General features: G+C 36.0%; 3 protein-coding genes across 8 annotated transcripts in view; 2 read left to right on the top strand and 1 right to left on the bottom strand.

Moving 5' to 3' along the window:
- The first annotated feature begins 36,370 nt into the window (after positions 1-36,370).
- LOC129243910 (myeloid differentiation primary response protein MyD88-like) lies at positions 36,371-115,733 on the top strand. Of its 2 annotated transcripts, none has more exons than XM_054881352.1 (6): positions 36,371-37,313; positions 70,977-71,645; positions 111,497-111,825; positions 111,992-112,160; positions 112,250-112,448; positions 115,032-115,733. In XM_054881352.1, the coding sequence occupies exons 2-6, from the start codon at positions 71,165-71,167 to the stop codon at positions 115,486-115,488; spliced, it is 1,635 nt and encodes a 544-aa protein (XP_054737327.1). In that variant the 5' UTR covers positions 36,371-37,313; positions 70,977-71,164; the 3' UTR covers positions 115,489-115,733. The 2 variants fall into 2 exon arrangements, with proteins under 2 accessions (XP_054737327.1, XP_054737326.1); XM_054881351.1 differs by having other exon boundaries at positions 36,371-37,373.
- Positions 115,734-119,999: 4,266 nt separating this feature from the next.
- On the top strand, positions 120,000-122,222 carry LOC129245357 (uncharacterized). Of its 3 annotated transcripts, XM_054883469.1 has the most exons (7): positions 120,000-120,096; positions 120,156-120,252; positions 120,310-120,786; positions 120,862-121,421; positions 121,496-121,661; positions 121,730-121,898; positions 121,966-122,222. In XM_054883469.1, the coding sequence occupies exons 3-7, from the start codon at positions 120,411-120,413 to the stop codon at positions 122,123-122,125; spliced, it is 1,431 nt and encodes a 476-aa protein (XP_054739444.1). In that variant the 5' UTR covers positions 120,000-120,096; positions 120,156-120,252; positions 120,310-120,410; the 3' UTR covers positions 122,126-122,222. The 3 variants fall into 3 exon arrangements, with proteins under 3 accessions (XP_054739444.1, XP_054739443.1, XP_054739442.1); XM_054883468.1 differs by having other exon boundaries at positions 120,000-120,252; positions 120,344-120,786; XM_054883467.1 differs by having other exon boundaries at positions 120,000-120,252.
- Positions 122,223-142,628: 20,406 nt separating this feature from the next.
- The window catches only part of LOC129245356 (uncharacterized), an 11,941-nt gene continuing 10,390 nt past the window's right edge, over positions 142,629-144,179 (bottom strand). For all 3 annotated transcript variants that reach the window (XM_054883464.1, XM_054883465.1, XM_054883466.1), the window contains exons 3-4: positions 143,935-144,108; positions 142,629-143,845 (exon numbers count right to left, since the gene is read on the bottom strand). In XM_054883464.1, coding sequence (XP_054739439.1) covers positions 142,692-143,845; positions 143,935-144,108 — 1,328 coding nt within the window. In that variant the 3' untranslated portion in view covers positions 142,629-142,691. The remainder of the gene's footprint in view (positions 143,846-143,934; positions 144,109-144,179) is intronic.

Raw genomic sequence — 144,179 nt, 5'->3', positions numbered from 1 at the left:
GTAATAAAGTCGTGCAGTCGCAAGATTATTTAAAAAAAATCGCATTAAAATGTATTCAATATTTGATTCTAGGGCGATATTTTTTGGGAGTTCTTGTGTAATTTCTGCTGGTACTCAATACTCCCGCGCCACGAACTGGTGAAAGTAGGAACAGTAGAGTTATCGCTTTGAATCCCTGTAGCATCAAAAAGAGCTCAATTGTGAACCTATGTCTGCTGGCAAATTGCTAACAGTCACCTCAATCTAACCTAACCTTTTGCGATTTCATATAACAGGCTTGTTGCTGGACAGCATTTTGCTCTAGGTTTTATATTATATAAAAGTTTTTCTAAAGGGTAATCACATTGGAGGAACTTTTTCAAACAAGCTTTTTTTGACAGATCGCGCATGACTACTGTCAACCTTAATACATAATTTTTTTCAGTATTTATTGGCTTTTCATCATGAAAAGGCTTACACCTCAACAACGTTTAAAAATCGTAGAATTGTATTACGAAAATCGACGCTCTATGAAAAGTGTTCCTCGCGCACTCAGGCCAACTTATGGTGTTCAGCGATGAAGCCCATTTTTGGCTTAGCAGCTACGTCAATAAGCAAAATTTGAACTGAGCAACCCGAAGCCTTCAAGAGCACTCATTACATCTATTGAAAATAACCGTTTGGTGCGGCCTATGGGTTGGAGGAATCATCGGCCCATATTTCTTCAAAGAAGAGACTGGCGTCTATGTAACAGTGAATGGCGAACGATATCGTGATTCCTCCAATTTTTTTCCAACAGCACGGCGCTTGCAAAACTTACCATACAGCCCGTGAATCAATGGATTTACTGCATCGTCGTTTCGGTGAGTAATTTAGCTGCTGTCTCGGACCAGTAGATTGACCACCAAGTTTGTGTGACATCACACCTTTGGACTTTTATTTGTGGGAATATGTAAAGTCTAAATGCTTTGTAGATAAATCAGCTTCGATTGAGGCATTGGAAGCCAACATTAATAAAGTTATTCACGAGATACCAACCGAAGTCCTCCAGCGAGTCATTCAAAATTGATATTTACGGGTGGCCAAATTAAGGCGCAGTTGCGGCCAACTATTGAGAGGGATTATCTTTAAAAAAAAGTCGGGAATGGTTCTACACAAAACTAATAAAGATTGCCGAATCAATTTGAAATTTCGTTGCTTTATTTCAATTTAAAATTCGATACCTCTAAATTGATCACCCTTTATAAACGTTATGAGAAAGAGCATTGCTTGCACTTGTAAATTAAATGCAAACATTCGTAGCGATTCATTCAATATTTCAAACAATAGGCAAATTCATGTCAGCTTATCAATTACGTCAATTTTCTGGCTTCTTAGAATATTCAATTAACTGCTTGCAGGGTTATTTATTAAAAAAACTTTTTCTCAGATCTTTTAGTTTTTTTTTATAAATTGTTGTTTTGTTTCCAAAACCATTTTTTCGCACACGCTGTATTTCGTTTGCTATGTAAACTTTTTAATGAGTTCTGTCAACATCTACCATAGTTCCTTTAGCAAACTTTGCTTTCACCAAAATTCTCCCTGCTTAAATGGTCAGATTTCTGTTTGAGACAGTCACCAATTTTTGCAATTTTTTTCATCTCAAATTTCCAATTTTCTGCAACAACAGCAGCAGCACTCACAGACTGGCACAAGCATCCCAGCTGTTGCTGCTTCTTGCAAGGCCAAGGTAGCAGCTTCGTACGCACCTACGCACGTACACACACGTTTTTTCTGTTTGTTTTTGTTTTTATATATAGTTTAGATATGCATTCACGTGCTGACTTGCGTGGAAACGCTCAAAACACCAACCACAAGAAAAAGGAAAGTAAATTGTATCTAAATAAGTATTTTGCACGCCTTGTGTGTGTCCCACTCGCTAGAGGTTGTCCCACTCTTGGGGACTTGCTCAGTTTACTCGCTCTGTGGCTGCACTCAGACACGCAGTAACCGCATCAGCAGCAGAAATCAAACGCACCTTATGTTGCTGTAAAACAGTTTGCTTTTGTTGCTGCGCGGGTGTGTTGTTTTTCCCCCCGCTGTCAATTGCACGTCATGCACAGAATTTAAATTGTGTGATTTTGGAAGTGGAAGCAGAAAATGTAGCCATTGGCCAATTTCCACGAAATTAATTTTTATAATTTTTTCTTGGCTTTGATTTCTCTTTACACTTTCACTTGACTTGTTTATTAAATTTTTTTTATTTTATTTTTTATTTCATTTTTTTTTCGTTTTGCAACTCACATTAAATTTTGTATTATGCTTTGAAAAATTGTAACGGTTTTCTACACAAAATTTAACAATTTTAAACACACACACACTCGGCACATGTTTGCCTATGTACTTAGGTATGCATATACATATATGTATGCGCCGCTACAACGTTGTTGTGTTAGTAAGCGCCACCAAGCTGGATTTTGGAGCGCTATGTGCAAATTCATTGCTAGTAGTATTTACTTCCGGTTGCGTTTCTCTTTAGGTCGCTTAGAGATTATATCCGCTAGCCACGTCCGTTCTTGCAAGCAACACGTCTTCTACTGTTGCACAGTCACGAAACGGCAACTTGTGGCTGCCGACGATGATGTGGAGACTGATGTGGATGCTGCCGACGCAGCATCGTACATTCACTCTGGCTCCAGTGTTGCTGTTGTTTCTACGTAATTTATCACTGGAACATGTTGTTTTTGTTGTTGCTGTTGTATTTCTAGTTTGCGTTTGTTTTTGTTTCCTGCAAAACAACAATGGGGTGTTTGTGATGCTGTGTCGGATAGAAAAGTCTCCAAAGTAAACAGATGAAAGCTTCTCGCCGTTTCGTGCCAAATGAGAAGAGAGTTTTTTAGAGAAAAGTTACGCTGTACGCGCCACGCTTCGCTTTGCAATTCTTATCAGTTGGTCCTCCTGTGTTCTCTCATATCTGCTATCATAACCCTGGCACACTACTCGTACAAGGCTGATTTTGTTTTTATGCTTTTTTTTTGTCTTGTCTTGTGTTGTTGATATCTTTCATATCTGCTGTGATGTTAAGATGGACTGTGGAGGCAACCGCCTGTTGAAAGGCAGGTAATAATCTTGAATTTGTCCGTATGGCTGAAGATTGAAGATTGCAGATGGACTATTGTGTATGTGTATATTTATATTATATTTATGTATGTGTGTGAATACGTAGATTTTTTACGTTCCTGTACATTTGTTTGATTATATACGCATACATATGACGATTTATTTCCTTCGCGTTGGACCACCTCATTATTCGCCCTTCTTGGAAAATCCTTCAAAAACATCTGTGATTTTTCTCATTACGAAATATTTCCGTCACATGAAAATATTTTCATATTCTATAAGTATTGACAATTAATTATGGAAGTGGATATGAAGAATATGTACATTTTTCCTTTGAGTGGTATGCAGAGTTCTAATGAGCGCATAAGTCCTGGAGAAATGTTGGTTTATGAGCTTGTGGGAAGTTTTTTATGCACAATTTCATTTCAAGATATGTGAGAATTAGAAGAAGCTGGCATAGTAATGGACAGACGAGTACAGTTAGAAGAAGCTGGCGTAAACAACGGAACAGACGAGTACAGTTTGATGAGCAAAAAATTAAAAGTGAAAACCCCTGGCATTTTGTGGATTTTTATCCCGCCATTTAAGTAATAGTATCCAGTACATGTTGATTGACAAGTGATTACTGCAATTCAATCTTTTCTCCTGTCATTTTTTTCTCGGAAAATTTTATAGATGCATTATATGTATATGTGTATAATAGACTTACAATTGAATACTTGCACGCAATTTTTATCTAATATTTTTATTTTACAATACTTTAACGAGATAGCTAAGTAGCCGCCAAACAATCGAAAAGAATTCGATTTCTGGTTCATTTTCTAGAAAACTGTTTTTGAGATTCACTTCAATCGAGTTTCAATAAAAATTCAAACGTTGCCAAGCTATTTAATTGGTATATCAGATATATATTTTTTTTCTTTATTCAATCCTCCCGGGAGCATAGCGCCTCGACAAGACTCAGTCTTGCATTGGTTTCATTAATCTGTTTCAGATTTCTGACAGGGTAGGTGATTAGCCTGCCGCTACCAGTCCTAAGTGGTGGGAATGCCCACCTGTCGCTGCTTAAAAATAACACCTTCTTACTGCTTGGAGCGCCATCTGTGTCTCACATTTTTCTGGCAAAAGGATCGCACAGATTGTTGAGGGTTGAGGACTACGCTAAATTTCGTGTGTCTGGGCTATTACCGCGGTCGCCCGCTTCCTCTTGCTAGCGCCACTGATACAATGTGTAACTGTCTGTTCTTCTTTGTTGGTTTTTTTTAGGAACAGGGAAAGTAGGTAAATTTTTTGTCTTGTACAATTTTTTTGTAAAACAACTAAAACAACTAGCGCCGTGCATATACGAGGAATGCTGCTGAAGTGACAGTCCTTGGCCGGATATAAATCGGGGTCGTTCCGGTTACGTAGAACCGACTGTCGTGGGAACGACAGTACTTTGCTCTGAAATATTGGTTATGGAAATAAGTTTCCGCCCTCGTACTGGTGATTTGAAGGTGTATATGTGAAATCTCGATGGCAGTAGTTGACATTTTTTTGAAGCGTAAAGATCCCTTTTAATCTGACGTCAAAAAGTCTAGGTTCGTCCCGAAAAAACAGCATTTGCGGGAAGTCATGCTTAATTATTACCTTTTAAAGAAAAGTGCAGCTGAACGCGTCGTATATTGATCAATATTTACGGAAATCAAATAAAACTTGTAAAGAGTGGTTTCGACGGTTGCAAAGTGGAAATTTCGACGTGAGTGCTAAAGATCGCGAAGGGACACCGAAAAAATTGAAGATACTCAACTACAAAAACTATTGGATTAAGACGCATGTCGAACCCGTACTGATATGTCTAAAGAGTTGGATGTTGACAGATCAACCGTCGGTAAACGTTTACACGCGATAGGAATGATCCAGAATACATGTAACTGGGTGCCACATCAATTAAAGGAGAGGGACATCGAGAGACGTTTGGTGATGTGAGAGTTGCTTCTTGAACAGCAGAAAAGAAAAGGTTTTCTGCATCGCATCGTCGTCTGAAACCATCACTGAAACTGCAGCTAACGCGTTTGAATCGAGCTTTCAAAGAAAAGCGGCCGGAATGGGATGCTTTGGAATACTTGCCCCACCTCCCATACTCCCCAGTCATAGCACCTTCAGTTTACCATCTGTTCCGATCAATGCAGTCAGCTCTTATTGGGGAGTGGTTCACTTCTTACGAGAGCATCGCAAACTGGCTCAATGAATAGATCAAGTCAAAAGAACTCAAATTTTCCGTCAGAGGAGGAATCCGTATGCTGTCTGAAAGATGGAGTAAAGTTGTAGCTTCCAATAGCACATACTTCTTATAATATCATGTATTATTTAATTGTTTAAATTAGTCGTAACTTTGGCTAAGAAAGGGCGAAAACTTATTCCCTTACCCAATAAATATGCATCAGAATATTATTCAATCTTACAGTATTTAGCAGCAGTAAAACTTCAGCGGTTGTAATATTGTGCTTGATTTATTGGTTCACTTGAATAGAGACATTCAGTTTGCCTATATTATTTTTGCATTAAAGCTGTCAAAAGAGATCGTTTTTTAAGCATTCATTGTATTTGGTCAGAAAACTTCTTAATTCTAATAAAATGGCAAAGCAGAACAGATTAACAGATCACGATAAAAGTCAATTCGATATCTTGACCTCAGTGGCACTTTCAAACCGCCAAATTGCCTAAGTGATTGATCGATGTCCAAACGTTGTATTTCTTCACGTGAAACAAGGTGCCCTTTATGGTGAAAAATACAAAGGCAGAACTGCAATGGCTTTGACACCGAAGGAAACCCACAAAATTTTTTGGATTGAATCAAATTCCGCCCTTCTTACAATAAAAGTTAAAGAAATGGCAAATCTTGCAGCCAGCTAACACATCGCTTTAAAGGATATCCTAAAAGCGCCACATCTGAAGCATGAAAAGCTCGAAAAAAATCCACATTTCAATAAATTTTACAAAGAACGCCGCCGCGATTTTGCAAGGGACCACAAGATTTGGAGTTCTGTTACAAATATCTACATATCCCGTTGAATTGAAAAAAGTAGTACTTATTGACGAAAAGAAGATCAATCTGGATGGGCCGGATGGATACAATTACTATTTGCATGACTTAAGAAAGAAGGAAATGTACTTGAGTCGACATCACAGCCGTGAAGCTGGTGTTAAGGTATGGGACCAGTATCGTACTATGGGGCGTTCGAATTGAAAATGACGAGAAACAACTCTAAAGCTCTGTTGCAATCACCTTTTCCCAAGATTCGTGAAACTTTTTAACTTTTTAATCAGCGTCTCTAAAAACTTTTCCACCTCGTAAATAGAGTCAAAGTTACAAGTGGCTCAAAATTCTCTTTGATTTTCATTATTTTTTTCACTGATGTTGCAGCAAATTTGCTGCATATAAGGAATGCAAGACATTTTTTTTTTTGAGGGTCCCTGATTTTTAAACCACTTCTTAATACGCAAAAATATATAAAAATAATGGTCGGATCGTAAAGTAATTTCTTTTAAAAATTCAAAAAAACTAATAAAACGAAACAACAATTTTTTCGATTTAATTCGATTGGAGCAAATATTCGCATTATCTATGGAACACGATTTCCTTCCTGTGACTACCTTGACTGGCTTCGAAGTTGCTCATACAGTTAACCCTGTTTTCGAACATTTTGGTGACGGTTTCTGGCTCTATTTTACGAATGGCTTGCTTGATATTCGTCTTAAAGGCTTGAATCACTAATGGATTGTTCGCATAACATCGATCCGTTACGGCATCTCACAAAAACAAATCGGACGGCGTCAAATCGCAGTGGCCAATTGGCATCGAATTTAAAGCTTGAGAGGAAAGATCGTCCACTCACAGAGGAGGAATTGGTTTCTCCATGATCGCATGCTGGTTTAAAAGCCTCCAAATACGGCAGTTTTGGTTGTTTGCATACCCGGCGGGATGAAAATTCGCTTCCGCAGAAAATATGATTTTGACTTCTTTTCTTTGATTGATTGATGATTTTGACTTTTCTCATTGAAAGCACGTTTACTATTGTTTTTCAATGGTTTACGACGATTGTAAACGATTAAATTCGATCCGCGGAGTTACGATATTCTCTTTCTGTCAAGATTTCCAGCGGAAAGTCATTGGACATACATTAATTCGCGCCTTTTTATTCTTTAACCATTCCAGAACTTTTTAATTTTTATTTTTGAGATAGACTCCTTGCAGTTGCATCTCGTTATGGTAAGAGGGTACAGTTCTGGTGAACATGTACACAGGTGGTCTTACTCGGACTCGCTTTAAGCCATTATCGCGGAATAAAATTATGCTTAGGTAGTCAGTACACAGAAGTTATTGGAAGTTATAATATTTCGGCATACTCCAAAATATGGTAAGAAAAACTTTTCCTTAACAAGATTCAAATCTATGCAAACTTCTTATTTGTGTAAACAAGCAGCTTTGAGAGATTCAATTTGACTTTCGATTAGTAATTGTTGTTACTTTTCAATAAAAATTAGTAGATTTGAGATAAATGCTGCAGTTGGAGTCGTTGACCGCTTGTATCACAGGGTCTGTCTATCCCTTTTAAGAAACAACGAGCTTCTACTTCCTTCTTTCTCGTTTTTCTGTGTCTTCATATCCTCCCTTCACCCTACCATTTATTTTCATTTGTTTCCTATGTATTCCTAATCTACATTTCTCTTGCCTTTGTTTTAATGCAGTGAGCTTAAAACTGTTTTGTTATAAGCAAGATAAAAGCTCACTTCTACAGCTTTTACCTAAATATTGAACTTTTCATATTGTTTTTGCTGCTTCGCCATGCTTTCAATCACTCTCACACCATGCTTGTATTACACATACACTCTCATAACTGCACAATCTCTACAAAATTTACTCACCTCAGTGATAAGCGAGACCTTTTTTTCGCGGATGAAAGTACTGAGGCAACCAAATAGTTGTAAAAACAAGTAAAATAAAATTTTATAAAATAAAAAAAAAACGAATAGCATGCAACCAATTTTTAAAGGTGATAAGTGACAAACCAAGCCCAATAGCGCATTAGCCTTAAAACCAATAAGGCCACAACAACATAAATCCAGAGCAAATGGATCAACGCAATGGACATACCTATGTAGATCAACAACAAGAATATATTTACATATATTACGGTGGCCCAAAGAGGAAACCAAAATTTTATTTTTGATAATTTTTTTTTTTTGTCAAAGCAACTAATCTCTTATACATATTATAATTTTTTTATTTAATACGGGTATTTTTACCCGTATACCAGCGGTTTCAAACTTCCTAGGAAAAAATGCACAATTATAGTATTTAATCCTATCGCAATTTCTCTTCACTGATGTTCAAAAAATTATACCAGAAATAAAAGCACGAGAATAACCCTTATACTTACCTCAATCCCATGTCGATGGGTCGTTTGCGTCCGACGCTTATTTCTACTAATATATAACGCGGCCGCCGTGTCCGAATGGATTCGTGCGTAACTACCATTTGGAATTTAGAGAGTGAACGTCGGTTCGAATCTCGGTGAAAGATCAAAAAATTAAGAAAAAGTATTTTCCAATAGCGGTCGCCCCTCGGCAGGCAATGGCAAACCTCCGAGTGTATTTCTGCCATGAAAAAGCTCCTCATAAAAATATCTGCCGTTCGGAGTCAGCTTGAAATGGTAGGCCCTCCATTTGTGGAACAACATCAAGGCACACACCACAAATAGGAGGAGGAGCTCGGCCAAACACCCAAAAAGGGGTCTAAGGTATCTAAGGTATCTTCTAGGCTTTAACTAAACATATCCGAAGAGATTTTTCAAATTTGTTTATTTTAATAATATTTTATCATAAACAAGTGATATGAAGTATACACCGTGCAGTAGTTTAATAAAGAAGTCATGATTTCTCAACTAATTGGCCGGACTCGAACGACCCATCGACATGGGATTATTGTTTGACTTTTAATTAACCTTTTTTTCAGTTTTAGGTCACTATAAATAATTAATTTTTTTAAGTAAAACTTAAGGCATCATTTCGTAAATATTTCTGAAGGGAAATAAAATAATATCGATCTTTACACATTTTATACAAAATGTACGGAAAAGAGAATTTTCATATAAGAATTCAATGGCAATTTTCAAAGCTGGTAAATATTAAAAATAAAAAATATTAAAATAGAACAAATTTACTTGGTACCATCAATTTTTTACCATTCAAGGCTCATTGTACATGAAATATGTAGCAATAGAGCAGCTGATTTGAGTTTTTATATTTATTTGGTATCTAAAGTGTCGATTCTTATTTATTGATTTGAGATTCTTATTCAATGAGTCTTGGGATCATCCTAATATACATACATACCGAAACCCCAAATGTCGTCTGGTTAGTTGAAGCTGAACAATTATGGTCAAATGAAGTCGACAGATGGACAATTTATGGGTATTTTGTGTATGCGAAGCGCCTACATACAAACGCACACAAGTACAGGCGCAAGCCTAAAAGCACGCTACGCTAGTTATTAAGCCTTACAAGAACAAAACTAAACAATTGCGAGTTGTTGAAAACCAAAGCGACAGATTTGTAATGAATTACATATTGGGAAGCAACACCGTGCGCCACATTGGACTACGTACAAAGAAAAACAACAAAAATAAGAAACTGACAATATTGAGGCTGGAAGTTGCCACGCATTGTGAGAGTGGTCAATCGCTGTGAGTATAACCATACCGAAATGGCCTCAAATTAGCGCCTCTAGTAGGCCATTGATGGAGTATTGTTTGTGGTGAGCAGCAGCTGTAGACATAGTAGCGGCGATCATAATCACACGAGTATCTCATAGCAATTGGCATTGGAGTGGTTAATAGGAGGAAAAGTTCGCAGAGCAATTTATTGTCAATATGAAGATGGCAAGGTTTTGCCATTGCCAACTTGAGATGTTTACCTATGCGAATACGGTAGTGGCGGTAATGGCGACAGTTGTTAAGTGCCTACAGCAACAAATGTTCAGCTCCCAGAGTAACTAACTTTTCACCCAAACGAACCGCAGTGCCAAGTGTTGAGGTGATGAATGAGGTGCAAGAAGAGTACAACTACCTTCTGCTTTCATTGGAGCATTTTTTTGGTATTGTTGTTGCTTTTGACGAAAGTAAGTTAATCTTGATTCTCTGTTTTTGCACACATATGTTCATTCATACACCTACATATTGAACGTATTTTCTAGTTGATTTGTTATTGCCGCTTTTTCGGCAACATTTATTTATTACGCTGTTAGCTCTTATAAATTTGTAAATATGTGTTTTTATAGTTGTATAAGTGTATGTACACGTGAATGACTCTTCTACTCAATTCAGTTCGTATTTGCTGCCGAAATTCTTGTCTGTCTGCTTTGTTATACCTCTGTCTACTATTACACAAGGGTATACAAGTAATAACTTTGTGTACATAACGGTTGTTTGTAATAGGCATGGCGAAATGAAATCGAATAGATATGAGTATAAATATCAAAATTTCGTGGATGATGGAAGGAATTTATTTTGTTCTGCCTGGTTACCAGCTTTTGCAACGGATAACTGAAGCAAAAACAGAAATATCTCAACAAAAATCGGTACTCATGGAATAGTTGGTATTGAAAATGCGTTGGTACGCACAAAAACAATGCGAATCTGTCGTATAACGGTAACTCCCAAAAAGGCGAAAAGGCGATATTTCATTAATACGTTAGAGAAAAATTACTAACACTATTAAAAAATTGGTCAGGCGTAACCAGGAGTTCCTGAAAATGACTTTTATTTGAGGTCGAAATGGTAGGTAGGTAAAATGGCAAGAGTGCCACAGACACACTTCAAGTAGCACTTACATGCCATTTTGATACCATAATGTGCAAAGAAAAATTATTGGGAAGTGAAAATCTTCTACAGCCATCCAGTGCTGTTGATGTAGTGGAGTAGAGGAAAGGGATCTAGGCTGGAGAATTTCTTCAAATCATTCCCAAGGGCACGCTAAGGAATCTCAAGCGCCTAGCCGCCAGTGCCGGACATTTGCAGAGAAAATGTTCAACAGTCTCTTTCTCTGTAGGATCCCCACAGCTTCTGCAATAGGGATTGTACGGAATTTCAAGTTTCTACGCATGAGTACCGATCACCCAGTGGCCAGTGAACACCGCAATGAGTCTGGAAATTGAATGACGGGGTATTACCATCTCCTTAAGCGTTCTTTTTCTATCGTATTGAGGCTATAGTGTTTTCGAAATAGCTCACGATGAGACAGACCTACATCTGTCTTGCGCTTTTTTAGAAAGAAATTGTGTAGTGCCCCTTTAAGGACGGCCAAGGAGACTCCGATGTCTGAGAAGTGGACAGCTGGAACCGGTTCTGTCGACCCCTTCCTAGCAAGCTCGTCGGCAATTTCATTTCCCTCTATATTCCGGTGCCCAGATAAGGGAGATGTTTCCTGCTCGATCGAGATGACCTCTGCTTGAAAAACGCTGCTCGTTTCAGGCAGTTTAAAGGAGACCGAAATGCTGGCTGATTTAGAGAAAACCCCCGCTCCCACTCCAGACTCCATTTTGGATCCGTCAGTGAAAACAGAGGTACTTATATCCGTGCCGACTCTCCTCTCTTTCCTGTCTTGCCTCCTCGGAAAGATAGCCCTAGCACAACCCTCAAAACACAGTTTGCAGTGGTCCCACATATGCAGTTCTCTGCTCCCTCTCCAGTTTAATGGGGTTGTAGCCCTTCTGAAGAGCTAAGCAGCAAACTAGGCCCCCATATGTTAAAATTGGAAGACCCACTACGTTGTACATCCAAAGTACGACACGTGGCTTGAGCCCCCATTTTTTGCCGAACACAGATTTGCAGGCGTAGAAGGCAATACTGACCGAAATATTGACAGATAAATAATAGCAGTAATTATATTTGTTGTTATAGTGTTAACACAGAACAGAATTGCAGCGGGTAACGGGCACATTTAAAAACAGAATTGGTCGTCGGTTATTTTTACGGCGGGAAAATAATTAAATCATTTCTATTTTTTCTCAGGGGTTGAAGACTAAGGGTTGCTTTTCTGTTTACTTGTTGACAATTTTTTACAGCAGGAAAATAACAAGCGAATAATATTCGATTTGCCCAAGAAATTCTGCAAATTATCAATGACTTAGAGAAAGTTTTTTTGTAACAATGATCAACGAGTTGCATTACAAATATAACAAATGAAAAGATTCCACTACAAAAATAACTGTATTGTGTTTAACCGACCGAACTTTCCGACGGAAGTGGATCAGCTGATTCATCATCACCCGCCATCCCGTTATGCGGTGTTCCGCTACAATTCTGTTATGGGCTTCAAGCGAGCAGAGATAGCGAATAGAGAAGTAGCGAATCGAAAAGGCTTCTTAAATCATTCAGCAGCACAGGGCGATCCATAATCGTGCGTTGTTTTTTTTTTTTATTGGGTGTTTTTTTTGACAGAGACAGCTCTTTCCTGCTGAAAATCTTGACCGAAAATCAGTACTGTGGCTCTGCGAAATAAAATTAACCGCTTTGCGCTGGAACGGCATTACGAAATATTGGTGGTGGTCAATGGTCAATGTGGTGTAGCACAAGCAGTGGGGTTATTGAAAAGAAGTTAAAATCTTATTGTTTACGAAAGCGCATTTTCATCTCGTCGGCTTTGCTAACATGCAAAACTGCACATCATGGCATGCAACATGTGATTGTCGAGAAGCCAATGCATCTTCTGTGAGTGAACGATCCCTCGTTTCAGCAAGATGGCGCGCTAAGCCTAAGTGCATGCCACAATCGATTTTTGCGTTGATGTCAATTGGGCACTTCAGAGCTGCGATTTGACCTAGTTCGATTTTTTTTTGTGAGATGAAGTGACGGACTGACAAAAAAACTGCCCCTCGTTTGGAACCGTCGCCCACTCTGGAATCGCTTTGAAACTTACGTTTCATCTTCCTCATTACAAATGTATAGACATATGTGTCTGCGTCCAGGTCCCTCTTTTTAATCCGGAGAATTCTTTCCGCGAAACCACTAATGATCTCCCACGTTTCCTCACTACTTAGCATCTCGTCGATTACATTTTCAGTGGTGCGAAGAGATTTAAAATGACGCTTTCGATAATTTGAACATAGCCAAAAAAAGTTACACATTCATTACACATTAAAATAGAACCTTCCAACACTCCTTTCGAATACTAAATTCGTGACGAAACTAGCCGTGCGATATTAGTGAAAATTAGAGTCAAATTAGCACTTTCACTGGCGGTCTCCAAACCCTGTAAAAATCCTAACTAGATTGCAAAGAGGCTGTGAACTGGCACCCATCTCATTCCAAGATTGTGGCACTAACTTGCCTGAACGGATATCAGGTATACTCTTACAAAAGGTAGCCCCTTACTAATAAGCTGAACCCCTTCCACATATAAAATTTCTACGCGCTCTTAACGATTCAACATTCACTCAACAGGTTCGGTTTTACTTACACGCAGCCATATCAAACCGACGTCTGTAGAGTTGTGTAGAAGGAGACTAAGCAACACAAGGGTTGCTTTTCATATTTACGCCCAATAATGAAAACACAGTAAAATAATAATGAAAAAAGGTTTTATTGTTTTTCAAAATATTCACCTTGGAAGTCAACCCACTTTTGCATTGAATTTCGCTTGAACCGATTTTCAAAGCACTTTTGCCGCTCAGAAGAGGATACCTCTAAAACAAAGGTGTTTAAATGCTCATTCGGGCGATGAGAAACGTTGATCTTTCATTTTATTTTTTTAATGTTTGGGAACAAAAAGAAATCATTAGGTGGCAAATCAGGTGGCAATATCCAGAAATCTTCTTGTTGACCAAATGTTCATGCAATATTGAATGTATGCTGGCTAATGTCCAAGGATGCCTCTATCTCGCTATATATCAAAAGACGATATTGCATTATCTATTGACGTACAGTATCGATAGTTTCTAACCCAACAACCATTTTTGAATGGTCTTCTCGAAATTCATCCTGCAAGGATCGACAGCCACATTGGAACTCGTTGTACCAACATTTCAGTAGCTAAGTATGGCGGTTCAGAGCTAAAAGTCGAAGTAAGTCGATAATGCACTCCTGTCTCGATAATACACCTCAAAAATCGTAATAAATCATCGCATAAAAATTTTTGACGAGTTAATTCTATTTTTCAGGCGAAATGAATTTTTCCACTCACGAAAAAAGGAAGAAATATAGCTCGTAAGTGAAAACGTTATATGTAATTTTATGCTAAAAGATACCAACTTTTCGATAAAACTATCGAATTACAGCTCATCACACGTAGTGTTGCAAAGCCGCAAAATATAAAGGTACCCCTCGTACCATCACAAGATCATTATAAGCTTTATAAAATTAGTTTTAAGTTTACAAATTGGTTTTAAGGGGCAGAAGTAGTTGGAAAGAATCTGGGGCAGCACTTACAGAGATATACTGGTATGAATCTTCATATGAAAGCTCAATTTGATGTTAATTTTTTAAATCATTAAATATCTCTTAACTAAAACTCCATTTCTAGCGTTGCAAGCGCTGTTTCTTTGAAGTATATAAAATTCGATTCCGAATGCAATTAGGTACTACTTGACTTGACGAATAATTTCACCTTCCATTCGTTTGCCTTTTTAATATTTACACTTTTGTTATTGTCCTTGAAGAGGCTCTAAATTTGATGCGGGTTAAAAACAAATTTCATAGTTATTTTGTTGTGCGTACATTTTTTGTTTTGCCTGTCAACGACGGACACTGACTTACAAATCTGTCTGCGCGTCATTGTCATTTCATGTAACTGTCCATCAAGAAAGCGAAAAGCGCAAATTGTTTATAAGTAAGATTTGATTAAAATATTTCAATTGCAGACAGTAAATTTAATGAAACCCTAACTGCTGGAAAAAAATCCGACTTTGAAGGCGTGAGAATGTAGTTGTATAGGAAAAACATGGTAGATATTTGCAGCCTCAGTATGACAAGTTGTTTACACATTCTACAAAGAACCAGTACTCAACTCAATCCAGCTCTTTGATAACTAAGAGAAGGTTAGAAGTGTCACGCGTTGGTTGGCCCAGTGGTTGCAATTCTCTAAATTTTGTTTTAAAATACACTATTTTTATTCAAAATACTCTAAACAATTATGTATGAAAAATATCTATTATATAGTTTAATTTAACTCCTGTTGGAGTATAGGGCGGCAACTACGCCTCTTCGCCAACGCACACGATTTTGAGCTACTTACTCATATTCTGTCCAAAAGTACCGAGAATTGTTCAATAAAACGTCGCCTTCAAAATAGGCTCCATTCGAAGCAATACACATATGCCAACAATTACCAATAGTTCAGTCATCAAAGCACCTTTTAAACGCGTTTGAGGAGATCTTCTTCAGCTCCTTCAGTGAATTCTCCTTAATGGCCTCTATCGACTCAAGGCGGCGGCTTCGGAGTGTCAATTTAAGTTTTGAGAAAAGGAAAAAGACACAGGGGGCTAAACCCGGTGAATACGGTGGTTGTTCGAAGGTATTTGTCGAGTTTTTGGTCAAAAAATTGTTCACAATATGAGCCTTGTGAGACGGTGCGTTATCACGGTTCAAGATCCATGAGTTTTCTTTCCCCAAATTGGGCCGTTTCCTATGCACATTCTCTCTCAAACGTCGCAGAATATTCTTTATTTACTATAGAACCATTTGGAACGAATTCCGAGTGCACAACACCATGATAATCAAAAACAAGCATGACTTTTACTTTTGCCCAAATTTGAGGGGTTTTTTTAACTTTCGGCTCATGTGGATGACGCCATTTAGCCGCCTATTGACTGGTGTGCATATGAAACTCGTACATCCACGTCTCACCAACTGTTATGATGCGTAAGATTAACGTTCGAACCGAAATCACTTGCTCAAGCATATCTTCAGCCTCCTTCTTCCGATTAATTTTTTGAAAGAAATTCAACTCTCTTGGAACAAGTCAAGCAGCCACGCGTCTCATGCCCAATTGATGGTGTAAAATGTTGCGCATTGAATCGTGAGATACGCTAAGGTCACGAGCTACCTCCCTCAAACATAAATGATGGTTTTCCATAATCATTTCTTTAACTTTGTCGACGTTTTCATCCGTTGAAGACGTTGATGGGCGACCAGATAGGGGTAAATCTTCTCCGACTTCTCGGCCCCCTGCAAAAGCCTTATTACACTCGTAGACCCGTGTTTTTGATAAAGCACGTTCGCCATAGGCTTTCTGCAACATTTTCAACGGCTCGGCACCCGAAATCTCGTTCAAAACCCCAAATTTAAGACAAATTCTTTATTCGATATTTTTATCCATAGTGAAAATCGCAAAGCACACCTGCGATTGACTGGTATAATTAAATGCCAAAAACAAGCTAATGAATTGACAGATCACGCTCGAAGTCTGCAACACTATAGAGGACAGTTGTTCCAACAGTCCGGCAAAAAAAAATTAGGAATACGTGTAACGCGCGCTTTTTAAATGAACAATTCCCGATATTGTTTTGACAAAATGTACACCCGTTTATCCCAGTTCGGTTCACGTAAGACCAGAGGAGCTCATTTCAGCTTGTGTTGAGCGTCTCCATGTAGTATGTGGCCTATAAGCTCCTCGGCCGGCTTGTTTGATGGAGTTCCAACGCAGAGCTTGCCTAGCCCTTTTTGCATTTGTCCTATCCACTGCCACTTCCTTTTTCTTATTTTTCGCTCCGTCCGCCAACCAGCTTAGCTTTTTTTAAATAGCAGATCCGAGTTCAATATTATACTGGGCCAAGAAATTCGAAAAATACGCCACAGGGAGCGGTTGACAAACGTTTTCAGGCATTTCGTGATTGTCGCCAATACTTTCCATGTAATTCATGGAAGAGGACAGATGTGACTTTTTTGTTAAATACGCGCAATTTGGTATGAAGGCTGGTGTTGGTATTTTACCGCAAAGGCGAGAAGATACCGAATGATAAAATAGCTTTGCTAATCCTACCCTCAACTTCTACCTCAGCGCGGCATTCGTGGTTGACCATGCAGCCAAGTAACTAAATTTCTCTACACTTTCATACTGTTATGCGCCGCCTACAACCGGCTCTGATGGAACTCATTGAGACGCAGCACTTTCGTTTTTTTAGCATTTATCTTAAGGCCGGCATGTTGACGCTTGAAGACGTGCAGGAACTTGAATAAGGAGATTCAAGCCGCAAAGTCTATAAGTGAGTAAGCAGATGTCATCCACCTATGCTAAAACTAAAATTTTACGCCATTTAAATGTACGCCTAAAGGCTAAATCCACCTAATTTTTAAGAACGTCCAGATATCGATGTTGAAGGTTGTTTAACAACACTTTGCACTATAGCAGCAATACTCTCAACAGAAGTCCAGAAATCTGCCGATCCTTTTTTTATTCTCGGCAGTACCCGTTTCTTCAAATCTTTTCACCAACCATTGTTGACTCATTCGGACGATTATTTCCAAGAATCACCAAAATTACAGTAGTTTGTTCTTAAGGATAAAACATTTTTATAATAAGTACCAATTATTTTAACGCTAAAATTGTACATCTGTCTAGTTGACAAATGTCGAAGATGACATAAAAAAGGTACCGTCTAGGAATTATTCCCTACTCACATCTAAATGACACTTTTGAAATACCCTTTATTTAAGCAAAAGCTTTCGCATGTTGAACTGGCAAAAGCTGAGTTATTTGGAACGGCATGGAATCAACAGGTTTGAGTGCTCAGTCACACTACCTTCTACAGTGGCCACTGACTTATTTGATAGACCCCTATATCTTAGTGAATAGAAGCTACTCAGACTCAAAGTTTATACTTATAGATTACAAAATTTGGCCACCCGAAGCAAAATTGTGAGAGAGAGAGAGGTGAATGAAATTATAACCAAATATGTAAAGTCAGATTAGTTGAATAAAATCAGACTTCCAATCATTCGTTTTTCAGATAGCAATGATGTGAAATTCGGGGTGACTCTGCTGATTTTATATTGTATATCGCCAACAGGGTCACGGTGTTTGCCGACCTCTGTCGTAAACAAACCGCTGTCACATCCCTTTTTACGTCTGCAAATCAGCTGATTGCTTTAAAATCGCTGAAAACCGGTTGACGGTCTGATGTTGGCCACAGACTCGGATTAATGTGACGGAATAGCCGTTATTGCAGAACTTTTCTCAGCAAAAACTTGTTTAAGTGCATTTTGCAAATGTTTTATTTAATCTTACTGTAGGTACCCTAAAACACCACCACCACGCTTACGGGACAATATCCTTTTCATGAAATTTTTCATAACCGAATTGTAAAGTGGTTGCCCTATTTCCTCGATAGCCTCACGAATTCCATCTTTGAGGTCTTGAATCGACCTTGGGCTGTTGGCGTAGACCTTCTCTTTCACGTGGCCCCAAAGGAAAAAGTCACAAGAAGTTAAATCGCAAGATCTCGGTGGCAAATTGTGATCACCTCTTCGAGAAATAACACGGTCCGGAAACGTTTCCCGTCAAATATCAATGGTTTCGTTGCTTGTGTGGCACGTAGCGCCGTCTTGTTGAAAATAAATGTTGTCCAGATCAATACCATCCAATTCCGGCCATAAAAAATCGTTAATCATCTCTTCTGTCTAACACCTAACACCTGTTATTGGAAAACCCTTTATTTAAACTTTTTTTTTAGATCTTTTTAATGAGTGCATGATATATTATCTCAATACTATTGTGGCAAAAATTAAAGTTGATTGAAGCAAAATTGACGCAGTTATGAATGCAAGGAGAAGCCCAAAATAAAAAAGGCTCAGCTAAAATAGAAACGACAGGATATTGTTCTGATAACTTCGAGTTTATTTATTCAAAATAGTCCCCTCTTGTGTGTGTTTCATTGACCGGAATGCCCTTCAGGATGTCGGTACAAGCCTTTTGAATGGCCTCTACGGACGCAAAACGTTTTCCTTTCATGACCAAATGCAATTTTTCGAATAGGTATAAGTCACGGGGAGCCATATCAGGCGCTACGGTGAGTGATTGATGGTTAAAATGCGATTTCTAGTAAAAAAATCAGTCACAAGAGTGGATCCATGAGTTGGTGCATTCTGAAGCAATAAGCGCCAGCTTCCTTCTTCGCGGTATTCAGGGCGAATTCAACGAATGAGATGCAACAAAACGCAAGATAGAAAATCGCATTGACTCGTTTGGCTCGTTGGCACGAACTCCATGGGGATACTTTGACGCTTAGTTTCAGGTTCATGTTGGAAACACCACGTTTCATCACCAGTTACAATATTGTAAATGAAGTTCTCGTCTTTTTTCGCCTCTTTAATGAAGTTTTTCGATTGTTGAATTCTGAGTAATTTTTGGTCATCAGTTAATTAGTGCGGAATGAAACGTGCATAGACCTTTCGTAAGCCCAAATTATCATTTAAAATGCTTTTATAATCGATGTTTTGGAGATATTCAACTCCGATTCCATGAATTTAAATGATTATTTCGGTTATTTTTTGATAAATTTACGAACCATTCGATGGAGTTTTCGGTGATTACTGATTTTGGGCAGCCCGTTAGCTCATTGTCATGTATGTCCTCACAACTATCTCTGAAATGTGTAAACCACTCATGAACTCTGACACGAGATAGACAATCATCGCCATAAACGTTTTTCATCAATTCAAATGTTTCGGTAAACGTTTTACCGATTTTTAAAAAATTTGATATTAGGTCTTTGTTCGAAACTCATTTTTGTACCGATGACACAAACATACCGACACTTTAGATGCAATAATTTCACTTCCACTGAACCGAATGTCACCAAGCTTTCACTGGAAGTTAGCTAGGGATGTAACTTCCAACGCACTAACTCATTAGAAAGATGGTGCCATCAAAAACATTTTTATAATGCCATTCTTTTTTATTTTGAATTTTACCTTGTATTTCACAGTCCACTACTGCAAGCCGGATTTTGTACCTGATCGACTTTAAAGCATTTTTCTGAAAGTTGTAAATTTTTTAAGCCCATATACTTCATAACTCATAATCTACTAGACCCTTTTTTGTTTGGAATGTTGCCAGTACGCCTTCACATTAATCACAAGGTATCCAGAATTTTTTTTGGGTTTAGGGTTTTTTATAAATATTAATTTTATAATAAATATTGGCCGATTTGTTTAGGGTAAATCGGTTTTTGTTATCCACGTGCTAAAATCGATAAAATTCCCCATGAGAAATATCTCAGAAGAAATAATTACATTTTCATTTTTTTATTTCAGATAATTCAGTGGCAAGTTACAACCATTTTTTTTTTTTGAAGCGCCCCAAAGGTTCAGTGTCATTCGCTCTATTTTCGATATTTTGCAATGAAAATTTAGAAAAAATACTGCAAAAATGTTGCACTACTAGACAAAAATTTACTGAGTTAACTTAGATTATCAGTATTGTCAAAAAAAAATTTTTAAAAAGATACATTTTTCCAGCAAATTAAACTTACCTCCCCCCTTTAATTTAGGATGTCAGCGTCAATAAAGAATCAAAAGGCTTTCAGTTTTAATTTCAGACACAACAGATGCAATTTCCACGCAACATTTCATTTATACATCTGTTTTTGCTTAATTTAGTGCTTAGATGCCTAATAGCCAATTTTTGATAAAGTCCATTTTGGTTTGCCCAAAGCTTTTACTATCATATTTTCTATCGGGTATTTTTTTAGCTCCATGAGAACTATCGATATCGATAACTACGGTTTGCCAGCTGAGAATAACATACTATGTTGACATTTCTTTTCAGTAAGGTTTGGCAACTCATCATGAATCATTTAGCATCAAAATAATGCTTCCAAATCGTGAAAATTTACTTTGAAAAAATAAATCTGTTCGCGAAATTCTGGCAGCATCATCGGTCCTTATTTCTTTCGAAATGAGAAAGGAACTGTCGCTACGGTGAATGGCGAGCGGTATTGAGCCATGCTGGTTCAATTTTTGTTTCCAAAATTTAATCAGCTAAATACCGACGGCTTTTGCTAAGTGATCAAAGATCGATTTATTGGACTGAACGAATGGACCATGTAACTTGTAGCAGCCCCGAATATACACCGGATAACATTAAAAAAAATAAATGCCATTAAATTATCTACTAGATTGTAATAAGAAAAATTCATTCCAAAAATATTTCTATTTTGTATTATGATTTTAAATTCTCAAACTCTAAAAAAAGCATCCGATACATCAACACACCCCACTTCTACCCTCCATTCACAGTCTTAATTCAACAAAACGCTTAACGCATACACAGCTATTCAATTTTATTCTTGTAATGCCTAATTTCTTTATACCTCCCACTGAAGCCGCTAGGCAATCAACGAGCTATTTATTTATAGACTGAACCCCTTTTGGGCAAACCCACTTATTTGTTGCTCTTTACTACCATATTCTCACATATAACTTTAGCAAAATGTATATCTGTCCAATATTTGCATTGGATTCCGTTACAACTTATTTCTGAAATAAAACTTTTCATGCTTTAGCTACAAGCAATTTTTGGAATTTATTTACGCTGCTCCTTTATTTGGCCCGTGTGCTTGCACTCCTTCTTATTTCTATGTACTTAAATTGCCACCCTCATCATATTCTCCTTATCTGACTTAGATAGGTTTTTCTTTTTATTCTTTTTGCTTTCGAATTCCGCCGAATTTAAAAATTAGTTTGTTGTTTATTTTCAGTTTAACCAACAAAACGTAGCATTAAAAATTTAAAGGGTTTTGTGCTTTAAAAATTCTTTATTCTTACCTTTTTATACCAAAAAATCAGCATGGAAAAAAACATTATATCACGCGATACTCTTTATAAATGTGAACCAAAAATTTGGCTTTACAAAATATTTCGGTGTTTAAAAAGTTACTCAAAAAATTTGAGCAAAATGTAAACTTTTTTCACAATCTTTTATTGAATTTCATTACATTTAATATGACTCTTTACGATTGATGGTATTTTCCCATTTTCTAATTTCAGCCAGTATCCCCTCAGTGTAGAACTTCTAAATGCTCTGAGCAAAAATAAATTTGAATTTTTGCAGACCTCTATTAAACTCAACAGGTACCTTTAAAAATGCTTTGCAGAGATAAAAACAAATTGTAAGCAAAAGACAAAATTTTAGGTAGACTTGTATCTCATGGATTCATCATAACTTCCTAGCCAGCACTCTCGGTTTTTATCACGCCATGTAAAGGGTGGTTAAGTTTCAAGGCCGGTGTTGATTTTGAATAAAATACAATTTTTTTAGGAAATTATTGTCATTTCTCTTTATTATGATAATATTGGTATGGCTCAATTACGTATAGAACAAAATATGGGCCAAATAGCCGCCGCAGTCTCGGCGGCACACCTCCATCCGATGATCCAAATTCTCGATGACGCTGAGCCATAATTGAGGTTCTATGCCGTTAGTGTGCCGAATTATCTCATCCTTTAGCTCTTGAATTGTTGCTGGCTTATGGATGTACACCTTTCTTTTCAAATAACCCCAAAGAAAGAAATCCAACGATGTCAAATCACATGATCTTGGCGGTCAATTGACATCGCCGCGACGTGAGATTATTCGGCCATCAAATGTTTCGCGCAAAAGAGCCATTGTTTCGTTAGCTGTGTGACAAGTGGCACCGTCCTGTTGGAACCACATATCGTCCACATCCATATCTTACAATTCGGGCTATAAAAAGTTCGTTATCATCTCACGATAGCGAACACTATTCACAGTAACTGCCTGACCGACCTCATTTTGGAAAAAATACGGCCCAATGATGCCGCCTTCCCATAAACCGCACCAAAGAGTCACTCTTTGTGGGTGCATAGGTTTTTCGGCAATCACTCTTGGATTATCATTCGCCCAAATGCGGCAATTCTGCTTATTGACGAATCCACTGAGGTGAAAATGTGCCTCATCACTGAAGATGATTTTCTTCGATATGCATTTTGATTTGAACGCCCGTTTTCATAATACTCGTAAGCCTGAATAACTTTAACGCGTTGCTTGATTGTGTATCTTTCCATGGTTCAAATTGAGTTAGTCTGAAATTGAAAACTGTCAAATGAAATGCAGAAAAAAACTTGACGTTTATGTGTGGTTCACATTCAACCACCCTTTATAATTTATTTGCACTGAAGTTACCAAGATGCAGCTGGATTGGTATTCATCAAACATGGGTTCATTTCATTACTCTAATTAATTATTGATGTGAGTTCAGAGAATCGTTCGATCAGGCTATAATATATAATTCGCTTCCATGTTTATCTCCGTAAAAGTTATTAAATTAGTTCGCCATCTTTCGACTACTTTATTAATAGGAAGAAACTTAAAATGAATAAATTTAAATTCAAAGTGGGATTTCTCGTAAAAGACTCCTCCACCAACCTATTCTTAGGCAGGCGCAACACCTCGGAATAGCGCTCTGAAAAAAAGAAGTGAAAAGGGAGTCCTGAAGAGCACCGCAAGAGCACCGCAAGAGCACCTACGAGTATAAGAACGCTTTGTTCATACGTATATTCAAAAATTAATCAGGCTATCGGAATATTTATAAGTTTTGCAAATAGCGTCGTACGACAATCATATTTCATAGTTGGGAGCTAAACAGCTGCTTGGATACCAGACAAGCAAAGGAGCGCGTCGAGTTCAAAATTAAGATTTCCATCATTTTTTTAGTGAAGCAATTATTCAAAAATAAAATTGGATGAATTATTTTGTGCCACGTTGTATTAAGAAAGTCCATTTCGACGGCGAAGAGCCATGAAAGTTTGTCCACAAGGCACGCTTGATATGGTTTCTTCTAGCTCTTAATCAGAAGGCTCGTAACCTGACTAGAAATTATAATTACGAAAAAATTCAGCGATATTATATCTAACTGTACTCAAGCTACTGATCGTGGTTTAGATATACAACATAGCCGTTCTGCCAATTTTAACGGATGAATACCTGGTTTGGTGGAAAGCTCTTCGAAACGGCTATAATATTCCTAAACTGGGGAACTACAGCTCTTAATATTTATGCCGCAATCAAGGCTCTGACGACGCCATCCAAACTAGTCAACTCCTGTAAGGAGGAGTTCAAATCTCTTGCGTGTGTAGGTAACATTTCTCTGATCTCGGTTGGGGGGCATAGAAGCATGGAAGAAAATGAAATTGCTGATGAGGGGATTGATTTGATCTCAGAGACCTCCTACCTGGTCATCGGAGTCCTCCTGACTGTTGTCAAAGGGGAATTGCACAACTTATTCCTCAGGAAAGAGCAGAAAAGTAGGAGCTCCACTTCTTCATGAGCTATTTCTCCAATGCAGAAGCTGTGTAGACCTTTCTGAGAAGGAGACAGTTGATAACTTTCTTTGTAAATGTCCGAGTTTGGCAGCTAGACGATTAAGGTCAGTGGGTGCTCCTTTCTTCGACAGCCTGGCAGCAATGCACCAACCTAAGCCCCATCAATCTTCTCCATTACATTAACAGCTCAAAACGGGCTTTAGTGTTACTTGGGGAGTGCCAGAGTGGTACCAATTTAACCAATTCACCTAAATCTAACTGTATTTGCTTGAGGGTCTCAATATCAACCCCCAAAATATGTTTCTATATATACTTTTTTATATGTAAGTTGTAAGTTACTTTAGTAACTTCAACATTAAACTCTAGAGAAGCCTTTGTTTTATAGTATTCCAACGTTTATGAAACTCTCAGTAAGTGGGCTGTACGGGTCTACAAGCCTCTCTCCCTTTATTATGCTTACCATTTGAACAAATGTTAAATATATTTTTGTAACTTGTAAATTAATTTTAATTTCTTTATTTTCATGATACTTAAATAAGGTTTTTGATATTTATATTTGATATTCCTTTAATTACTACTACTAGTAATTAAATTTACTTAAAAGTGGTTTTTGATATTTATATTTGATATTTCTTTAATTTTTAAATTGTGCTATTAATATCATTCTATTCCATTGAGTGCCCTTTTTCAAAATATGCTCATTACTTTAGCCTTTACCGTAAATAATAATTTAATGTAATTAACTGCCGTGGAACAAGTCTCACGTATCCTTGGTATAACAGTCATACTTAAAGCGTCCATGTGTATTTACGCGAGTACTTTGCCCACGTGTACTTGCGATTGCGTGCAAACGGCTACACCCTGCAGGAAAAGCTTAGTATGCCCGAGTGATGTGGATCATTAGTTAGTTCATCTATCTGCCATTTCTTAAGCAAATACTGGCGAATTTCGCTTGGCGATTGGCTAAAAAATGGCAGTGCATTGTCATAATAAAGGTTGTCAAAAAAGTCTTGCGGTATTTCCGCAAGCTTGTCTTTGCAAGCGCGTAGTTCTAGTTGTATTCGTCGCATCGGTTCACACTAGAGCTTTTTGGAAAGCTCTTTTCACGTGCTAACACGTGTTTGATTAATTGTTGTTTGCTTTTAGTCGCTCGTGAGTTATAGCGTCGCAAACATGGAGCAAAATAAAGAGAAAATACGGCATATTTTACAGTACTACTACGATAAAGGCAAAAATGCATCTCGTGCTGCCAATAAAATTTGTGCAGTTTATGGACCCGATACAGTTTCCATTTCCACCGCACAACGATGGTTTCAACGTTTTCGTTCTGGTGCAGAGGTGATCGAAGATGCGCCACGGTCTGGAAGGCCTGTCGTCAAAAATTGCGATAAAATCGCTGAATTGATCGAAAGAGACCGGCATAGTAGCAGCCGTAGCATCGGCCAAGAGGTGGGCATGAGTCATCAAACCGTTGTAAACCATTTGAAGAAGCTTGGATTCAAAAAGAAGCTCGATGTATGGGTGCCACACGACTTGACGCAAAAAAACATTTTTGCCCGTATGGATGCATGCGAATCGCTTCCGAATCGCAACAAAATCGACCTGTTTTTGAAGCGGATGGTGACTGGCGATGAAAAGTGGGTCACTTACGACAACGTGAAGCGCAAACGGTCGTGGTCGAAAAGCGGTGAAGCTGCCCAGACGGTGGCCAAGCCTGGATTGACGGCCAGGAAGGTTCTTCTGTGTGTTTGGTGGGATTGGCAGGGAATCATCCACTATGAGCTGCTCCCCTATGGCCAAACGCTCAATTCGGACCTGTACTGCCAACAACTGGACCGCTTGAATGCAGCACTCATGCAGATGAGGCCATCTTTGATCAACAGAGGCCGAATTGTCTTCCATCAGGGCAACGCCAGGCCACACACATCTTTGGTGACGCGCCAGAAGCTCCGGGAGCTCGGATGGGAGGTTCTTTTGCACCCACCGTATAGTCCGGATCTCGCACCAAGTGATTACCACCTATTTCTGTCCATGGCGAACGAGCTTGGTAGTCGGAAGTTGTCCTCAAGAGAGTCCTGTGAAAATTGGCTCTCCGAGTTTTTTGACAATAGGGAAGCGAGCTTCTATAAGAGGGGCATTATGCAGTTGGCATCTCGTTGGGAACTCGTCATCGAACAAAACGGCGCATATTTGACTTAAATCGCATTATTATAACCAATTTTATGAACAATTGAAAATTCAATAAAAATACCGCAAGACTTTTTTGACAACCTATATATATTTTTGGTCAATCGAATTATTTATTAGTTACAAAATCGGTAGTTTGGATTTGATTATTTAAAATGCTTATAAAACAATTTGCCTGACCAGAAGGCCAATTGTAGTTATTAGAATTGCAGTAATTAGTGAAGTTGTGCCAAAGCAGTAGGCTAATGGTATCTTGCTTCTTCCAAATTTATATCTACTGATATACTTATATCCATATGTATTTAGGCAAAGTTGTGCATGAAACATAGTAAATTTGATAATTTTGATAATAAAAAATAAAAAATTTTGTATTATTTGAAAGGAAACACCAAATCATACTGAAAAAAATCAAAAGTATCGAAAATTAAACAAATTCAGAAAATGTATCGGTAAATTTTTCCTTTGAGCATTGTAAAAGCAAAAAAATAAAAAGTATCTAAATTTGAACAACTCAAAAATATTTTCATTGGAAAAAATTAAAAATAAAATGTCGATAAATTGTAAATAAAAGCAAAAACAATGGAACTCTGAACTCTGAACGGAAATTGAAAAAAAAATTCAATAAATTTTTCATTTTAGCATATGAAAAAAATAAAAAATATCCAAATTGAAAAAAATTTCGATAAAATTTTCATTGGCGCATATGAACAAAAAATTATAAATATCTAAAATTGAAAATAAGTTCGTTAAATTTTTCATAGGAGCATAATAAAATCAAAAAAAAACAAATATCGAAATTTGTACAAATTGAAAAAAAAATCGATATACTCTTCATTGTAGCATAGTGCCAAAAAAATCTGAAGTATCGAAATTTTCAAAATATTCAAACTTGAATTAAGCTTTCGATAAAATTTTCATTGGAACATATGAAAGAAATATATATATCCAACTTTGAAAAAATTTAAAAAGGAAGTGTTTGATCAATTTTTCATTGGAGCATAATAAAAGCAAAATAATGTTGAATTTTAAAAAAATTTAAAAAAGAAATTAAAACAAAAATGTCCCATTGAGGCATAAGGAAAAAATAAAAATATCAAAATTTTAAAAATTAAATAAAAAATCGAAAAAAACTTCATTGAAGCTTATGAAATAAAAAATACCTAAATTTGAAAAAATCTAAAAAAAAATTTCGATAAATTTTTCATTCGAGCAAATAAAAAAATCAAATCGAAATTTAAAAAAATTTAGAAAAATGATTCAAAAAATGTTTCATTGTGGAATAAGAAAACAAATCATAAATATCGAAATTCTAAAAATTAAAAAAAGAAATTAGGTACAAATTTCATTGGAGCAAATGAGAAAAGAGTCAAAAAAATCGAAAACTGAAAATTTGTTTCGATACATTTTGCATTGTAACATAATAAAAAAAATCAAAAGTACCGAAATTTTCAAAATTGAGAAACGAAAATATCGATACATTTTTCATTGGTGCTAATAAAACCAAAAAAATTAAACTATGACAGAGAATATTAAATTTAAAAAAGAATATTGAAAAAATTGTTCGATACATTTTTCATTGGAGCATATTGAAATTTGAAAGAAATTAGAAACATTTTCGATAAATTTTCCATTAGGGCATAATAAAAGCACAAAAATCAAAAATGTTGAAATTAAAAAACAAAAAAAATTGAAAAAAAAATTTCGATAAATTTCTCATTGGACCATAATGAAACAAAGATATTCAAACTGTGGAAATTTTAAAATATTAAAAAAAATTTAAGCAGGTTTTTCATCAAAAATTTTATATTGAAAATTTTTTATTGAAAACATTTATTTTTGTTTTAAGGCTACTCCGAGCGGCAGATATTTTTATGAGAAGCTTTTTCATGGCAGAAATACACTCGGAGGTTTGCGATTGCCTGCTGACGGGCGACCGAAAAATGTTTTTCTTCATTTTGGTGTTTCACTGAGATTCGACCCTACGTTCTCTCCGAATTTCGAATGGTAGTCACGCACAAACCCATGCGGCCGCCGATACGATAAGAAATAGACGCGATTTTCGGACCCTTCAAACATGCACACCATTGCACCAAAACTCAATGTGCTAAAATCCTGCATACTTGAAGTTTTTTAGAAATCTGCAAAATGTTTTAAAATTAGATTTAACAATATTGTTTTTGTGGGAGAATAAAATATGCAAGTAATATATTTTGATACATAAAATTATGAAATAAACAAGACAAATATAAATAGTCAGAACTTCTTAATTAGTTACTTTGATATATAAGTATGCGCAAAATTAATCATTTAAATTTGTTTTTGAAAAACGTTTTTACTAAGTAAAAAAAAATATTTTGAATCATGGAGATCTTTATTTTAACCTTTACGCGCTCTTTACTTATCTGTTTTGAAGAAGTTCAACTTAATACGATCCATTTTCCCTACAGGAAATGTATTTATATGTACCAACCATGAATACGCCATATAGTTTTATACATCTGTATATATGTACATATGTATGCACAACAATGATGTAATATGTGCATATGTGTGTGTGCATAGAAATATAGTAAATGCTCCGTTGCCTTTTAATATCCCTAAAGTCCATGAAGGTGGGTAGCAAACAAACAAGCGTTTTTGATGACTTTGCGATAGCGTACACTTGGACGTCCTAGACACTCAGGGTCAAATTGGTATCCAAAGGGAATTTCAACTGTCATGGTGAAACTAAGAATGGCACCAACTAAAATAACGGTAGCTAGGTGGGTACGTACATATGTATGTATGATAAGTAAGCACAAACAAGCAAAGTACAATTGCACTACGAGAGAGAGGTAGACAATCAGACGGAAACACAGACACTGATGTAGACGAGTATTTAGACTGGCAAAGAGATTCGTAGATAACAAAAGAAATGCGCATTAGTTAGTTAACGTAAAACACACACACCTACCATACATATGTAAGCAATAATAATTTATAAGCACATATACCAATGTATTTGGGCATGTGAGGGAAATGCAGAGAATTACTCATACACACACGTACATGTGTATACGAGTATAAGAGTGCTAGTGATTCAACTAGTTGACGGTACATGCTGGCTGCAGAATTGAGAAGCTAATGTTAGGTTAAGTTGTACTGACAGGTCACAATCAAATTGGGAGTGACTACTAAAGTATCTAATTTACAGTTTATTAGCAAATATATGGATTCGAAACTTATACTATATGTGTGCTTATACCACATGGTACCATCTCACATGGTACCAACGACCAAATTCTGATACCTGCGTTCTGCATTCTAGGGTGATCTTCCACTCAACTAACGAATTGAGGGATCATCTTCACTTCTCTGTCATTTTCGCAAGGGTTATCTGCACTGCGGAAACCACGGGATGACATCCACGGACAGACTGGAATCCCTAAGGAAGCCGTAGATAGCAGCACAAGCGGACAGAGCAGGCCGTTCCTGGAGTCAAATTAAAAATTTAGCTCTAAACAAAGGAAATTATCAGCCTTACCATAGGATCCGTCATAGAAAACCTTCGAATACGAACGTCTACTACGAATACGAAAAAATTCGAATCGTGGGTTCCATGTGAATACGAAAAAAGTGCTGCCAAACTCAAATGTCAAATTTTGATATTTCGACAACAGCTCACTTTGATGTAAACAATACAATTTAGCAAATAGTCTTTAAATTTTTTGTCAAGTTAGCTGAATTTTCAAATTAAAATGCATCCTTTGACATGTGCGCTTGTGTAAATGGAGAAGGAAAGTGAGAGAAGCAAACGGAGTCTCAGAATTGAGCAAAAAATATTGAGAGATGCAAGCAACTTTCTCGATATGGGCGAACCAATGTAAGTGCTTGCCTTTTTATTAAAGAAATGTTTACTTAAATACGGTTTAAAACAGGTTCATCAAAAATTACCGGTTAAATAAAGCTGCATTTACTTACGTTTTGAGTTTTATTGAAGACATCGCAAGCTCAATGAGGTCATCGTCCAAAACTCCAGTTGTCTGACTACCCTCTGTTTTACGGTTAGAGACTACGGAGGGAGACTATCAGCATGGAGTTGGCAAAGATTTCGACGTGACAATGGGGCAGTCGACATTTAGCTATGTACTAACTAATGCGTCTTGGTCTCACTACAAACGTGTCCTCAGTGGGTAAATTTCGACATGAGTGCCAATTAAAAACGGTAAAGCAAGATGGAATTCTATAAAAAATATAGGTTTCCTGGCATCATTTTGTGTGTGGATCGGACGCACATAAAAATTATTTCCCCCAATAAAGAAAAATTCTTCTACTACAACCGGAAGGGCTACTACGGTATCAATGCCATGATTGATTGCGCCTCCAACAAAGTCGCATATTGCTGCCGTGTTGTTACAACTTTACACCTGTGGAAGTCACATAAAAGTACATATAGTTCAAAAATTTCTTTTTATTTATGGTTTAGTTAATATAGGACTTACATATTACAGCTCTTTTATTTGTTTCATTTTAAATCTTTTTTTATCACTGGTTTTAATTTTTCTAAACTAACGGAGTTTAACGTCGTCGTAGAAAAATTGTACGAAACTCTAGGATTTGACGTTACGAATGTATTCGGTGAATGCTACTCTACGAATTTCGAATGTACGTTCGGAGCTATTCGAATTGTATGATTACAATTTCTTAGTTTCTACGAAAAACAGTCTGCGATGATTTGCATGATAGGGCTGTATAACTTGTTTATTGATGCCCTATGTTTCATCTAAAGGGTGGTTAAATTTCAAGGCCCGATGTTGAATGGGGTTATTCGATAGAAAAGGTGTACGTCGAGAAGCAAGCAACAATTCAAGAGCTAGAGGATGAGATAATTCGGCACATTAACGGCATAGAACCTCAATTATGCCTCAGCGTTATCGAAAATTTTGACCATCGGATGGAGGTATGCCGCCGAGGCCGCGGCGGCCATTTGGCCAGTATATTGTTCCATACGTAATAGAGCCATACCCATATTATCATAATAAAGAGAAATGAGAATAATTTCCTAAAAAAATTGTATTTTATTCAAAATCAACACCGGCTCTTTAGGAACTATGAGAAAATATAGATATATCAACATTATGTCGCCCTAGAAGGACATTCATATTTTTATGACGATAAAGACACCGGCCACCGTAGCCGAATGAGTTGGTGCGGGACTAACATTTGGAATTCACAGAGAGAACGTAGGTTCGAATCTCGGTGAAATACCAAAATGAAGAAAAAAATTTTTCTAATAGCGGTCGCAAACCTACGAGTATATTTCTGCCATGAAAAAGCTCCTCATAAAAAAAAAATATCTGCCGTTCGGAGTCGGCTTGAAACTGTAGGTCCCCCCATTTGTGGAACAACATCAAGACACGCCACAAATAGGAGGAGGAGCTCGGACAAACACCAAAAAAGGGTTTACGCGCCAGTTATATATATATAAAGATGGCTTCGTATGTCAAGTTATTTATAGGTGTAGTGCGGTAGGCGCCAATTGCAGCTCTTCTGGTCGCATTTAATATGGTTTTTAATTTATTTTATTGTTGATTTTGGAGAGTATCCAAAAAGGTAAAGGAAATATTTAATTTTTAAAACAATTATGGCTTTGACTGCAAAGTTCAGCGAAGCTGTTGTTGTAGTTTTAGTTAGATAGGAATTTTGAAATATTAAGACGTTTATCTAAAGAAACCAAGAGATTTTATATAGTTTCCCCAGTTTTTATTATCGAATTGTTCAAGAAATAATATTTATGCAAAAGCACTTCACTAACCATCAATTGAATATTTTTTTCGTTGCATGGCAAGTCATGGGGAATATGAATTAGTTTATTTATTTATTTAATATATGGAAAATAACAATAAATTAATTATTATTTTACAATAAAAAAGGAGCACTAGCTGCCAGGGCTTACGGCTCATATGAATTAGTTAATGTGATATTGAATTTACTATAATAAAACTAAAGCTATCTCAATAAAGGTTTAAAGCTTCTACTTCTCTGCATGCGTATTTACTATCAAATTACATGCATTCTCACCCAAATATTATTAGGCAAACTGCTACTAAATCATAATTTGCATTGAAATGCGTATCGGATATGTCGATATTTAGCAGGTACAACAACCAAAACACAAGTGCCCTTGAGATTATTAACACACACAGATATGCTCGTATGTATGTAGATGAATATATGTACCCACATTCATACATGCATATATAATTCTATAGATTTTACTTAAGAAACACCCGCAGCTACAATTCCTATCATACAACTAATCCTACAATTCTCAATTTTCACCTAAACTACACAGACAGCCAACCCAGCCAGTCAAACTGCCAGCCGTCGTGTATATGTTGAGCTTCGATTAGTCAATTAAAAAGCCATTGCCCTGGCACAACACGTACAAGACACATTTCTGTTTAACTTAACTGCCACGAGTATTACAACACGAATGTTGCGTACATATTATATTATTTACGTATGTACATATGTATGTGTGAACGTATGTATACAAATTTTGTTTGTCCTTTACCAACAACTTTTGCCGCTATTCTAGGCATATGAACTCATAGTCTAAGTGGCTTGTGTTAAAACTTTATCACAACAATATTTCCATGTTTGCATATAAGTTAGTATTGGTAGCACTGCCAATCCTGCCCCAATGCCGCTGCATACATATACATGCATATATTTCAATGTCATTGCGCTTTGTCTCTCGGGTGGCGTGCTTTTGTGTAAATTTTTGTATTTTCATATGCCAGTTTCTACTAACTACTGCCATCGATGCGCCTTGTTGCTTTGGGCCCTTTCAGCCATTTGCGTTCTCCCTTTTAAGCATATTAAACGCTTACCAACACTTACTTTTGTTTGGAAAGTTATTTATCTCTGCCTCTCGCTTTGAAGTGTAATATCATTGTCCTTTGGGGTCGTTGGTATTTGGCATTACATTTAGCTGCCACGTTACTTACTATATGTTTGAAAAGCATACATTTGTATGTTCTCTAAAATCCTCCGCTTTAATATTCGCATGCATGTTCATCTGGTATACGAGTATCTTGAGCACAGATAGCAGTCCATCAGATATGTCAACTAACCCCCATAAAAATTTAACTCGAACTTTAGTCCCTAGAGTAGTTTACAAGGAGAAGCGTGTGGATTTAACGGCGCGCAGCTTCTAGGCATTCGTTCCTTTTTAAAGCTTCAAGCTACGCCACTGTTGAAGAAATACTACTGGGCTGAGGAATAAGTTCATAGCGTTTTTTATATTTTCTTTTATTTTACAATGATTCGTTTCCTGTTTGGCAAAGGGTAAGTATTCATTCGATACAACTCTTTCTGCTCTTCAAAACTATGTTAATTGTATTTTTGAGTGATTTAATTTTGTATTAGTTTTGAGGCTTAGAAATGGAATACCCAGTAGGCAAACATCAATCTTTTCGATACCTGCTTTTCTTTGCTTTTCATCGAGGTCAAAAAGCTGCCGAAGCAGCCCAGGACATTTGCGACGTATATGGTGTCATAGGCGAGCCTACAGCACGAAATGGTGTGCAAAGTTCAAAAATCACAACTTTGTTGTCGATAATACGACATGTAGCGGAAGGCCTTCTGAATTCGAAGAAGAACGTCTCAAATCACTTTTGAAGGAGAATGGTCGCCAAACGAATCGTGAATTGACGGAAAAAATTAACTGCGGTCATAAAACGATTCTCTATACTCTTCATTCCATGGGGTTTATCGAACAAATGGGAGCCCAGCTGACTCACAAGCTTAACAAAAAAAACTAAGAAAGTCACCTTCAAATTACTTCTCAGCATCTCGTCCGCCATCGAGCATCACGCGGTCATAAACAGCGCTTTTTGTGCCGAATCGTCGAGAGAAATGATGGCTATACCTACATCAATATGAAGCAAAGAAAGAAGTGGGTAGTTCCAGGAGATACGCCAAAGCCGAAAGTCAAGGCGGATCTTCATCCGAGAAGATCATGATATGTATTTGGCGGGACTGGGAGGGCATGGTGCACTGGAAAATACTCGAAAAGAAAGTCAGGGGCAACAAGCAGCTTTCATTGCCCAGCCACACCGCGTGAATGAGGCTATTCGACGGAAAAGACCTGATCGACATGGTCAAACCATACTCCTCCACGACAACGCCAGGCCCCATGCTTCACAAGTCATCAAAGCCGCACTTTCAGATCTCGAATGGGCATTCCCTTGCATACAAAAATAACACTAGCACTATCTTCTTGAAAAATTAAGAAAAGGTGGATAAATCTCATTTTACTCTCAATCTCAGAAGGTACCTACGAGTAAGATTGTGGTCCGGCAGACAACATTTGAGACGGCGGAACACTTTCTATGTGTCTACTCCGCTTTGTTGATATTAAGGGTTTTGCAAAAAAGATATATGGATATATTAAAATTTAGCAACCAACAATCTAGATATCCAAATTTTAAAGATAGAAAAGAATACACCAAATTTCGCTCTGTGTAAGCATTATATTAGCAGCTCAAAAATAATATTGCAATATTGCAAGCATCCCGCATTTCCATCTGGCGATACTTTTCAATCTTTATATAGTTTAATCGGCACTTTTATGAATTACTTGTGAACAAATCGTTCCCATGGACTTCAATACAAAAAAAAACAAAGTAGGGAATATGTTCTTGTACATATTTTATTGACATTTATAGGAATATATGCTCGCATGGAATTCACGATATGGCCGAATATATCGATAACATTAAAATAAATTTGACCTTTTTTTTAATTAAAAATATCTCAAAGTCTATTCGCCAATTAATAAATATAAGTATTATGTTCATTTTCTTATTTTAGTTCTACAAACGCCTTAAAAAACTCCCTTTTATGTTCATAGGTGTTGGCAACACTAGTGCAAAGATATTCGCTTCAGCTAAAGACGAATTCACACAAGGTGACTTCGCTACAGCAGCCGATTTGTTTTATTTTCTTACGATTTGCGAATTTTAATGTTGGAGTGCGCTTCTTTGTTTATACCTTATTGGCTTGTTTAGATGGGTCGGATTTCATTTAATGCCGCATAGAAAATTTTAAACAGAGGGAAATGATTAATTTAACAAAGCTTGGTGGAGATGTTAAGAAGTGGTTCTTATACAACCTTTATAACTCCCAATAGTATGGAAATAATAGTATTGCAATTGTTTTCCTTGAAAGTGCCTTCGGCAACTTCACTTTAGTGTGCCACATTATAAAATATTTTCTTTTATACTACACTTCAATTCATAAAATACACAATCGCACGGGCATTTTTACTTGTTTCTATACTTGTATTCAAAATATTTCAATGAAAATTATATGCAAATTAATTTATCAATACCATCACATGCCAATTTTAAACGAAAATAACGATTCATTGGATTTGAGAACAATATTGTATTACCGGATGGCTGCAAATGGAAATAAAAACCCAAAAAATATGAAGAATTTCAGTTCGTAATTTTATTTTTATACAATTGTAACAATATATAACTTAACCACTATAAGCCTACGGAGCGTGTGGTTTTAAGTTTTAGGTTTTAGTTTTTTTCAAGCGTACGGCACTGTGCTAATTATTCTCCGTTTAGATTCTCACGGAAACTTCGATAATCCTAGTATCATATAAAAAAAAATGCATGTAGATGTGGTTATTGATGTAGCGAAGTCACCTTCTATGAATTCGCCGTTAAATCTACTGTTTTGACATTTGCTCGTTGCTCTTTTGCTCAGTCGTCTTTAGCCGTCATTGCTCGTTTGTTGTGTTTTTGTGCGTGAATTACCACTGCCTTTTCAACGTTTCATGCTAGCCGCACTTAAGTTATATTTTGATGTTCAATATTCGCTTTATTAACGAATGAATTTATTAGAAAAATAGCAGTAATTTTGTACTTGCATAGTTAAAAAATTATTGTGAAGAATTTTTGTTCCTCTATTGTTTTGTGGCTGCTATATATAAGCATCTGGTGTTGTGCCCGCCTCTACTGGGCAACGCTTTGCTGTTGTATGGCAAAGTGCCAGCGCCGCCGCATTAAACGTAGAAGGAGTGCTAAAAAAGTGGAAATGTGGCTTGTGATCTCAATCGTGATAGGAGGAGAAGTACTAAGCAAGCGCAACAAGTGATTCGTCGTGTAGAAGTGCAAAAAAAAGGAAAATTTGAACTATTGAACCAATAAATTGACAAAGTGTTTTTGTGCCTTCATACTAATTACAAAATTCAAGCGCAAATTCAGCAAACATCTATACATATCTATACGAACGACATATCACGCGAATACATGTTGGGGCAAAACAAAAAATTTAAATAAATATCAGCACTAGTTAATTGAATAAAATAATAATTGTGTTCGCATTTATTATTATTATTGCTTTTATTAACATATTTGACTGCGGTTGTCAGTCAGGCAGTCAGTGTGATCATTGGTGTTTGTTGTGCGTGATGTTGGCATGATTGTCATATGCAAACAATTGAAATTCGCGCATTTAAAAGGCTGCACTAACAACAACTATCGTAACAATATAAAGTGAACTAGTAACGAGTACATCGAAATCTAGTGGAGGCAGCACAGTCGAACAGAAAAAATCTGTGGAGCTGAGTCGTAGCTGTAGTCGCAACACCCGCACCTCCGCACTCGCAATTTGTGCGTTAGTTGTCAACACACGACGCACACGGTGTACGCCTTGGACATTGAGGTAATCGCACTCGCCACTAACTGATAGAAAGACACAGACGGAGACGCAGACAGCCTGAAGGTGAACACAATTCACATTTAGCAATATTTTTCATTCTTTCACTACGACGACAGCAACAATTGACAAAACCGCAATTTGTTTAATATGTATTTATGTGTTTCAGTATTGTGCACAGTATTCCACATACATATATTGGAATGTTTTGTTTTATTTTCTATTCTGCCGTGTATTCGCTAATTGAAAATAATTTGCTCAACTACACCTTCTGTATATAGGTTCTGTTATTGCTGTTACTGCTGCTAATTTATCTATTATATGTATACATGTATGTGTGTGTACTTAATGTATAGTTGCTTATATTGCTTATAGATGTTTGACGCGCTATGGGTTATCACAACATAAACGGCCCATATATCCATCAGTTGTTTACAGCCCCAATTTAAGCAGTACTCTTATTTATACGTAGTATATTCGGTACATACGATATACGTATATATATATGCACATATGTGTAAAACAAATGACAAAATACGTGCACATGCATACATACATAAGCTAGAACTCGGCTGGTTCTAAATATTGCAATTCATTGTTCAATCTAACTTTACTCAGAAGTGTTGAAATCATCGGTGTTGGCTGTTCGTTTAGATAAACCAACAGCGGCACTACCTTTTTAATCGCCCTAGCACCTGGATTTATAATCACGAATATCTTGCGGCAAAAGTAATTTCTAATTCTTAGTACTACCACAAAAACGTCCCACAAGGCCCCACAAGTATATTCATACACACTCACAATGACATACATATGTATGTATTATATTACATATAGCAGAGCACAATTAAAAATGTAATAAAAATAATAGCGATAATTGATAAACACAGCTGTAGTCCCAACTACAAAAATACTGACATTGACGGCCTAAACCAATTATATTTACATCCATCAACAAAATTGGGTCGAATAAAAGTATGAAAATATTACAAGTGTCTAGTGCTTACGTGTAAGTATGTTTGTGTAATCAAATAATTAATAAAGCAGTGTACTTGCAGGTAATTATTTAACATTCAAGCTACACAAGCAGTGATACCTGAACTATTTTTAAGACCATAAACAATCTAACATTTTTGTGGAATTCTGCTGAAGTGACAGTCATTGCATGGATATAAATCTGGTTGTTCTGCGAACGTAGATCCCACAGTTGTGCGATATGATCTTTAGGCCTAAACGTAGGGACCTACTATGGAGTTGTGGCCAATGACTAGCTAGGCGTAAGGAAAATGTTGCGCATAACAGCAAGCGGAGTTATACAAATTTTATAAAAGTGAAGAAAATAGTATCAAAAGTAAAAGAAAGGAGTGTCAACTACCCAAATAGCTTGCGCTCCCATGACAGTCGGTTATACGTTCCCGGAACGATTCAAATTTATATCCGGCCAACGAAATTACGAAATTCTCCAGACATTTATTTGGAATGTTGATCCTGTTACAACAACAATAACCATAACAATTTCTAAAGCCTTAACTTTCAAATTCTGCCTTCGCAACACTAAGTGGATTGAAATGTATTAAAGTTTGTTAACCAAATGGAAAAATTTGAATATTAATTTGGATTAGGTGAAACACTTAGGTTATCGTTATAGCGCGAAAGAGAGAAAACTAACCAAAGGCACGAAAACTAAAAAAAAATACTTTCCAGCCAATAATAAAGGGTGGTTAAGTTTCAAGTGCCGGTGTTGATTTTGAATAAAATACGTTTTTTAGGAAATTATTGCCATTTCTCTTTATTATGATAATATTGGTATGGCGCAATTACGTATGGAACAAAATATCGGCCAAATAGCCGCCGCGGCCTCGGAGGCACACCTCCATCCGATGGTCCAAACTTTCGATGACGCTGAGGCATAATTGAGGTTCTATGCCGTTAATGTGTCGAATTATCTCCTCCTTTAGCTCATGAATTGTTGCTGGCTTATCGACGTATACCTTTTCTTTCAAATAACCCCAAAAAAAGAAGTCCAATGGTGTCGCTGACGTTCAGGTGTGGTTCACATTCAACATCGGCCCTTGAAATTTAACCACCCTTTAGTTAATATCTTCAGTTAAAATTTGTTATGTCTCGAACAAACAAAAAATTTGAATTGTGCATTTGAAAGGCGATTTTAATATCTTGATGAACCGAATACTCTTTAAGTAAGCTTCTCAATGAACGAGAATAGTGAAAACAATAGGTTTTTGAGCTGTTTAAGGCCCGATTCGTAGAACCGGCCGTTATTAAATTAACTGTCATAAAGTAACGTTTTCTAAGTTACCCAAGCCACTTATTGCATCGTACTTTTTATGTGATACCACTCTTCAATTGGTTGATGGGATTAAGGAGTGGTTTTTTATTCAAAGTTCAATTTTACTTTGTTTATAAATTATATTATTTCCAAGTCACTTGCTATGCTGGCATTTGTTTGGCGTCATTCTTCGTAATTCTCTGAGTCATATTCGCTCCATATTCCATATTCTTCATTTGTTCAGTCTAAATTGGGACACGCTGCTGTTAACTACGCCATTCATATACATATGTAAATCGATTGGGCTTATTATTATTAAATAACAGACGATCTCTTCTGGATTTTTCATTTCTTCTCGACATTCTTTCGAGTAAAACCGACTGTTCGTCCCTTCTTGATTGAATGTGTCGTGAGAAACCTTCGCAATTTAGATACTTTTCGCATAGGCTTGTATAAAGCCAATGCTTCAATTAATAAATCTAGACTTATCGGATACGAAATTAATACTCTAGCATTAATTGAAGTCCTATTTTTTGCAGTACCCTTAAGCCCTTAAAGGCATTATAGCTACTACAGTCAAACGCAAGAATGCTCTGCGATTTTCACTATGGATAAAAATATCGAACAAAGAATTTGTCTTATATTTTGTATTCTGAACAGAATTTCGTGTGGCGAATCGTTGAAAATATTGCAGAAAACCTATGGCGAGTGTGCTTTATCAAAAACACGGGTCTACTAGTGGTATAAGGCTATTGCAGAGGGCCGAGAAGTCGTGAAAGATTTTCCCCGATCTGGTCGCCAATCAACGGATGAAAACGTCGACAAAGTCAGGGAAAGGGTGCTGGAAAACCTTCGTTTAAGTTTGAGGGAGGTTGCTCGAGTCCTTAGCGTGTGTTACGAATCGCGAGTTGAATTTCTTTCAAAAAACTCATCAGAAGAAGGTGGCTGAAGACATGCTTGAGCAAATAAATTCGGACCCAACGTTTACCCAGCGCGTCATAACAGGTGATGAGACGTGGGTATACGCGTCTGACATGCAAACCAGTCAAAAGGCGGCTGAATGGTTGTATCCACATGAGCCGAAACTAAAAAAACCAGGTCCAAGTCGGTGAAAAGTGAAAGTTATGCTACTCGCCACTCCGCGGACGCCGCTTTGAGTCGATAGGGGCAATTAAGGAGAATTCGCTGAAATAACTAAAGAAGATCTCTTAAAATACGTTTAAAATGTGCTTGGATGACTGGACTAATCGTTGGCATATGCGCATTGCTTCCAATGGAGCCTATTTTAAAGGCGACAAAATAAATGTTCATGATTAAACAATTATTTGGCGTTTTATTGTAATTTTCATACCATTTAACTGTACGTCTTCTAGTACTAGTAATATGCAGTGAAAAACCTCCAGACCTGTCAATATACTGCTATCAGGACAGCCACGGGATGTATCCCCTATAACCCCTTCACAATAAGGCTGCCATGTTCCCGGTCAAGAAGCACAGCAAGCACATTTTGCTGAGGTGGTACCACAGGAATCGCCCCCGTACACGCGTGTTAGAGCCTGAGTCACCTCCCAGACGAGTCAGTAGATATATCTTCGACTAAACCGAAGAGATCTAGGGTCAAACTCGACTGCAAATACTTTCAAAAATTTCCGACCCAGACGAAAAGTTCCAGCTCGTCTGGATATGTTCTGGAAATCGTATCTATCGGCTAAAAAAATCGGCTAAACTACTACTTATCCATAGAATCGACCTCCACATAGTCAAAATGTATGTCCAACATGCTTCAGCGGCTTCTTTGGCTGAGTTATGTCCTCCGAATGGATACCGACTCTGAAAGTATTCGCTGGTGGTATCAGAGGAAGAGGAAAGCCTCCGCTGTGTTGCAAAGATCAGGTGGAGAAGGACTTGTCAGACTATACAATCACTTTTCACCTTGGGTTTTTTGCACATTCTCTTTTAAGAAAGTCTTACAAAATCTTCGTGCATTTACACGATCACTTTTTTATTATTAAGGCTTTCCTTGCTTGTTTTCGACGTTTAAGTGGGCAATTTTCTTGGTCATTCGCTTCGTTGAGCAGGAGCTCAAAGTGCACGTGAATAAAAATACGAAAATGTGAATACTTTCGACCCCTCGATGATGTAAAATTTGAATCTGAGGGTTTCCCCGATTTCGCTGACTGTGCGTGCTTGCCTACCCCGTTGATTTCTTTACATACACTTTCTGGCACCAAGCACGACACGCATGATTTTTCACCTGGGGAAGAAATTGGAAATCGTGTAAATTGACTCTAACAGTGGTTGGCCACTTGATCTAGGTTATCAAGTTGCTTTAGAACTACTCGAAATTATTTGTTTTTGAAAACCGATAATAGGCAAAAATCCTACTTGGGAATATACCCCTAAAACCCAATGTGTTGAGAGTAACCGCATTTCAGCTCTTATTACGTCAAAACAGTAACACGAACAAAATATACATACAATTATACTGCTCTTCAACAAACAGTTCTTGAGTGTTTAATGCTCAAAATCCCATAATTCCCCCTTGTAAGCGAAACCATTTAAATAAAAATGTGCTTCGTTCTTTTTTTTTATACAATAAATATTAATCAATTTTATGAAAGATTTCGATTATATTCCAACAAGTACATGTGGAAAATGTATTTCTTTGGAATAAATAGCAAATATTTTTCAGTACCTTCGTCAAAAAACTAGGCTTGGTCACCTCTATATGAATACTCATCTATTGAAAATCTATATTCTTGTTGAAACCGCTGCATAGCTCTAAAAGGTACCAAAAAACAAAAAAAAAACATTATTCATTGCCTATTTTCAGTCTGCCAACTAGAAACTTTATAGCGCCACGTAATGCAATAAAATGACTGCAAAGTAATGTAATCATTTGTACCCACTACTAACAAGCCTAATCTTGCAGTGCAAACGAATCCACTTAGAGTGAACACCTTGCCTCTTTCCAATTTCTGCACGTTTGCATTACTTGGCCGCACGCCAACTAAGGGAGTCGACCATGTGATTGTCATAAACTTATAAATTAATTTAAAAAAATTACTACGAGTTCAAGCACTTTCCCGTTGGAAACACGGGCGACACAAGGCCGTACGGCCGACCAATCAACCGACGGACGGCCGGACAGGCGGACGGAATGATTGCTTGTCAATAATAGTAAGAAGTGCTTATCGTTTCTCTTGTTTTTCGTTGATGTTTGCCAATTAGCACACAAACGGGACGTCATGCTATGTCAGTTTGATAGACGTTTTAGCGATAGGAACACCTCATTTGTCTTGACTGAGACCATTGTGAGATTTGATAATGGAAAATATGTACAATCCGCTTCGCTTAGCTTATCAAAAAGAGGCATATCTGTTCTTTTTTTGGCTTTTATTACAAATAAGCCATTTTAAGTGATTATAAAATTTTAGGATTTATAAGCAATTTACTAATTTCTTTGCTTGCACGTAAATTCTAAAATTTTATAATCACTTAAAATGGCTTATTTGTAATAAAAGCCAAAAAAAAAGGACAGATATGCCTCTTTTTGATAAGCTAACCGAAGCGGATTGTACATATTTTCCATTATTAAATCTCACAATGGTCTCAGTCAACTCAGTCTCTGATCAACACAAATATAAAATTAGATTTATGAAATGTTTGAAATATATTATATTTAATTTTTTTATGAATTTGATTGTACTTCCTTCACGTTACGTTACCAGACCGAACCGGATTTATGCATATACATATGTATGTATGTATGTATGATATTGTTGTTGTTGTTGTAGCAGTATGCATGTATGCATGATGTGGTTGTTGTAGCATTAAATTTCCTATGTTTAAATATTTTTGGTGAATCTGTATGTTGTTACAACAACGACAACGTGCTTATGATCCTATTCGTCTAATTTTCATCTCTGGAATCTTGAACTAAATTAATTGAAAGCGAATATGGCACTTTTCCATAGAGTAGCCATAGCTAATAAACATCAATATTCGGTTACAAGTCATACGGGGCTCTACACAGAGCTCCATATGACTTACAACTATTCTAAATTCATTGTTTAGATGACTCTACTCTAACACACGCCGTCGGCTAAGCGTAAAAGTGTACGTATGCATGCGTGAAAGTAGTCTGTGCTTCTACGTCATAGGTAGACAGGGCGAGCATAATAAATACATATGTATATGTTTCTTTTTTTTTCTGTACGTAATGAGAAGATTACTCATTCCAAAGTGGGACTTGTTGGCGAGAACGATTGGCGGTCAGAATGATTAAATGACTGATTTAATATTTGTTATTGCCATTAAAGAAGCAGCACCAGCACCCAACACGCATGTGAAGGTCGTGCTGGCTCCTTATCTTTCATCTATAAAGAAAGCAAACGGCTGTGAGGGTCGTCGGTTTGGAAAGGCACACGAATTAGACAGCTCCTTCCAATTGGCAACGCTCATTGCCCTTAGATCATTCACGATAGAATCCAGGCATCTTTTCCGCGGTCTGCCTCTGCTTCTTTTTCCCGCCGGTGTTCTGTGATATGCTATACTAGTAGCTTTATAAGTTAATGCTTGTGTTATCCTTGATGGCTTAAGGCCCACACCTCGGAACTATATCTCAGGATTGGCCTCATCATCAACATCTTAAATATTGCCTCCATTTCAATAGCGTATTAAAACGTCATGTGCGAAATTGGTCAAATAAATGCATGACGTTCTGATACGTGAAATGTACCCAGATAGCAGTGTTAGTTTTTCCAATTGCTACGTCCCAGCAGCAGTCAAAGTTACCATTGACATTCAACTGTCAAAATACACAGTAATTTGATATTTGCCATGGAATTTCAGTTTGCCATTTCATCATGCAACGTTTCACGCTTGCCGAACGAAGTCTGTGACGATTTAAAGCAGCTTTGCATTTTCAAAGGCATGCGCTAATTGTAGCCATGACATTGCGGATTTTAAAACTGAATATGTATAACTTTTAACTGAACTGTCTTTTTTTTTAAATACAGCTCATAGGTGCACAAAAATCGTGTTATCTTTTAGTAAATTTTTCTCTTATTTATGACGGCTTATCTCTTGTTGCGATCTTACAGGTAAAGCTCGCAGCATGCATGCACATTCATACATTTGGATATACTCACATACATACATATACAGTACATAGTCATTCTAATACTAACTTCAAACTTATTCACCCTTAAAATAAGCAAAACAATTCATTTGATTCCTACTTCATTGCCTTAACTGGTGCGCAGCGCAACCTGTTGTTCATTTGCTACACAGAAATGTATAGTTTAGTTAATTATCATATTTGATTTGTACTAGTTTTAGGCAGTTTTCCTCGTTTGTGACTGAATAAAGCAGATTGGATATTTGGTACACGTTTTTGCCACAAGCCAAAACAATAATTGTTAATGATAAAAAGTAACAATTAACATTTTGTAATGCCTACAGATACATATGTAGATGGTGAATGTACTGTGTAAAATATTTGAAAGCCGTCGCAGTAGTCAGTTCATTTTCGCTTAAGTGCTTATTTACGTTCTTATTTGCTCTGTTCTTGATAAAGAATTTGTTAAGAACAAAGCAAAGTATAACCGATTTTAAAAGCACTCTAAACAAGTGATAGCCAAATTTTTTAACTCGCTATACGCACATTTCTTGTGGTCTGTCTTATAAAGGGTGGTTCCAATACACGTGTAATGACTACTTATTTGCACTAATGTGCACGCACAAGTTTTATTGGTTTATGGCTTGTGAGGCGCGCTAGACAAAAATCATCCAAGACCATGTAATCTGGTAACCACGACTCTTGTAATGCGCACCGTTGAATGAACTGCGTTGCCAGAATGCCCCGTATTTATACCCGGCCAAGGACTGCCGCTTCAGCAGCATTTGCTAAATATTTATGAGGAATGCTTGTGCAGCTACAACAGTAACAGTAGCACAAAAATCAATAAAAGATGCCACCATTTATTTTAAAATCCACATCAAATTACCTATGCATTGGCTGCACAAAAATCAAATGTGCATGTTTGCCGACCTCCAGGTTTTGTAATTTTTTTTGTTTTGCTAAACTTCCGGTGTCCAAACTAACAAGCCATAAGTTAGGTTAGGTTAATTTAACTGATCAACACTGTTACGCTAATCCGATTTGTCCTTCGATGATGAGGGGAGTGACAAATAAGTTGATGACTGGTGGTCTACCCTTAGCTTTATTATGATTTTTTTTTGTGCCTTGTGAAATGGTGTAAAACAACAAGGCCACAATCTGAAAGGTCGTATTAAAAGATGAGTTAATATTTGCGCTATTAATTCCAAGCAAGATTTTCGCAGTCCCACAAAAGTTGAGTCGAATGGTCCTAACAATTTTTTTATCTTTGGCCAAAAAAATTAGACCCTTTTTTGTTTACCATTTTTTCGCATACTACATTTTTTGTTTAATTTTGGTCTTTTTTTAATTAAAGATTTTTTCTTTAAGCTTTTTTAGTTTTGGATTTTTAACTTTTTTATTTTTTTTTTTTAATTTTAATATTTTCTTTTTGTAATTTTAAACTTTTTTTTTAATTTTTTGTTTAATTTTAAATTTTTTCTTCTAATTTAAAGTTTTTTTAATTTAATTCTGTTTTTAACTTACACTTTTTTTAATTAAATTTTTTTTTTTTCATTTAAACCTTTTTTCTAATTTTTTTTTTAATTTAATTTTTTTTCTTTTATTTTTTAACTTCTTTAAATTTAATTTGGCTAGAATTTAGTATAATGCCGATCGCTTTGGAAAAAACGGTAAAAAGGGGGTGATAGAGGGGTGTATCCCCATCTTAAAACTGAAAACAGAACCTGCCGGAGGCTTATAGTTTTTAAGTAATTTAATGTTAAAGTTCTCTAATTTGGCGAAAAGTTGGTGTTGCCATACACCTGAAATGAAAACGAAGTTCGCACGCAGGGATGTTCAGTGGAAGGTTCATTGTAAAACTGCAGTATTTTTTTGCTGTAATTTAAAGTTGAGAAATGAATTTGAAAATAAAAACATACAACTCATTTAAACTTAAAAACAATGATATTAAGCGTATCACAAAAAATAATAAAGTAATTAAAATTAAATTAAATTAATTAACACAGTATTTTTGCGTGGAACTCTTTATCGCGTAGGCGGCCTGCGGCCGCGCTTCATAAAAATAACCCTCATCAGTCCTACTCCGGCTACGCAATCCACAGTATTTTTGCGTAGAACTCCTTTTCGCGTGGGCGGCCTTCGGCCGCGCTTCAAAAAAATAACTCTCATCAGTCCAACTCCGGCTACGCAATCCACAGTATTTTTGCGTAGAACTCCTTTTCGCGTGGGCGGCCTTCGGCCGCGCTTCAAAAAAATAACCCTCATCAGTCCAACTCCGGCTACGCAATCCACAGTATTTTTGCGTAGAACTCCTTTTCGCGTGGGCGGCCTTCGGCCGCGCTTCAAAAAAATAACTCTCATCAGTCCAACTCCGGCTACGCAATCCACAGTATTTTTGCGTAGAACTCCTTTTCGCGTGGGCGGCCTTCGGCCGCGCTTCAAAAAAATAACCCTCATCAGTCCAACTCCGGCTACGCAATCCACAGTATTTTTGCGTAGAACTCCTTTTCGCGTGGGCGGCCTTTGGCCGCGCTTCAAAAAAATAACCCTCATCAGTCTAACTCCGGCTACGCAATCCACAGTATTTTTGCGTAGAACTCCTTTTCGCGTGGGCGGCCTTCGGCCGCGCTTCAAAAAAATAACCCTCATCAGTCCAACTCCGGCTACGCAATCCACAGTATTTTTGCGTAGAACTCCTTTTTGCGTGGGCGGCCTTCGGCCGCACTTCAAAAAAATAACCCTCATCAGTCCAACTCCGGCTACGCAATCCACAGTATTTTTGCGTAGAACTCCTTTCCGTGTTAAAACCATTGAACCCAAAATTAAAACGTCATATGCGTGTATGTAGTAAGCAGGCACAATAACCCCCATTCCCATCATTAACACTAAACTCAAGTACTTAATTTTTGTTTTCATTTGCAGGCATCCGGCAACACCATACTGTTGTAATTCCAATCTTCTTCTTGTTCGCGCTTAAAATTGGAATGTGATTGCATAGGCAAATGAATTTGCATTTAATTTTAATAGATATAATTAGAATATTAGCATAAAAATCGGTACAAACACGCGTGTGAGTGTATATTTGGTGATTTATAGTGAAATGTTAAAAAATATAGAGTGTAATGTGGCAAATTATACTGATGTTCCCAAGGGCATTTTGAATGTAAATAATTAAAAAATTATTATTTCCCGATTAATTTAAAGTTATAAAGAGTGTTCCTTAACACCTCACTAACATCTCCACCAAGTTTCATTAAAAAAGACATTATAGTTTGCCAGAAATTCCAAAATCGGCATTGTTCTAAATTCCAGCCTTTAATTTTGTTTCATTTTAAACTTTTTTTAATTTTAATATTTTTTTAAATTAAAAATTTTTTTTTTTAATTTTAAACTTTTTTTAGTTTAAACCTTTTTTAATTTTAAGTTTTTTTAATTTAAAAAAAAATTTCCTTTTTAATTTTAAGCCTTTTTAATTATAATTTGTTTTTTAATTTAAACTTTTTTTTTTTAGCTTAAACCGTTTTTCAATTTTAAGTTTTTTATGAAATTTTTTTTTTTTAAGCTTCTGTTATTTTTTAACTTTTTTTAATTTAATTTTTTTTATTTAAACTTTTTTAAATTTTAAAGTCTGTCTTATATTTTTAAACTTTTTTTTTCAATTTTAAACTTTTTCTTGTATTTTTAAACTTCGTTTTTAATTTGAAACTTTTTCGTGTATTTTTAAACTTTTTTTTAATTTTAAACCTTTTCTTTTACAATATTTTTTAAATTTTTTTAAATTTTAGGTGGCCCCTACCGAAAATTATGCATATTTTTTCACATTTGTGAAGTGAAATTAAAAAATACTATTAAATAATATCGATATGTAAAAATTTTATTCCAAATTGACGAAAAATTATATTGAAAAGAGCTTCGTTTTCGATATTATTAATATGTTTAGCTCAGGGCTACGAGAGCTGAGAGTGGGTTTTTCCCAGCTAATTTTCAATACCCATATTCCTTTGCACGTGGTTACCAGGTATAAATCAAATGAAGAAGAAAGCAAAAAAAATTCAGACCCTTAAACTAGCATTTATAAAAGATGGACGTATAAGCCAAAACAAAAGTTTTTTTTTTTTTAAATCTTTATAGTCATATATTTCGAAAACGGTTAAGTTTTGCATGTTGTCAACCTTGTATATTACACTGGTTGCCTGGACAACCGAAAACGAAACGATCGGTTGTTTGCAGTTGCTGAGTCAATTGAACCTTGAAATGAATCATCTGAGCTTTTTATACAAATCAGACTCATCAAACTGGTGCAACAAATTTTAAAGTTTCAAAATAGATGGCGAATCGATATTGCTGGTTTGAATTTCACACTCTTGGCTGGAGCAGCACAATGTCGTCAGAGCATACCCTACTTTTGGCGTGTGCTTTCCACAATAGGGGTTATTTTTGCCGAAATCTGTGTGCAGTAGGCGCATTAAACGATTTTTGTCAATAAAAATTTACAAAGCGACTTTTTTGGGTCGTCAAGGGTCGTCGAGGGGCAGTCTTAATCAGAAAATTGTACTTGAACCACCCTGTATACGTGAGATAGAGCTGTCAGTGTCAAAACAATCTTTGTTACATATTTATGTACGTGGTAAATAATTTCTGACGAAGAGCGAAAACCATGCAAATAAATATGTGTTGAAATAAACTAAAAAAAAGTAAAATTAAACGCTTTGCCGTCGAAGGTTAGCGCTTATGGCTTATTCTCGAAGGTATTTTCGTATTTCTACTAAAATATTTATCTTGAAATCCGTGCAAAATCTAAACATTGATTATGTATAAAAGTGTTTTCTTTTTTTAAATCTTGCTATAAATTCGAGCAATAAACAACAAGCCTATCTTTCTTCTATTCATTACAGCCGCTGAAAAATACTTAAGAACGATGCGTTGGCAACCATATATGCGTATCTTTTATCAAGTACGATTCCGTTTGTACGCTGTGATTACATTAATTGAACTCCATTCATTCATCTACATATTTCTCTCGAAGGGTTCGCATTGATTTTTTGCGTTTTAGTAGAAGCGCTGATATTTTTTTGTAAGAAATATACTTAAGAACGCTTCGATCTTCGTCCAAAATTTAGTGAATTGTTTTCTGTTTTATATTTATCTGGCAAGTAAGTGAAAAATAAAGTATCTGCAGTATTCCTTCAGCACTTTACTTTAGATGAAAGGATTCAATAATGTCCAAACCGAAAAATTGCTCACCAGCTCTTCGAAAAGTAATTATACTTTATTTCAACACAATTAAACTTTTCAGAGGCGATGGTTCTTAATGCATTAAACTATTTTTCTGAGCATGAAAAGAAAGCGCAAAAGGCTACTAGCCAAATTTATAGAATGATCGTTGGATTGCCAAAATAGGATCCCAGGAAGAAACCTGCTGACATCCATCGAGAAATTTTTGTTCACTTCGAAAGGCCAGTAACGAAAAGAACAATTGCGCTTCGACTGGCACGAAAGAAGTCCTTGATAACAGTATCAGCCGAATTGAGTTTGCTCGAGAGCACACTGTTCCTGAACTCTAAATCAGTGGCGTTATATTTTATTCAGTGATGAAACGAAAATAAGTAGAGTTGTTCCAATTCATCTCTAAGTTCGTCTTACCAATCATAAAGCGCGGAGAAGGCTCAATAATGGTGTGCGGCTGCTTTTCGTGGAACGGTGTCGAGCCAATTCATCATATCGTATATTAGGTAATAAGGATGCGATCAAGTACGTTCAGATATTTCTAAATGTAATGCATCCTTATGCAGAAGAAAATTTACCGGTAATGTGGAAATGTCAACAAGACAATGATCCGAATCACACTTCTCGTGTGGCAAAAAAGTTTTTCGAAGACAATTTGGTGCCGACTTAAATCCAATAAAACATCTTTGGAACGACGTAAAAAATGCACACAGTACGCAGGATATCATAAAGTATCAGTTATTTGAAAGGCCAAGGCATCATGGGAATCAATTCCTGTTGAGCGTTGTAGAAGTGGAATGCAAAGGCACCTGTGCACCAGTAGTAAAGCAAAAATGATTTTCAACAAAGTATTAATGTATACTTTTCCCTTTCGTTTGCATTTTTTTCTTTAATTTTACTATTATTTTTCTCAAGTGAATTTCGCAATGTATTAACTTTTGTAAAAAAATAAAAAAAATTTTTGTTTATTTAAAGACTGATACATACATGTTGAACACGTTTTAAAATTTTCAAATATAACCTAATATGCGTAACATTTTAGTGATTTTATTGAAAAAAGGCTCAAATGGAGTGAATTGAGTATCGTTCTTAAGTATATTTCTACGGCTGTATATTCTTAGTTTGCTAATCAGCAAATTAGCTCATAAGATAATGTTAGCTTTCTAGCACAACAATAAATGATGTGAAGAGCTTTAAGTGTCACAATTTATTTGCTGTTATCAAACTCTTAATTTATTTGCTAACTAAAAGAGAGATAGTGTTGAAATTAATTAATTTTGTTTTTTTTTCATACAGTTAGGGCACAAGTTAAACTTGAGAACCCGGAAATCAAGATCATTTCACTAGGAAACTATATCACAGGAAATTTTATTAGATTTAAATTGCCGCTCTAAAATACTAAATGATTCGTATAAGTATCAGTTCGTACAAAAACTTCTTTAAAAATTATCTTTAATCAATTGGAGTGTAAGAAAGGGCTGCAAAATGATTTATACATGATAGTAGTCTTCTTCTGAGACAACATCAGAACTGCTGGTCAGATGGCGAGTCATGTGATGGTAAGATTTCTTGTTGGCTGATGTTGCGAGTACTTTACCACTCCGAATAGCAGAGGAATTCAGAAAGTTTGCGGATTGAAGATAAAGAGATGTGAAATTAAACTTGAAAATAGTCTTATTTTCGACATACATATACTTTTTTTCAATTTCAAACGTTTATTAACAAAAAATGGTTACAAATTTTATCTTCAAAATAATAGCCATCGCTAGCGAGACATTTTTCCCATCTCTCAGGCAATTTGTGGATGCCGCGCGAAAACAATTGGCCGTATTTGGCCGCAAACCAATCATCGAGCCATTTTTTTGCTTCTTCGTGAGAATTGAAGCGCTGCTCGGAAAGTGCGTGGCCCATCGATGCAAACAAATGATAATCGGAAAGCGCCAAGTCTGGTGAGTAAGCCGCATGCACCAGCAGTTCCCAATCGTACGTCTCCACTAATTCCCGGGTCGCTCTTGTTCGATGTGGCGGTGCATTGACGCATTGTCGGTTTATGCGGCACCCATCTTCCGACCTTTAAAATCCGGCGTCCTCAATCTTTTCATTTTTCAAACAACCTGAAGCACTGTGCTCTACTTAGAGCATGCCCACCATAAGCTTCTATAAGCATTTGATGAGCTTGTCATGGTATAAGTAGTAATTTATTTATTAAGATAAAAAGTAGTCAACAAAAACAAATTGTCCTACAGACTAATATATATTTTTTAACAAATCAAATAATTTTAATCCGTAAGAAAAAATATAAATACTAAATGAAATTATTTATAAGCACAATGAAGAAGTTTTATGAAAGAGAGCGGCCACCGAAATGGTTGGTGCATGACTACTATTCGGAATGCACATAGGGAACGTCGGTTCGAATCTCGGTGAAACACCAAAATTAAGAAAAACATTTTTCTAACAGCGGTCGCCCCTCGACAATTGCAAACCTCCGAGTGTATTTCTGCCATGAAAACGCTCCTCATAAAAATATCTGCCCGTTCGGAGTCGGCTGGAAACTGTAGGTCCCTCAATTTGTGGAATAACGTCAAGACGCACACCACAAAGAGAAGGAAGAGCTCAGCCAAACATCCAAAAAGGGTGTACACGCCAATGTGTACGCGAAAGAGTGTTTAGAAGAAGTAAAGTCAATTCCGATTGACTTTTAAATAGTATTGAAATCGACCAGAGCTCTCATGACGGGTGCATTTCTTATATCCTTTAAGTGCAATGCACTTCTCGTGTGTGTTGCAGGGTTTATTTATGCTAAAAAATTTTATTCTGGGTCTTCAAGATGAGGCAAAACTAGCTGACTTTACCTCATCTTCATGAGTGAATTTGTTTCTCCAACGCTTTTTTTTATTTAAATATTAAACTCAAAGAACTAAATCTAGACCGTAAGGAGGATCTTATTCCATGGGCATATTGTCGTATAAAAGTTGCACCCCTTTAAGTTTATTCTCCCTTTGTGTTTTCTTCAAACAATCTTTTTATTTTTCCTAAAGAATACTACAATAATTCTTCTGTAACACCTACTGCCACCTTTTCCTTTATAATCAGCTAATGATGATGGCTTCGGACGTTCCCTCGACTTTTGTCTCTACTTTGCTGGAACGACCCAAATTTAAATCTGACCAGGGACTATCGATGACGCCCTATGCTCCAATAGGAGCTAAAATAAAAAAGTAAAAATAAAATAAATAAAGAGTCAATCCATTTTTTGGGGACTATTTTATAATGTTACAACAACTACGTGAATGCCATAAAAAAGAAGATATTTACCAACTTTTCAGTAAAAAGTACCGCCCTGAACCTTTAACAGAGTCATTCACCTTTTTTGTTATACTACCTCCAACCACTCAGGCAGTTAACGGGCTTGTTCGATACTGCTGCACTGAAGACAATTTGCAACATTGTTGCAATTGCTCGACTGATACTTTTCTGATGTTAGGCAAACAAAAAATTTTTGATGTCGCGCACAGCATTTGACAAATTTTTGACACTTCGAACGTGATGCTTTTGATAATGTTGCCAGAATTTTTCATCGAACGTGATACTTTCACAAATCATGCAATGATTCATGATTGAAGCTCGAACAAGCCCAACAATGCAACCAAGTATTTTCTTCAGTAGGAATCCGGTTCGTAAACTCTTCCTCCTCTCGCTACTTTAATTCATCTTATAAAATTCGCGAGTGGTGTGACACCTTTTGTGCGCTGACCTCAAATATACCAAGATGATCATAGAGGATATTCAAAATGATCATAGACGATACTCTAAACATTGTTGGTGTTTTTTTTTGTTTTTCTTCGAAGTGCTTTGGCCAGAATAAACCTTTCGCCTTTTCAATAATGTCTAAGATCGTAGCCTCAATCAGCCGGCTTGATCGTTTTCAATTGAATCTCTACGTTGCTCGAGTATAATATTCTAATAAGCTATTGTTTTTCCTTGCATGGTGAGAAACTGAATCAAGATATGGATGTAAATTTTTGAACTTCACACTTTCACATTTTCTTCCAGAATGACTTATTTAGCACACGATATTTGAAAAGTTAATAACCCTCTTTGACCAAAACATAGGTTTTGCAGTTGTACTCAATCGCGAAAGCTCATACTCCGGAACACAAACGAGCATTTTTTATCTAATCTTGGATCTGCGGTTAGCCCATCTGAGCCATACAGCAATTCATAAATTCGATAAGCCAAAAACTTTATCTGCATCACGCCAAGGGCAGAACCTTGGCTAGTCCACCGATTCGAGTTTCGTTGTTTCACCATCCAAATCAAGGGGATATTCCCGGTCGTGGTAGTCTGGAATGTGCTGAGTATATGGACTGTTTTACAGGGCTCTTCTTCTTCTTGATTGAAGCTTAAGGAGTCCCAGTGAGCTCGAAAATTTATTTTCAGGATTTTTTTTACAATAAAAAAAGAGTAACAATATTTAAATTTTCTAGACATTTTATTTAACTTTTTTTTGCATAAAAAAATGAAAACAAAAAATGTTTTTAATTTTAATAATTTAAAAAATGACGCTGAAGTTAACCCTCCCTGGACTTGAAGTTGGCGCTCCCTGGACGTTGAAGTTGGACCTTGACGGTGTTGTCCATTTTGGCTCTTCTATTTATCTGAAACACAAAAACCAAAAAAGGTATTAATCAGTATGACTGTAGCTATGTCCCGTACTAGAATAAAAAAAAACTTCACAAAATTGCGCAGTTTTGAATTGGATACTCCAAAAGTCGGGTTTTTCAGTTTTTTAATCAAAAAATACGAAATAATTGAAATAATAATATGATTCTCTAGTACGGGCGATAGCCATTGATGTTGTGAAGAACATATTAAACTTTCACATAAATCGATTTAAATTTTTTTTTTACAACACCAGGAGGTAATTGGGTTTAAAGTTTTTAGAGTGGATAATGCGACCATTGACTTACTCTAACTGCTAAAACGTCTGTAGAATCAGAAATCCTTCCAAAAATTTGACAGTATATTCTTAAAGGCCTATACTTTTGAAATATAAAAAAATCTATTTTTTGAAAATTCTAGACCACCGGGACCCCTTAAACGAGTTGCTTTAGTGATTTCTTTTCTTCTAACTATCTAACTATCGCTTTTCTCGACATAGAGGGGCGTTCAACAATGTTAGCACAAGATCCATAATTGAGGCTCTTAATATGTTAGACAGACATAGGACCCAACGAATGGACAGAGAACATGCTTAAAACTAGATTAATCATCGGTGAGGTGGGCAGCAGCTCGATAAAACGCTCTGCCAACAGGGGAACCCCTCAGGGAGGAGTCTTATCGCCTCTGCTGTGGTTATTAGTTGTCAACAATATCCTTACCAAATTCAACCGTAAGGGAATTAAAGTAATGGCGTACGCGGACGACATAGTGCTTCTGGTTTCAGGAATGTTTCCAACCACAATCAGGGAGATTATGAAAGGAGCTCTGGTATTACTCAGCAATTGGGCCACGGACTGTAGTTTAAGTGTAAACCCGAGAAAAACTGAACTGATGCTATTCACCAAGAAAACCAAGGTACCCAATTTTAATACCTAGGTGTTGTTATCCTAGACCCCAAACTCAGCTGGAAGCCCAACGTAGAGTACAGGGTAAAGAAAGCGAATATAGCACTTTACACGTGTAAGAAAATGTTAGGTAAAAAATGGGGTCTCCAACCAAAACTAACCAATTGGTCCACTAGTTTGGTAGCCTGCAATAAAAAAGAAATAACAAAACTAAGCTGAACAATATACAAAAACAACGTGTATCTTAACTACAGGAACGCTTAGCACCAGTCCTTCTGAAGCGCTTAATGTACTAACTCATCTGCTACCTTTAGATTTACACATTTAAACAATCGCTACTTGCAGCGTGGTGAGACTCAGAGACATAGGAAGCTGGACAAGAAAGACTTTACGGTACGTTTTCCACCAAGAGCCGAATGGAGCAAAGGGAAGGTGAATGGAAGATACTCGTACGATATCGAAATCTATACCTATGGTTATAAGATGAACTTTGGGGGGTACAGCTGGCTTCCATTCGGAGCCACTCAACCTATCTTAGTCAATTCGTCTTCCTGCCTATACCAGCGTGCTCCAGGCAGAACTTTTAGCGATCAGAGAAGCATGAAAATCACTAAAACTCTACAAGGAAGTTGGTGCAAGAGTAGCTATCTTCTCAGACAGTCAAACAGCTATAAAGGCCTTAGCCTCCAACTGCATTTCATCCAAACTAGCCTTACTGTATAGAGAGGAGCTGGAATTGCTTAGTCATTGGCTTGAAATCACTTTGATATGGGTTCCCGGTCATAGGAACATACGGGGTAATGAGATAGAGGATAAGCTAGCAAGAATAGGTTCGATACTTGACTTAGTGGCAGTCTCCACCCCACTCAACACAATAAAAGCATTCATTGCTTCACACTACCATGCTTTAGCCGAAAGAAGATGGAAGCAATTAACTACATGTATATTACAACAAGAAACACTTGGGCGTCATACAAAATCCAAAGGACAAATCACCTGTTAGGCTGTTCTCGACCAAACATCTCACGCATCACTGCAACCCTTACAGGTCATTGGAAAGTAGGGAAGCATGCAGCCAGACTCAACCTCCCTTTCAATCCCATCTGCAGAAGCGGAAGGGGCGAAGGAAAGTCTTTTCCACTACTTATGTGAATGTCCGGGGCTAGCTAGGGCACGACTTCGCTCCTTCGGTAAGCCATTCTTGCAGCAAATTAATGAGATCTCAGACATCGAGATAAAGAATTTGCTGCTATACTTGGACCTCACTAAATGGATCTGACTTGGAAACAAAACAAAAAAAAAAACATCACACGAATCAGTGGTAGCAAAACGGTGCTGGTCACTAATTAGGTGTATTTCAGTGGAAATATTTAACCACTTCAACAACAACAACAACTATCTAACTACAATTTTTCAAATCAAGTGAAACCAAATTGTTCTTCTGTACTCTTCTCAAAGAGAAGACCATTCTGCAGCTTGTTGGAATACAGTATTAAGAAAATCGCCTCAAACGCATGTACCTGTACATGTTTCATATGGAATATTTTGCAAAAATTCTTTGTGTATTTGTATGTATTGTTTATCTATAAGATGCTCAAATAGGTGTTTGCGCATACTATACAATTGTAAAATTGTAACTTTCTGCTGTCTCGATACAGGAATTCCCTTTCACGCAAGTCGTGTCACATGTGGTTTTTGACACTTGAAAGTTGTTTGCTTTTACTTATTAGATAAGTAAGTTTGCTCGCATTTACTATCGGCATCATTTGTTGAATAGATAGTTAAATACATTTTGCCAATAAGTAAATACCCTAGGCCAAGGTATATATACTCGCACATATGTATGTATGTATATACCCCTAGCACAAATAAGGTGCAGCGACTGGGTAAATTATCCGAGGCATCAACTGTCGGTGGCCTATTTACATAAATACTCATATTGGTTCTGTAAGAAAGTATTTAAAAAAAGTGGCCATTGTTGTAATAAACCTCCGAAATTATTATAAGGACAAATATTGGCAAGTTTTGAATTTATTTAATTTCAATTAGTTTTTTATAAAAATGTAGCTTTGTTAATTTCAATTATTAAAACAATTTTCACACTTTGTAAATCAAATTTGTTTTTTTTTAGAACATATACGCATACATAATTTTATCTAATTTTTGAATGAAAATAAAAAGGCCTTATTACAGATTTAGAAAAAGCTTAATTTTCTTGGGGAATTATTTTCTTTATATTCCATAATTTGTTGTTTTTGGTTTAATAGTGTACCTTCAAAAAGTTATAACTTCTGAAGCCATTTATAATATTTTATTTAAACGGTAATTTTCAGTAGAAATTCTGTACTATAGGAGCAAATTTTGTGAATATGGGATGAAGTTTTGAAAATTGAAAAGCTCTACTTTTTGTTTTTGAAAGAATATTTTATAGGAAAAATTATATAGGTACTCAAACTGGTATATTGGGTAGTCGAAAAAGTCTTTTCGTATTTTGTCAATAGATGTCGTTGGAGTCATCTATCTCCAGTGCTACCAATCACATTGTGTCATATCTTATGGTGTTAGAAAGGTGACATTTTAAGCTTCATTTAACCAAAAAAAAAAAAATTAAATTCGGAGAAGTTGAAAAAAGTTATAGCTGTTCAAAAATGAATGAAAATAATGAAGAAATTCGCTATATTTTGAAATTTTTGTATAAAAAAGGGAAGAATGATTTGCATTGGCTCTACACTTTACTGTCAACAACTGATGAGATTGAAGCAAGCAATCGAAAAAAACGGCCAGAACTGATCAGCAGAAAGGGGGTCGTCTTCCATCAGGACAACGCTAGGCCACACACATCTTTGATGACTCGGCAAAAACTGGGAGAGCTTGGGTGGGAAGTTTTGATGCATCCGCCATATAGCCCTGACCTTGCACCATCGGACTACCATTTGTTTCGGCCAATGCATAAGTCCCTTAATGGAGTAAAGTTGGCTTCAAGAGAAGCCTGTGAAAATTACTTGTCACAGTTTTTCGCCGCGAAACCACAAAAGTTTTACACTAATGGAATAATGTCTCTAGAAGAAAAATGGCAAAAGGTGGTCGACCAAACTGGTACATATTTATTTTAATAAAGTTCATTATACATATAAAAAAATGATTTGAAGTTTGATTAGAAATACGAAAAGACTACCCAATATATGTATACTACCATTCCCCCGATAGTCGGTTTTACGTTACCGGAACGCCCCCGATTTACTATATATCCGACCATGGTCTGTCACTCCAGCAGCACTCCCCGGGGAATGTTTTTGCTGCTACAACAACAACTTTCCAACGAAATCCTATTTATGTAAACCGGATCAGAAAATTTTGATTTATGCAACGTGGCGCAAAATTAATCACCCTATCGGAGGATTTAAAATTTTTGCAAATGGCAATCAAATTGTCAATTAACTAAACAACTGTAGTACCTATACAAACAGATAAGCAATGGAACGGATGAAGTTCAAAACAAAGTAAAAAGTTATTCAATGGGACTTTAGACTGTCTTATTAGGGAATGTTTTGATTTTTGCTACCTCTCTAATATTCTGTGAAAAAATTAAAATTTTTCTAAAGTCCATTTCCAGTTGAAGCATGAATTTAGCACATGTGCCAAATTTGAGTGAAATCGAAAATATATCGAAATTTTTTTTTAACTTGTTTATGCTATATACGCACATAAATAGAGATACATGTATACATAATATATAGTTCAAAGCTGTTGTTGTTGTAAAAACATTTACATTCCACATAAATGTCGTGGGAATGTGCTCAAAGCTTTCGATTATTTTAGTTTATAGAAAAATTAAAACAAAAAAAAAAACGTTTTTTGCGGCGTAGGCTTGTGGTAGTGGCTTAGTCGTTTCAAATCACAACTGCAAGAATTAATTATTCTCGGTATAGGATAATAATATAAATCAATTCGGTAGTTCCCGTTATAGATTTTGGTCTTAAAAGCTTTGCTCAATCCCGTAAGAATCAAACTTATAAGATCCCACCTAAATAATAGCAGATTTATAGATTTTGGTCTTAAAAGCTTTGCTCAATCCCGTAAGAATCAAACTTATAAGATCCCACCTAAATAATAGCAGATTTAGGTGGGATCTTATAAGTTTGATTCTTACGGGATTGAGCAAAGCTTTTAAGACCAAAATCTATAACGGGAACTACCGAATCCATAATGGCTGTGAATAAGTGAGTCATCTTCACTTCATCAGCCTTTCTGGCCTACCTCGTTTTTTGGTGCTAATTTAGTTAAATTCGTAATTCGGAATTCAGATTAGTTAGGAGTTGTTTGTTGCGTTGGCTGGCTAGAGCTTTCGGCGTTCTTCTCTACAGCGGGTAAATGCCACACATAAATAGCACAAACCCAACCCAATAAATACATTTTTGTTTTTAAATCTATGGATAAGAAAGGTCGTAACAGCCCTCTGCCTTATGCAGTTTTTGTGTTTGTTAAGCTATTGCTTTTATGCCTAACATACCGGCTTTAACATCTGAATGAGAGAATATGGGTTTTCTAAGTGATGGTTTCTCGACAGACAAGGGCTTGCCATGTGTACATTTTCCTCATGAAAAATCTGCTCAAAAAAATTCTTGGTGCCAAAATATTTTTTATAGCCATGCGCACTAGTTCGGCCATCCGAATGGGTATTTAGGCTTTCAAACTATTTTTTGTTCACCCCATGCATTCCTGGAGACTATGAACTTTCAAGCTACAAATGTCCATGAGTTTGAAAATGCTAAACACCCGGAAGAGTGTTTTTCTGTTACATTAAGGGGTTACGCCACTCTAGCTACTGTAAAAAAGCAGTTTTTTAAGGATTTTTTTTTACATTGAAAGAAAGGTGCCAGGAAAAAACTTTTTAAGTATATTATTAAGCATGTATTTAAGTGTAATTACAAATATTTTTATTGAAAAATATTACAAAATGGCGCCTTTGGAGTGAATCTCTGAACGCGCCCTGCGAAAAAGGCACTTCACGGCAAGCAGTACAACTGACGTAAATGTCCACCTAACCAAATTAAAAACATTCTTCTCAATCGACGTGAGTATAGCTGTAGAAATACGTACGGGATTTTAGAAATATTGAAATTTGTGTATTTTGCAGATGTTTGAAGTCAAAAGTAGAATTTTTCGTCTAAAATGGAACCGTTAATTGTTTATAAAAATTTTTCTAATTAATTAATAAAAAAATCCGTACGTATTTCAGTGCGGAATAATGTTCTAAAGATCCTTGTACAATTACAAGTGAAAATATTAAAAATTGTTTGTGTTATGCTGCTTGCCGTTTTGAAAAATCACGTTTTGAGATAAACACGCTTTAAATTTGAATAGTCGGTTCAGAGACGTCAGAGGCGCTCGCGCAAAAGTGCGAAATATTAGAGATAAACATTTTTTTCACGCATAGGACTTTTTGTTTTATATTCTAAAGAGTTTAAAGCATCTTTTAAGCAAAAAAAAAAAAATTTGATATTTTGAAAATCCTAGAGTGGCCTAACCCCTTAAGTTAACTTAAATACCTATGAATATCGCGCGACAAAACATTAATATTTGTACGATATTTCTTTTTATATGAAGAATATTCGCAACACGGCGAAGGAAAAGAAATTATAAAAAATTAATTGGATTTTTTAGGATCTTCAAACTTGCCCTTTATTGTACCAAAAAAACTGCATACAAAATATTTTTCTAGAGATACTAATTAAAAACCGTGGATTTGTGATTAGTTTGTTGAATTTTTATAATTTTTGTTCAAAGTTTGAAGCTTATAGTTATATGGTGTTTGGTAGACAATCATCTATACTTTTATAAACGTGAAAAAACAAATTATATTGTATAATCGTTTTATATAGTGAAAACTAGTGAAAATGTTGATGTGCTTTCGTTTGTCGCGTTCCGTGCATACCCATTTAACCTAGCTCTACTTTTAACTGCCGGAGCAATCCCTATAATACTTGTAATTATAGTAATTATAGATTATTTTATTGAAATTTTTATTTATGTGGCAGCCAATTTAAAGATTTTAGTGCAAACTGACACTCGTCTTGAAAGCAATAAATATGCATTTCAGCCCTTTCCGGCACTCCTTTTCGTCGTATTTGTAGCGCTTAACGTAGACTCGCTTCGCCAGCTTGCTAAATATTTTCAACACGTTTTTTCTTTTTTTTTTTTCAATATTGTATATTTGCCTTTTTTGTATTTTTTAGATTTTTTCTTTATAAATGATTATATTACATGTACGTATGTAAGTATGAGATTTACATGTGTTAATGTAGAGATGGTTAATGAGGCTATTTGTCATTTTTTTTTTCAAACCTGTTATTGTGGTTTTACCAAAATTTATATACAAGCACTTACTGATATAAACTCATTAAGGGAAAATGCGCTTAGATATTTGCTTAGATGGGTACAACTATATTGTTTTAGCTAACCTTTCGTTGTTTGGTAGATCGGTTTAAATCTCAACGCTTTGATGCTTATAAATATTGCTGTTATGTGAAATAAAACGTAATAATAAATAATTATTTTACTACAGGAAAGGCACCAGCGACTAAAGCTATCGGCCGGAACATTAGTACTTGTATATTTAAGATCATACATGCGTATGTGCATTAGGGTGGTTGGATGTGTATGGGGGAAAAAGGTGCGATGTATGATGAAATACGAATTTCTGTAGAAATATGCTGAACAGCCTATGAATCGAAAATCAATTGGAAACTTGTTAATATTTCTAAATGTGAAGTATCGTAAAAAGACTAGAAAGTGAAGCAAAATTTACTTTCATTCATATAAACTCACTTCAGTGAAATTTGATTAGATGGGGCCAAAATAGTACTAAATTTTTTCTTCTTAAATTGATAGTTATGTATGTATGCAAATACCCAAAAATTTCGAAAAATTGCACAACTTTCTTAAAAATCACTCTTTTGTTATTCGAATTTGAAGCAAAATCTTCTCACTGGTTAGTGATTTTTATATTTATATATGTGATACGATTTAAAAAATTTCTTAATTACACCCACTTGAACGGTAACAGAGAAACCAAAACCATGGGATATTTCTGAAAGAGGGCATCGATCGTGCTGACCATTTTTGCTGAACAAAATTATGGTCCAACACGTGTGAGTTTTTATTTTATTTTTTATTTGCTTTCAACGGTTTAGAGGGTCATAATGTACAGCAAGCACTGTAGCTATAGTCTTGGTGATTGAGAAAAGTTGTTTCATATAAGCAGTTACCCGGCTTCTTCCCCCATATTTTTTAAGATTTTCATAATTTCCTTTTTTTGTTTTTTCAAAACGTCAATACTAACTGAAATATTGAAAATAGCTCAATGGTGAAAACATATTTCTTATGAAAAAATAGTGGAATTTACAAGCAACAAAATCTCTATTCCAGTCTTGTTCAAACTGGTTATCAAGAAAAACATCAACTGTTATATTCTTACGATTATCCGTTTATTTTGATACATTTCAATGGTAATAATAGTATATTTATGAAAATATTTACTTAAATCGAATTAAAAATAAGAAAAAAATTGGTGATGGGCGTTTTTCAAAAATGTTTCAAAAAATTGTTCCCAAATATTTTGTGGAAAATAATAAAAACATTTTCTGAAAAACTATTTTTATACAGTCTGTTACATAAGAGCGTGGTCTTTTTCTATGACATAGAGGGCACCTCAGTGCTTTCAGCTTCATGATTTCTGTAAAAAGTCAGCTGTCTGTCAAATTTAGTCTTCAATTGAGTGGTTTTTCGAATGCTGTTTACGCCTCTCGCTTTGAGGCAATTTTTCTATGTTTTCATGAAAAAAAGCCCAAATTAACGCGAACTGCTGCGAAATATAATATATGGCAAAGTCGAAGCAGCTCGTTAGCAAGCGGATAAATCGCTATAAAAAGGTCGGTAACGTTGATGTTATTCGCAGACGCAAGCCATGTAATTTAGATCAACTTTCTCGACAAATTCGGAAAATGTGGAGGTCTTTTCCGGTAGAATATGCAGAAAAACTAGTGGAAAGTATGCCCCGACGGTGCCAGGCCATAATTGACAATGCAGGAGATTGGACTTGCTACTGAGGTATTTGCATTGAGTATTGACGACCAAATTATCAATAAATTTGCGAATTTTCGAAAAATCAATTGTTGTTATTATTTAACAGTGACCACGCTCTTATGTAACAGACTGTACAAAGTATATTTTATCGTAAATAAAAAAAATTATGAAAATGTTACAATAAAAAGGACCAAAGATATTTCTCTTAAAAAAATCCATATCAAATGCTTCAATGCTGAAAATTTAAAATGAATATATTTTTGTTTTTCAAAATTTGTTCGGCTTATTTCTTATTATACTCAAGCTTACAAATAACCCAATTATTCAAAAATTCGACGACATTATCCAAAATACTTGGATCACTTTACATGGAAACGTCCTTATGTGATAAAAAATCCGCTATACCTAGGGATGGTGTTATACAAGTGGCACAAAATTAATCACCCTATCGGAAGATTTATTATTTTTGCCAATGGCGTCATACGTCAATCGCATTTAGCACTTGTGAAGTGGATAGCTGCAGTATAAAAATAGATAAGCGGTGGAGTGCGTAGTGCGAGTTGATAAAAAAGGGGTGTGCAAAAACAATATTGAATGATTAATTTTGCACTAGCTTGTCCAAACGTATTTTTATGCTTAATATTATTAACTTCCGCAATTTTTCTAAACAGTGCCGTACTTTCTCAGGATGAGTAATGCATATGTACCTATGAGTTCACAAACTCATCTTAAGTGTTACCCTAATTATCTTCTGCGCGGGCAGATAAACAGTGGCAATTTTATGCGTTACGATTTGACGAAAAAAGCGACCATCCTAATATAGACATTAGGCGAAGTAAAAAGTTTTCAACATTAATTCGCTTTTTTTCGACGATGAAATTATCCGACAGTCATAATTATGCTTACATGCAAATGGTTCCTAACAGTTTTGTGACTAATTTTTTTCAATATATTCGGCAATCCGCCTACCAGATTCTGCTTCATATTCAACGAAAATATTACTAGAAAACAATCTGTGGAATCATCCATTTGTATGCCCATAAGTAGCACAAATTGTTTTGGTTGCCTGTTCCGACTTTTCACCTTGGACGTCGTGGTACTGAAAAATGTATCGAATTTTCAATTTTTACCTTTATTTGGAACGCAGTAAAACACAACTGAATTCACCAAAAAAAACAATCACATTAAATAACTTTTTTTAAGTAATATCACCTTTAAATCGGCCTATAGTAAGGCCCGATGAGGTGCATGAGTTCACCGTGAGACATGACTTATTAAAGATATCTAACAGAAAAAGCTCAATACTTTGTACTTCATAGTCTGATAAAAGTGAATTATTTATATAGAATTTGTTCATACATACATACATACATACATACATACGTATTGTACATATTTTATCGCAACGCCAGCCAACAATTATTTATTAAAAAATGCGATAAAGTATTCAAGTGGTTATAAAATTAATGAATGAAATTTAATTTAAATTTCCATTCTCTTTTAATCGCTTAAAAGTGTATAAACGTTTGTTTTTGTGGTTAGTACTTTTTTCCTATAATGGATCTCATTCGACTGGGCTGTCACGAACCTCAGTTTAATATATAAGTAATATATGTATGCACACCTGTGTTCAAAATAATAGGAGCGCGACGAATAACCCAGTTTTAACAGATTTTTTTTTTTACTTTTTTTATGTTTTTTAGAAGTGTAGGACATTCTAAAACAAAAACCATATAACTCATAGTTTGTACAAAATTCACAATAATTTAACAAAAAAAAAATGCATACAATTTTTTAGAAAAATTCTAGTTGTGCAGTTTTATTTATAGCCCCTTCAATATTATTAGATTGCGAGAGTCAAGTAATTCAAAATTCTCCTTGAGTTTTGGCAATTTTTTTCGTTGAGGAGCTGACCATTGCTCCCTAAAACCGACTTTTTAACATGTGCTTGGTTCGACTTCGACTGCATAAAAAAAGTATAGGGCTTTACACTTCTGTTAGGTGTTTGGTCGAGCTTCTCCTCTTACCCCATATTATTTCATATCTTAAGGGTGGTTAAAATTCAAGGGCCGATGTTGATTGTGAACCACACCTAAACGCCAACGACACCGTTGGATGTCTTTCTTCGGGGTTATTTGAAAGAAAAGGTGTACATCGATAAGACAGCAACAATTCAAGAGCTAAAGCATGAGATAATTCGGCACATTAACGGCATAGAACTTCAATTATTCTTCACCGTCATCGAAAATTTGGACCATCGGATGGAGGTGTGCCGGCGATGCCGCGGCGGTGATTTGGCCGATATTTTGTTCCATACGTGATTGAGCCATACAATATTATCATAACAAAGTGAAATGACAATAAAAAAATTGTATTTTATTCAAAACCGGCCCTTGAAACTTAACCACCCTTTATAAGCACTATGAAGGTAGGTGGGTGGTCAGGAACGTCTAAAAATTAGCAAAGAAAAAGATGCGCTAGAAATCGAATGCCGTTATCGGAGTCCAACTACCCATCGCAGACAAAGAGCTCCAACTTCCCCAGAGTCCCGCGTAACCTTGGTACACCTACGTTTGGATATTGTAGCAGGTAAAACTCCTACTTATTAAAAATTGACCCCGACATACTAAACATATGTCCGGCATGTGAAGACACCCCCCACAACACTAACCACCTTTTCACATGCCCCAACAAACCCAATCATCTAACACCGCTCCCTCTATAGACGCAACCCGTTGTTGCTGTTGTTGTAGCAGCATAAACATTTCCCATACTTACATACGGGGAATGCTGCTGGAGTGACAATCCTTGGCCGGATATAAATCCGGGTCGTTTCGGTAACGTAGAACCGACTGTCGTGGAAACGGAAGAAATTTTTTCTGTCATCAAAGAAAGTTCTTTAAAGTTAAAGAACATAACAAAAACTTAATAAGAGTGAAAAAATAAATTTGTAAATGGACTGATATATTTTTTTCACCAACATAAACCATATTTATAGTCTCCGGAAATAACAGAACGTCTGCGAAGTAGTTCGCCGCTTCTTTTCATCCATCCAACCTACTAAAGAAATGTCTAGACTCTACAGTATAATGAAATCATAGCGCCGAGATGGTCAATCGACACCGTCAATAAAGTTGATAAGCGATAACCGAGCATAATTCGCAAGGGTTCGATTACTTTATAGACTGTCTGATATGGTGCGCCCTCCTGCTAAAACCTCAACTATATTTTAACTCACAAATAGTCAGCAATTTTAGCTTTGTTGTGTCACCATTTATCGAAATAGCATTTTCAGCAGCATTTTAGAAAAAAATAATGTGTCACCAATACAAAATATGGTATAGACCCTTTTTTAAATAAATGCGTCATCAGTTCGCGTTTTTTTTTTTAATTGCTACTTTGTTTATCTAACCTTTGCACTACACTGTTTTTTTAACTTTTGCCTTTATTTATTCATAAATATTAGTATTTATTGTTTCTCACTAACTGGCTATCAGGTTGTCTCTGAGTCACCAATTAGTTTACTTAGTTTTCTTCTAATTCGCAATGACTCTATGAGTGTGTGTGTATACACAAAAAGTAAATATAATATTAAAATTTGCTTTTCATACTCCCGACTTTTAGATTTGACGGGTTCACAATTCGGCGCTTTTAAAATAAGATAAGAGAATAAAGTAAAAAGCTATTATAACACGAAATGATGTAGTTTTCTGTCATAGAAGCAATTTTAATCATCATTTTAGTTTCAGAGGCTACCTTCTGTATATACCCACATAAGCAGATTTCACCTCCTGCTGAGTTGACTGTACCTATGTAAGTAAGAATAGCAATATAGCTACATATATACATAGGTATATTGCTTATCGATGTCGTAAGGCTATTGCAATTACTAGTCTATCAGCAGGGCATAAGTATACATATCATTCTAGACTCCTTCGATTTCAAACTCGTTCATTGGATGACACATAAAAACAATTTTTATTGACTTTGGTACGTAGTCCAAGTCAACTAAGTATATGTGACCTGATAAGCACGTGTATTGTAGCACACACATTTTTATTATTTTGACAAGCATTCAACACTAATGTGTGTTGATGTAATTATACCTACTCCGCTTTAAAAATATAACCTATTCTATAGTATTAAACTGGTGTAAAGGGAACTAGTGCTGAGTGTGGGTTTTATGGTACAAATATTTCGCCAACAAAGTCACTGTTCTCTAAGTGGCAATGCTTTGGTTGTCCATACAAACTCTACAAGAAAATTTGAGGCCATGAAATTCATCTTCTGATCAAAAGCCACAAGTAAAAGCGTATTTCTGCCCTCAAAAGCTTTCAAAAAATTCATGGAGCCATCCCGAAAAGCATCTTACTATTTAAAATGTTCGATATTGGTTAATTACTAGATAATTGTAACTTTTAAATAATCACACAATTTTACATTTTGTTAACTGCCGAAAAAAATTGTAAATGTAGATGACCCTAAGGCGTTATAATAGGTACCACTCTAGATTTTTAACAATAGTTTTATATCTAAAAAACAATATAAAGTTTATTCTATAGGGGGAAAAATTTAAAACGCACAATTCTCGAAATAAAATTCTTGAAAATGGGCGGGTAGATTGTTTCAAGGATTGAGAAGAAATTTCGTAATACAATAAAATTTTAGGGAAGTACCAAAAATTGGCCAAAAACCTAATTTTTTGAAGTGTACAATTTCTAAATGCAAGCTTTGATTTAAAAAAGCTATTCCTAACTACTTTCAAAGGCAATATGGGTTGTAATAATTTTTGCTTATTATTCCATGTCTTACACTTTAGGGGAAACCCCTTTGCCCATGGAGAAGGTTTTAGAAGGAGAAGCGATTTCTAAGATTGGATTTGTCGCCGAATTAGAACGACAAAAAATGTATCATACATACAGTGAATCAACAATCAAAGTTCCCAGTGCTATAACTTTTCTTCTAATGAAAGTATAAAAAATAGAAAATGGTATTTTCTAAATGTATTTATTTATTAGGTATCTGCACAAAAAAAAATTAATTTCGACATAGGTTTACAAGCTCAACCTTGAAAGGTAAAATAAGGCACAAATTCACATCAAAAAGTATTGGCACAGGTAGCGTAATCAGCTTACTCCATTGCAGCTGTAACGCGCTAATACTTTATGGGCCCTCCTTTCGACTGCGTAACGGCCTGCAAACGTCTCTTCATACTATTTACCAGATTTGAAGTTTCGGAAGGTGTTATTTTAGTCCATTCAGCAATTATTGCCTCTTTTAGAGAATTCTTTGACGTTACGTGGTGAGATCGTATCTCTCGTTCCAGAAGATGCTACACAGCTCAATAGGATTTAAGTCCGGCGATTGGGGGGTGTTTTAAGCTGTTTGCGATGGTATATCAACCACTCCTGCACAAGATAAGATGAATGTTTTGGGTCATTATGTTGTTGAAATTGCCAAGTTGTCCCATTAAGGCCCAGTCTTTCGACACTTGTTTCATCTTTAAGAATGGCGCGATACACATGCCTATACATTGTCTCATCTATGAACACGAGCTTTCCGACACCAGATGCCGCGAAACACCCCCAAATCATCATATTTCCTCCACCGTGTTTAACTGTTTTGAGCAGGTTGTTTTCTTGAAGCTCTTTATTTGGCTTTCACTAAATCTTTTGTGCTCCATCTGACCGAAATAAATTGAATTTTGCTTCATCACTAAATATGGTGGTGTTGCAAAAAGCGTTGGGCTTATTGAAATGCTGTTTAGCAAATTCTAGCCTGTTTTTCTTATTTACCTTCGAAATGAAGGGTTTGTGTCGAGAAACACGGTCATCACACCCAGCCTTATGTGGGGTATTCCGACCAGTTTGGGAGTTGAAATTGATTTCAAATGAATTTTACCGGGTCTCGCACAATTTGGCAGCCGAAGTTTTTGGATTTGGTGCCACCGTGGACACCACAATTCGCTACTGTCGTTCGGTTAATTTTTTTGGGCGGCCAGATCTGCTCTCCGGAGCTACATATTTTGCCAGTATTGCAATAATGCATAACGATGTTTCGAACGCTGGACTATGATTTATCGGCAAGTTTGCCCATTTCGCGATAGGATTTTTTTTAAATACAGTTTTATACTTAATTGACGTAGTTCTAAGGAAATTTCAGCATCACGGCCCATTTCGGTCTATGTCCGTTGAAATCGCGATCAAAAATGATTGCGACCGTATACAATTCCTAAAACGTACGAATATGTAAAAAGCAATATTGAAAATAACGGGAGTTTACCGTTACGACGTCAAAATCATGAGGTAACACAAAAAGAATCCGCCAATATTTTTTTGATGTGAATTTGTGCCTTATTTTACTTTTCATGGTTGAGCTTGTAAACCTATGTCGATATTATTTTTTTGTTTGTTCAGATACCTAATAAATAAATACATTTAGAAAATACCGTTTTCAATTTTTTTTTATACTTTCATTAGAAGAAAAGTTATAGCACTGAGGACTTTGATTTTTCGAGTGTGCCAATAATTTTTTGACTCACTGTACCTCTATTCATATCAAATATACAATCTGAAAAGAAGTATTTCGTACACCCAAACTAAGTAGTTAGTCAACGTTAGTATTTTTTTCGCCCATTTTGGTAATGTTACCCCTGAAGACCATAAATTCTTCTATAAGCATAGAGAATTTTCAAGGAAAATGCAAGAATTCGTAGATTCGCTTAATTCATTCAAGAACAACCCATTAGTTTGTTCAAACAAAGCCCATTTTCATTTGTCTGGATACGTCAACAAGTAATTTTCTGGTTCAAGGTGTCACCGTTGGGTGCGCTATGAGTTCTGGAAGCGTGAATGGGCCTTATTTCGAAAATTTGGCTAAAACTGCCAATGTAGCTACAAAATCAACCAGTCCCATATTAAATTAGGCAAAACCAGCCACGTTCACCTGCTAAGCGGAAGAATTTTTTTTTTCGCCCGTTTGCTGGGTATTCACGCCGACCAATGTAGCATCAAAATGGACTAGTCTCACACTAGCATTGAATTCATCCAATTTACTTTAGCGATCCTATTGCACTTGCACATGCACATACACATGAAATATTAGCACATATGAGGATGTGAGTAATCGTGCGCTGTCAGCTATTCGTCAACGCCAGTAGCGCAAATCAAAGTTTGTCGGTGTAAACTCATTTCAACGGCTTGGCGTTGGATTAGCGCTTATCAGTTATTATTTTATTGCAGTTGTCGTTGTGATTCTTGCTAAATAAGATTATGCACTCTAAATAAAATTTTTATTGAAATATACTTATTCATTATTTCCTTTATTCTTTCTTTCTCTTCATTTTACATGCAAACGTTCGTGTCACTGGCGTATAGAAAGGTGTGTTTGTCTGCGTGTTCACGCTGTCGTGAGCGTTCGTTGAACGCTTCAAGCCAATAAACTCGCGTGCAAGACAACAAACAACAACAACTGTAACACAAACATAAAAATATCAAATTAACAATAACCAACCAAAACCAAAGACAAAAAAAAAAAATTTGAAAGCAAAACAATCAGCTCAAATATGGTGCAACAACAACGTCTGGCCATCTCTATACCAAATATTAGTAATCGCATGCCGTCCGTCTCCTCAGTCGGTGTCAGCACGCCCGGTTCTGCATCTTCGACCACCTCCTCCACCTACAATTCCAGCCTATCGACGTCAATGGACTCGGCCGCAACGGAAGTTAACAGTGCCGATATTGGCTTGTTTGTCGAAACGCCACTTCAGGAATTAAGCGCAAATACACGCCTACAATTATCGCAGTTACTAAATTGTCGTAAGATTTTGCGCTCGGAAGATGGTTACGAGCGCGATTGGCGTGGTGTCGCCGAGCTGGCCGAGGTGCGCAGTTTCTGCAGCAGCAACAATGATGATCCAATGCGCACCGTGTTGCGAGAATGGTGCTCACATCGACCGCTGACAGCAACTTTTGCACGGCTGCAACAATGCCTTGGCATCATCGATCGGTGGGATGTCAGCGATGACATTTATGAGAATATGGGTAAGTCAGTTGCTAGTGATTTATAAAAATTATTATAAAACGTGCGGTAAATGAGAAATTGAATTGGGTGATTTTCGGATTCTATATTTAAGTCTATTTATAAAATTTTATTTCATCTTTCCCATTTGCTGACTATTGTTATAAATAATACTTTTTACACGGATTGCAACATGTGTCGAAAATTCGTGTGAATTTCGTTAGAAGCTTAATGTCACTGCAAAAAGTTTTTCTTTAAATTCTTTTATCAATTTACGTCCCGTGATCGATAAATAATTAGCACTCTTATCACTATGGTATACTTGGACACCATAAATTTGTAGCGCAGTGCAACTAATTGTCAATTACTTCAATACGGCGACTGGTCAGAGATTACAAGTTTCAATTGCATACGTAAATATAATTTAATTAATGAAATATTCGGTATCATCAATCAAAGTATGTTAAATGGCTAAACAGTTCCCTTTGTTTTTAGCAATTCCAACGATAACTGCTAGAAGTCGACTAAATTTTGAATGAAGCACGTGACTGTACTTAACCCTAGGGTTTTAACATGCCGAATACAATTCTGCATTACGCGAGATCGACGTTATTCGGAAACTCGGTAGCATCAAATAAATTCATTAAATAAAGACTTGTGTAGCCCTGAACCTTCATCCTTCGCCAAGAAGACGGTGGCTGTTTCTTATTTTCAAGCTTTCTCAAGTGTTGAAATGACATGTATTTCTTTGAATTTTGATTAAAAATTAACTAAACATGAAAATTATATCATTACTTATCTAGAGGATCATTTTAATACGGATTTCAAGGGATTTCAAATGGATTTTGATGTGGAGGAGTAATACAACTATGACGGCCTTTCGAAAAAGGTCTCTTGATATTACGTGGCCCCAAATTAAGCATTTAAGTTTCTGTTTTTGTACTTTTACGAGTAAATCAAACCGCTGACGCTCTAGGACACGAATGCAATTTGCATTTAATATATCAATATTTAGCTTAGCTTTCATTAGGGAGGCGGAAGAAGTGTTAGCCAGCCAGAAATAGAGATGTTGTATTACGGTGATTTACTTAAAATTTTAGTGAACGACAGAGCCTTGGCTTTGGGCGCAAAAGTTCAATTCAGCTTCGGTGAAAAATAAAAAAAACTGAACTTTGACCGAACATTTCTTCATTTTTGTTACTTCAGAAAAAATTCAAAACATTCGAATTTACAGTCTATCTAAAAAATGTATAAGCTGCTAAATAGGTGTATCCGTTTCGTGTTTTGCAATTTGTTAGTTTAATGAGAAATTTAGAAAGCGTATACTGTGTTTACAAGATGAGTTCCGCGTATGAAAAAACGATTTGAAGCAGACCTAAAGACCTAAAAATGTTTGATCCCACGACAGTCGGTTCTACGTAGACGGAACGACCCAGATTTACATATATCCGGCCAAGGATTGCCGCTTCAGCAGCATTCCCCGTATATGCATGGGGAATATTTATACTGCTTCTACACCAACAACAACAACCTAAAAATGTTACGTGTATCTGCAGCAAAATATTTGGAAAAGTCGGAGGCGTTCATAAATAAATGGGTGAAAAGTGTACGAGGTGTGTTCGAAAAGTATCGCGAATTTTGAATTTTCGCGTCTTCGATTTTTACCTATTCAAAAAGATGGATCAAAGAACGTGTATCAAATTTTGTGTGAAAAACGAAATTAAGTGCGCGGATGCATTCCGAATGTCATACGGAGAAACTACGCTACTTTGGACCAAAGCAACGTTTATCGGTGGTACAAAATGTCCTCCGAAGGCCGAGAAGATGTGAACGACGAAAAGCGTGCCGGACGCCCGAACACTTCAACAACAGACGAAAAAAATTGATGAAGTGAAGAAAATGGTATTGGCCAATCGTCGGTTTATGGTTATGATGTGGAAAACAAAGCTCAATCATTTCAATGGAAACTGCCGCACGAACCTAGACCGAAAAAAGCGCGCCAAGTTCGGTCGAATGTATAAGTTTTGCTCACCGTTTTCTTCGATTGCAGGGGCGTTGTGCATCATGAGTTCTTGCCACTGGGCAAAACGGTCAATAAGGAATTACCTGTATTACCTGCAAGTTATGTGCAATTTGCGCGAAACGCCCGGATTTGTGGAAGAACAAAAATTGGATCTCGCATCACGACACATGGTTGCTTGTGCGCGACTTTTGGGCCAAAAACAACACACTAATGATGCCACAGCCACCGTATTCCCCAGGTATGGTGCCCTGTGACTTTTTCTTGTTCCCGAAACTGAAGTGGCCCATGAAAGGACGATGCTACGCTACGATTGACGAGATAAAGATTCGATGCCGTCGGACGAGCTAAAGAAGATAAAAAAAAAATATTTTTTAAAGTCCTTCGAAGATTGGAAAAAACGTTGGCACAAGTGCATAATATCTCACGGGGATTACTTTGAAGGGGGCATAATAGATATTAATGAATAAATAAATAATTAAAAATAAACACAAAAATCACGTTACTTTTTGAACACACCTCGTATCGAACTTAAAAACGTTGGTGACTTACCCGAACGGAGCCAAAAAAAACAACCTCTTCAAAGCAAGATCAGAAGAGCATTGATTTCTTTGTGACAAAAGCGAACTTATCGTTGCCTGAAAGTGAATCAGTTTTAAGAAAAAGTGGGATTAATGTATCCAAAGACGTGATTCGAGGACGTTTACGTGCAAAAAATCTCAAATTCCGGAGCACATTAAAAAAATGACTTGCATGGGCTAAATAAAATTCAGAACGGAATTGGGCAAACGTCTTATTCACGGACGAATCTTTCTTTTTCGCGAATACTTGCATACGTCTTTCCTGGTTTATGTTGTTGTTGTTGTTGTTGCAGCAGCATAAGCATTTCACGTATATGTATGCTGAAGTGACAGCCTTTGACGGATATAAATCCGGGTCGTTGCGGTTACGTAGGACTGACTCGTTAGATTCACGTTTGGGGTAGCTTCTCCGAAAAATGATTTTACTGCTTTTTCGTGCTATCTTACAATTTGAATGCACTTTTGATGAAAAAAAATGTACCAAAAAGAATTTTTACCGTCAGCAAAGATACTTGGAAGATTTAGCCAACTCTAGATTTTCCCAGAAGACAACCATCGAAGCCGAAGGTGAAGGAAACAGCAAAATTAGATTGAAATGTTGGATTGGCCTTCACAGTATCCTAATGCCAACGCTTTTGAAAATGTTTGGGCAATAGTTAAGCACAAACTCAAAGCAAACAGTCATCATGGCAATTTCAGCTGGTTTGGAGCTGATTAACTCCACAACTTGCGCAGAAATTAACACAAAGTAAAACTCAAAGATGAGCAGTCATTATAGCTATTAGGGGGACTACCATATATGTACATTTCATTGAATAAATTGCGTATAATAAATATTATGAGGCCATGCAATCCATGCAATGCAGTTCGTTGGAATCGAATTGGTCAAATAGTTTCCAAGTTATGGCGGTCACGCGTCTATTAGACAGACTGTATATGATACCGATATGATTTGCAGTAATAATATTGAAACAAGTTATTGTGGACATTTATATTAATGGATATCTATTGCCACCTTTTCAATTGAAAAAATTTGCTTTAACATATCTAGCGAGTGCGGTTAGTGAGCAATTGTTATGAGGTGAAAATGCCAATAAGCTTAGTCCTGCCATAAGTTCTGTTACACGTTAAGTTCGTTATAGATATGAAATACTTATAATACTAATAATACTTTTTTAATGAAGTTAGTTTTATTTAAACATGCAAATATTAAAAAACAAAAGTTTAAATTTTTATTCGAAATGGTCCCCATTTGCTTCTTCACAAACCTTCAAACGATTAGACTATTCAGCTATCGCAGCACGCACGGTTTTCATTGACATTGACGTCCCTGCTCGAACCAAAGATTGTTCGAGATTCCGACCACAAATTGTAGCCTAATGGATTCAGATCTGAACTTGCAGACGGCAAATCTTCTGTGTCTATGAAATCAGGAATATTGTTTTTTAGCCACTGCTGGGTGGTTTTTGCCTTATGAGTTGGAGCAGACTCTTACCGAAAGATACAAAGCCCTCCATTGAAGAGAGCACTGCTCAACTGCTTCACCACGCCTTTTAAGGCATTTTCCTGTTACACAGCCTTTTTCGCAGAAATGAAGAGATGTAAAGCCTTTACTAGACACTCACCATTAAACCATTACGGAGGCTGGATGGTGGGCGCGCTGAACCCTTGGAACAACATTTTTTGCGTTTGAGAGGTTTTTGCATAGATTTTGTCGTTTTGCTAATTAAAAACTTCTTCAACAGTGCAAATTTTCTCATCAGTGAAAATAATATTTTTATGGCCGCTGACCGCGTGCCACCGAAGAAACTGCTTGCATCTCTCGAGTCTAATTTTCTTTAAGCGCGTTGTCAAAAAATGAACAGTAGAGTGACGGAAGGCCTTCATGTGGAGATCGTCTCTAATTAGTCTTGGCATGGCTCTGCTCGATTCATTCATTTCCTGGACATGATTTTCTGCTTTCTAAGGGTATTTCTGCGAATTCTTTCTCGAACGGCTGCATTGATTCGAACCACTCGAGGGCGACCACATCTTTTTCTGTCTGTCACTTCAGACGTTTGTGAAAAAGGATTGATCATACCCAGACAAACATTCTCCAAATAGTAAGTTTTCTTCATCAATTCGTAAGTCTCACTTGCACAAGCAAAAATACTAATTTTTTTTTCGACGTATGCATTGTAAAATTTGTCGCAAAATTTATGGCAAGACTAAGTACAATGTGCAAAATTATTCAACTACGAGTAGTAAACAATTACTACTTGGCACATGTAGAAATTTGTTTTTTGCTTATTGTTTTCACAAAACATTTTTATTAATAAAAAAAAAAAAAATGTACTACATTGCTAGTTTATTGCTCAGAAAAATGTTTGGTGCTGAAAAACTTGGTGATGTTCGGTCGTTCTATACACAATTTTCTATACCTCTTCATTTCTTCGATTTTTCTCGGAACTTCCAGCCAGAGTATTTTTTTCATAAAACCCCAAATGGGCTAATTTAAATTAATAAAAGATTTTGTTTTGGTCATATCGGCAGGCAATGGCAAACCTCCGAGTGTATTATTGCCATGAAAAAGCTCCTCATAAAAATATCTGCCGTTCGGAATCGGCTTGAAACTGTAGGTCCCTCCATTTGTGAAACAACATCAAGACGCACGCCACAAATAGGAGGAGGAGCTCGGCCAAACACCCAAAAAAGGTGCACGCGCCAATTATATATATATACATATATATTGCATGCATATACACATACATAAGTATTTTGTTTTATAAACCTGACCAGAAAATTATATTATACGCCATTGTTATTTATTTTTAAAAATTTGTTGTTTCACTACTCTCTCTGTCAATTCTTCTGTATATAAAGACATATTTTTTATCTTTTTTCGCAAGGTTGTTGTCGAAAATCACTTGACGTTCCACATTTACGGGATTTGTCAAAATAAAAAAAAAATAAAACACAGCGAAAGAAACAACCACTTTTAGCCAAATTTAACTGCGCTCATAAAAGAAAACGTCCACCAAAACCCGAAACGAGCAGTAAACAAACAAAAATTAAATAAAACAGAATGACAGACGCAGCAGCCGTGCAAATTTACACATTCGCAGGCATTGTCAACATTCTCCACCGCGGCCCTTGCCATATACATACGTATATATGTACAGGGTCGTTCAAGTTAGAGTTTACTTATTTTACAGTATTGTTTTAAAAGTTTGATGCCATTGCTATTGGCAGATATTACATATAAAATGTGCAATTTACTTACTTGCACTACGTTTTTTCTGGTGAAAAGAGGAATTCTATGAGAAAGTACGAAAATAATTAAAATGCGCTACCGTCGTAGTAAATCGACAAATCTGTAAACATTAGCTTGGATAAAACTTTCTTGCTGCTCACTCGCCTTAACACATATTCGTTTTCTCTGACCCTCAGTAAAATTGCTGGCTTAAAATTTCTGTGGAACAATTGAACCCTCTAACTGCCTTAATAAACTGTCATTATTACCTATGTTGAGAAAGGGTCCATAATACCCATTTAAGGGGGGAGCCTGGTTTATAAGGTAAAAAAAATCAATTTTTTTTTTTTCGTTTTAAGCGATTCCTAATATATTTCAGAATATTCACACAAAGATACAGAGCCTAATTCTCAATATTTCCATAGATACAAAGCCAAAAGTAGGCGAGCGTTAGGAAGTTACGCTGTGACCGGACAGCTATAGTACAAACTTTATTTTCTTTTCTCGACTTTTCATTTTTATGATTTCTTTGAATTGGCATACATGAATGAAAAAAAAACTAATGAACCTTTTGAAATGAATCATAACTTGTTCTCTTCAGTATAAAATTCTCTTCTATTTGAACTAAGAAAATAGATTAAAAAAAATTTTCAAGATTTTTATACCAAGTTGAAGTGAATTTTTTTTTATAGAAAGGCATTTTTTTCTTTAAAACCTCCAAAAAGTTGAAATTTTGGAATTTCTCTCAGTTTTCTTAGTTCATCTAGAATAAAAAATTATGATAATTAGAAATCCATTTCAATTTTTTGCTTTAGATAATAATTACGAGCTGTATCTTGTACGCCAGTTGGAAACTCCAGCGTTGCAGCGCTCTACCAATTTCTATGTTAAACATTTTTTTTCAACTTATTTTAACCAGTACAAAATTTATAGTTTTTAAATGTTAATTAAAAGATAAAAAAAACTTTGCAGTGCTAAATTAATTTTTTCCTTAAAAAAAAAATCGCAAAGAGATGCAATTTTTAGACCTCATAAACCAGGCTCCCCCCTTAAGCAAGAGTTAGAGAGTTAAAATGTACTACAGAAAAATTTCTCGTCAAATTCTACTTTGGAAGTCAGACAAAAAAATTATATTTGAAATCGTTTTATACTTAATATTTTCGATAAACATCCGCACCTTCGCCTAAAATTTTCAAACTATTTATCAGTAAATAAAAACTCAGACCTTCTAAAATATTTAGTACTGTATTCGACAAAATTGATGCTTGAGACGTCTTCCTTCTGTCGTCCGACGTCCAATGTTAGGCAGTATTCTCATTCTTAAATTGGGTTCCCAACTAAAATAAAAATTAATTTAGTTCGAATTAAAAACAAAAATAGGTTCAAACTTTAAAGACCCTGCATACACTCTCTTTCATTTCACCATCATCCGTTCGTTGATTTCATTTTGTTGATGTCAGTTTCGATACGTCGTTGGCTGTGGGGAAGCGCTTTTATTCGCTCGCGCCTCATTAATGTGTGCGCATGTATAGCACAGCCTCAGCGCAGTCGAGTTGTTGGGCCGTGCGGCGGTGATTAGCGGCTTCAACTCCAACTGTTGTGCGGCTTGACGAATTTTGCATGGCTCAATGACTTTCAGATATCACGTCTCACACAATCACAATCACGTGTACACACATGCACATGCATATCTACACAGATACGGCAGCCGAAGGACAGTAAAATTGTCACAGAGTAATTTGAGGGTATGAACAAAAATCTAAAAATAAATTAAATCACTGCTAAGCAATGAACAAATACAATAAAGTAAAAACAAGACATATGTACATATGAGAATATGATATGGTTCATACACTTTATGTACATATGGCTGGCAATTGTTTGTGAATTAATAGTAACGTCCAATGCAGGATAAGATGTTCGCCTTTTAGTTATTAAATATACGAGTGCATACTCTGTACAGTAGACCGTACTACTATATGTGACCTGGTCTACGAAAAGGTACCTTACGTGCGAAAACAAGTTTTCGAGAAAATAGTAGTTAAAGTTCAAACTTCTAAAAGCCCTTATAACTTTTTTAAATATTAATATTTTTCAATCCGGTTTGGCTTATTTTCTTCTTTTGAAAACAGACTTCAGTATCGTATTCATTACACCTCAGACTGTCCAGGAATGGTTCAGTTTTTAATTTGCACAAATTATTATCTTCGTTATTCTAATTTGTATTATGACAAAAAAATCAGTCTTTTTCGTATTTGTACTTTACTTTTTTTTTTCTTTTAACAAACTTTTAAACAAATTATGACTTTCTGGTTTTCACCATTTTAAAGAGCTTTTCACACACTATTCGAATCAACAAAAAAGTGAAAAATGATTTTTTGACACGTAAGGTACCTTTTCATAGACCAGGTCACATATTATAAGAAATTTTTTTTTTTTTTTTTCAAAAACAAAGTGGCTGAACGTAGGCGGCCCCTTTACATTTTTTATTATATACAATATTTTTGCCTCGAGAGGACAATTTTTTTGTTGTCTCAAGTACCGCGTTCTAGTATGATACATACCTACCAGATCAGAGGTCCTACCCACTCTAATGCGACACTGTTGTCTATAAATTAATGGTCGTCAAAAATCATTTTACACTAAATCACAAAATTTTCCCACAAGCTAAGCTCAATAATATAATCATCCCCCAAATCAACGTCATGCAAACTTACATGGAAAACCCATATTTTAACCAAATGCAAGGCTCTAGGAATAAAACTCAGAAGCCTATATTGGTTTATTAGTCGATTAGTGACCAAGTTAAGTTACTGATCTAGGTTAGAGTCGGGTTCTAAAAGTTCTGGTCGACCAAACCTTGAATATTTTCTATAGATGTCCGCAAAAGAAAGTTGAGCACAATTTCGTGAAGTGCAGCTACGAAGATGTTCTATATCCACTGATTTAGAAATGAAAGCAGATCGAACTAGGCAAATCGGAGTGTAATATTATTGACCGAGTATTATTGTCCGATAAAGTAGTGATTTCATGTGTGATTCGGTGCTGAAGCTTACTAAAAAGTAACTAGGGAAAACAACTACACTAACGCGCCTTCCGCTGTAATCGTGCTTTTGACGTCTGTTGACTTACGCAAGGCCAGCTTTGGTGTTAAGTCGCAGTTTTTGCTGAATTCAGTCTTAATATAAATTCTTAATTTAAACCTAAGATGATGGAAAGGTGTTTTCTTGCACACTCCGAATGAATATCAACTATGAAAAAGGCTTTTATGGCCCTACATTTCTTAGAAAAATTCAAGATGCACACCAATAATGCCCGCCATAATGTATGCAACATACTATTGTCATTAGGCCGGGTCGATTTGTGGGGAGGCAAAAAAATCGCCCATTGCTCTATGAAAATCGTATTCTAGGGATCAAAATAAGAAACTTTGCCGAAGTAACCATACCTCTAAAACGAATTCTGATGTGCCCCAATTTGGGTCGAACTTTTCAGTTTCTTTTCTCATGTAAATGGTGATATTTTGAAATGATTGTATGGGGAACCCCCCAGGGGAGTTCCAGGGGGTGTGCCACTGGCATGGGTGGATCGGCCGTCCAAAGTTAGTGGGGGTCGGTCATACATTTGGACTCGATTGGAGCACTCTAAATGGGCAAAGTGGGATTTTTCGTTCGACCCAAATTGGGGGACATCAGAATTCGTTTCAGAGGTATGGTTTCTTCGGCAAAGTTTCTTATTTTGATCCCTAGAATACAATTTTCACAGAGCAATGAGCGATTTTTAAATCGACCCGCCCTAATTGTCATACTTGCATATGTACGGTCAACGTCAAAAAGAAAGTGTACACCATATATTATATTAACAAATTTTGAATATTTTATATATACATATGTATATACATAGTTCATACTACTACGAAAACCATATAATGCAAAGTCTTAAGCTTGGTACAAAATTAATAAAAAAGAACCGGCAAATTTTAAAACTTTTTTATCAGAATTGCTGAAAAAATTTCAAATATGCAACATTACAGCTCATTAAATTTTGGTATAGTAGCCGAATGGGTTGGTGCATGATTACCATTCGCAATTCACAGATAGAACGTTGGTTCGAATCTCGGAGAAACCAAAATTAATAAAAACATATTTCTAATAGCGGTCGCCCCTCGGCAGGCAATGGCAAACCTCCTCTGCCATGAAAAAGATCCTCATAAAAATCTCTGCCGTTCGGAGTCGGCTTGAAATTGTAGGTCCCTCCATTTGTGGAGCAACATAAAGACGCACACCATAAATAGGAGCTCCGCCAAACACCCAAAAAGGGTGTACGCGCCAATTATATATATATAAAGTGTAAGTTTCAAGTAGGTGAAAACTCACGCTGATTTTTGAGAATTTTTTTTTTTTGGTGCGGTCTTGTGCATCTTCTCCATTTAACACCTACTCCACATTTTTTTATGTAGAAGAAAACACCCATTACCGTAAGCAGAAAAAAAGTCGAAATTAACGCAATTTCTGAACCACTTGAAACTTTCACGTTATTATTACCAAAATTCAATGACCTATAAAATTTCATGCTAGTATTTTTTCAGAAATTTTTGATTTATTAAACTGCACACCCGAATTTTTTTTTTTAATTCGAACTAGAAATTTTGATGAAAATTTTATACAAAGTTCGAAACTTTGCTCTACATGGTTATTGTTGTATAAACTTTGTTTTTATAAAATAATAATCGAAATCACAAAATAAAAAAGTCAGAATTTATCACTATGTGGTGTACACTTGTTTTTGACGCTGACGGTATATTTTATTATACAATTTTCAATTTTAAAAATTTTGTTTGCATTCGAAAATTCCACTAATCAAAACTGCTTTAATTGTACACGTCGAAACATAAATGTTTTTAGTATAAATCGGTCTTGCTTTGTGAAATACAATTTATTTATGTGCAAAAATGTGTGTATGTATGAATTTTTATGCCCTAACTAAGACTATGGACAAGGCACATAAATTTCCATACGTCAGATACTTTCTCCGAATTTTTCGCAATAATTCCATTAAGCGAATTTGCGGGCATTGATGTACATATGTATGTATGTGTATATGTATGTACTTGCATGTGTGCTTGCAAACGGCCTGCTTGCTGTATTGGCGTACGACGTAAGTACCTACATAAAAGACCGTAAATAACATTTGCACAATACCTACATTTTAAATGCTTTCCGCTATTGTTTTCGATATTTGGCTGTTGTCTGTCCGTCTATGACATTGAATGGTTTGTAATTGTTTACACTGGGCCAAATGCCCGGCCGCTAACAACAACAACAGACGACAATGCGCGTGTTGCTACTAGCGTGCGAGTTATAAGGAACAGTCGAGTTTTGCTTAATTTGAGCGGTTAAATTAAAGCAAGCAGTCAATAAAAAAATCAAAAGCTAAATTAAAAAAAAAAATCGAAGCTAAAACAAAGGCGAAGTGCTAAAACACACACAATATTTTTACAATAATATTTATTTTGTATGCATACATACTTACTCTATAGGGATACCAATCCCGAGAAAATTTCTACTTTTTTCAGGTTCAAGTGTTGGAAAGAAAGTGGGCATTAATCGAAATTACAGAAACGTCCGTGACGTGCCAAAAATAGTGCAATAATTCGAGGACATATTGCCTGATTCTCACTATTACATGACAAGAGTGTCATTCTAATGAAAACAGCTATCATTGTGGGTTATTTCAATTTGACCAAACTATGTCGTAAGCAATTGACACACTGAGACCAGACTTATACAACAATCATTTGATGTGTGGAGTTTTTGTCAGTTGGTTTTGTGGACAATAAATTTAGATTACGATTAAAATACTCCAATTCTCATAATTTCTTAGCGACTCGGTAAAAATCCAATAAACAATAGCTTTCCGATTTTGAGACTCACATTAGTATTCTTAATACAGAAGAAGAAATTTTAATAAAAATTACAAAAAAATGTTTCCAACTGTTCGATTTAGTATACACAATTGCGACTTATAAATTATATTAATTTATTAACAAGGTTCTGATTTAAAAATTACTTTGTTTGTGCTTTTTTTATTTATTAAAAAGGTAACGTTCAAAACCTAATCTTCTTAAGGGGGGAGCCTGGTTTATGAGCTCTAAAAATTGCATCTCTTTGCGATGATTCATTTCAAAAGGTTTATTAGTTTTTTTTCATTCATGTACGCCAAATCAAAGAAATCATAAAAATGAACAGTCGAGAAAAGGAGATAAAGTTTGTACTATAGCTGTCCGGTCACAGCGTAACTTCCTAACGCTCGCCTACTTTTGGCTTTGTATCTACGGAAATATTGAGAATTAGGCTCTGTAACTTTGTGTGAATATTCTGAAATATATTAGGAATCGCTTAAAACGAAAAAAAAGAAATTGATTTGTTTGACCTTATAAACCAGGCTCCCCCTTAAATTTTTGCAAAAATTTTTAATTTTATTTTTATTAAAGCGTGTCATTCCTAGTGACGGTCGTTTTTCTTAGCAGTTTTGAATATTTTTTTCAAAAACTTAGAATTCCAAGAAAATTCATAGAAAATAATTCTCAATCAATAGCCAGAACAAAAAAAAAGAAAAATAATCAACTAAAAATAATTCTTTGTACCAAAATATTCCAAAAGAAACTGTTTTGTCTTTAAGTGAAAGAAATATTTATTTTTCAACATAAATCACGCCTATTGAACTGTATGAAAAGCAGATGCAAATGTATTTTGAACAGGCTTTCTTGTAAACTATACAATGCAATACATACAATGACTTGTTAAATTTTTTTCTATTTTCTGAAAAATGCCTTCATTTTTTTTTACGGGTGATAGCCACGATATCTCTGAAGCCGTTCTTGAGATATCAACGTCGCGTTCGAATATCTTGCCATTTCTCTATTATAACTACTTTCTAACCACATCGGATATTAAAATATCGCTGTGCCCACATATTCTATATAGAAAAAAAGAAAAATCAATTTCTTCAATCCATCACACGGAATGACCCTTTTAATATTAATGGTGAGTTAAAATTTTTAAAGTTTTTAGCAGAACACAAAAGGCTAATTGAATTTTTACCGAGCTGTATTTTACGGGACAACATTTGAAAAAAAAACCGAAATGAAAAATCGCCGTTAATATTAGCAAATACAAAGGTTTTTAATTTAAAAAATGTACATTCCGGGACTAGTCCCGAAATTCCTAAGTCAAAAATTACCGTTAATATTGGCGAAAAACAAAGGCTTATTGATTTTTACAATTTTCAATTTACAATCCCGGCCTAATCCCGAATACCAAGATTATATTCAAAAATCGCGAAATTCCTAAATCAAAAATCACCGCTAATCATGCATTCCTACTATTTACACATATATTATACATATACTGCACATTATAATCAGTATACACAAACATGCAAATGTACAAAGGCACAACAGAAATGCGGGGTGTATGAAAAAAAATTATATGATATTTACAATTTTGTATGTGAAAACGTATAAATAAATAAACAAAATCTTAAAACAAAACAAGAAACAAATTCTAAAAACAAAAACAAAAGAATATGTGGGCAATAACAGATACCGCCAGTGGCATATAGTGCATAGAAACAAAAAGTATGAGCAATTTTCTGCTGAAAAATCGTAACATCCGTCCACTTTTGATTTGAAACTCTGTTATTTTTGCATACATACATACATACATACATACATACAAGTGTATGTAAATATTGTTCATGTGCCCATATATACGTAAATAAATCGCACCTGAAAGTGTAAACGTCCTTACGCAGGCAGCGAAAGCAGATGGTAGTTAGCAAATATACTTACACATACATGCTTATATATGTAGGTACATACATATGTACATACGTACATAGTTTAATCAAACATGTTTATCACGTTCGGTTCTCAAGAGGCATTACACACTACACCAGCGGCGTGAGCCAATCATTTTTATTGCTTTTGCAAAATTGCGCCCACCATTTACGCGCCACCTCCCCTTACGCGCTCCTCATTAAGCTTCGGGCGCTGTCGACGACGCACTGGCTAGGTGATCTTTGACGCCACCTACTAGGTTGTACCCAAAGTACATCAACCCTTAAATGCACGCATAAACAGCCAAAAAATTCTGTTCAGCAGCCATTTGTATGCCGAGGCCGTAAGTAAATAATTGCCATTCAACAATGCCGAAATATTTAATGACGATTGCATATGAAACAAGTGTTTCTTGCTACACTGTGGAAAAATATAGACTTATTTTTTTTTATAAAATTTCTAACCACACGCCAGTTTTTATTCGAGTTCGTTAAATCGCTAGCTGGGAGCAGTACTAATCGGAGCTCTTTATGATAGTTCGCTCCTTTTTAACACACTTTTATTAGGTCGGGTTGTATGTATGTATGTATGTAACGGAATCTTTGAGCTTCATTTTCACTGACTTCTAAAAATCTGATCGACTTGAAATTTTGCATACCTATCAAGGACCGATGACAATGCAATAATTTGATAAAAGTTTTCCATTATCCTTATTAGGATTGCCAGGATTAATATTTTCTTTTTTTTACTGTGGGCAAAAAGTAAGGTGAATTTGGTTGTAAAATGAAAAATCTTTATTTATTCTTGTAAATCAGTTTCTCAGGCACCCTCCACGAAATAAGTTCTTCATCCCAATTACTTCTTTATCACGGCCGATAACTGCATAGCTTTAGACTCACAGTCGATAAGAAAGGAATTAAATATAACACGAATATATCGAATCATTTATTCACTGACTGCAATGATAACAATAATTTTCATTCATAATAAAAAAAAATTGTTTAAAGAAACTAAAAAACGCGCTTTTTTGCTAATCGAACTAAAAAGTAGAAAATAAAAAATAGTTTAAAAAAACTAAAAAACACGCTTTTATTGCTAATCGAACTAAAAAGTAGAAAATAAATTTTAATGACAAAGGGACCTATAATGAAGTAATAGCAAATCGAAGGATCAGTCATAGTCAACTACCTCAGAACAGAATTATAACAAAAATTAAGATACAAATATAATAGAATAATTCAAATTAGAGCTAAAAGCGTGGGATGCATTTTGCTTCACTTTCATAACCCTCTGTACATAGGTAGTTGTCAATAGAATGATTGTAATATTTACTATATCAAGCATCCCACGCTTTTAACTCTAATTTGAATTACTCTATTTGTATCTTAATTTTTGTTATAATTCTGTTCTGAGGTAGTTGACTATGACTGATCGTTCGATTTGCTATTACTTCATTATAGGTCTCTTTGTCATTAAAATTTATTTTCTACTTTTTAGTTCGATTAGCAATAAAAGCGTGTTTTTTAGTTTTTTTAAACTATTTTTTATTTATAGAATGATTTTACTTGTAAGTATCGATAACCGATCAATTGCATACAACATTTTTTGTTTTTTGATTTCAGGCTTATTTCTTTTTTACTTTCAATATAATTACACCCTTCCTCTACCTCTATAGCGCTCCATCCACATTTTACATTTTTCAACACAGTGCTGGAAGTCTTCTTCAGTCAGCTTTATTGGGACTTTTGCCATTTTTTTCAGAGTTTCAATACTGGTGGTTAGGTGTATGCGAACTTCTTGTACTTGTATAAGAGCGTCAGTATACATGCATACATACATGCATACATATGTAGTTATTTAGTATTCTCGCATGTAGGCAGTCATTTTCCCCTCAGCGCCACCCATCGCCACCTATGCGTTAAGTGTCATTGGCAAGGTCATTTCTCTGTTAAATTTCTATTTTCTTTTGTTCAGCGACGTAGTCAGCAACACTTGGTGACGAAATGTCTTTTCCTTGGTAACAGCAGAAAGGTCACCAGACACAATGGTTGTCTTGTCTTGTTCCGTCTATCGGATTTTGTGGATGACGGTTTGTCAAGTACATCAATCAACCTGGCAGAGCACTTCCCTATTTAGATAGTCGGAAATTCTAGGCGCACGCTCAACAGTCGTGCACCTTTCTTTATTCACGTGTGCCTTCGTCGTGTTTGTCTTGAACTTTCACTTGAAAAAAGCAGCCACATATTTGCTGAGCCTGAGCACCATACTAGTATCGTTTTTATTTTTTTTTTGTTTTTTGGCTTGCTTTGTTTTTTGAAAATCAATTCATCTCACAAGTTTCAAATATAAGGCGTCGTGCAGCCGCGGTTGTAAAATATTTACATATGCCTGCATTCCAAACATACATACATGTACAAAATGTATTTTTATCGCACCTTCATATCTCGTTCGTTTCTACTTTTTTTACGCAAATGCAAGCAATAAAGATAGATCTTATCACCCCCTGATTTTAATAGTGTTCATAAAAGAGTGAATACCTGTTTGATAATCATTTATAAAATTAATTACGCGCGATCATAATTTTTATAATGGTATTTCTTCTCATAGAAGGCTGTCAAGTTTAGACCGAGCAACTCGTTTGGGAAGAGCTTTTTATGGCAGAGAATTTCTCATAGTTTTGACTGTCGAAAAGCAAACGCAAAAGAAACATCGCGTAATATAGGGTGGGCCATGTAAAATTTGCTTTTTGAATCGGATATAAAAAAAACGAATCAATATATTTTCAAACTTTTTTTTTATTTTGAAGATTGAACATTGTCATTTATGAATGAAAAATAATATCGTTCAAATGACTGCCACGACTGGCTTTACAGTAGGCCATTCGATCAACCCAATTTTTAAGCACATTTTCGATTGTTTGGGCTCCAATTTCATGAATGGCAACTTCGATTTCGTGTTTTAAAGCATCAATCGTCTCTGGATGGTTCGCATGGCATTTGTCCTTAACAGCTCCCCACAAAAAATAGTCCAACGGGCTTAAATCACAGCTCCGAGGCGGCCAATTGATATCGGAATTTCGGCTGATTATTCGGTTTTCAAAATCGGTAGCCAAAAGTTCGAGTGTAACTTTGGCAGTGTGACAAGTTGCACCGTCCTGTTGAAACCAAATGTCGTCCATGTCATCCTCTTCAATTTTTGGAAACAACTCGTTGATCATGCCACGGTAACGCTCGCCATTTACTGTATCCGCGGCTCCTCGCTCATTTTCGAAAAAATGGCCAAAAACCGCACCAAACAGTGACTCGTTGTGGATGCATTTGCTTCTCTACAGTAACGTGTGGATTTTCTGAGCCCCAAATCCGACAATTTTGCTTATTGACGTAGCCACCGATGTGAAAATTAGAAAAGAAGCAGAAGACTCACCACTTTGGAAATAGGTTTTCAATATTTCCCAATTTTGTTCAAGCGTATAGCGTCCCATTTCGTAAATGTCAAACCTTTAAGTAAATTAGGAACACATTTGACATGTCATTTGTGTTACCATTCTCAAAAAAATAGGTGGTTCAAAATGCAAACGCTATATGGCCCACCCTGCAGTATTAAGGCAGATATGCTATCTCTATTAAATTATCAGGTCAGTCCATAAGTTCGTGCGTTTTTAAAGGTGGTTTTAAAATTGATAAAAAAGATGTTTAAAGTATTTATTAATCAATAATATATTTTCCTTCATTACTTACAATGTCTTCCCAACGTTTAGGCAAATTTTTAAATCCCTGCTCAAGAAATTGTTTGTCCTTGGAGCCAAAATACGCTTCGATATCCCTTTTTATAGCTTCTTTTGAGCAGTAGTTCTTGTTACTCATATGGGATTGAAGTCCACGGAAAAGGTGATCATCACAAGGTGCAATATCCGGAGAGTATGGTGGATGCGGCGTTAGCTCCCATTCGAGCTCGATCAGCTTGCCTAATGTTTGCCTTGCGGTATGAGGTATTGCGTTGTCGTGGTGAAACAAAACTTTGCGTCTATTCACTAAAGACGGTCGATTTTTGTTAAGATTCTCATTCAGGTTTGCCGACTGATGGGAATAATAATCAGCAGTGATTGTCTGGTTTGGTTCCAGAAGTTCATAATAAACAATACAGGCCATATCCCACCAAATAGACAGGAGAATCTTCTTTGTCTAACCATTAGCTTTTGCGAACAGGATTATTATAAAGGACCCACTTTTCATCACCAGTAATGATACAGTTCAAAAAACTTTCATTTTCAAGCCGTTGCAGCGGCTGAGAACACACATTCACTCTCTGCTGAAGGTTGGCGACGGAAAACCTATGCGGAACCCATTTTCCCAGCTTTGAAACCTTTCACAAGTGAACCAGGTGCCTGTAAACTGTTCCATGCGATGAATTTAACCTCTGAGCTATCACATCGGCTGTCAAATTGTGCTCAGCTTCCACGAGTTCGAGAAAGGCTTCGGAGTTAAATACTTCAGGACGACCAGCGCGCGGGGCATCCTTCACGTCGCAGTTACCACTTCGGAATTTTGAAAACCACTTTTGCGCAGTCCTTACACTCACGGTGTCCTCTCCAGTGTTTATTTTTGCAGCAGCAGTTGTTGCAACAGCAGTTGTTGCATTTCTACCATTTTTATAAAAAAAAAATACAAAATATGCCTCTTATAGGCGTTCGAAGATTCCATTTTATTTTTTAACAACACGTGCTTCTATCCGCGATTAAAATCACTTGTTGAATGCACAATATACCCAAGGAAATATAAATAGTTCCGTTATATTCCGCGAGTAATTTGTATGCAAAAATCGTATAAAAGTGAAATTATGGGTAAAATACGCACGAACTTATGGACTGACCTGATACTTGCTAATTACTCCTTCACAAACAAAAAAAAAAAAAATGGAAGCACTACATTTCATACAGCTTACCGATAAAAATACTAAATCAAAAATGTGAATGCGCTCTTAATTGTAGGAAGTTAGTTGTGTTGCAAAAGAACTGAAAAAATGTCTATCAAAATTTATATTCGAAATAATACCCCAGTTCCACATAAATTTGACTCTGTCAAGTTTCAGAATTATCAGCATTTTCACCACAATAATTTGCATGTAATTCGTTTGTCACAAAAATAAACATTTATAGTTAATACAAAGGAAAATTCTTCTTCCATATTGCTTCTATATTTATCATAATTTTGCAAGTTTTCTACGTAATTTATGTCTTGGCGCAAATTAATCATCCAACTTCGTTTTTGAATAAGTTTTTTACTAACTAAAAACAAAAAAGAAAAATTGTTTTGAATGATGGAAATCTTTATTTTGACCTTTACCGTCATTCGCAAAAATTATAAATGTTCTGATAGGATGATTAAATTTGCGCCGCCTGTTACTAACTAAAAACAAAAAAGAAAAATTGTTTTGAATGATGGAAATCTTTATTTTGACCTTTACCGTCATTCGCAAAAATTATAAATGTTCTGATAGAATGATTAAATTTGCGCCGCCTGGTGTTCAGTATCATCAAAAGATGTTTTGTAGAACAAGAGAATTTTTGAAAATAATTACCCATTGAATTTTCATCCAAGGGCCCTGTTCTTATCGTCGAGTTTTCAAGTGGCCTAGTGGAAGTAATTATTGAAGTTACGAAAGGGGTTCTTGATTAGTGTTGGCTGATTGATATAACTGCATATTTAGCTTTTATTTTCCCTAAACCATTTTCATAGTTAACTATAAACGCATAATTGTCATAATTAATAAGAAACACTGTTCGCAGCTTTTATATAAAAATTGCAATGAGCAAAGTTAGATTAAGGCAACGGATGTCAAATGACTAATAAAAATTTTTTTTTGTACTTTTTACACATTCAAAATGATGCGCAAAACCATACCATATACTGCCGTATTCACCGGATTTAACCCCCTGTGACTTTTTCCCAAAACTTAAATTGCCACTCCGCGGACGGCGCGATGATTCGATAGAGGCCATTAAGGAGAACTCGCTGAAAGAGCTGAAGAAGATCTCTTCAAACGCGTTTAAAAGGTGCTTTGATGACTGAAATAATCGTTGGCATATGTGTGTTGCTTCCAATGGAGCCTATTTTGAAAGCGATAAAATAAATTTGGATGATTAAACAATTATTTTGCGTTTTATTGAAAAATTCTCGGTACTTTTTGGGCAGAATGTATGTACTCTCAGCTCTAGCTGCGCCAGAAAAATTTTTGTACAGGTTAAGTTAGGTTGAACTGATTGGCTTGCGGTCACGCATGGACCGGTTCGGTCCACAGCGATACCAGATGAAGTTCATCAGTTGTGCGTTTTAAAATAGTCCACCCGCATGGACTATGTGTGTTTTCTATGCCTGTTTCTATTGCCAAAGATATGCTCTACAGTTTCCATTGAGTCCTGCTCCCTACATTTCCTGCATTCCGCGCTGCCCGAGATTCTTATTTTATAAGAATACGGCACAACTGGGTATGTACGGTATGTACCGTCAGCTCGCCTACCAAAGTTATACTAATACAATCTCTTCGTGTTAGTGATAGTATAAATCGAGTACGACTGTGCGAAGACCTCACCCTGGAATAGCACTGGAGTAATCTGGAAGCTTATATTACTTCCTTAGGTCCAACTCTGCACAGTATTATATATCCCAGTGGCTACTTCACTAGTCATTTTAGAACCGTCCGTTTAAAAGTTAAGTATTGAGGTTGGAGCCAAAGCCCTTACGCCATCCTACTTTCGATAGTGCTCTACATTTTCAAAGGATCATCATTGTAAAAATAAAGTTTTCTGTTAGCTGAACTTTTTTTGAGTTAACTCTGATCTGAAAGAAAATTTTTAAATTAAGGCGTTTAAATCCTGTTTGAAAGTAACTAAGCGTAAACCTAAGTTAAAGCGGGATGGAAATAGACTATAAGTCATTTTATTTAAAGTATGGTTTGTTCCTCTCATTATTAACCATAGAAACCAACTTTTTGGAAGTTTCTCTTTAGTTATTTTTCTGGAATGGAACTGATAAGGTTTAAAAATAACCAATAGTTGAAAGTTTGAAGGTTTTTAAGCTGTGATCTCAATATATTTAGAGGGTTTTTCTAAAAAAAATAGTCTGTCAAAATATATCGAATTTCGCTCATTGTATTTCGTTTCTAAAAATATAATTTTATTTGGTACGTATATATGTATAGTGGTGCTCAAAATAATAGCAGCGCGGAATCGTACTAAGTTTTTACTTTTTTTTTTGTTGTCCTTTTATTAGCCGTCCAAAGCTGCGCGATCGCCCTATTTAAATTTTATTTCGAGAAAACATTGTGGGCAACATAAAAAATTGACGCACTGTTTATGTCTTTTCTTACTAATGTAGTGAAAGCGCGGTTGCGCGGTTTGGGATTCTTCGTCAGTGTTTTTTCAATACCCCTTGAACTCAAACGGTTGAATCCTTTTTTGTATTTGTTTTAAATATTATATATAGTTCATATTACAACAAAAACCATGTAACCCAAAGTTTCAAACTTAATGGAACAACAAAATTTAATATGCTTTCATAAAAATTTGAAAATTTTTAGTCAGAATTTTTAGCCTATCCAATGTTGGTCAATACTCATTGATTTTGAAAATTTGTTTATTTTTCCTGATGGTGTTGCGCATTTTCTGCGACATGAAAAAATTTCTTGCCTTGGTTTTTGTTTTCGTGTGAGCACCATTTTGATAGGTAGGTAGGTAGGTAGGTAGGGTGGTTGTCGTAAGACGCACTTAGACCTTCGGCAGGTCCATTGTGATGCCACTGGAGCTTATCCTTACTCTACGTGTTCCCTTTCAAACCATCCGGTTGCTTTAATAAACGAGCAGAGCTTCGTTAGCTTTAGATGGGCTATATCCGCTACATCGGTTAAAAATGCTGTATCGAGGGTGCGCAGCCTTCTCCTAGCTAGGCTTTCACACTCACATAAAAGGTGTCTGACTGTTTCCTCTTCTTCTGTATTTAGACAGCTTCTACAGAAATCGAAGTAAGGTAGTCCTAACCTTCTAGCGTGGCTGCCTATTAAACAATGACCTGTTAAAACACCTATCATTTTTCTTATAGATTCCCTGTTGAATCTTAGCAAGATCTTCGATCGACCGCTGTTCCAGTTCGGCCATGTCTGTCTGCTTAGTTCGCAAGTTGTGAGGTTTTGCCAGATTGTATTTACCTTTTTGATGGTTTCCCTTTCTATAAGTAATTTACAGGTGGCTATAGGTATGGGTAGCAGTTCCTTATCCGGTTCGAGATCGAGCGTTGTACCGGCTCTTGCAAGTTCATCCGCCTTACAATTTCCTGGAATGTCTCTGTGGCCCGGTACCCAGATAAGGTGCACCTTGTAGCACTTAGATACGTCGTCTAGTAGTTTAAAACATTCTAGAACTGTTTTTGACGAGTGTGTTTTTGATTCCAGCGCTTTTATTGCTGCTTGACTGTCCGAGTAAATGAAGACTTCATTTGTGGATAATACTCTCGTTTTTATCTCTTTAAGCCCCTCTTTTATGGCAGTGACTTCCGCCTGAAATACACTGCAATGATCAGGTAAGCGGAATGATTGGCATACTCCGAGTTTGTCGGAGTAGACCCCTCCCCCTACTTTGTTATCCAGTTTTGAGCCATCTGTGTAGATGTTTACTTTATTTATCTTAACAATGAGCCCGTTATCCCATTCCTCTTTGGAAGGAAATACTGTGACGAAGGATTTATACAAATTGATGTCCTTGGTTCTACAGAAATCCGTTGTGTTGGGAATGCAGGGGAATTGTTTTAAAATTGAGGAGTGCCCTCTTTGGTTCGTTCTGAGTAGGCCGATTTCTCTTAGTCTGAGAGTTGCTTTGGCAGCTGTTTGCTTACCGTACTGCTCTATTGGTAAAATGTTAAGCATGATATTTAGTGCATCTGTGGGTGTGGTTCTGAGGGCTCCGCAAATGCAAAGACTGGCCATTCTTTGTACGTGTGCCATGGTTCTTTTGATGTACAATTTATCTAAAGCTGGCCACCATACTAATATGCCGTATGTTAGGATAGGTCTGACAATTGCCGTGTAAAGCCAATATACGATAGATGGGGAGAGACCCCAACTTAGTCCTATCAGCTGTTTACAAGAGTATAGTGCTATTGTCGCCCTTTTTACTCTATCTTCGACATTTGCCTTCCATGTTAGCTTTCGGTCCAGTATTAGACCTAAGTAGCGGGCCTCATCACTAAATGACAGTGCCGTTCCTCCTAGAGTCGGAGGAGTTATATTCGGTATTTTGTGTTTCCTGGTAAATAGGATTAGTTCAGTTTTATTGGGGTTGACACTTAGCCCATTTGCTTTTGACCAGTTTTCAACCATATTTAGTAAATCTTGCATGATTTCTATGAGTGTATTGGGGAATTTCCCCCTTACTACCATTGCAACATCGTCCGCATATGCTACTACGTGTTGTCCTCTCTCCTCTAGGCTCTTTAGCAATGAGTTTAGTGTCAGCACCCATAGGAGAGGGGACAGCACGCCGCCTTGAGGTGTTCCTCTGCTAACTTTTTTCTTGATCTCTGTGGCCCCTAGGGTTGCGATCACAAATCTGCTCAAGAGCATGTTTTTGATGAACTCAACCAGAGCTCCAGAGATCCCGAAATCCGTCAGTGCCTTTATTATGGTATCCGGTAGGATGTTGTTGAAAGCGCCCTCGATATCTAGGAAGGCTACCAGTGTGAATTCTTTGTTATACATTGACTTCTCGATTTCTGTAACAAGTGAGTTAAGTGCTGTTTCGGTTGATTTCCCTTTACAGTACGCATGTTGTGAGATGCTGAGCTTATTAGGGCTGATGTTAGCCCTAATGTGTTCTTCTAGAATTCTTTCTAATGTCTTTAGCAGAAAGGAGGATAGGCTTATTGGCCTGAAATCCTTAGGTGTTGTGTGTGAACTTTTTCCCGCTTTAGGGATAAAGACCACTTTTACCTCTTTCCATGTTGATGGGACACTTTTCAGTTTCAGAGCGGCCTTAAATATGGCCGTCACCCACTCCATGATGTAGTTGAGTGAATGTTGTATTTGGGCCGGGAATAATCCATCTGGGCCCGGTGATTTAAATGGTTTGAACGTGTTCACTGCCCAGGTTATCCTAGTTTCAGTGATTATTTCTTCAATGTCAGAATTTGATCTTTCCGTACCATTGTCGATTACTACGTTAGATGATTCGTTGCAGGGAAAGTGCGTGTCCACTAGCAACTTCAACGTTTCGTCACTCGAAGTAGTCCAACTCCTGTCCGGTTTTTGGAGGTATCCGATGGGATTGTGTTTTTTTGAGAGGATTTTGCGCAGTCTGGAGGCCTCTGTGGTTCCTTCGATTTCTCCACAGAACTTTCTCCAACCAGACCTTTTCGCTTTCCTAACTTCTTTTTTGTAAATTTTTAGTTTACTGTAGTAGCAGTCCCAGTCTTTACTCTCCCGTGTCGCTTTCGCTCTGTTAAACTGTTTTCTGCTGTCGTTTCTTAATGTAGACAGGTCTTCTGACCACCAGGGCGGCTTTTTCTTCCCCTTATACCTACTTAAAGGGCAAGCCTTGTTTAGCGCAGTTCTACAGACCTCCGTAAGGGTTTGTACGTGTTCGTTCAATAATTCTCTGTCTTCAATAGTAATATTTTGGGAATTTGGAAGTCTTTCCTTAAGTTCCCGTTTATATATATGCCAGTTGGTCTTTTTCAAGTTCCTATTGGCGGGTGGAGCCCGTGGGTTGTTTCCCCCAAATTTAATTTCTATGTAGCGATGATCGGAGTAAGAGTGTTCATTCAGAACCCTCCACTGCGTCATCTTTCCGTAAAGGGTTTGACTTGCCAGCGTAATATCAAGAACTTCTTGTCTATTACGCGTAATAAATGTAGGTTCGTTGCCTTTGTTACACACTAAAAGCTTACTACATATAATATAATTAAAGAGAGACTCACCTCGTTCGTTTGTATCCGAGCTCCCCCATATGGTATGGTGGGCATTGGCATCACCTCCTAGTACTAGTTTGCGGTTGTGAGCTTTACAGTCTTCCACAAGGCTTCTTATTAGCGGTGACGGCAGTGGACCTGTGTCGTCTCCGGCAAAATAGAACGAGGTTAGCCAGGTGTTGCTTCCGCTCACTTCCCAGCTAACCGTCGTAGTATCTGCGTTACTGAAATTATGAATCATAAAGATATTAAGATGTACTTTTGCCATTATGCATGCTCTTTTAGTACCTTCACAATTAGTCTTATATACTTTATAACCTGGTGTCCTCAAACCGCAGATTTCGCCATTCCGTACCCAGGGTTCCTGGATGAGGACTACATCCGGCTGATCTTCTGCCAGACGATCCAGGAGGGCATGGCAGGCTTCTTTACAATGGTGTAGGTTTATCTGAAGAAGATGCATTAGCTGTTAACGTTACGTCTGGGTCTTCTTTGCTTTCGCATAAAAGTTCCCTTTCGGAATACTTACGCTGTTGTGTGGGATACTTACCCTCCCGTACGAAGTACAACCTCCCTAAGCCCATTTCTGAGCCTGAAGAGGCGTATTCTTCTTCGGTGGGCTGGTCGTCCTCGCTCATGGGCTCGATTTCACTCATGGGCTCCAGCTCCCTCATGGGCTTTTCGCTTTCTTTCGTGGCGAGGAACTCAATAGCATCCGTGTCGGTTTTGTAAATGTGGAGTTTCACCTTCACAAAACCGTACCGCAGTTGCCCGTCGCATTTCGCTAACGGTTCAATTGAGTTCTCCGTGAGGAGCAGGAGAGCCTGCATGGTGGCGCGCTTCTGCTCTTTCGATTCGTCCGCGCTGCTTTGGTTGGTGATGGTTTTGACGTATCTCCACTCCTGCGTTGGGATATCTGGATTGCAGACCCGGATGAGCTTCATAATCTCTACCGGGTCTTCGACGGTTGAAGGTAACCAAACCCTTGCTCGAGGCCTGGACGGAATATCCTTCCTGTCCACGACCACTAGCTTGGCATTTGGGTACACTTCTCCAACTTTGGAGATGGCCTCTTTGTACAGCTGAACCGATCTCTCATCGTCGCACGCTATTATTTTTATCTGGCCTTGGTGCCAGCCTAAGTCTTCGCACGCAGGCGGGGGGCCGGGGTTCTCCAGAATGACCTTCAGTGCCACTTTCGTTAGCTCGGCCTCTACCCATTTCCATTGGGCCTTGGGGATCATACCTTCAGGATGGTTCTGGTCCAGGACCCCTATGATAAAGCGGTCTTTTGCAACCTCCGCAAATGATTTTCTGGGCGTCACGCCCATTGGTTTGTGCCTTTTTGCACTCGGCTTATTCTCCTCCAAGGACCGCTGTCGTTTTGGAGCCGACTGTGTTGGTTTGAAGTCAGGGTTGAAATCAGGAATGATCGCTTTCGCTCTATCAATCGCCTCTTTCAACTCCTGAGACAATTCGCCTTCTTTTGGGTGAGTTTCGTGCACCCTCCTTAGGAGCCTGGCTGCATTTCTGCGATCCTGGTAGCTCGCTTTCGCTGGGTCTACCACCCTCACAAGCGGCCATCCTTCGGTACCGGAGCTAGCAGTAGCTGTGCTTCCGGTCGGGACCGTTTTTGGGGGCTGAATCACAGTAGATTGCCGGGCTAGTGCACCCCTACTTGTGCTTGGACCTGTGTCCAGCTCTGGTTGTGTGGCAGCTGGCCTCGCTTTCGCTGAAGTTGTCGCTGTGTGCTTTGATCGACTTATTTGGCCGATGGATGGAGTTCTATGTGAGCTCGGTGCAACCGTTGCTCTTATTGTGGAACTGTTTGTTCCTGTCGGTCTTTTCGAAGGAGGACCGATCTCCTTTTTTTTAATTGTTTTTGAAACGTCTTGCATGTTTGGACCCACGAGTGTCGGAGAAAGGATGTCCGCCCGTGCATAGCTCCGAACTACACGGGTAAGGCTAGTTATTACGGAGGGCGCCAGGTATCCGTAAGCTCCGTTCGAGACTTGGTTATTTGTTAGAAGGGCCCCAAGCCTGACAGATTCTCGGCACGGGTCGCATCACACCTTAATCCAGCCCTTCACCCCCGACCACGTTAAGAGTACTTTGGGTAGAGCTGTACTATTGAGGAGTATCGAACCCAACCCATAGTATCCTTAACTTAGCTAAGTACCTCCTATAAATAGGAAAACTGTGGTACTTATTACCAGCTGGCACCCTCGGGGAGGGTTCAGTGGAGGATTTTCGCCAGCCCCATTTTGATAACAAAATAATAAAAAAAAAAATAGTCAAAACTTTGCAGCATGACGTGTTGCTATTTTTTTCACCGCCACTGTATATGTATAGTATGTATGCTAATATCACAATTCTGTGGTGAAGCCTCATATCACCAATGTCAGTTAGTTGTTTTTTTGTTTTTTGTTTTTTTTTTTATAGGAAGGAAGTTGGCTATTGCAGCTTAAAAAGGCCAAAGCAAGAGCAACATATTTTTGTTAACGAGTTAATATTATTGATGATTATGAATTTTTGATTAAATTTGAAAATGGTAATAATAACCTGCCTCATTTAAAACTCATTTTATGTAAATCTAAAAATACTAGACTGGTATGCCATTAAGCTACCGGGGGGTTTTGCAATTTCAAATTTGTCTTGTTTACTTTTTTTGCCGTAATTCGTCGTGTTTTGTTTTTGTTGTGAGTCAACAAATGCTCACGTGAATTTAAATAACTAGAAATTTAAGCTCTACGGAAATCAGTATTCCAAATGCATGTATGTACATCGACAGATACCTACGTATGTACGTATGTATGTGTATATATGTACTCGTTGTTAGTATGTGTAGATATGTAAATGTACGCGTATACATATATAAATTGAAATATGTCTCAACATGTTTAACGATTTTTTTTTGTGTTGCATAGTCGTAACTTTTATTTTTCTTTTCGTTTTCCAACATTTTACATAAGCTATTGGCAAAAAATTAGTTTGTTCAAAGAAATTTGCTCGATAAGGTCATATTCCGATTTGAATAAAAGCAAAGTGCTTAAAAAGATCTTAAATTAAGTTCATGCAAGCGTAAAAAGATAAACACACACGCATGCATAGGTCCATATGTATGTATGTACGTAGAAAACGTCTGATTAAAGCACGAGTCGAAACGAAGGTTTGGCAAAACTTGTTCAGTTAAGAAATAATTTTATTATTTCCTTTTTATTGGCATTCGTTTTTAATGTACATACAGATGTACATATGTAGCTGTTTAATATCTTAAATTTCTTTATTTATTTATTTTTTTGTTGTTTATTTATTTTATTTGTTTTTTTTTCAAACTTTAGCAAAATGACAAAGAATACAAATTGACTTTGTTAAGCAAACGACCAATAATTGCTAAAAATTGGACGCGTCAACTCAAGTTATAAATTAAATTAAATATGACATACATACATACACATATTATACAATATGTATTTAGAATATGCGGTATGCGTCAGGAAATAATTGCAAGCTCTAATTTCAACAGGCTATTAAAACGAATGTACTATTTAATAATAAAAATCGAGTTTTGTATATTTCTTTTACCGTTTATTTTCTTTTTTTTTTAATGATTTACCCTTTAAACCTTTAGTCTTCTCCAACTGATCCAATAATAAAAGTTATGTTTTGAAGCTGCTTTCTCGCTTCCACAGAAAACCTCTGCTCTTAGTTGATCAACAATGTTGCTCACTCTTCAGTTTCCAGTTATTATAGTAGTAATATAATAGTTATAGTAAGATTAGTTAGATAAGTTAAGAGTAGATTTGATAGAAGCAATATATCTTATACCCCAAAATAAATGTTTTTCTTGATGATTTAGGGAGAAACATTTTTTGCAAAATTTGACTTCTTATAATGGCTATCTCTCTGTTTAAATATTTAAATAGGCTTATGCTGCCAAAAGCAAGTTGTGTATTGTACCACAAGACGTGCACACAAAAAGGCATAGAATTTGCATATGTCCGAAGGAGAGAATTTAACACATGGACTGAAAAAGTCCGTGCCCAACCAAGTAAACACTTTTTTTGTTCAAATTAGTTTTATTCATCAACGTAATTTCCATCAAGAACAACGCAATCGTTCTAGCGCCGGTCTAACATTTCAATACCACTTTTGTAGAACGAGAAATCTTTTGCCTTAAAATAGGCCTTAGCTTCAGCGATAATCTCTTCATTCAAGCGAAATTTCTTACCGCCGAGCATTTCTTTAGGTCTGCGAACAGCCAGTAATCGCTGGGAATCAAAGCAGGCGAATACGTTGCATATGGGAGCATTTCGAAGTACGATTCATGTAGTTTTGCCATTTTTTTGATTGACTTGTGACACGGTGCGTTGTCTTGATGAAGCAAAACAGTAAACAAACGCGGCACCCACGTCGAACAGAGCTTTCTCTTAGTCAAATACTCATGCAATATAAAGTCAACACGTTCTTTTGATATCTTTACGATGTCAGCTAACTCACGCAACTTCACTGTTCGATCATTCAAAACGATTTTGAGGATTTTTTGATGTTTTCTGGTGTTACCGCCTCATTTGACCGTTCACGGCGTTATGCATGATCGGTGTCTCTATGACCGCGTTTGAAGTCAGCAAGCCATCGTTTTATTGTTGTTTCTGATGGAGTGAAGTCCCCATAATACTTTTCAAGCCATTGCTTCGCTTGAGCAGCCTTTTTCCCCATCTTTTTGATTCACTGTTTTGAAAATAATTAAAGTAACGTCACTCTTGGAACAATAATTCACGAACTAATGAATAGAATATCATGAAATTTTAAGATCAGTTTTTCTAAGGTTAGTACTAACTGAAAAAGAGGTGAATACAGTAAAACTAGTGCCATCTATGTGTTAGGCCTGGGGCTTTTCCGCCCATGTGTTAAAAGAAAACAAATGGTATAAGTCGTTCGGCAACTTCTTGAAGCCTGATGAAACATTATATACCCTTATTTCTCTGAAATGGACTTTGAGACCGGGTCTGATTGGAAAAGAGCTAAACTTTCTCTCTTCCAATGCCTGTTGAAATTTTAAATATCTGGAATGTGCCTGTACAACCCAATCCTCCATTTGTCGATGCTTGCATTCAAACTGAATAAAAACCGCTTTGATTTATTAAAAATCAAGTATGCGAAAATGTATTTTGATTTAGAACGAATCTCATTACTTGATGAACAAAAATTGGCCAGGCTCAATGCATGAGTTGTGGAATTGGAGAAATTTAAGTCCAACGTCAAGTCAATTTTCACAGAAAGTCAAGTTAGAAAATTAGAGAATAACGGGAAAAGGCATCAATGGACATGAAACGATATTGCATTCGACTGGACCTAAGGGGTACAACCATTTGTACAACAAAGATTTTCCCTTGCCACTCTATCCCAATGCTGCCGGCTACATCATCCGAAAGCTCAAAATAAGCGAATATATGTACAATGGGCCTTCGTGTACAAAGATCGGCACTGTTTCCAAGGGCGCATTGGTTAAAAATTAAGCGCTTGGAAGCAGCGTTTGCTAAGTTCGCATTAAGGGAGGGGTCTAGGGTTTGAGCATTTTTTTTAATAAATTTTTGAGACTTTGCTTTAGAGATATGAATAGTGAAAATGTATTTAAACTTTTTGTACATTATAAAGCATCATTTCAACAATATTGTACTAAATTTTTTTAAGAAAATATCGGGAAATAAGCCGGTGAGGTAACTTTTCCGAAAACGCCTTTTCCAAAAGGTGATTTGCGGTGACTATCGTATCTAGTTGTAGAATCACCTGAAATAAAAAAAAACAGAATTATTTGGTTAAATTATCACCAAAACCTCCCCCCCACGGGCTCCGATTTTTTTTTTTTCATTTTTACGTTGCCAGCGCGTTTTTGAAGCAAAAAGTGGGATTTTCACTGATTTTTTCGCTGTATAAGTGGAAACCGCCCTTAATGTAAAACAAAAAAGTGAAAAATCTCTCCGTGGGGGGGAGGTATTTTATATATAGAAGCTGTATACCAAATTTGAAAAGGATCGGTTAAATATTGTTGAAGTTCTAATAGTCACGGACTTTGAAAAAGTGGTTTCGAGAAAAACGCGTTTGAAAAACACGCTCCGCACGCAGCTGTCGCAGAGGAGTGGGGACAAAAACGTCTATAACTCCAAAAGGTTTACTCCGATTGAGCTGAAATTTTGGGGCAATATTTTTGAGATGATTTACTATAAGAAAAAGCTATTTCCAAAAAATCGATTTTTTGAAAGTCAAACCCTAGACCCCTCCCTTAAATATTTGAACAAGTGCTTAAAGAAAAATAGGCCCTTATTGAACCGGTGATAAATACTCGTATATGATCAAAAGTCGTTTTTTCACAAGTAATCCATTTTTTTGTTTTTAAATAGTTTTTAATTATAATTGTTTAAATCTTATACATTTTGTATAAATTGAATACTTATATTATTGGTCATTAACTTCTAATGAGATAGTTGATATTAGATAACTTTTCAGATATAAAATGCAATAAAACAGGTTTTTCTTTATAGAGTTTTCACTATAACTAAGTCGTTTGTCTATCGCTTCAATACAGGTTTGACCAAAAAAATATGTTCGAATAAAATACAAAACAGAATTTAAATTATTATACACCAGAAAGAATATTCCATCTTATACCTATAATGTAAAATAAAAAAAGGATTAAGGCCCTCATTTGAAATTTTGTTTTTTTGGGTATCTCTTTAAATGCGTGTAACGAAAAAGATTTTTTATTTTTGTTTTGAATATTCTTTTTTCGATCCATTATTTCCATAAATTTGTTTTTTTTTTGGCCATACGAGGTTAGTTCAAAAAGTTGTCAGCCTTCAAAAAATGGTCTTCCAAATAAAGGTATGTCCCTGACGATACGGATGCCGGGACTCACAGGTGTCTGAAATCAAAAAGACAAAATGATTCTTCTTCAGTATGAATGTTGTTGTCGTGTGAACTACGATCTTTAAAAACACTAAAATTTGACAAAATGGCCGACAGTAAAAGATGAAAAACCGTTTTTTGACCCTTTTTTTACTTTAAAGGTCCGAAAAAAATACTAAAATTTTTTTACCGAATGATCGTAGTTCACTCGATAACGACATCAATTCTACGTCATTTAAATTTTATTTCATCAAAATCGATTCAGTAGAACCGGTTATATCGGTGTCCATCGTCCCTGTGAAGACCATTTTTTGAAGGTCGAAAACTTTTTGAACGAATCTCGTACCGCAAAAAAAAATTATGGTTTTTTTTAACAATGGACCAACAAATAAAATACTGAAAATAAAGCTAAAAATTTTTTTTCGTTTCCATTTTAGACGCTTTTAAAAAATACCCAAAAAACAGTTTCACTTTTTCAGAGCTCTTTGAGTTTTAGCACTGATAATAAACACTTTTGTTAAATTAACAATGCACGTTTTTACATGTTTTCCTCAATATTTCTATCAAAACATTTTATATGATAATTATTCTACCCCTTCCCTTCCCTTTCAGTTTTCACTGCATACAGGGGCTTTTTTTATTGAATTATGTCTTCCACTTAACTCTTATAGATCCTACATGCTGTATGTAATTTTTTTAACGTTTTGCATATATGTATGTGTGTGTCAGATTTTTTTTTCCAACTTGTTTCTGATTATCATTTTCCAAGTTATCACTAATACCTCCAAACTCAAGAATAGAGTTGGCAACAGAGAAGTTAACATACATTGACCATTATATTGTATTTCAAGCCGAGTTAGAAGCTGCGTATGATCGAAAAACACCGTATTTATATTTGCGGCCCTTATCTAATGGCCCTTTACTCTGTTACAAACAATTCGAAAGTGGGCTTCTGTAGATCGTTCAACGGTATGGGCGATGAGTTTGATTTTTACTTGGTATGATTGCCAGGTAACGAGGCAACAGGCGAGCCTGCAAGCAAGGGCTTTCTCCATTTCAAGCTCAATACAAGGGAATTTTTTTCTTCTGGCTTCGCAATACATCTAAACTCATTTTGTCATAGTGAAACATGAAACGTTGGCTGGAGTTCTTCAGCACGGACGTAAAGGAATTATTAACACTTAAGCATGAAAAAACTCTTATCATCACGTGTAATAACTTCTGCTAAAGCAAAAAGCCTTACAGCAGCTGGTGAATGCTCTACACTCTGGACGAAGGGAAGATATTCACGAGGTCAAAATGATCGAGTTCTAATTATTTACTTATTTATTTTTTAATTCGAATTCGTTTTTTATAAAAATATGGTTCATTCTATAACAAACACCATAATAACACAGCCCGACAGCATCTCAGACCCAGAAACCGGACTATATATTTCCGAAGGTTTATGATGCGCTGAATCCAAATCTGTCCTCATAATTGCTCTATCAGCTCTGGTTTTCGAGATATCCTAACCTAAAAGTGCAAAAAACACCGTTTTTGCCCATATTTGGGGTTATGTAGCCTTGCAGATGTTTTATTTCACCAAAATTAAAAGATGGCGTCTTCTTTTTTCAAATGGCATTGAGTTTGCTCAAATATAATTTTTTTTCGCTGAGATATCGCATTTTGAAATTTTCATGTTTCTAAATTTTCCTACACCTGAAAATCGATGAAGATAACATAGACATGATATAGTCGATTACTAATTTTTTTTTTTTTTTTTTTTTTTTGGTTGAGGTGGCACAAAGAATTGCAAGCCGAAAAGTGTGGGTCTTGCCTTTCAACTCGCTCACTAAAAACCCACCCCAGCTCCACCGCGGGACAACCGTTAGGCATGACTTCGGAGGGGGAGCGGCCGATTGCCAATTCTTGAAAATTTGCGCTGTTATTCAGCGACGTCAACCGCCAAGTATCACTTGACGGGAAGAGGAGCGGCCTATTGCCTCTTTACGAAGATCTGCGCTGTTGTTCAGCGCGACGCAGTTTGGAGATTACTATTTTTGCCATACAGCGGACCAATGTTCTCCTGGCTCTAACATAATATCCACTAGGTTATCAGCCGAAATTGGCTTCTCTCCACCCTAGTGCTTAATTCCTCCCTTTCGAACACATTCTGCGTCTTCTACAGCTTGTGCACAATGAGAACAGTACGGGTCGTCTTCGTGCTTAAACCTATATAGATAAGATTTAAACCACCCATGTCCTGTCAGTATTTGGGTCAGATAATAGTCTAACTGTCCCTGGTTACGGTTAACCCATTTGGCTACTAAGAGAATCAGACGGTACGTCCAGCGTCCGTTTAGGGACGAACTACAATTTCCCTGCCATGAACGCAAGCTACGCTCTCTTGTTTCCTTGCGTATTGTCGGGGCCGTTCTGAAGTAGCTTTGTTTTGGTTAACTTCAGCGTACTCTTTTGCCATTAAATTTATTGGGAGTAGTCCTGCAATAACCATAATGGCGTCTCGGATACCGTTCGAAACGCGCAGCACACTCTGAGGGCACTCAGTCGATACACTGATTTCATAAAACTCACATATGAGCTGCAATTAGTTGCTTCCGCCCATGCTGGAGCTGCATACAGCAAAATCGATGAGACCAGGGTATTAAGTAGTCTCCCCCGGTTTTGCCTAGGGCCTCTAGTGTTCATCATTATGCGCGTCAGTGCTGTACTGCCTCTGCCGCTTTGCTGCTCGCGTATGATAGGTGATCTCTGATGTTCAGCCTATGGTCAATTAATACGCTCAGGTATTTAATGAACGGTTTCGATCCTATGGTATTTTCGCCCACGATTATATTTGCTGACTCCACCTTCTTCTTGCTGCTAATGAGCACTGCTTCCGTCTTATGATCCGCAAGAGTTAGACCATTCTTGCGCAGCCATTCTTTTACCAGGCCGACAGCCTGGTTGCAGGTTGCTTCAGCTTGGTGGAGTATTTTAGCTACGACCATAACAGCGATATCGTCAGCAAACCCTAAACTTTTTGACCCTGGGGGTAAACTGAGACGTAAGACTCCGTCATACATAATATTCCACAGCAAAACGCCTAAAACTGAGCCTTTTGGAACTCCGCCAGTTATTTTATATTCCCTAACACCCGCATCGGTATTATAGCGAAGGGTTCTGTCAGTGAAATAACTGACGATAATCCTACGTATATACGTTAGAACCTGGAAGCAATCAAGCGCCATCAGGATCTAGTTCCAGTTCGCGGTATTGAAGGCATTCTTTACCTCTAGCGTTGCCATTAGGCAGTACTCCTTGCTAACGTATAACCACCGAGTTGCTCCGATTGCCTTCGGCGCAATGGTTTTAACCGAAGCTACAGCATCTGTGGTTGAGCGAGCCTTGCGGAATCCGAATTGCGAAGATGATAGACCGCCTGCGTCATTAATGGCAGCCTCAAGACGATTAGCGATCAACCGTTCCAGAATTTTGCCTGCGGTGTCGAGCATGCAAAGGGGGCGGTAGCCTGTAGGATCTTCCGCAGGCTTAGATCCTTTTGGAATCAGCACCAGTTTCTGTAACTTCCACTGAGTTGGAAAGGTGCCTTCTTTTGGGCATGTGTTGTAGAGATCTACAAAAATGTCGGTATGACTTCGAATTGCCACTTTTAGTGCCTCGTCTGGGCCAGGAGCTATTATTTTCGCAGGGTGTATGTATGTATGTTCTTATACCTGAATTATTATCTAAATTAAAACACTCTGTTAACAATACTATCTTAATACCTTCTGTTATCTTTGTAAACTCATTTAGCAGAATTTCATCCAATTAGACACTAATTATTTTGGGTACGAAATGTCATGGAATTTTCCCTTTACTCAGCTTGTATTTTTTTAACACTTGCTTTCATTAAACACTTTTTATGATTATTTATCGACTTTTTTGTTTCTTTATTGGCAACTCGTCAACAAGTAACCACTACTGAGCTTTACAAACGGCGATTAATTAGCACGAATTGTCAGAAAGATCACAATAAAGTGCAATTTCATGCGCGCGTGTACGATATAACAACACAGTGTGTATGTGTATACCTGTATGTTTTGTAAACATGCTCGTACGAGTATGTATGTATGTACGTATGTGTATAAAATTAAGTATAAAAACCTATGGTTAAATATTGATCTTAGCAGATAGACGGAAATTAGCTTGAAAATACTCCCTTAAACAATCAACTCTACCACACGCAAGTCTACAAAGAAACTAAATTTTCTATAACTTTTCAAGTTCGGTGTTGTTTTTTTTTTCATTTTGGCCGTCATTAGTACAGCAGTTTTTCTTTAGCAAGCATTTTAAATGCGCATAAACACAAGTGCACATGCCTTTGAGCCAGAGTCATTAAGTGGAAATCATTTGTATGGTAGATTATCGATAGCGCGTATTAGAGTGTACTCAAATATTAGTTCGAGTGGTGTTGGTATTCGTATGAAAAATCTGTTGATATTTCCACATCCATTGTTTTTTTGTTTTGAGTGATGTATTTTTGCTGCAAAAATGTACTCCTCTAATTATAAAAAAACATCTACACTTCTTGCATTCCTCAAAAAGAACACTTTTCGCTTTCATAGAAAAAATTTTATTAGTACAAAAATACATTTGCGTGCATCATATGTACCATATGTGTACGATATTTATATGTTCTCGTATATTTATACTGTATGTAGGTAGTGCGTACAGTGACTCCAAAGAATTAACGGAACTGTTTTAAATGAAATAGATACTTTTAGCAGCGTATTTCTCGTTGAAGACACCAGAAAAATTTGCTTGATGCTATCGGATTTTCTCTACAAGTACGAGATTAAGCTTCATCGATGGTGCATGAGGTCGCGTCCGTTTTTGAATATTAAAAAATGTTTTCATTTAACATTTCCGAGGCGTCAGTACATTTTTAACGCATCCTACGCTATTTCTATGATAATAATTTACTTCAATCTGTTAAACAGTTTAAGGATCTTGGAGTTTTCTTCGATACAAAATTTTCCTTCAATGGTCACATTCATTTTATTCTTTTAACGTCGTGCTCGGTTCTACGCTTCATTCGTCGCAATACATCCGAATTTTCTAATCCGTATACCTATAAAGGCCGGCCGCCGTAGGCGAATGGGTTGGTGCGTCACTACCATTCGGAATTCACAGAGAGAACGTAGACTCGAATCTCGGTGAAACACCAAAATTAAGAAAAACATTTTTTCTAATAGCGATCGCCCCTCGGCAGGTAATGGCAAACCTCCGAGTGTATTTCTGCCATGAAAAAGCTCCTCATAAAAATATCTGCCGTTCGGAGTCGGCTTGAAACTGTAGGTCCCTCCATTTGTGGAACACCATCAAGACGCACGTCACAAATAGCAGGAGGAGCTCGGCCAATCACCCAAAAGGGTATATATACTTTGAATATATCTATTTCTACCAAAACCAGTCAAAATTTCACTGGTGTTCAAAAGAAGTGCTTAGCGAGCTTTCAAGGTTTTAATTATAATTAGTTAAAAGTGACAAAAAAGTTGAATAATATTCATTGTAATACATAAATAGATTTCTGCACATTATCAGTTAATAGTAACAATAATAATAATAATAATATTATACATTGCAAACTCGATTTTCCAAATACGCTGAAGGTGTCATTCGTTTCATTCATTTTGCCATTTTTAGAGCCTGGTGATAACTATAAAAAAATTAGTGAAGCAAAGAGCCGCCACACGCCCTGCATCAGGATAACGGTTTTCCCGCGTTCATATATTTTGTTCCGAAAAAAAGTTACAATACTATCAATGAGCTGCCCCAATGCATTTTCATCACATAGAAACTTGCACCAGTAATTGTCACTGGTACTGGTATAAGTGTCAATTACAAAAAATATAATATTTGTTACAAATATATAAAAAATAATATAAAGTTCATAAAATTGATTCTTTAGTATATATAGCTACAAAAGTCATTATATCATTGCGGAAAAAAATTTTATTGGCAATAAGTTTCCGCTCCCGTAAAAGAGGTGTCGATGCTGATACTGTTATTTGTGTTCCCTCTAGTAATATACTGGTGATTTGAAGGTGTATATGTGAGGTCCCGATCGCAGTAGTTGACATTCGTTTGAAGCGTAAATATCCTTTTTTATCTGACGTCAAAAATATCTACGTTCGTCCCGAAAAAGCAGCATTTGCCGGAAGTCTTGCTTCATTATTACTTTTTAATGAAAAGTGCAGCTAAACGTGTCGTAATTGATCAATATTTACGGTAATCACGCTCCATCAAATACAACTTTTAAAGAGTGTTTTCGACGCTTCCAAAGTGGCCATTTCGACGTGAGTGATAAAGATCGCGAAGGGGTACCGAAAAAATTCGCAGATACTCAACTACAACAATTATTCCATGAATACGCATATCGAACCCGTACTGATATGTCTAAAGAGTTAGATGTTGACAGATCAACCGTCGGTAAACATTTGCACTTGATGGGAATGGTCTAGAAAGCAGGTAACTTGGTGCTACATCAATTGAAGGAGAGGGATATCGAGAGCCGTTTGGTGACGTGTAAGTAGCTTCTTGAACGGCAGAAAAGAAAAGGTTTTCTGCATCGCATCGTCGCTGGCGATGAAAAATGGATCTGTTATGAAAACCCTAAGCGTCGAAAAAGTTGGAGCCTGCCAGGTGAACTAAATCCATCGACAGCAAAAAAAAAAACGAAATATTCGTACTTCAAAGGTTATGTTGTGCATCTGGTGGGATCAAAAGGATGTCATCTACTATGAACTCCCTACACTACCTGAAACCATCGCACGTAATCGTTACCAACTGCAGCAAATGCACTTGAATCGAGCTCTTAAAGAAAAGCGACCGGAATGGGACGGTAGACATGACAAACTGATTTGCTGCATGACAACACCAGGCCACATGTTGCTAAATGGGTCCATAAATATTTAGAGAGACTGGATTGGGAAATTTTGCCCCACCCGCCGCATTCCCCCGCACCTTCGGTTTACCATCTGTTCCGATCAATGCAATCAGCCCTTATTGGGGAGTGGTTCACTTCTTACGAGAGCATCGCAAACTGGCTCAATGAATGAATCAAGTCAAAAGAACTCGAATATTTCGTCAGAGGAATCCGTATGCTGCATAAAAGAAGCAGTAAAGTTGTAGCTTCCAATGGCACATACTTCTCATAATATCATGTATTATTTAATTTTTTAAATAATTCGTAATTTAGGCTAAGAAATGACGGAAACTTATTCCCATACCCAATACATGCAGCAAGAATTTAAATTGCAAAACCAGTAATTTTGGCTAGTCTGGTAAATATAGTGTTGAACACTGCGTGGTTCTAATGAAAAGTTTGGGGAATTTTTCATGTATTGTACAATATAAAGTTCGAATTTTCAATTTATATGGTTTTTGTTACACAGCTACAACTCGTTTATATAATATAAGAAAAACCATTAACATTAAAAAAAGAAAAAATGGTCAAAACTAGTCAAACTCGTGATGTGCTGTTTCTGACCGACAATTATTTTCTAGTACTTTATATAAAAAAAGATAAGTATTCGCTTTTTTTTTGATGGGCATCACAAGTGTGAGAATTTCATGATTATTTGCTTGGAGTCTCATGCCATGTGTATCTTATTGCAGCCACTCGCTCATTTTTCTTGACTGATGTTTACCCATTATGAATGCCAAATTTGAAAGAAAAGATGTTTGTTTATAAGACTTATAAATGCTGAATTCCAATCAGTGCTTGTGCATACATACATAGGTACATACATATGTGCAAATATATTTAATGCCTGCATTAGAATGCTAATCAAAGTGCCTACGCGCAGCAATTAAAGTACGCTCATCCGCGTCATGTGCTTTTTATAAGGCCAAACATTATTTGCCGATAAGCATCACATTTTTTTTATAAGTACTCATTAACTACATACATACATATACATAAACGTATAGACTTATATGTGGACAGGAACAAAAATACGCGCATTCATATCGTTTTCCAATGTGTGTTAATGTGTGTGTACTACAGAGTATGTGTGCTCGCCATTTCTGTGTAATCAGCTAGGCAAAATGTACTCGGATGTCACGTGTGATAATCCATCATATTTAAGACACTAAGTATAATTTGATTACCATACGCGTTCAATAGTTCCCATACACAGTCAAATCCAAAACTTAGTAATCACATTTCATAATTGCGTTTTGTTTACTTCAATAATTTGTAATCAATCGCCTGATAGATAATAAATATTTTTTCAATTCTATTCTATATACATACATACATATATATATATATGTTTTTTTTTTTGCTTACAGTTGAGGATGCAAAAAAGTATGCCATAAAACTACGTCAGAAATCGTTGATTGCCAACGATACAACTGACGCCTCATCGTCGGCCTCTACATTGTGGTCCAACACAGCGTCACCCTTTATACCGAGTAGCAATGGCGTTAATTGCAACGACATCAATAGTAATGAACGCGATTCTAGTATGACCATATTGACCAGGGACGATGTGATACTCGCCCAGAAGGGACTGCCGCCACAACAGTATGACGCATTCGTGTTGTTCGCCGATGCGGATATAGAGCAAGCCGCCGAAATACAAACCAAATTCGAAGAGAATGAAAAGTATAATTTCAAGGTATGAATATATTATATGTATGAATATATTATATATTATGTATGTATGTGTGTATGTACATATACATACATGCATATGTAATAAGTAATTGTTTGCCAAAAATATTATTGTAATTTCTTTGCTCATTTGTAATACCATTACTTCTCCCGTTTTGTGCTCCCTACAGTTGTGCTTTAAAAATCGTGATCTACTCGGTGGTGTGCCGTTCACGCATGTTGCATTGACGCAACTGATCGAGGAGCGCTGCCGCTATTTACTTGTGATCTTAACAAAAGAATTTCTCGATAGTCCAGAGAACCAATTCTTGATGAACTACACACATGCGCTGCAAATACGTGAGTACATACCTACATATATTTTGGGTATTTTATATAAAAGAGGAAAAATGTAACTTTTTTTTGTATTTTTTTTTTTTTTTTTTCAGAGAATAATACGCGCAAAATCATACCGCTCATCTATGAGGATTCAGTTATTATACCACGTGCCTTAAAAATATACACACACCTCAAATACAATCCGGTACCTACGACGCTATTCGACTTTTGGGCGCGTCTTGGCGATTCAATACGACGCTCATATAATGCAGTAGACCCATCGCCATTTGGCCTAAATGAAGTTGACAAGTAAGCAAGCATAATTTTAATGACTAATAGTCCATTTCCACTAAGTTAACACCGCTAAGAGCTCTGCGAAGTTTCATATACACATATCAAGCGTCTCCACCTTATTAGAATTAACTCAGGCAATTTGATTTTTGTTCACATTTTTTTTGACGCCTCCGAATAGATTGTTTTTTATGAGGAGCTTTTTCATGGCAGAAATACACTCGTAGGTTTACCTGCCAAAGAGCGGCCACTATTAGAAAAAAAACTTTCTATAAATTGGTGTTTCGTGCACGGAGATTCGAAACTACGTACCAATCCATTCGCCAAGGGCAGCCACCATACTTGCAAGCGAGAAAACGAACTTTGAATGAAATAAACTTAACCACTTATTGTGAGCTAAGCTCATAAAAATTGATACTCAGAGATTTTTGAAAAATTTACCACACACAAAAATGTTTCTTCGAATTTGTGCATTTCTGAATAGTGATCACGCACCGACCCATTCGCCTACAACGGCCACGAAATTATTTATTTCAGCTAAAAAATAAAAGAATAAATAGTTATCTGTACAAAAATTAAACTCACAAAACTTTTTAAGTGATCTTACAGGCCAGCAAAGTAGATTTAACTCCATTCTAAAAGAGAGTTAGTGACTTTTGATGCAACAAAAAGTGCATCGACATTGAAATGAAAGATTAAACAAAAGTTTTGCCTAGACTGCAGTCAAGGCTCGATGAAAATACCTCGACAATAAGGTTTGTCGTAACAAATAGTAGTATAATACAGGGTTGGCCATATTAAACTGACCCATTGAGTAACCCTATAACTTTTTACTGTAATTTGAAATCTAAGGTTTACGTCAACAAGCCAAAGACACTAGGCGCACTTAAGGCCAATATCCGACGGGAAATAGCCGCCATATCGGCCGAGACGCTGGCCAAAACTATGGAAAACGCCGAAAAACGGGCACATTACGCTATACGAGCTAAGGGCGACCACTTGCGCGATATCATATTCAAAAAGTGATGTAAACGAATCTCCTTGAACTAAATTAAATGTTTTTCACAATGAAACACAAAAAAATGTTTCTTTTTCCATATTTTTTTAATAATCACATGGGTCAGTTTAATATGGCCAACCCTGTATATGTGATTTTTTAGAGCTATGGGAAAGTTTTTCAAAAAAACACACGTAAAATTCAGAAAAATGCTTGAAGTTTTTATTTAAATCGATGGTACAGTCCATATAATTTAATGTTTGAAGATTATTTCATGCAAATGTTGACCGCGACTGCGGTTCAAATGGTCCATCCGCTTAGTCCAATTTTGGCATACTCGTTCCAATGTTTCGGCCGGTATCTCACATATAAATGCTTTAATGTTGTCTTCCAATGCGTTAAGGGGGGGGTTAGGGATAAACGCTAAAAAAAACACTTTTTTCATGAATTTATTGTAGCGAAACGGTTCAAGTCAGTTTATTAAAAGTTGTTGCATATTATAAAGTAACATTTCAAGAATATTTGATAAAATTTTCATGTAAAAATATTGCAAAATGAGCGAATGAGAGCACATTTACGTAGACGTCTTTTCAAAAATACATTTTGCAGTAGTCAGCATATCTCAGCGTAGAATCATCTGAAATCAAAAAAATCGAATAATTTAGTTAAAGTATGAGTTAAACTTCCCCCCAACGTTTATTTTGACGATTTATTTTCATTTTCAGCCATTTGGTAGTCATTTGAAGTAAAAAGTGATTTTTGGCGAAAAAATGCCGCCATTTTGTAGGTGTAAAACCACCTTAATATAAAAAAAATGGCGAAAAAAACGTTGGCGGGAGGTTTTTTATATGTAAAATATGTGTGCAAAATTTCAAAAGGATCGGTTGAGTAGTTTTCAAATGCCAATGACTACGCACTTAAAAAAAAAAGGTTCGAGAAAACCGCGTTTAAAGTTTTAAGTTATCTCGGCAGATGTTTGAGGCGGCTCGGCTTTATGCTCTATAACTTAAAAAGTTTTGCTCGGATTGACTTAAAATTTTAACATGGTATTTTTGAAATGTTTTACTACAATAACATGCAACAAAAAATCCATTTTTATCCCTTACCCCCCCCTTAATTGTTGTTGTAAAATCATAAAGCATGCCCCTTATTCGTCTCAGTATTTTCTTCTGCAAAACACTAAACACCTAAGCTTCTTTTGCGATATTTTCATTCACTGATTTAGTTAAAAATTCATCTCCGAAAAATTAAGTAAAAATATTAGATAAATTATTACACAAGACCTGAAAATAGATTGGCAGAAGAGAAAATAACTATAATAAATTATAGTTTGCTTCATCGAAAGCCCACAAATTTATCAGGAATATTTTAATTTCGAAAAAAATGTTTATAGAATTAAAGTAAATTTATTGTCTTTCCATCTAATAAACTTAACGAGAAATATTGTAGTAGTAATACTCGCTGCACTCAAACTTGCAGTATAAAAGCACACGCGCATATGTACACATTTATATGCAATTATACTAACCACCTAATCACTCACTCAATGAAAATAGCTTTCGTTATCATTTATTGATTTATATATCTTTCTTTCACCCTCACAGCGTGCCCGCCAGTCGACAACTATCTAATGACACGAGCTACTCAAGCTTACCGAGCCCGCGCACAACTGTAACCACACCCACCTCACCCACTTCACCAATACCGAGCATTAATATCAATGGGCATGCTTATACACCCGAAGAGGAGAAGGAGGATGTATTTCAACAGAAGGAGCAACGTAATCATTTTACCAAGCGTTCATCATTGCGCCATCACAACAGTTTATACAGTCACAATCACAACAACAATCGCATTAGTCAACTAACCAACGGTTGTGGGCTGCGAAATGCGCACTCCACCAGTCAGTTAAATGCTAACATTACCGTTAATAATACTATCAGCATGAACGATCTCAGCATAAATGGTGAGGCAAAGAAGAAGAAGAAGAAACCTATCAAAGCTGTGCTCAAGCGGGTTTTTAGCCGCAGTAGTCCGAAACTGCAAGAAACGGCAGAATAGTATTTCGTTTTTTTTTTTGTTTTTGTAATTTGTAATTGTACACTATTTTTAAAATCATATTTATAAATACTATTTAATATTTTTGTTGCAAAACCAATGAATATCATAACTATGTATATTGCAAGTGGATAAGAAAGTTGTAAAAGTTAGGTCTATTATGCTGTATTGTATATTATTTATTAATTGAATTATGCGAATGTTGTTGTTGTATGCAAAATCAAAAAAACTTAAACCTCACAAACGTACATATGTAGTTCTTTACACGCTTTCAGCTCCTTCCACGCACACGCGCGCAGTCTGAGTCGTATACTTACAAAGTTGCTGTATGTGTGGTGCGTTTATTTATAATAAATTTTTGTTTTTTGTTCTGCTTGTAAACGATATATACATATACATATTTACTGTTACTAAAGTCAATTTTCGCTAGCAGCTATTTTCCATAAGATGTTTAAAATATGTTAATTATATTTAAGCTTTTCAGTGCTCACTACATAATTCCTTAGCAATTTTTGCATTTTTCTTCTGCACTTATAAATGCTCATGCACATAACGTACATATGTACATACATAAACACCATCACCATTCAGCGATCAGTTTTGCACGCATACGCATGTATGTACATACATATCTGGTACTTGAATTTATGAAAAACTGCAATCTACTTGCACAATGACTATTTTAACTGTTAAATTAACTGTTTGGATAATGCAAATATGTTAGCAAGCCATAAAGTGCTTTATAAATCAATTATTAAGAGTTAAATATATATGTATATGTATAAATATTCATGAGGAATATACTATTTTAAGACAACGAATAAAGACAATATGCAAACTTAACGAAAAAACCCATGTCATTCTTAATATATTCAATTATGATTCATTTAAAATTTAGTACGAAGTAAACAATGCATTCGATTGTTGTGCACAATGCGGGGGAAAAATGTATAATTGCTGTGGGCAAAACGATTTTATGAATGAAATGTTCGAAAGGCACTAAGCTATAGTCGAGCTTTGACTGCGAGAAAATTCGGCATTTTGAATACAATGGATTATTAATGCACAATATACATACACCCAGTTGCATAATTATAAAGAAACAATAATTTCACTCATATTTTTTATTGTGTTTTAGAGAAATCATTTTTACATGCACTGTTTGAACCAGTGTGTTGAGAGAAACAAGTTCAAATAGCAAACAACTAAAACAACATCATTTGTATTAGGCAAGAAGAGTGTGGGCAAATACAATTCTTGCGAAATTATAAACGCACTGTGGGGAGTCGTTTAAAATATTTTTTATTTTGCTCTCCATTATTGTCAGTAACTTCAAAGACCTCTTTTGAATTAAAAAACTTGTGTACTGATGGCGTGCTAAGGCAGTCCCATGAAGGAAGAATGGCAATAATATAAACTTGTCAATAAACTGCTCGGACCAAATCACCCCACACGTTCTCCATAATATTGAGATCTGGAGAGATTGATGGTCACTCAAGAAAGCGAAAACATTGTTCAGCAAACCAACTGAAAGTGCGACGAGATGAATGACAGGCCGCATTATCTTGCTGGAAAACAGAATGCACATTGAGAAATGGCAACAATTTATCCGTAAGTAAGCTTAGGTATTCTTTGTAATACCTTTTCAGTTGTTCTTTGAGTGTTGATGGGCAGTGGATATTGGTCTTTCCAAGTGTAATCACAGCACACCACACCATCACAGATGCACCACGCAAAACTTTGTTTTTGAAAAATATCTTGACTACACGCAAATCTTTCCAATAATTACTAAATCCATCTACCCCATCTAAGTTAAATTTATTTCCATCAGAAAAGATAACCTTAAAAAATTTGGTAAAATGTACATACATTTTGGTCAACGGTAAGTTTTGGAGGTGGCCTCATTTTAGAGAACTTAAGCGGTTAGGTGTAGTCAGAATTAAAAAAAAAATTGAGTTTATTTTACATTTTCTTAAAGTATAATATATTAAAAATATTGTGTGAAAATTTGAAGTGAGTCTGACAAATACTTTTCGGGTTATTCAACAATTAACAGAAGGCGTATAACTCTACATAAATCGATAGCAAAGCTTTGAATGCGTTTTTCTCAAAACTATGTTTTTTGAACTGGTGATCACTGTAACTTAAAAGCCGATTGGTAGATTTCAATAAAATTTATACGGCTTTGAAAATCATAAAAAACTCGTACCTGAACGAAGGATTTTTTTTTCAATAATTTCGATTTTTTTTTTAACAATTAATTGACGGTTTTTTCCGCGAAGATCTGAAAAATATTTCCTGAGGCCGCTATATTGTTAATTTTGAAAAAACGCTTCGATCAGGCACAATATTAATAATATTAGTAAAACAAATTTCTCTTGTCCGGTTGATTTTAGATGCATCTCCAAGGGGATTATTATTTTTTTTTTTTTTGAAGTTTTGTTAAAAACAAGTCGAAACATGATGTATTAATGCCATGTTTTTATTTTTGTGAAATAAATCAATTGACTAGCAAAAAAAGAAATTAATCAAAATCATCATTTTTTCGGGCCTCTGACTACCCCTAACCCCTTAATACTCACCGAACACTTTAAAACTCGACTTAACGAAGCCCGAGAAACATTGAGCCTTGATATCACGTAAGCCTTTGTACTGCTTCGCGCCACGCGAATAACTTTTCGCACTTCACGGGTGTCTAAAATTTGTGTTGTTGTTGTTGTAGCAGCATAAACATTCCCCATATTTACATACGGTGAATGCTGCTGGATGGAGTGACAGTCCTTGGCCGGATATAAATCCGGGTCGTTTCGGTGACGTAGAACCGACTGTCGTGGAAACATGAAACGAAAGTTTGCGTTCATTTACATTGGTTATTTGTAGCTCCATAATTTTTTTTTTTTTTGTAATTACCGAAATGACTTTTTCGGAAGCAAATGCTAAAATTTCAACTTTTTTCCATTTCCGTTAGTTGTGTACCACACGGCATGTTGATATAACATGCCCGAAATAAAGTTCAAACATTAATACCATGAAATTATCTGTCAAATAAACTTAATTTCATGAACACATTTCTACTTAATCTTTGCCGTCTCTAAAAAAATACAATATAATAGCATTGTGCAAATCTCTATCAGGTTTTTCCCCAAATTTTTCCTTAAATTTTGGACCTTGGCTGGATATAAAAGTAACGTAGACTTTACTTATATGGGAACAAAATAATTTATAGGACTGATTCCGAGTTCAAATTTTTTACTACACTGAGATTTGCATGTTTTTCAATATCTCTCCTGAAGCGAATTTTACGAATAAAAATATTGAATCACATTTTACTTTTTAGTGCCCAGAAGTGGTCTCTGGTTTTCAAAATTAGAAACCCCTCCATGTAAATTCATCATTTCGGAATTGCTTTATGCATCCGGTCAAAAATATATGATCTCAAATAGATACAAGTATATAGTAACCACCAGAGACAAAAACAACGGGCCAAAAATATATTTATTTCTACTATTGGAAATATAAAGCCCTAAATTTTACTCTAGCAATCAGTTAATTCATAGAATATAGAGGTTTTGTGTATTTTAAATTAAATTATCTTCAAGATCTAGATTCCCCTTAAAGAGCTCGAGTTACTTTTAAAATTTCAAACAAACAACATTTTCTGTGAATTTTCTCATTTTCACATTTAACATTTCTTCATTCTAGCGAATATAGTAGATAAGTTTAAAAAAAACTGGCTGATTGTTTTAATTTTGTAGCACAGCGGAAGTGCGACACCCTATGATTGAGTTCCGCTGTGGTGCACACATTGCACATATTTTTAAACTTCAAAATTTTTATGGCTTATAATTTGCTTGGGTATAGCTCCGTAACAATAATATTGTATATATATATATATATATATATATATATATTATATATACACATACTATATATATATATATATATATATATATATACAGTTTCAAGCCAACTCCGAACGGCAAATATTTTTATGAGGAGCTTTTTCATGGCAGAAATACACTCGGGAGTTTGCCATTGCCTGCCGAGGGGCGACCGCTATTAGAAAAATGTTTTTCTTAATTTTGGTGTTTCACCGAGATTCGAACCAACGTTCTCTTTGTGAACTCCGAATGGTAGTCACGCACCAACCCATTCGGCTACGGCGGTCGCCAATAGTAATTTAATTTAAATATTGGTATATATGTACAACAAAAAAAAAAACAAATATTAGATATTTCAGTTTAGATCATTTTTGCGGAATAAATCAGCTTAATCACCCTGTAATCTTTGCGATACTGCCACTTTAATTGTTTTTCTTTGGTGCAGTAACCGTTTTACGAAATCCTTATTCAAGATCAAAGCCCAACATTTAGCGAATTTAATCATAGTGAACTTAATGAAAACAGGCGAATAGAGTACTTTCTCTATCATGAAATAAATATTTTACACCACACAGTTGTCTTCAATATATTCTTTATAATAAATCCCTTTCAAAAATAAAGGTGTTGGCAACACTTGTGCCGGCAAATTGTTGAAATTCTTCGCGTACGCAATTCTAATTTATTATTTTTTTGCTAAAACAGCAATTATTCTGACCATGGTGAACACATGGTATAGCATCCATATGGGTCAGTTATTTTGAATGACATCTAAATCAGCCTCTCAAAAAGGTAATTGGGCGAATAAAAGCAACAGGTAGAACACCCATCGAATGACAACAAGCAACAGCTGTGCGTAGTGCTGCTGGTAGAAAAAGAATATAAAAAGGTAAAACGTTTGATTATTTGCCTAAACATGCAAAAATATGTTTTTAATTACAAAAAGAGCTTGGGCAAACTGCTGCAAATTTGTTCTATAGTTTTCACGTGCTGGCGTCTCCTGTATTTACATCGATTACGCGGCCATATTGTTGTTAACTGCGAAGGATGGTGCTTGATACAACGGCGGATCACTCGATACCTTTCTCCATGAATGTGCCCGCATTCAATTGTAGTGAGGAAGCGCGCTTACTAGCCGATACCCCTCTTACGGAACTGAGCTCTGATACGCGCATTAAACTTTCTGAAATGTTAAATGGCAGGAAGATTTTGAGACACGCAGGACACGATCGCGATTGGCGCGGCATTGCTGAGCTTGCAAAGGTAAGTAATTTTTGTAGCACCAACTCGAATGATCCAATGCAGACAGTACTCAGTCAATGGTGCCACAAAAACTCAAACGAAGCAACATTTTGTCATCTACTGTATTTCTTGTCAAAAATCGATCGTTGGGATGTGAGCGATGATATTTTTACTTTTCTGAGTAAGTATGGCTTAAGCTAAACACGGGAAAGGGGAGAGATGAGATGATATAGATAATTTCTACCATTGCTTTTAGTAAAAGACGCACGTTTATTTGAGTGCAGAAGATCTCATGCAAATGCTGCAAGCGGCATAAGTTCTGAAAATGCAACATTTACTGGAAGTGGGAGCATTGCAGAAAATGATGGTGGGAGCAATGGGAATTGTGAGGATGAAAGCGATGTGCATGAAAACAGTGATGAGTCCGATAATGATGCCAATGCTGATGGAGGAGGTTCCAGTTCCTCACCAAGCCCGCCGCCGAGTCCACCGCCAAGTCCCCCACCAAATTTGGAATCCCTAATAGAACGTGTTGAGCTGTTGACAAATGCTAACACTCCGGCTCGAGTAATACAACCTACACTTGATCAAACAAACAAGTCTTTGGCTGTTGTTGTTGCTATGCAATCGAAACAGCCAGAACCCGAGCCGATCGTAGATGAAGTAAATGCATTAACCCGCCAAGATGCAGCGCGCTTACGCAGAGGTTTGCCACTTACCAAGTACGATGCCTTCGTGTTGTACGCCGATCCTGATCAAGATTACGCAAATGAGTTGCAGCAAAAATTGGAAAAATATACCGAATTCAATTTTGAGGCAAGTGAATGTTGCGATATGAAAGTGTGTCGGTTGCGAGTTGGAAAATATAACAAACGAATTTTCTATTTCAGCTAGTCTTTAAGAATCGTGATTTGCTTGGTGGCACTTTTTTTCACGATGCTGTGACGGAGCTTATTGAAGATCGTTGCAATTATGTGTTGCTGATTGTAACACGAAATTTTAGCCGAGATTTCGAAAGTTGCTTCTTTTTCAACAACACGCAGTCGTTACAATTAAGTAAATATACATAGAAAGCCTCATTTATTTTTACATATGTTATTTTTTTCATTCTCTTTAATCTGTAGAAGAAAATCGCCGAAGAATCATACCTTTACTATACGACTTACATTTGCCGCGTGCTTTGCGTGGATTGCACACTTTGAAATATAATAGCGAACACTTTTGGGATCTCTTGACCGATTCATTGAGTGTAAAAGTGCCGCCGTTACTTACAAAAGTCACAGAACACAAAGTGTATGTATGCCGATATTAAATGCATATTAAGAAAAAATTATCAGTATATTTTAATGTAATTTTTTAGCAATACTGCAGTGTTACCAAATATGCCAAAACCACCAGATACACCAATTGCAGATAATGAGCAGAAATCAAAAAGCAAAACAACTGGAGATAAGCCTGTAGGCAAAAAAAAGCTGTTGAAGAAGCCTGAATGGATTAAAAAGAAAAAAGTGCAAAAATGAGTTTAAAAGTGCCTTTAATGCCAATTTGAATGTGTGCATTTTACTTGCCAATTTTTTTGTAAGCCAAAAAATATACTTATACTTACATACATACATATATACTGAGATTAGCTGAAGGTCCCCAATAGGTGCAGCAGCATTTATATCATTTATAGGGTTATATGCATTTTTCATTTAAAGTTAAAAAAATGTGTGAACGCCACGTAGTTTTAGATTGAAATGTCGAAATATTTGTACTTAAAAATTTGTGTAATTAAATGTGTAAAGCTGTTTATGTGCGATTTGGAATCAAAAAAAGTAAAATATTGTATTAGTTATCTAAAGTGGAGAGGCGAATTCCGTAGATGGCTTTTCAGAGAAGGAAAAAAAAGAAAAGTAAACTGAAGAAATCGAAATGAAGCTAATAAGGCAGTTCGGGAAGACGACGTTACAGCTTGGGGTAAGTCTATTTGGTTGTTGTTGTTGTAACAGTTTACTATACCCTGCCAGTGCAATGTAGATTATATATCGGCTTCGTCTAGCTCATCTAACGAAATTTGCGGTTTCGACAGGTTGCCCCATAGAGAAAGGCATGTAAGACAAGTGAGTATGATGAGGCATGTGCAAAGGTGGTTAGTATCGTGCGGGGAGCCTTCACATGCTGGACAATGTATGTTTGGTATGTCGGGGTCGTTGGACTCCAATTACGGCATTCGAGGATCGGGAGCTTAAGAAGGTGGTAAAGGTCTCGCGATGAATGTGGTTAAGTGTATGTCTAAACACTGGCCGGTGCAGTAGTTGTCGGTTAGTTTTGTCGGAGGTACCTCCTGACGTGCCTGGAAGGCGGCTCTGGTTCAAGAAGCGAAATCTACGTAGCACCAGAGGAGAAACTGTTTGCTGAGCAGTTTGTAGTGCTCCTTGACAGGTAGCATCTGTGCCTCATTATGCAGATGTTGTAGGGAGGACATCAGGAGGCATCCTGTGGCTGTCCTAATGGCAGAGTTTTGGCATGTCTGGGCTTGTTTACAGTCGGAATTAATCTTGAGCTGTAGTTTGACCGCCGTAGCCGAATGCGTTGGTGCGTGACTACCATTCGGAATTCACAGAGAGAACGTTGGTTCGAATCTCGGTGAAACACCAAAATTAAGAAAAACATTTTTCTAATAGCGGTCGCACTCGGCAGGCAATGGCAAACCTCCGAGTGTATTTCTGCCATGAAAAAGCTCCTCATAAAAACACATATCTGCCGTTCGGAGTCGGCTTGAAACTGTAGGTCCCTCCATTTGTGGAAAAACATCAAGACGCACACCACAAATAGGAGGAGAAGCTCGGCCAAACACCCAAAAAGGGTGTGCGCGCCATATATGTGTATATACATATATATATGTAGTTTGACCTCTTTTGTCCCATGGCAGCCTGTTCTACGCTACCGAAATGACTCGGGCTTTTCCCAGCCAAGGGCTGCCGCCTCAGTAAACTAGCCTTGTCTAGTGCACCGACCCAAGTCTATTTGGTCTACTATGTACATTCGTTATGTTGCATGCACTTAAACGTATTTGTTGCATAATCAGATCAGATTTCAATGAAATAGAAACAACCGTTGCATGATTTTTTTTTTTTTGTAATTTTTTGCATTTTATTATTTTTCATCATAAATAACTTTGTTGTTTGTTTGTTGTTGTCGTTTGTTATTTGTTATTCTCCATTGCTGCTTCTCTGTTTGAATTGTTGTTTTCGTATTGTTATTTATTTTTTTTTTATACTGGTTGCTGCATTCATTGCATACATACATAACGTCTAACTCTCAGCATCCTCCTCAGCATCGTCATCATCATCCTTAATTCACGCAACGCAACGCATGGCAACGTTTTACATATGTATGTGTGTAATTATGTATGTTTGCGAGTACATATCTTTTTTTGAATTTTTGAATTTTTATTTTTTTGCATTAGTTATTTATACATACATACCTACGTATTTGCGCATGAATAATTCAATTGGTTCTTGTTGTTTTTGTTCATGTGTCGCCGTTTGACTTCACTGTATGACTGACTGTTTGACTAATGTTTTTAAGTTCGTTAGTTGATTAATGCCACCTACATACATACAGATGCATACCGATTTATTTCACAATTATTTCTTCTCATTTATTGTTTATTAGTATTTGTTTTTGTTGCTTTAGCAGTTGCTGTTGCTGTTGCCGTTGCTCCATCTATACCTAAATTGTTTGTATGCGTGTGTGTATGTGTGTGTACGAGTGTGTGAATTTCTGTTTCCATTGGCCTATCGTCTAATATTTCTAATTTTCATTGCTGCTGGGAGTTGTTGTTTTTGTTGCAATTATTGTTTGCAATAATGGAAAGCATTTGCTTTTTGCTGTTTGCTTTTGTGTTCGGCTTATACTCGTATGAATGTGATTTCATGCTGTTTAATTTATAATTTTATTTATTTCATTAATCAAAATTATTATTATTTATAACTTTTTGTTTTAGTAATAATGATAATCATAATAATAATCAGTATAATCATAATGCTTACAACTAAATTAATACAATTTTTCATTCAATTTTCTTATCGCATTGAATTACTATTTTCATCATTTCTCTCTTTCGCTTCACTTAACTTTTGCAATTTTTTTTGTTTTTTTTTTTTGTTTTGTTTTTTTTTGCTGCTTTAACTTGAACTTTATCTGCTTCTGCTTCCGCTTCTGCTACTACTTCTGCTTTGCTACGCTTACTATTATTATTTTTTCATATATCTCTGCTTGCCGTTCATTTATGAAGTAACAAAATTAATAAAAACAATTTAATTGATCTTATTTTGTTTTTGTATTAAATTACAATAATATGCTAGTTGGGTTTTCTTTTTTTTATATATGTATTATAATATATTTTTTATTTTTTATTGTTTTCTTAAATTTCTCAATCATTTTGCGCTTGCTTTATGAACTAATGTGTCTGCTTTTTTACTGTATTTGCTTTTAACTTTTGCCTTATTTGTTTATTCTGTATGCATGCGTATGCTTTTTGTTGTTTTTGTTATGTTCGTAACTTTCAATGTGTGTTGTTTCTGGGTTTTTTAATAAAAATGATTCCTAATGTTTATTTTATTAAAATTATTTTATTTTCTGCACTATTCAGATTTGAGCAAACACTTTTTTAGACTTCGTTTAGTTATTTTTTCCAAATCCAATTTTGTTTTAATTTTTTATTTATATCTTTTGCTCGCATCCTTTCGTTTTATTTAGTTTTTTTTTTGTTTTTTAATTTCTTTCATTTGTTCCATTAACCTTTGCACTGTTTTATAAACTTTTTACTTATTTTTTAAATATTTTTTTTACAGTTTTCCTCTTTTAATTTCAATTTAACTTTTACTTATTTTATTTGCTTCATTACTTAAGGGTTGATTGCATTTATACCGCGAGAAATGAATCCACTGATTTAAGTCAATTTTTCATTCATCGCCTTCACTATTTAATTTTCACCTCATTTTCTTACAATTTTATATTTTATTTTAATTTTTTTCTACAATTTTTTCTGTGTGTACCGGAGCTTACAGTCTACTAAAAACAAAACTATTATTATGCTTTCACGCATAACATTGGAAGTGAGTTCGTGAGTGGTTGGTAGTAGTGGCTAAGTGACGCGTGAGTGTTTAGGAATGTTTGTTGATTTGATTTTTTTTTTTAGTTTTTTTTCTTTGCTGAAGTGCGACTGCTCTGATTGCGCGAGTATTTTGCTTTGGTGAAATTGTGGTCTCTTTTTTTGATTTTAAGGATTCTCATTAACGCTTCTTTTAGCTGGTGTGTGTTTTTCGCCACAAGGCAAGAAGCGGCCGGAGTTGGTTCTTAGCAGTGTAAAATTAACAATTAGAGCACTTCGATAATTTTTCAAAAGATGTGCAAACGCGTGCACATATACATATATAATATTTGTATGGTACTCATGCAGAGCAGCTTCAAAACTGTTGCGCTTAGTTGGTGTATGCTTTGGAAATTAAAAAAAAAAATTTAAAAAAATAAAAAATTAGAAAAAAATAGAAAAAAAAGTTTTAGTTCTGAAAACTTTCAAAAAATGTAATGCTTGACACTAACTTAGTTTTCTTCGAGCTCTTACTGCCAGGCCTTCAAAACTGTTGCGCTTTGGTGTATGCTTTGGAAATTTAAAAAAAAAAATTTTTTTTGTAAATTTTAGTTCTGAAAATTTCAAAAAATGTAGTTTTCTTCGAAGTCATACTACTAGGCCTGTTCCATTTTTTTTTTTTCAATTATTAAAAATGTGCCTGGAAGCGAGATAAAAAAACTCTGTGTAGACCTCTTCTGCATTTTCTTATACAATGACCTATATTTTTATAAAAAATTAACGGAAAAAATGTATCATGGAAAATATTGGGTATAATGTGGACGTAAGTCGAGCATATATAAAATATATTATATATGTATTTAACTACTCGTATACCCCAGATTCAAATATAAAGCCATACTACAGCTCGACTTTAAATTACAGTAAAGACACCTCTGCCAAAAAGAAGTTGTCTGATCTGCTGTTCTGATCTGAAATCAAAAATTCAATCAGAACTGCCACAAGCTAATGTTATTGTTAGGGGACCTCACAATTCGAAAAATAGTCTGCTATCATAGCGATTTTTAGAATTAGAATTGCTCGCCATCTTAATTGGTTTACCCGTGATCTTAGCCGAGCTGTTTATATTTTTCAGTGAAAATACTTAATAATTCTTTGTTAACGGACTTTGAGATTTTTTCAAGATCTGTTTTTGAAAAAAGTTATTTTCGGGTTCAAACTAAAAAAAAAATGTTTTTTTTCTTGGCTTTCTATTAATTTTTTTTTAATACATTGAGATTTCATAAAAATGCGCATAAAAGATCGAATAATTTCGAAAAATACGTCTATTAAAGCGTGAAATTGCAAGACTTTTGGAAAGATCCTAGAGAAACTGTAAACACAGAACCCCTGAAAAAACTTGAGTATCAAACTCAGTTATTAAAAGACTAGACTTTAGTATAGGAAAACGTTGTTGCAGTAAATATTGAACTGGTACTTTAAACTTAGGTATTTACACGGCCAGAATTATGTCCTAAACAAAAACGTGTTGGACTACGCTACGTAAGAAAGCACAGATTTTCTAGAAAATGATTAAACATAAAAATAAATGATTGGCGCGTACGCTTCTGTTAGGTGTTTGGCCGAACTCCTTCTCCTATTAGTGGCGTACGTCTTGTTCTGGTTTCACAAATGGAGGGACCTACAGTTTCAAGCCGACTGCGAACGGCAAATATTTTTATGAGGAGCTTTTTCATGGCAGAAATACACTCCGAGGTTTGCTATTGCCTGTCGAAGGGCGATCGCTACTAGTAAAACCTTTTTCTCGATTTTGGTGTTTCGCGGAAATTCGAACCTACGTTCTCCGAATTCTGAATGGAAGTCACGCACCAATCCATTCAGCTACAGCGGCTGCCAAACGATAAGAAATCATTAATATCAGTGGAATTTTTTTTTTAACTTTACTTTTGGGCACAAATTTTAATAATTGAGCTCACTTAATTGCGGCCTTTTTAATACAATGACATATTCCGTTTTGTCAGGTCGGCTGTAGACAATTTTTGATTTAGCAACAATCTTTTATCATACATTTGCAAATGGAAGACTTTTTTAATCTTAAAGAATATATTGTATAAATATGTATTGTATAAATAATAAGCGATATAAAAAAAAATCACAAATATTTTTATTGCATTATTTATTTTTTATTTTGTTTTTGATCGTTTTGTTAAACAAATTTGATTACATATTAATTTTCTTGCATAATACTACCTCAGTTTTAAAGTTATTGTGTTGAAATTTTGCACAGAACTGTGTGTCATTCTTTAATCTCATCGTTTCTAAGGGAAATTTTCAATTCACATTATCTCAAAAACTGGAGCCAATCTGCAAAACGGTAGTTGCCAGTTACTTAAGAAGATTTATTGTTAGATCAGTTATGACTTGGCCATACGTGATATATAGGGAGATAGCCGCGATCTTCCTCGTTTCAACTAAAATGGATTCTGATTTTTAATTAAATTTGTTACACGGAATTCAGAGAGAAAATTGCTGGCGCAAAATATATTACCCAACATGCTGCTATACACCGAACCCATAATGAAAAGCTTTTGAGAGTTTACAGAAATAATGACTCTCGAACGGGGCAAGGCGTCAGTTCAAGGACACGAAAGATCTTCAACGAGCAATTCAGGAATAATCAGAAAACGTCGATCCTTTTGACTTTAAATCTTAATTTTTTTAACAACCTACTTAGAAATCATTCGAACAGCACTTGGCGCTTTTTAATTTTTTTTGTAGTTAAGCTGAAAAATTTGTTAAAAATATACTCCACAGAAAAGTTAATTTCCAGCTCTTAATTTTTTTTTCTAAACCCTCCGATGGGCACCTTATTTAAAACCTTCGATTGGGCACCCGGGTTTGGCTTTTTTCGTCCTGTTCGAGGATCCTTTTTAAAAGATGGTGTCCATAAATCGATAGAAAATTCAATTTTAGGAAGCTACCTGGTAGCTCAAGTCATGGGCTATAATAGAAATATGTCAAATTGACGTACAAAGTCGAAAAAGTCTGGCCAGAAAAGTTCCAGATGCCCTACGGAGGATTAAGTAACATTCTGCGCTAATTTTTGACCTCACACGCACAAAATATATTGTTTTAAAGTAAGAAAGATGCCGTTATCAATCTTTTTTAAAAAGCATACACCAGTACGAGTACATAATTTTTTTTAAGGAAAATGTAAATTGGAAAACTAAAAATTTTAATTTTATTATCTTTAAGTATCCTTTTTTATATTCACCGCAGGGTGTTGGTTGTGCAACCAAAAATACGGATGTTACTCTACCCAAGGGCTAAACTAATTCTGTGAAGTACTGCTTAAGTACAGATGTAAATGTTGCTGAATTTATAAAAATTAATACCAAATATTCAAAAAATTTATTTTTTCAATTTGAATATCTCGAAAACTATGCAGGATTTTGAAAAATGTTATTAAAAAATAATTCATCAACAAAATGAGTTGCTCTCTTTACAGCAGTGAATTGTTTGTTTTCAATTATATTCGAACCAACAACGCGCCCTGCCAGATATTTTAAATTTTTTTTCCTTTGATGGAGATGTTTTAGTTTGTTCTAGGTATTACAATCATTTTTTGCAATCATTGTTTGTTATGTTTTGTGAATGTATTTCGTATTATTAATTTAATTTATTGCTATTTTCGTGTGCACTTTGTGCAATTTTCAACATTTATAATTGTTCCGAAAAATTTCATTTACATATTTTTTTGTTTTTATCTTTTCACTTTGAAGCCCAAATTTTTTATTATATTTTTATTTTTGCTTGTATTAAAATTTCATTTACAGGACACTGAAGACTGATTTGTTTGACCAAAAAATGTATTTACATTAACTGATTCCAAATAAATAAGAAAATTAAAAGTTTCCAAAGCAAAAAAAAAAAATATAATTATTAGAAAGAATCTAATTAATAATAATTTTATGAATGCTTTGATAATATACACTTCTATACAAAAACTATAATCAGAGCTTGCTTAGACACCAAGAACCATGAGATTTAATAAAATGTGTGTTGAATATCTCAGATACAAGCGGTCGACTGTCAAATTTGTATATAACTTTTGAAGACAACATCCACTGCTCACCCGACTACCCTAAAACAAGTAATAAACTATAAAAACCTCAATTATGAATTCTGCTAATACGGCAGCGGTCGGTTGGCTTTTAAAAGTCGAGTGCAAGACATGACTGCCTGCTAGTTCTTACAATATCCGAGCAAATGTACTCGTAAATGTATCTATTCCTTACGAGTACATTGAACACACAATTTTTTTCAAAGTTTTCCGATTCTTGCTTGTTGTATGCTGAAAGATTACCATTCTCGTTCGCTTCAAATCATCTTAAGTTTGTTTTTTCATCCAGATATGAAAGTACTTTACATATGTAAAAGTTGAGTATATGATTAAAGTCTCCCCTCTTTGAGGGCAATCCAAATAAAATCAGATTAATGCTCTATACTTCCATTATTAAAATTTCCCAAACTTACTGGTTTAACTAAACACTTCAATTTGAGGCAATCGGGCAAAGCCACACCGCATCTTAAGCTGAGCTGAAAATTTTCTTCTAAAGAGTAAGCGCGAGGGTGGGCCCATAAGACTCTGCACTGGTAGCGTTGCCGTATCAAATTCAACATTATGCTTGTCAAGAAGCAGCTAACTTTCTGGCTGATCTGCCAAATTAATACTTTTGCTGTGACAGCTATTTGAAAAAGACAACTTTAAGCATTTTCGTAGTAAGTAAATTTCGTGTGTCCATTAAAAAAATCGGCATAAACCAAATGCAATGCTTGGTAAGCATTATCGACACTCTTCAGCTTCAATTGAAATGATCAGTCAATCCCCCAACAGAAGTGACACTGCACAATGTGACCGTCCAAATTAGGTTTTCAAATCAGAAATGGTAGGTATTCGGTTGGTCGGCAAGTGAAGCTATGCGAGTTTGAAGCGTCTACAGGCTAGAGAAATGGATCAGTGATTTGGTTGGTTGCTTAGTTAAAGTGGCGATTCATACAGAATCGAACTAGCGTTTTCGCCCCATTTGATTTCAGTTTAGCACAAATATTGGGATATGAAAGAGCTATGCGCAACATGATTGCCTTATATGCTCAAATTGTTACAGATGTAGAAAAATACTATAAGTCAGTCGGCATCATTCTAAAATGAGCATGCGGAGTTAAGCAAAATTTCAATCCTCGAAGAATTCAATTTAGAGTTCAGTTAGCTTACATATAATTAATTTACTTAATTTAACTTAACGTAACTTAGTACTTTGCTCCACCTACTATATGAAAAGCTGTGTTAGCGGCTGTTTAAAACTTATTCGTTATAAGGCAAAGCACCCAAAATCCTAAACCCAAAAATTTTTTTCAAAAATCAACGCTATTTGAAACTTATACTTTATATATACCAAAATTCTATCTAATTCAATGGGCTATAAAACTGCGTATTCAAAATTTTTCTCCAAATTCTGATTAAACGTGAAATTTTGATACAAATTTATTGATCTTTTTTTTTGATTTATACAAAATTTGAAACTTAGACTGTACAAAATTGGAAACGGATACGGATTTTCTAGGAAATTAAATCATATTTTCAAAGAAAAATACTAAAATTAAACAAAAAACAAAAAAATTGTGAAAACTTGTCAAAAAGTCTAAGGTGGTAGTTATTTAACACAGTCTACATATATCCACTGACATTCTGAATGCAAATATTTATCTAAAAATTCATGGCAAACAATACATTTTAAATATTAAAACTGCATCGAGAGCATCTTGAAACTGCACATCAAAATTCTTGAGGGCGAAAAGAGGGGAAAATGCCAAAGTTAACGGCCTTAAAGTTGCAGCGACAGGAACCGGTGGTTTGCAACAGCCGAAACGGTAGGCGCAGTTAACATTTGGGTGGCTAAACATTTATTATACTTTAGGGTGTGGCCTAAACATTTGGAGTTGCAAAGTTCCTCTTCAGCATTACTGTATAAGTGTGTAATCGACCAATCACAGCGTTGCTCTGCCGGCTTTTCCTGCGGTTCTCAGTTTAATCGATTTCAAGTGAGAAAACTTAACAGTTCGATATTTTCGCATCGTTACTGAACATTATTGAAATCTGGGTTAGCGTGAGAGTAGAGGTCAGCGGTCGCATTGCCAGCGACGTAAACGCATGAACAAATTTTATGAAACATTTAAAATGAATTAATTAATTATTGTAAAAAAGCATGGAAATTAATTCGGTTTTGTACACTTTTCTCTATTTATGGGCGTAGATGCAAAAAAAAAAAAATAAACTTAAATAAAATTATGTTTAATTTAAGTTTTTCGTTTTGTTAAAAAGCTTTTACTTACGAAATAAATTATTTAATGAAATAAAAAGTGCTAACGCATAACAGAGTGCTAAGAAAAGTCATTCAAAATTAAGGTAAGCAGCTTGTATGTGCATATTTACCAGCTAAGACTCACCATTGAGAATGAAAACTAAAATGATTAAAAAATCAGTACCTTACGCATTCTAACAAGTTTATACAAATTCATCCAATTTTGTTTTTGAATAATTATTTGACGTAATAACGTCTTATAATTCGATTTAGCCGGCTGCACGCACGAAAAAATGTGTCGTTATCTTGCACAATCGTCGTTACCTTGCTTGAACTGCAAGCGAAAGCGCGGAACGAACGACAAAGAGCACAATCGGTCCCCGCATTCGGCAACGTTCGACATCTGGCTCTCTCCTACTTAAAATAGCATATATATGTATGTATATGTATGTGTATGCGCATTTGTATATAAATTCACATATTTGTATTTGCATATGCCTTCTTCCTGTGTGCATGGTAATGAACCATTTCTCTGTTGAGAATAGGACGATGATAGGAAAAGTAGGAAATGTAAGGGGGTGTTTCGAGTGTAATGTGTCTTGAAAAAGGCAAATCGATGATGCTGCCTCTTAGTGTTGATGACTTATTAACGTCTGATGCACAATCGAAATTGAAGATATCTTTCATGAATTTGATCAATGTTTCGTAATTGTTCACGTTTGTGTAAATGTAACTTGATCAATTCCATTAGGATTCCATTTACTTCCTTCTATATATCCATACAAAATATCTATCAAACAAATAAAATTAAAATTTTCTTTTGAAAAATGCAACCATTTCATCAGTATTTTCTTATGACATTGTCACGTTAAACTATCGCCAGTAAACCGACTTTACAGACAACCTCTTTTTTACTAAATACATACAAAAAACAAAAAGTGATTTTGAGTGATAGAAATCTTTTTTTTTTGTATAGGTCAATAGGTATTATAGAATGTATGGCGTCAACAGTTGTAGCAAAAGGAAATCACTTCCATACTACGAATGGCCTGAACTACTATTACTACTACTACCACCAGCATGACCGAAAAATAAATTATTATAGCTTATTCTAAAGAACGTTTTCATTACTTTTGCAAATAATGTTTTCATACTTTTTATGCAAAAATAATTAATAATTAATAAAATAAAAAGTCAATGTCTTCATTAAGTTGAGAATCAATCTAGGTGAAATTTCCACTCAAAAATAAAACGCGCAGTTTTAGGACACCCTATATAGCAATAAATATTTTTTTTTTTTTTTTAACAAAACATCTTCAGTGTCTCTGCCTATGTGTGTCAAGAGCGCCTCCAATGCAGTGTTTGTGTGTGCCTACTAAGTTTTCTCCTAGCCGCAGTGTAAATTCTAATAATGATCTTCATTTTTCTACTTTTATTAATATTTATTTAGTTATTAAAAGCGTCAACCGCTTAAGTTGTTTCAGCCTGTAGGCATACGTATGTAAGTTTGTATGTCCCACATACACTCCACTTTTTGTATGGGTGTGTTTTATTTAATATTTCACATTTCATTACTCAAATACTATGTTTTATATTTTTGTGGTTTTGTGCTGTGAACAAACAATTCATTATCAGGTTGACTTTTACATTTATTAATTTCGTTTAGTTGTGTTTGTTTTTTTTCGTATTTTTTGTATGCCCAAATAATTTGTTTAGCCACTGTGCGTCTACAGGTTTGTTCATTCTTGAGCGGAAATGAAAGTGAGCGCGAAAGAACTTAAGTTTTAGTGGTTGTTTTTTTTTTTTTTATTGCCACTTTGCTAACAAATGTAAAAAACGAGAAAACAAAATAATTTTAAATTATTTCATCAAATTTGTTTGTTTTAATTTTTAATACTAACACAAATGTATGCAAGTAGGTACGATATTGTTGAGCTGAATGGTGTTTATATGCATGTGTATGAAGTTGTAACTATTTTTCTTATTAGCAATCATTTTTTGTGGAATTTTTTGCATGCTTCATATTATATATACATACAGTGAGTGTCACTAGAAGTCGTACAGGTATTTTGGATTTCGCAATTTTTTAAAATATGTTTTTTTTTTATTTTTTGTTTATAAGGTATAGTTCATATCCTAAAAAAAGAGTATAAACTGAATTAAAAGGCTGAGATATTCTTTTTATTCTTTTCTATCCCTTTCTCTGATACTTTTCTCCTTGACTATCTACCCCCTTTACAGAGCTTTAAATACAATGGGCTTTTTAGCCTGAGTGTTTTAGGAACCACCAAATCTCCTGGTGCTCCTTGGCTCGACCTTTTCAAATTTCAATTGAAAGACATACGAACAATCAAAAAAATTTTAGTTACTCTGCCTGATTTTGTTAGTCGTTTTCAACTGTATCATTTTGAAGGGAGAAAAACTATCAATTCGTGTGCGAACGAATTTCGCAAAATATTTAATAAATTTATGTTAATTTTTGCAAAATGTTAATTTATAAGAAACAAATTTATAAAAAATTTGAAAATTTGTATATAATCTCATCGCTCTTCTTTATGGCCTTAGAAAAGTTTGGCACTAGCTAAATTTTTTTTAGCATACAAATAATAACTTTATAATAATAATTGTAAAAAAAAACCATCGGTGCGATTTTCAATGACACTCACTGTATGTGTCTAAGTTTTCATGTACACAGTTTGAATTTCTTTGCTCTCTTGGTTTCTTCAAAAATCTCGTTGCGGGTTTGTTAATTTATAATTTTCCTTTTATTTGATGCTCTCTACATCAACTATTTGTGCTTTGTTTATGATCCTATAACTGGGCATACTAACAACAAAAATGTTTGTGGTATTACAAACTTACTAATTTTTCTTGCAATTTATTTCGCTAATTTCTTTGTTCTATAATTACATAATAGTTAAGGAGAAAACTTATAATGGCAGTGTATTTTGGTCCTCAATTCTTCTAGCAACACAATTTGTCTGCCCATGAGTAGACTTTTTCCACTAGTTGGTTAGAGTATTTTTTCGTTTTTACTTTTACTGTTCAATTCAATTACGAAATTTCTAAAAATCAATATCACTACTAGGAGAATTTTGAGTGTTTGTTTGCTTATTTATATTCGTTTAATTTTACATTCATTTTTAATACTTCCTGTTTATATATTTTTTGTTTACTGTGTTTTATTTTGTTTATTCGTATTTGCATTATTTAGTATTTTTTTTAATTAATACTTTTTTCGTTTTTGGATTCGTGTATGTTTCTAATTCTGATATTTAAAAATTATGCGTGTTTTGTTGTTGTTATTGTTGTGGTAATTTCCTCATCGTCATGTACACTATTAAATACTATGGCAGTTTTATTTATTTATTAATTTATTATAAAAACATTTTTATCGTTTATTGTATTTGTTGTATTATTTATGAGAAGTTATGAAAAAATTATGAGAAAATATGCTTAAAAAAATTTAATTCTGATATTGCAGAAAAACTTACATAATAATTTTTTGAGCGATATAACTTCGCATGACGTCAACTGTCAAAGCAGCTGTGAACTGCTTTTAAATTAATTGATCATTTATTATATCATTATTGCAAACCAATGTTCACCCTCAATAGTATATAAGTAGTGTTCTTTCTCATACTAAGATGGATAAAACTTGCTATTGAACTGTCGTGGCATTTGTCAGTTGTCCTCAGTCAGCTGTCAGCTGTCGAAGGTAGTTTTCTGTTTATGGCATTTATTTATAGAAAGTTTGCGCTCTCAAATATTATTTGAGCAATTAAACATCGCGCCCAATTGAACTGTAAAACAAGCTGTCAGCCGTCAGCTGTCAACGTAATTTGTCAGCTATGGAAGGTAGTTTTAGTTTTTTGTAACACGTTGGGAATTTTCTCGTAAACAATTTTGCGTCGCATATTTTTAAAAATTATTCTGAAAAACTGCATTGAATTTGCTAAGCTCATAGAAAATTTCGATAATTTTCTGATCGGCATTATTGCCCGATAATAGTAAAGATCATTACAGGTTTAATTGAATCAATGACAACAGACAAACTTTGCGTTAGTTAGCGCATGAGAAATATAAAACGGGTATTTAAAGCAGAAAATTACTCTAGATTCACCCATTTGCAAAAAGTCACCGAAATTAGAACTGGCGGAATAATAGAAAAATATGAAAAAAATTAAGGCGCGGAATTAGCTCATATATTTGAAGCTTGTTTTTTTATGAAGTTGCTTGCCGTGAGCAGCAATGAATTGAAGCAAGTTTCACTTTTAAGTTATGATTTCATTGGCTTCGGACAGAATCCTCCCGAGTCGAGATTTCCTGAGGCGAGAGCATTGCTTGATTTTTAAATGGAAAAAGAGTCGCTTTACGGACTGTAGTGCTTTTCATATATCCTCATATCTCTTTACCTCATGTCAGACTTATGAAATGTATAGCTGATTTTATATGTGTCTACATACCATATATGGTATCGTTGAGCTTGTAAAATACATCATAACAACAAGACAACAACTCAAATACCCTTCTAATATTATTGCACTCTCTCTCTCTCTCCTTTCCACCTTTGTTCCCACTCTCCATAGGTTAATTACTGTTACTGGCATTGCCATCCCTAGCTCTCCTTTCTCCTTTACTTCATTGATTACCTACGGGGCAGGTTTCAGGGGCCTTTTTGAAACAGATGGTCCACCGTAACAACTACATATATCTCCGAAGAGGAACTAAATTTATAGAAAATGAGTATTAAAATAGGTCAATAGTTTGTATACGGAGCAGAGAGCATCTTTTCTAAACGCAGCTATCATACTATTGATGGGCTACCTTAACAATTTTCAGCTAATCCCCTGGTTCATGTGTTATTAAGGAATTTTACCAGATATGCGATTTCGATGATCCCAAAAATAGATATCTGAATTTAATAAAAGCTTCAGATTGGTACCCGTTTCCTCTTCGTACAAGTACAAAGTACAAAAGCACAGTAATCAACATGTGACAATCTGATTGCTGTGCCCTCTTAGAGAGGGAATTTTGTAATAATTGGATTTAAGAGTGATTTTTTTTCGAGTATGTAAAGAATGAAGTAATTGGGAATAGCCTGGCCAATCTGCCAATAGCCTTAACCAATCTGAATACAGTTATGTTCGTCCGATTACCGAAATCAGGCAGCATCGGCCGCGGTTAATAATTTAGAGAAGATATCTGCATGCCTGTTAAAATTCCACTATACCACGACATCCTAACCTGGTATAAATATTTTATGTTGCGGTAATGAATACTACAGTTCAGTATGTTTTTTTATAACGGACATTTCTCTTGGACCTTGCCCAAGGTTTTTTACATTTTTAACAAATATATACTATCTCTGGAGCTGAGCCATAGTATTTCAGGGCACACGTGCCAAATATACATAATCTGCAAGCAGCGTTAGTCCAGCCAACTTTTTCAAATGCATAAAGAGCCAATGCACTAGCAGTTTTTGGAAGAATATCGCTAAAAAGGCATACAAATATTGGCCGATAAATATTTAAAAGAATTTTTCTACACTTTTAGACAAAACTAAAGTGGTGTGAAAATAGTAGAAGCCCTACAATTTTATTTCATAGGAGTTGATTATAAAAAGAAATAAATCTACATTTTAGCTTCGCTAAGAAGCTGTCCAAATCCCGGCACATTCAACTACCGAAATTCGCTTTCCTCATTTCATTATGCAAAAAGTCAATTCGTTTCGATTTGATACCAATGGGTGTTTTGCTTGCTAATTAAACTGGGGCGTGCTGAAATACTAAGCAAAAAAAAAACTATTATAAAGAAGTTTTTCCTGCAATATCAGCTGAATGAAAATAATAATAAGTAAATTATTTTGCAAAATTAGAGCTATTGCAGCAGCATCTTAAGATAAATGTTCTTAACATATAAACTTAAATTCCAAGTGACCTGAGTAATGTGTTAATAATAAGGTGACATTAGCGCGAGCTTAATAAATATTTAAAAATATTTTCTCTTAGACTGAAATTAAAATAACTACAATATTCAATTTCGCGTTTTGTTCAAATAACGACAGTTAGCAGAATATTCCGCATTGAAACTGATGACATCGAAAGTAAAATCACTTTTTGTGTCGTTGATGCAAAATTTGACTAAAAACATTTTCAGCTATGAGGGCGGCAAAAAGCTGTAACTTTGCTTTCGCAGGTGATTGTACAGTGATCGAACTAAACCACGCGTTATCGAATAAGCTTTCGCTGCGACACAAAAAGCTTTCGCTTCGTTACAAATAAGCTATGTATGATGCGAATATGCAACCAGAGAATGTCCATTAACATTCTCTGATGCAACTATACGCCAAAGGAAGTTTATTATCAGTTTCAATAACTACAATTTTAGCTCTGTTAAAATATTGCACTTAACCAAAACCAGTTTTAAATACCAAATTTTTAATATAGCTATAGTACATAGGCGTGTATGCCATGAATAAAAAAATGCATAAATGATAATAATGATTAAAAAATTAGTCAGCGGTTTCTCCAACTCCAATTCCTAAACTTAAAAGAATCTTATATCTTTAAGAAGACTATAAGTTTGACATTTTATAGTGACATCTACTTAACACATACATATTATAAAGAGGTATTTATGTGCGTGAAAATCACTTGCTTAAAATATTATAAAATTTACGTTCACATATAGATCATAAAGGTTTGTCATGTATGTATTTACGCTAGTAGTCGGGCTTGCCCGAATGTAAATCGCAAATATTTGATGTGCCTGTAAGTACATGTTTTATAACGAAAAACAAATAAATATAGTGGCGCACATAAAAATAATGTCAAGTGGCTTTAGACTGGAACTAAAATTTTGGAATATGCATTATGTGCTCTTATTCCAAATAACCGCAAACAAAATGTGAATATTTTTACAGCAATGCAATTTTTTGTTTGTTTTAATTTGGTTTCGGCTTGACTCTAAAGCCTAACGACAACTAACCCACATTTTTTAGGCCCTAAGTGCAATTGGCTCTGCTAGATTGGTCTTCATCAATGATTTCCTGATTTACTTTAATTATCGATTTAGCTCGAGCTAATAGAGCTTTATTTGTGTAAACCTATATAAACACATATTTGAAATACATTGTTGCTAAGAGCATTCTAAAACTTTGGGTGTCGAACAAGCTGCTGCGAGCCACGAACTAAAGTCTTTATTTGAAGAAGGAATTTTCGACGATCACGTGTCGGGGATCGATATGGGTTTCGATATTGAATGGGATATATTTTCCCATTAACTCGCCTTACTGCTTTAAGGTGTTCTCGACCACGCCCTTATAGTGGCAAAAAACAGGGTTGGCTGTTCTATAACATCTCGGTCTTTAAAAAATCCTTTCTTTGTGGACCATCACATTTGAGGTCCTAGCTTGAGTTTCGCGAAAAAAACCTTCTTCTAACATGTCTAAGTGTCAGTTAATCTGTTGGTTGGTTGGTTGGTTAAAATGGTGATTCTTCCAGAATCCAACTAGCGCTTCCACACCATTTTGTTGCCACATCCTCGTTACCAACTCGTTTAACAGTTATTTACAGCATGACTTTATCCGGTCTGTGCGATTTAAGAACCTTATGAGGTTGTTAACGTCTAAGCCAGACAGTTGTTCGAGATTATCAAACAGCGGTCGGCTAGGTCTTTACATTCTGTCCTTCCATAGGGCAGGGCATTCACAGAGGAAATGGAAGATTGTCTCCTTTTTCTCCGGTTGTGTCTGTGACAGTATGTATTGTGAGGGATACCCATTTTGGCTGCTTGTTCTCCGATAGACCAAAATCCAGTTATGACTGCCGTTAGTCTCCAGGCGTCCCGTCGTTTCATGTTTATCAATGTCGACGAATGCTTGCATTCCAGGAGAGGTACTTATTTTTAAGTCGAATATTTCACGTGAGATGGCACTAGTGTTGAAGTATTTAGAAAAATCGTATTTTTAGTCCGATTAGGCCCATATTCTAAACAAAAATTCGCTCCTTCAAATTGAAAACATACTCTTAGAAAAATTTACCTAGGTGGCATTTAGGTAGATATATTTCAAAACATATATTTATGCCTGGTTTGGTTCGAATTCAGAATATGTAATAAACATAGCCACCAGACTTGCATTTACACTTTTATTTTTATTAATATAATTTTTTTTTTTTGGTGGGTGAGGTAGGGTTCAAAATGCTTTCGCACTAACAGCGACCGTCGTCTACTGCGTCGTGTGGTATGGCCACTAAAACGATCCCTCCTCTCCTTCAGCGGAGACACCCAAAGTGTTTTGTGACAAGCCCGAACAGAAAACTGTCGAACTTTCTTCTAAAACTAGGAAGGAAAGACGTTCAGTTGATGGTCGGTATTACTACAGGACACAACGCATGGAATCATCGAGGACCCGATTTGCTTAAGAAAGCGGATAGCACTGAACATTTTCTCTGTGAGTGTCCTTCCTTTGTTAGAGCAAGGCTACGACATTTTAGGTTCCGAAGTCACGAGAATGAGTAATATTTGTTCTTTAAAACTGGAGGATATCTTCAGATTTGCCAAAGAATCTGGAAATTTCTCACAGAATTAGCTATCTCCGTCTCTGTCTCTATTCTATCCTACCTCTTTCTTTATGTTACTTCTCTCTTTTCCTCCTTGACTATATACCCTTTTATTTTCCAGAGCTTTGAATACAATGGGCTTTTAAGCCTGAGTGTTTTAGGAGTTACCAATCCCTGGGTGCTTCTTGGCTAGCCTTTTTCAAATTTAAATTTCAAACTCGTAGGGAAATGGTGTTCTTCATTCTTCATTCTTCACATACTTATCTTCGTTTCAGAAAATTAGTGTTCTTAAAGCGAAAATTTCCGTTCCAAAGCAAAAATTGCGGCATTAAGAAAAAAAAAGATGATTGTGAGCTGGAAAAAAAGCAAGTCGTATTTTTTAGTGCTTCATTCATAGAAAGTGATGGCAGTAGAGCAACTGATTTGTTTCCTTTTTCTTAAAATTTGTAGGTTTAAAGTGGTCTGTTCTTGTTTTCATTTCGTTTGTTTGTTCGCATACTGTTTGAAATTTTGACATTCAAACCACCAAATCGCAACACTAAACTACATGTAAGTTTTGGTTTTGGTTTTGTGCTACTGCTATCACCTGTTATAGACTCACGTGGCTTCCGATAAATAAATAAAATAAAATGAAATACCATACAATTTTGACAACTCATATTCAACTTGTTAATGAAGCTATTCCCCGTAATTTAAGAAAACAAAAAATGCTCAAACGTAAAAAACTAAGGCAATTATTTTAGCAAACGGATTTTTATGAACGCCACTGTATTGTACATATACATATGAACCTATACGAAATATATGATAAAATGTGCTCTTATGTAGGTATTTTACGAACCTATGCATGTATGTGTGTATGTATGTACTATGTACACATGACATATTCACATATAGTAAGACATAAACGAGTAATTAGTAAAATCACATTTGGTTGCATTGTGCTTTGAGAGAAACTTAACAAATTTTTTGATTGAAATAATTCCATTGGTTCACATATTAGGTAAATGAGTTTCACACTGCTCGTATTGCAATTTACTTAACTTGTGCTATACGTCCATATGTATACTTCTAGTATAAGGATTGTACATTACTTAAAAACCCTATGTATGTAGTCCATTATTTTGGAGTATGTATTTATGCATGTATGTGTGTATGTATGTAATATGTGCGTGTATGTAAAAACAGCTGATTGATTATTCGTTTTCGCTTTCGTTTTCTTTTTTTAGTTCTTTTTTTGTTAAATACCTTCATTTTCATTTAATTTATTGTATTATTTTTTTATTTTTTTACTTGTTGCAATAATGTCAATGCTTGATTGGTGCTTTACGGTAGATAGCGTTATACGAATTTCTGAATTTCTCACTGTGTATTTCAATTCAGTACTACGCAGTATCAGCTTGTTGTTGCTGTGTAAGTTAAGTGAAGGTTTGGGAACAGGGTTAGCGCCAGGTTGATTTTTTCCACATTTGTTTTTTATTTATTTATTTATTTACTTTGGTTTTTCTCTTTGCTTTAACTATTTCTTAAACCCTATTGAATTGCATTCTGGTATTTTTTAATTTTTTTATTTTTATTAATTCTTACAATTATGCTCTCGCGCTAGAGTATTTATCGTGTGTCTCGTGTTTGTGTGTGTATGTGTATATGAACGTATGTGTTTTGCATTGTTGTGTGATGGTGTGTTTTTTGCTTTTCAAATTCTGTCACTTCCCTGTTTTCGCCACGCCTTTAATTGCCATTCTAACTGCAATTGTTTGGTTTCTTCTTAATTAATTTACTACAATTCACTAAAATTGTTTCACTATTCTTTACTTAAACGTATTCTGTTTTGCTTATTTTGTCACTTCCATTTCTTGTTGGTTTTTTTTCTTTCAATTCTTTACCCATTTTATACCATTTATTTTGCTTATTAGTTTCTTTCTTCTTTTCTTGTTATTATTTTTTGTGAGTTTTTCAATAGGTTATTATTATTATATATTATATATATGAGTGTGTATGTGTGAACATGTGTGTGTGTGTGTATTTTGTGTTAATGCTTAATGTTGTTAATTTAATTTAAATTTAATTAATTGCATTTCTATATTCTATCCTCTTCATCTTCCTCCTCCACCTCTTCGCCGTTCTCTTCGACTTCCTCTTTGTAGCCGGGATGCTCGGATATGGCGTAATAGTTTCCATTATAGATGACACCCAGCTCGCGCAGCGCATCACCACGTATTGTCGCCTTTATCGTCCAATTATAGCAATCGTCCGATTCCGATTCTCGATCCAGGCGCTCCACGTCGAGTATCTTCGAATTGAGCCGCTCCAATATGATGCCGATATCTTTGATGCTGAGATGTCGTTTCTGATCGACAGACAGCTGATCGATTAGCAGCAGGAATTTCTCAGTCGTCGTCTTATCATCCTCCATGACGGTATTCTCTGTTTCGCTCTCGGAGCTATCACGCTCCGGCGCAATATCCAGAAAGCGTACATGGCCCTTGACGCCCGATGAGCGTCGCTGCATGCTGCCGCCCATCATAGGATCCACAACCGATGACATTGATAGCGTCGCTTGTTGCTGCGGCTGGGGACTCGTTGTGCCATCCTGTATGGGCGACGTGGCCACACTTTTATGCACGGCTATCTTGCGTCCCTCCTCATGCAACGCACAACAATGAAAATCGCATTCCGTGGTGCTGGGGCTACCCGCCCGACTGGGCGTGTGCGCATGATGCGCACATTCGGGTGTATGCACATGCACCGCACCCACGGCGCTATCAAATGAGCCGCCCTGTTTAGATAGGCGTCTGCTGGTGCCGGGTATTACAACACCGGGTGGCAGCACCACACCGCCCGGATGGTATATGCTCGCTGGACCTTCATCACTAATGACGGTTATTTGTGGGCTGGCATAGCGTTGTTGTGACGATTGTGACGACACCGATTTGGTGTCCAGCGAACTTTGCGCCGACAGTCCTTTCTTCGATGGTGAGTATTTGTCCGATGACATGAGTCCATTACTGCCGCTGACACCGCTTCCACTCGGCCCCATGCCACCGACGCCGCCGGGACCTCCACCACCACCTCCACCGCCTCCTCCTCCGCCTCCACCTCCCTGACGCTGATCCCAGTGCAGGACCACCGTGACACGACCCTTATTATCCATAATCTTCCAAGATGGCGTCTCATCGTGTAGTTCGAGCGCATGAATCGTCTCACAGACGATCTTCGGTATAGCTGATATCGCTGCAAAGTGCACGAAAAAGAAAAGAAATACATGTATGCATAGGCAAGAAACCTAAAGTATGGTAGTAATATCGAATTGATTAGCATACCAGCTTTTATAACATCAACACCAGTTGGATACCAGCGTTCGCCCTGCCTTAGCAATAGTAGCACCGTGTTGTTCGCCAATGTACGAAAATATTCGCCATCTTCGATTTGGGTTCCATCGCACTCCAGAACAACACGCACCGGTTCTGAGGCAGGAACCCCCAATTTATCCTTTCCTGTTCGCATGCACACATTGAAAGGTCAATTAAAGTTAAATGCATAAAAAAGAAGCATAATTGCCCGACTT

The sequence above is a fragment of the Anastrepha obliqua genome, chromosome 4 (assembly GCF_027943255.1).
Source record: "Anastrepha obliqua isolate idAnaObli1 chromosome 4, idAnaObli1_1.0, whole genome shotgun sequence".
NCBI lineage: Eukaryota > Metazoa > Arthropoda > Insecta > Diptera > Tephritidae > Anastrepha > Anastrepha obliqua.
The sequence above is the reverse complement of the archived record's forward strand: the minus strand, read 5'-3'. Positions and strand labels throughout refer to the sequence as shown.

Bases quoted from the DNA above. Each gene is read 5' to 3' on its own strand.
- LOC129243910 (XM_054881352.1), top strand. From the start codon at position 71,165: ATGGTGCAACAACAACGTCTGGCCATCTCTATACCAAATATTAGTAAT. The intron at 111,826-111,991 runs GTATGAATATAT...TGCTCCCTACAG, and splicing joins ATGAAAAGTATAATTTCAAG to TTGTGCTTTAAAAATCGTGA. The intron at 112,449-115,031 runs GTAAGCAAGCAT...TCACCCTCACAG, and splicing joins GGCCTAAATGAAGTTGACAA to CGTGCCCGCCAGTCGACAAC.
- LOC129245357 (XM_054883469.1), top strand. From the start codon at position 120,411: ATGGTGCTTGATACAACGGCGGATCACTCGATACCTTTCTCCATGAAT. The intron at 120,787-120,861 runs GTAAGTATGGCT...CATTGCTTTTAG, and splicing joins TGATATTTTTACTTTTCTGA to TAAAAGACGCACGTTTATTT. The intron at 121,662-121,729 runs GTAAATATACAT...TTTAATCTGTAG, and splicing joins CACGCAGTCGTTACAATTAA to AAGAAAATCGCCGAAGAATC.